This window comes from Prosopis cineraria, unplaced genomic scaffold, assembly GCF_029017545.1.
Source record: "Prosopis cineraria cultivar Desert tree isolate PC_DT_omini unplaced genomic scaffold, ASM2901754v1 PC4, whole genome shotgun sequence".
Taxonomy (NCBI): Eukaryota; Viridiplantae; Streptophyta; class Magnoliopsida; order Fabales; family Fabaceae; genus Prosopis; species Prosopis cineraria.
The window spans coordinates 35,536,716-35,658,483 of record NW_026555335.1 but is presented as its reverse complement, the minus strand read 5'-3'; the positions used below and the strand labels follow the sequence as shown (position 1 = coordinate 35,658,483).

The window sequence follows — 121,768 nt, the reverse complement described above, 5'->3', positions numbered from 1 at the left end:
GATTTTTTTTATTGGGTTTATTTTTGCAAAATTGTACAATTAATTTTGCAAAACATGCTTATCTAGAAATCTCTCCTCCTCCTCCATGATTTGTTATGTTGTCTAAGTTTATTTTTGCTAGCTTATGTTGTTTCGTGTCCCTATTACTCTTTGCAGGATGGATTTGTTTTATCTTAGGGAGCCTGCCATGCAAACAAACCAATGTGATGAAATAGCTCTTAAAAAAATGTCCTCTAAGATGATTCAGACTTAAAAACTAACCACTGTTTCTAACAAATTTGGCATTATTAGTGTTTATATTCACCAATATTATCCATTTCATCATATGTTTATTCAAATGTGCCCCAACACCTAATTTTGTTCACATATAAACATCATAGAAACCCACTCCAAACCACTATAGGTTTAGTATAACTAAACAAAATTAACTTGTGGAAATAGCTCTTAAAATTGTTGGCAACGACGAATAAAATTATATTCCAAGTCGTGAGTAGAAACACTATCGTTAAGGGCTATATTGCTTCAATGGGTTAATCATATGGCTGCTCCCTATAATTAAGCAGATTCTTTCTAAAAAAATGAACAGGACACAAAACAATAAAAATTTACAAAATAACTTAGGAAAAAGCATGATAGAGAGGAGGAGAGAAGAGTGCATGAAAGCTTGGGACGGTTCTCTCAACTATGCAGATTGCTCTGCCTTTTATAGGCAATGACCACATGAACATTGGGCGATAAAATACCCAGTAATAATACCTTAATTATAATTTAAAAGACAGTTCCAAGTAATAATGAGTTTTAATATCCTTAAATAATGTTTAATGTTATTGATGAAAAATAATTATTCCTTTTGAAATACCAATATATTTTTAAAATATCTATAAATAATAGGGGTCAATTAATCATTTAACCTGGCATTAAATCTTATATAGAGATTCAAAATGGGCTTGAATTAGTCTTTGCCGATTTTTTTTTATCTGTTTCCTTTAGTTCAATCTAATTGGCGTCGCTCCTTTTAAAATCCCTCAATAGTATAAAATATTATATTTATATTCATAGCTCATAGGCAACATAGTAATTCCTAGTAACGAATCAGACATCAGAAAAGGTTTGGGTTTTTTGGAGGTGAACGTTTTGGCTGATCGACGTGATTCCCAATGGATCGGATACCGTGAGGATAACTGTGGGCAAGAAGAAAATAGAAAGGCGTTTTTATGTGCGAAGTTTGAAGAAGAACGTTAACGTTGCATTTGCAAAGAACAAATTTGATACTTCTTTTCTAAATGGCATTTCTTGAGAAGTGAAAAGGAATCCAAAACCTGCCATGTGCGTGACAACATATAGGATTCTGATCACCTTCACACACTTGACAGTTCATATCAATCTTAATTAGGATGCGTTTGGACACAAGGAGAAGCCTCAAGAACTGAGTTTTAATTTGGTTAATGCATATTAAACCAAAGTATGTTTAAGCACATGTTGATGGGAGATGTGACATGGCGTGACACATGTGGAGGGATCAGATTGACGTGGCACATGAATTATTAAATTTCATTATTTATAAAATATTAACTAATATTGACAATAAAAATAACAAGAATTTCATCTATCAGTTAAATTTTAGTAAGAAAATAACTTGTTTCTTGCTCTATGACTGTTTTTTAGTTGTATGACATAGATTAATTTTAATGGAAAGATAAACTTATATAAAGCATTGATACTATTACTTTTTTTTACCAAAATAACCAAACTCCATAAAACAACTTTTACATTCCTATTGGCTCCTTCTCATTTATGAAATTCCTTTTAATAAATATAATGCTATAACTGCTACAATTGAAAAGTCTGTTTTTTTTTAAATCATAATTCATTGAATTCAATGTGTTTCAACATCAATTTAATTTTTCCACTTGACATTAAATTTCATATTATTTATTTTAATTTTAAATTTAATTCCATGTTCCATAATTCATCAGTTCTCTGTATGTTATGTAAACTGTGCAATGCAGGTGATTCACTTACAATTTAATAATAAAACCACTTTCATCCACTTGATGAACGTGTACGACTGGTGAAAAAAACAATAAACATACAGGCAATAATTTCGTAATTTTTTTTTTGGCCAGCAATATCATAAGAAATTTAATTCACTTGTAGAATGCCGACATATCATTTTGAAGATGATTTTTTTTTTTAAATTCAATTTCCAGTAGGCATGTAACTGTAATGGCGGAACTATGATGTGGGGAAAAATGACAGAATGTTAAATGCTTCATGACAATATTTATTACCGTAAAAAAGCATAGAAAAACAAGTTAACATCAATTTTAGTGAGTGAGATAGGTCAAACGTATATTCATGGCATATCCCCCAATAGGAGGAAGCATGGATACATTGATGAAGAAGACAACCAAGAAATGGCAACGTACATTGGAAAAAAATAAAATTAAACCAATATTTCATTACATTATTACGATTTACTCTCTCAAGTGCTTAATATGAAACAAATATAATCAACTTCAGGCTTATTATGAAATGATAGTTATAATTGAGGGGTGTTTAATTTAACTGTTTAAAAGTGTTAAATCAATTTATCATAAAATTTCAAGCTTGAATCCATACCAAAAAAAAGGGCTTGGATTAATTTGATGGGATATGGTAATATCCTCATGTGCAATGAGATAGAAGAAGAAGAAGAAATGACTATTATATCTTTAAAATTATCAAAAAATATGTAACTTTTAATTTTATCATTCTTTGCAATTAATAGCTATGATAAGTTGTTATCAAGAAATTCAAGTAATAATAAATAAATCAACAAAAGGTAAAATTTAAGAAAATATTAATTACTTTAACTTTACTAGGATAAAAAAAGTTTAAAAAAATATAACTTTGAGTCTCTGTACTTTGCTCGCATTTTATTATAAGTCTTTAAACTTTTTTTAATAGTCTAAGTCCCTATACTTTCATTTTTTAGTGTTATAGATTTCTAAATGAATAAAGTATATGGATCTTAGAAGAACTTAAAATGCTGAAAAATAAAAGTGCAGAGATATATACCAAAATGCAAGTAAAGTGCAAGAACTCTAAATTATATTTTTTCAAAAAGTTTTTAGAATTTATTTTGTATTAAGTATCAGAAGGAATATTATTGTTAATAAGTAAATTAGGAGACTGATTATAATTTTTTTTAAATTATAATTTTGTCAAATTTATATCGAATTTAAAAGTATAACATCCTATATCATCAAGACTCACATCAAATTGATTATGCATTGCTATTGGCCTATTGCTAGGCATGCTTTAATCAAATTCAAGGGGCGATTTGGCTTGGACTACATGTTGTTTCGATGTTTTGGCCTTATCACTATCGGAGTAGTTTTGAAAAATTTATAAATTTTAAGGGTAAGTGGTAATATTTTTTGTATTTAATAGTAAACATCTTAATCTTTTTAAAAGTCTTCGCTCATTAATAATTGATGAAACCAGGCCCAGAAAATTGTTAGGTTTTGCTTTGTGTCAAGAAGAGATTAACAATGACCAATGAATATTTGGCCACTGCGAAACGACAAAATGTTTTCATGAAATCGTTGAAAAACATTACAGAACCTCACAAGCAGGTACAAACCTTAGAAGCTGACTTTGAATAGATTTTAAATGTTTCAGTAAAGTTAGTTTATTTAATATGTATTATGCAGTAACGTTAAACGCTTGATTTGACAATTTTCAAGGGAAGATTATAACTCAAGTAGAAACCAGTTTTGATGCTCATTGGCCTGGACCGTTTAGGTTAAAATTGGACGATCTAGATTTAATGCAATTCTTGTTTATATTTTAAATAAATTATTGTTTTAATATATGAATAATTTAAAATAAATATAATCTTATAATTGTCATTCCACCAAAAAATAATTTTTATATAAAATTATGAATTTTAATATTTAAATTTAAATCATTAAAATCAGTTTTGAATAGCTCAAATCTTATTTTGTATAGGCAATGCGATTAGAGTTTTGATCTCCCACATCTCTTGTGGAAATGTTCTCCTTGTGTCACTTTCAGCAAATCTGGGACATGTTGTGACCATTCTCACAATGGACATGCATTGTGCCTATCATTGGGCTTGGGCCCTTTCGGCTCGGGTAATAGACTAATAGGGCTTGTAATTTTTGCTTTTTATTATATTTTTGATAAGATTTTAATTTTTATTATTGTATATACAAGGATAATAATGATTGTGATATTTGGATTTGTGGATGATATTGATGGATTATGCTTTTGATAATGTGGAAAAGCCATCTTATTGATATTGTATATAATTGGGTTGGGGTGATTTTTATGATAATTATTGTTTAATAACTTTTTTGATGTTGAATTTTTCTCAAGACAGACGCTGAGCCTGTGATCTTATTGTCTAGAATAATGCATGTAATTTAGTCCTTCCTCAATCTTATCAACACATAATAAATATCATGTTGCACATACTTTCTCAATTTGTGTATGTCATCTTTGTGAAGGGACCATGCTAATCTTTTTTGTATCTCTTAGTTTTATCAAATGTCCCTAAAGGGACTCATGCTTTCAAACACAAGCACACACAAATTAGACACAGTAGTGAAGATAAAACTTGTAAAGCCCTTGCACTGATCATTAAGATTCAAGAATCTTAAAAAAAAAATTAAAATCAAGCAGCCCAAAAAAGTGGGAGAGCTGATCAATATCACTGGCTCCAACCTTCCGATGTAATTTTAAATGTATAAATGTAAATTACAATTAGTAAGTTAATAGACAGAATACAGATCTTGTGCTCTCGCAAAATTTGAGATAAATCACACTATTAATAGCTTATAGATAATGGTACTTGCCATAAAATTGATAGCAATGCTGGAGACCAAGTATTTTCAAAGAATAATTAGATTTCTATCAAACAAAAAGTGTTCTTGAAATCCCTTATCACAATTTCCCCATATGCGATATAAATATAAAGGCGAACAAAAAATGCTGGTATTGAAGGTTGAGGGTAATGAAGAGCTTCTGATGGATGATCCATCAGTGGGGAGAGTTTATGGTGCATGCTTTGTGTCCTTTCTTTGCCTCCCACAAGTTTAATTATAGGTATTGGCTGGGGCACGTTACATTGCAAGCCTTTTAAAACTTGGAGCTAGTTTGTCACACTGCTGTATTTTCATCCACTCTCTCGAGCCTTGCCTCTCATTGTTAATGATTGTTTGTGTGATTGTGGCTCTGTTTCACCTTTTCATAAGTCATATTTTTTTTTGAGTTTTTCAAATCACGTATTCATGTGTATCTTTATTCCTTACAATGTCACTTTGCAACCTTACTCACTTTTTGGCTTAAATAGTAACTTAAGTTTTGCACCATAAATAGACTAAATAAAATTATTACCGCCATTAATATATGGATATATAAAAATAGACATGAATTAAAAATAAATAAATTTGGGGCATTCACCTTGATTATACTGGAAAGAATGGTAATTATTTTTCAAAAGACAATTCAATCACAGTTAAGTTTTGAAATAATATGCTATTAGAAATTATCAAAAAGCAATCGCATATTATATTTTTCAAATTTAAGTAAGGACAATTGTGTCTTTTTACCTAAAATATATTTGTAAAAACTTTGTATGGAAATCCGGATCGAACCGGCCAGCCATTGAAACGGTGTGACCGGAGATCAATCCAAGATAATTTGGTTATAGGATTACTGGGTCAATCGGGTCACTTTTTTTGTTTTTATTTTTTTAAAATTGTAAAAACTAAATAAAAAATAAAAAATTCAGTTTGAAAATTAAAAAGGCGAAGCAATGGAGGCAAGACAATTAAACTAGATTCTACTTTCTGTAGTTTGAACTTCTAGTAGAGGATTTTAATTGTAAGTTTGAACTGAAAGATTCAGTATTCTTTTAACTTAATTGTGCTTTAATTATTTTATTCTTTCTTTATTTACTGTTGTTTATTTGTCTGATTGTTGTTTAGCATTTATGAATTGTGACTTTTATTGTTGATAATTTTAGTGTTAGTGATGATTAGTTTTAAAATTTTTTAATGATTAAAGGGTTATAAATTGTAATTATAAGAATGAATATTTAAAAAGTTATATTTTATTATTATTAGACTTTTGGGTGGTTGTAGTTCTATAATTATTGTTGTATTTATATCTTGTATTGGAGATTAATCCTGGATTTGGTTGAATATTTTCATGATTGATGTCTTTTTATTTAAATTATATTATTTTACTCATGATCGATTTACTCTTCAGGTTAACCTTCAATTTAACTCAGGTTAAATCACTAACCCATAACATGTTGACTTTACTGGTACAATGATTAGTTTAATTTTTAGTATTTTAGTAAAAAAGTTCTTCAAACTTGTAGAATAATTTTATAATGCATTGGGCATAAAGTGTAATATTTTTTTCTCTAGAGCCATAGGTGTGATTTTCACTAAAAAAATATTAGTCATTTTGAAATTTAATTATTCATGAGTTAATTTTTTGGACCTAATATATCATTCCCCACCCATCCATCCTAATCGCATTTAAAAAGGGCATATACCGCCAATTCTATCCTGAGGTGTCATGAGGTGATTGGCCAAGCATGTAACTCTATATACAGTGAAATGAATAAGCATCCCCCAACCGAGCCACATGTTTCGTTTATCTCTTCATCTGGCCCACGCTGTCCATAGTCGTTGTTGTTGTGGTTAACATGTTATTGTTATTACTGCTGTTGGTGGTTTTGGTAATAATCGGAGTTTTTATTTTTATTTTTATTTTATTTTAAAACGTGTCTCTGGCCTTGGGGCATCAAATTTGAAACCTTTCATTCAATTTCCATGTAACAAAACAAAGCCCTCTAGAAAACCAACCGCGCCTCTAGAAAACACACAACACAACACACTCTGTTTCTCTCTCTTCAAGTTTGGACCATCTGCGTTGATCTCACGCCTAAATTCTTCCTCTCTTTCTCTCTCTACCTACATTTGAATCCGGATCCTTCGCTTTCGAGTCCCGCCACAAACCCTATTCCTATTTCTCTGTCATCCATTTCTTTTTTCTCTCTAGATTTTCTGATTTCCGTCACACAACTGTGCGGACAATGAGGAAAGGAACTAAGAGGAAGACGAGGCAGAAAGAAGAAGCTGCCCAACCAGAGGAAGCGAACAAGAAACAATTGACAAAGACAACTCGAGCTAAACGAGCTAGGACCTCCAAGCCAGAGACCGAACCCGAGTACTTTGAGGATCAACGCAACTTGGTATATCTTCGGAGTTGCTAAACTGATAATCTGTGGATTCCGGATTACTGTCGAACGCATTTAGAATTTTATTTGGCTCTGTGTCTTGTACGCGCACATTGTGGATTATTTAGGTCTCTTTTCGTTGTTTGTTTATTTTTTTTTTAAGTTTTTTATCTGGCATTGCTTACGTGAGGTACAATGCTTTTAATCGCCGAAACCAAGTTGCAAACTGAAGGTCATTCAGTTTATTGATATTGATGTTAGCTGGGCCTCGAAGAAGCACTCGATAGTGGTTATTGAGGCTATGGTTTAATTTAGCTTTGTGTCAATGTGCTGTGTGTACGAATATGCGGGAAAAAACAGTCAATTATAGCTTAGCTCTCCTTTGTCTACTAAAGCTGTGTCAACTTCGTTTTCCTGGTAAACTAGGCAGTTGGCACATCAATATCAGCGGACAACTGAAACTTGGCTATAGCTTTTTTGGCTATTTCCATTGACCGAGCATGCAGCTGTTCTTATAATGGATAGATAATTGCAACATTTCTGTTTTCTTCAAACATGACATAAATTTATACAAACATGACATAATTTAGGCAATAGCGTGCCTAAACTATTGCGTATTTCTTATACTACCGTCTCTCGGTTTTAGCTCACTGCTTTTCATGTAAGAAGTTAGTGGGTCCGGTGAGAAATGTTGCGAACTCTCACCATTCCAATAGATAAGGGGTTGGGGCATGTTCTTAATGGATGAAAGCATTCTTTTGATGTTATTTTGACCTTAATAAATAATAATGCAATTTTTTGCTGTAAAAGTATCCAAAAGGTGATGCATTGGCGTTCAAGTCATTCAGTGTGACTAAATGTTACGTTTATTGACAATATTTGTCAACGTGCATTGTGTAGGAAGACTTATGGAAGGAAACATTCCCTGTTGGAACAGAGGTTTGTAAAACTAGTAGCTTTTTTCTATCTGACATATTGATAATTGTTCGTTAATTTTCTTACTTCCTCATTTAATTTATTGCCAGTGGGACCAATTGGATTCTGTCTATCAATTCAAGTGGAATTTCTCCAATTTAGAAGTGAGAAACTAGCACATATTTTCCTTTTAAATTTTAATTGATTACTTTTAGTTGAAGTTTAATCTCTTGCTTAAGAAGTTAGCTAGACGATTGAATGATGGATAAAATGATCAAATGTGTTCAGAATTCATTTGAAGAGGGTGGAGCTCTACATGGTAAAAAGGTTTACCTCTTTGGTTGCACTGAGCGTAAGTGGTTTGCAAGCTTCAAATTTTCATCATCTTAAAAGCTGGCAAGTTGATTGCAAGCCAATCCTCTTATATAATCATGATTAATAGATCCAAATATCCTATCCGTTTTAATATATGCAGCTCAACTGGTCCGTTTCAAGATGAAAACAAAGTTATCTGCATACCTGTTGTGGTGGCTGTAAGTTTTCAAACTCTGTTCTGTATGCCTATGTACAAATAAAGAGATATGCGGTGGTTAATTGATTATTGTTGAATTAAAATTGATTAAACTTGAAAATGTGCAATTATATCAGCATGCTTGCTATGATTACTGCGTTTTTTTCCTTTTCCTGGTACTTTTTATTGGAATTAGACTAAAAACTAGTAATATTTAATTTTTTGTGTGCTGAATTGTCAATCGGAAATGTTGGTACTTATAATATGCTTCAACAGTGTCACTTGTAAACGTGCCAAACCTGACAGTTTGGAATTTTAATTTGTCCACTTTTGTAATAATAGTTTGAATTCTCTTTTCTATATAGGTTGTATTATCTTTTCCACCATCTGTTAAAATTGGGATTAGTAATTATAATATGCTTCAACAGTGTCACTTGTATATGTGTCAAGCCTGAGAGCTTGGAATTTTAATTTGTCCAGTTTTTTAATAATAGTTTGAATTTGAATTCCCTTTTGTATATAGGTTGTATCACCTTTTCCACCATCTGATAAGATCGGGATTAATTCAGTTCAGAGAGAGGCTGAAGAAATTATTCCTATGAAACAAATGAAAATGGATTGGGTTCCATATATCCCATTGGAGGATCGGTATTTATCCCAATTGGCCGTTGTTTTTGAGATTTTCATATTAAGCATTGCTTTGTGGTCATTTCTGAATTCTACTATTTATGTTTGATGATTTAATGACTTCAACAGCGAAAGTCAAGTTGATAGAGTGAAGTCCCAAATATATATCTTGAGATGCACCCAAAGAAGGTATTGCCATCTATCTCCACTTTTTCTTGCTGTGTGTATCATAAGTCTGTTCCATACTTTCTGGTCCCATGAGTATTCGCAGTTTGATAGAAAGTGTTGATGCATTTTAAGTTAACACTCTTTTATTTCATATATTATATTTGATATTTTCCCTCTCACCCCTCCCTCATTTGTTAAGTGTTTTGCTTTGAGAAACATTTACCTTCACATTGCAAGGGTTGCTGGCCATTTCCCCCCACTGTAAAATAGCTGCTATTGTTTATCAATTTCAGGTGCTGAATTTTATGGGCTATTTGTTGGTCACCATGTTTGCTGTGCATATCCGTCAGTGCATTTTTTTATTGTTTAACCGATACAACCTTATTTTTGGGCATAGCAATATGTCAATAACGAGATTGTTTCTTTAGTTTTGGTATTTCTCATTCTCCTTGCTTTAATCATTTAGATGAGGAAATAGATTCCACCTCACAGTGTCACTTAACATATACTGACTTCAATACCCACAACAAATCATGTTTTGATCTTTGGAGAGTAAATATTAGATGTTCTAAGATGTTCTATCTTATGAAATGAAGGTGTGTGCATATGTTGATACTTAATGGAACTGTTGGTTACAAATACAATAATTAGGGGAAGCCGTAGTGCTTTGTCATTTTCTACCATCTGAGAAAGTGTTTGGTTACCTGGTTTCATGTGCACCGCTTGATGAAATTTATTTATTTATCATATTAGTTGTTGGGTTGCATGTAAATGTTTATGAACAGACTTGTATTTTATATGTGTGATTAATCTATTATGTACAGGTCTGCTTTAAAGCATCTGAAGTTGGACAGGGTAAAGAAATATAGTACTGCTTACCTTGTGAGTCTTCTGCCTTTAGAATTTTGTAATTTATTTGTTTGCATGCCTTGTAAGTTTTTCTAATATCAGGGAAAGTCAAACCTTTTCATAATTTGGCCATTACTATGGGATTGGATTAAAACATTATATAATGTTATTGTTAGATTTAGAATGTGGTGGAAAAATCAGGACTGTATTATTTGATTGATGGCTGATGTTAATTATTGGTAGTTAAATTTGTTATAGTATAGGGTCTTGATATCATGTTACGGCTAAAGCACTTGTTCAGATAGTTATATATGACAACTATGCGTTTCACAGATTTCTACCAGCCTTTTAGGAGATGAACTTGAACAGAGCACTGAGGTTCAGATTATTTTTCCTGCAGAGCCTAAGCCGGTAAATGTGATGTAGAACACTTGGATGTGTTTGTTCTACATTTAGTTTTCAATGAGTTCACTTATTTTGGCTTGATGCAGGTATTCTGTGAATTTGATTGGGAGTTAGATGAACTTGAGGTAATAAGTTAACTGTGTTTTCTTTGTAATTCAGAAAATGTCAGATTAGGCAGCTTAGAAATGGTCGGGTGGAGTTTAATTTATCCATATTTCCTTTTTGTTTTTTCCAGACTATCAATCATGTAAGTCCACTTGTCACAGTATGTGGCATTATTCTGCAGGAATTTTAATGTTTTTTCGCTTATCATTTTGCGATCATTTATGCTTAACGCAACTGGCAGCCTGTGAGTAATTGAGTACTGAACTGAAGATATTAAACACATCAGCATTAAGGCTTGGGTGCTGTGAAGGCCTTTGGCTTCTAATTGTATCTGCTGTCTATACATCTACTCCTTGTGGCTGTTGGAATGAATAGATAGGAGTTAAATATTCAAATTTTGAAAAATAGATGACTTCAGGCAAGGAACTCATGTGCTAATTTATTATGTGCTCTGCAGGAGTTCACAGATAATCTCATCAAGGAGGAGGAGTTATCAGAAGATCAGAAGGATGCCTTCAAAATATGGTTTCATGCTTTTCATATATCTAATGCATCAATGTATGCTGATCCTCTTATGGTTATAGGATTTGTAAAGGAAAAAGTTCGTGAAGCAAAAAAAGCAAATAGAGAGGTACTATGGTTGTTGCAATTGGTTCTGCACATCTAGTATTGCTTCCTGCTCTCTTACCCATTTCTTTTGTTGTAGGCAAGGGAAGCTCGAAAAAAAGCCATTGAAGAAATGAGTGAGGAAACTAAAGCTGCATTCGAAAGTATGAGATTTTATAAGTTCTACCCTGTGCAAACACCAGATTCACCTGATGTGTCTAAAGTTAAGGTAGGTGCTTAGGCATTCTTACAAGACTCTTTGGCATTTCAAATTTGGCAAACATTCTGATTTTAGTTCAAGAGTTAATTCATTAGTTTATGCCCTGAAAATTGTCAGTCCCTTTCCTTCCTTCTTTCTTTCTTTAATAGAATTGTTACCTTCTGTCATAGCAATAACAAGTTATAGTTCTTTCCAGAGGATGGGGATCCTCTTGATTTAATTGAGAAATTGTCTGCGGTCAATTTCTTAATCCCAGACATAAAACTGAAAAAAGCCTTGTATCAATGGTTTGTGAGGTCATTTCAATACCCCATATTTCACCACTTTGCTTCATTCATTCTTTAATAGATTTGTTAGTTTCTGTCGTAGCAATAACAAGTTATAGTTATTTCTATAGGATGGGGATCCACTGGATTTAATTGAGAAATTGTCAGGGTCAATTTCCCAATCCCAGCTATAAAACTGAAAAATAGCCTTGCACGTATGGTTTATGTGAGGTCGTTTCAGTGCCCCAAATTTCACCACTTTGCTCCAAAAATTAAAGTATATATAACCAAACATTTTGGAAAAACGGCCTCAATAAGATAATAAGTATCCAAAAATCAAACCCTCGAATGCTTGAATTTTAAAATAAATCAATTCTTAGCAAAGTTTGGGTCTAAGGTTTATCCTAAGATATATAAAAAATATCTTGATATGGTTAATGAAAATTATATCAGTCAATGTTGATTGTCCAAGAACGAGTCAATCAAGTGTCTAGCAATAACCTTATTGGTGTTTATTTGTGTCTCTTGTAGTGCAAGCTACAATCACGCAAGCTCAGCTTATTCTGTCTAACTGTAACAAACCTATATCGAGGTTGCATCACTACTGGTGCTATTGCACAAGCAATAGCATCCTAGAAGATTACTTGAGTGTAAACATGGCATTTGGGGCTGTATTTTCCTTGTTAACCAGTTGATATGGGATAAGGTTGGGAGAGAAAACTAGGCTTTTGATAGGAGAATAAAAAAACCAAAGGGGAAGCCCAGTCATCAGGTTTCTGTAAAATTTACACAGGTTGACAAAAAGCGAGATTAAGTACAGTTGGCCCATTTTCTTGACATAAACTTTGTAAACTTGTTACGAGTTAAATTGCAAGTTTGACAACCATTTAATTTGGGAAAAAGCTATGCCTTGGTCTGTCTTGTTCAACTTGAGCTGGTTCAATTGGTTGAAAGAATTTGGACTATGGGTTTGCCTTTTTATATATGAATGTTTGACTCCACATTTCTACTGGTAATCTTGCTTGGTGGTCAATCCTCCTTGTATGATTCCTCAACGGCCAAGGAATAGTTGAGTAGCCTTCTCTAGGGATCAAAGATCTTCTGGGAGATAACTTTTTGGATTGAGCCTTTGCTTGCTCTTGTAGGATCTTAAACATGCCATTTGCACTTTGAATAGTAATCTTAGTGCATGTTTGGTATACGGAAAAATATTTTCTTGCAAGGAATTGGAGAATGTATCTAGAAAGAGAATAGGATAGGTGCATTTATCATTTTCTTGCTAGAAAACACTTTTCTACCTACCAAACATTGCATTAGAGACTTATCTACTCACCCAACATTGCATTAGATGTTGCTCGATTATCTTCTTTGATTCCACTGATTTTTGTGGCTGTGCTGCTTATTTTAAATTATAGCCCTTTTTGGTTAGAACCCGGAAAATAATTCCTTTTCCATTGCATGACAATTGGGATGTGAAATATGTATGATATCCCTGCAATTATTACTTGACAACAATTTCTTTAGTATTAATTTTCATTTAGGGACACATGACACTTCACATGTATAAAGTTATATGTTTCATTCCACTCCCCTTTCCCCAGAAATTCTGTCAAGCTTTAGTTGGTTTATGGCCCAATTGTTCGTTGGGACAAATGTTTGGGTAAAGAGCATAGCATTTTCAGAAAATAGATTATAGTAAAAGGTCTGGAATAACTGCAATTTGTTTTTACACTTTCCTGTCACGAAATTCTTGTTCCCGTTCAGAATGCTATATTCTTGGTCTTATGACGTACAATTATGTTGCAGTCCCCATTCATAAACAGGTATTACGGAAAGGCTCATGAGGTTCTGTGATCCGCCCCAAGACGAAAATGGCAAAAAAGTTTGCTGGCTTGTCTTGCCTGCCTCAGGAGAGATTTTAATTTTTATGAAGTTCAGCAGGTGGCATCCAATTTTTCCGCGTGACAGCAGGTTTCTCAAGGAAAATGCGATGCAACGATGTAACCTTAGAACCTAGTGAAGAAAAGTAAGAGACTAAGATAGTGGGAATATGAGATCTGTTTGTAGAAAAGTTCTTTGATTCTCAGGGGCTTCAATTTCAGTGGCTCTTGCCTATCCTTGTTACGTTAGAGATCATTCTAAGAGACTTTTATGAGATCCCATTCCTAGCATGTTGTACGACGTTTGTTTAGAAGCTAGAAAAAAAAAAAGGGGAAAGGATTTATTTCCTATTCAATTATTTTGTTGATCTTTTGAGCACTACTGGACTTTGTCATGTAATGGATAGGGCATATGACAGCCTGAGCTTTTGAAGGAGCTACAATTTCCCTTGACGCAAGTGAATTGGTAAAGCATTTTCAATGGTCGAGTTTCATCATGTTCACATCCAAGTCATGCGTGCTTCGCAGAATTATGTACTTAAATTTGTAACGGAATGAATGATGTGAACGAAATACATAGATGACCTTGTGGTAGATATGATTGACTGACAAGAAGATTGCAATACTCATTATAACAAGGATAAAAAATTTTGGTCCGCGAATTTTTCTTCAAATATCAATTTCAGTCATTTTAAATAACTCAGTCTTTTCATTTAGTGTTTTTAACTTGTACAAATCAATTTCTATAATTTTTAATCAAAAACAAGTAGGGGTATTCATGGAGTTTCAATAGGCCAATTTTCAGCTCAATCATGTGATGATCATTGGGGTATTCCATTTTGTTCCAAATATATATAAATTTTATTTGGGTAAATATAATTTTTAATTCCTGTATTTTATTTGCATTTTGTTTTTGGTCTCTATACTCTTTTTTTTATTGTATTTTAAGTTATTGCATTTTTGTTTTTCATTATTTTCCATTCCTTTAGAAGCAAAGTATAGAAACTTTAGAAGTATTTGAAATAATGAAAAACAAAAGTGAAGAAACTTAAAATATAAAAAAAGTATAGGAATAAAAAAAAAACGTAAGTAAAGTATAGGGATTAAAAATTATGTTTACCCAACTTTATAAGATTCATGTTTCTTATTAGTTCTCTATCATATCAAGCAATGTTTTAAAACCTGAATCGGACAGCGAACTGAAAATTTCAGTGGGTCACAAGTCTCATGGTTCAATCGGTCAAATTGGTGGTTGGATAGGCAACCTAATAATTAAATAAAAAATATTATATATATATATATATATATAAAAGAAATAAGCTAGCAAACATACAACATTAGATTCTTGAATGCATAAGGCTTTAGGCATAATTACTTGAAAAAAAATAAAATCTCTATTTGCAATAAACAACTCTTAGACAATAAAAATAGATTCATCTTCATCCACAATCCTTCATTTTGCAATAAACAACTCAGACAATAAAAAACAAATTCATTTTCATCCATTCAGCAATCCTCCATTTTGTAATAAACAACTCAGATAATAAAAAGCAAGCTTATCTATTAGCATTCATTCTATTCCATTTAGAACCATGGAAATTAGATTAAATTGGATAGAGAGAGAAATGAGGGAGAAAGAAAATCTCACCAGGACTAAGAGAGAGAGCAATCGACGAAGAAGATGAAGAATGAAGAAAGGGGTCGAGCTCGACGCCATCTGACTGTCTTTGACAGCTGCATGCTTGCATTAAAGTTAACCAAGAATGTGAAATTGCAAACCTAAATGAAGAAAGTGAAGTAAAGATGAAGAATGAAGAAGCATCTGAAATTTGAGAGAGTTTGAGATGGTCGAAGTTGAATGGTGAAGATAGCGAAGGGCGAACACAGAACCCAAATGGTTGAGAAGGTGAGTCCAAGATGGCTGAACAGCGAAGAGTTTTTTATTTTTTAAAATATCAAATTTGTCCTTTTTTTGTAATCTGCTTTTGCTCGATAAAACTCACTTTGAGTTCTAGGTTTTTCTCGAGTTTTTAAAAACCATTCGGTTTTAGACAGGCCAACTCGAGCCAACTGCTAATACGGGTTAATTAGTTTAACCAACCTATTTTCTTCAACGGGCGATGGTTCGATCGGTTTGACCGTCTAGGTCGGTCCGAATCTTAAAACATTGATATCAAGTATATTTCAATTTGTGATTTTAGTATATTAATTTTTGAGCTTACACAATAACATTTTATGTTAGATTAATTAGAATTTTCATTATTTTATATCTTGAGAAGATTGTTGAATGAAGATACTTTAAAATAAATGAATTTTTATTGCAGGAAAGTGAGAAAATGCACTTAATTGCTTACAATTTGAGGATACTCTCTTTTTTACTGGGGATTTCTGGTCTTGTCTCAATCCTAAATAAGACAAGACCACTTTTGAGATAAGATATAAGACTAAAATTTAATCCAGTGCACACCCTAAAGAACAATTCTGACATTGCAATTTCTTAACTCAACAATTTAACCTCTATAATCCCTCGAGGTAATAAACTACAAAAATCAAATTACAATGAATCAAAATTCAAAAAATCAACAATAGAGAAAAATTCTAAAAACTAAAATCATATTTTCCTATAAATAATATTGTACTTACGTTTTATAAAAAGACATTTCCGCTAATGTTAGTAGAAAAATTTGTCATTAGAATACGCAGCCAAAGTCAAACGGTATAAGATGGGTCACCACATCATGCAATAGCAAGAACAAGTAAGGTGGTGTGACATGACACAAGCGATGATTTTCATAATAAAATTCAGAAACCATCTCACTGAATTTTACATTACAGCCTTTCTCTTAGAACATTCGACAAATAAATAAATTAATTTATCACCACTATGAACTGTTGCTCAGAAGAGGACTTCTTTAAACTTATACACGACACTCCAAAGAAAAAAAATAGCAATACATGCACTAATATCACAGCCTTGATCAAAGACATGTCCGCTTGACTCACTACCATCTATTCAGCTCCGAATCAGGCAAAAACATGCCCATACGAGAAAGAACTAGCTCTTTACTAACTAGAATCTGTTAAATACTTAGTCATCTTTAACAAAAAATGATCTTTCCAAAGAGCAAAGCCAGCGAAAGGCAAGAGACCACAAAATAGTGGCAGAAATACCAGCAAAGAAGAGTAGAACAGACATCTTCGGATCCAATAAGGAAATTTTGTATTGCCCTTCGTTGTTTGTGGTGCAGTGACAGGTCCATTGAGGATCTGGAACAAAGCTGACGTGCAAACAATGGACAAGAAATGGAGCAAGCATAAAATCTCCCAGTACAAGAGCCAGGTATAACCATTCCCTCCCAATGTGTCCACACACAGCTTGCCAAAATAGCCACAAACAACTCCTAACAACAACAGGATGAAAGTTACTGGCATTGTCTGTGTTGTCGATGTTGTTGACCGCCAGATGAGCAAATATGCAACAGCATAGATCATTAAGAAACCAAATGCCATTCTACTCAAGACTTGAACTTGACACCACAAAATATTCAACTTCGAATTGAAAGAGGACACTGACTTGGGAGTCCACCAGGAGTGTGATTCCTAAATAGAGAAAAGAAAATATCGTCAATATTTTCTGAACATGAAAACATACAGCTATTATATGCAGCTAAGATCACTATAGTTTTGTGCTATTTACATCTTGCTTCATATTGATGATTTATATTATCCTTATGCTTGTAAGAACCATAGATTACAAGAGGCAAAGATGATATCGTGAGTCTTCCACTATTAGACATATTAACCTAAGAAATAAAAAAAAAAAAACTAATCAAATCAATTTTAAAAAAAAACCATCGCTGCTCGGAAGAAAATCATAGAACAACACTTCTCATGATTATTAATGCAATGATTAGTGGTTACCAGCTAGGCAGCTAGTATGTATCCCAGAAATGCCTCATTGAGCATTCATGAAAGGCTATCAGACATATGACTTGAGAACCCATATGGAAAGAAATTGTACTATCTCCCATGAATGCTATACTAGAGCATCAAGAATCTCAAAAATCAATACGCATGCATTAAGGCGACCAAAGCCAGAACAAAGGACATAGAAATAGTAATCAATACTTGCCTCAATTAAAGGTGTACATGATGCAGTAGCTTCGGCAATCCGTTGATAGGAATAAACATAAGCACCATACAAAAGTGACAATGACATAACAAGCAGACCTGCAATAAGACAGTCAATGCACTTCTTATTTAGCTCACCATGTCTCTGATCTTCTACCTGATTCTTAAACTTTTCAGCTTTAAAAGCTGCTTTTGATATTCCCATAGCAAGCTTTGATCTCTCTAGATGATTTAAATCTGAGCCAAGGACCAATTGTGTCTCTTTTAGTTTCAATTTTTTCATCATAAGGCCAAGTTCCACTGCCTTGAGGTCATTGGAACGACTTTGTTCCATAACAGATTTCTCAAAAGAACTAATATTGGAATTATTTATTATCGACCCTGAGGAAATTGGAGGAAAACGTGCCACTTGGTTTAATTGTTCAGGCACAATTAGACTACGACTAACTAAATCCATAGGAATGCCCGCCTTGACCTCTTCACTACTATTTGATTGATCTCGGATTCCAACATGCATGATTGACTCGGAACAAGCATCTTCTTGGACAACATCCCTTTTGCAATCTCCTTTGTCAAGAGTCAATTCAGAGTTTAGAATTTCTCTCCTTGAAGTATCAAATTCACTTCCTTTCTTGCCCGTAGTTGATTCATAAATTAATCTAAGAGTATTCAGAGTGCTATCAAATGATTGTTCGAAGTTCCTTGTTAGACCATCCAGCTTGTCTCCAAAAACCTGACGCCAGATAGATACGCATCACAATAAGTGGCATGCAGCATTACTTGGCCAAATGGCCGAGCTTAATTTTAACAAATAAGTAAAACAGCCATAGAAGGGTGAATCAGCAATAAACATGTAGCTTACATTGGCTAAAGATTCTCTGACAGCAGATGTGCACATCTGCAAGGTTCACAAATAACAGTCAAGGTTCAAATCAAAATCTGATAAAATTAATTAACATGCATCAAAATGGCAAAATAAAGGTCCATGCTGTTCACGTCCCAACATGCTACTTTAATTTATCCATCCATAAGAATAACATGTGTTGCTGAGATATTACTAGATTGACGAATTTTATAGCTAGTACTGTATTTCAGACATCACGATGTAGATCTAAATAACACTGAGTCATCTGTAATAATGCTTTCTAAATGAAAATGCCACGACCACTGAGAGCATAGACCCCAAAATTGGAGCTGAAGTTTATCATTAATTACTCTAGTTCATGGAAGAAATGGACAAGAAAATTACCAATGAAAGATGTTCTGGAGACATCCTTTCAGCAGCTCTATCTCTTCTATACAACACCTAAAACAAAACATATCAAAGGCACAATTCTAGGTCTCAACCATAAAATCTATAACAATCATAGTAATTTATTATATTAAGCATTATCACACAGTGAAATAAGTACACTGCAGGAGTTTTTATAAGCCCCATCTCATTGAAGGGAAAGGCCAACCACTAAATGGGGCTTTTGATAGAAAAGGGGGAGCTGAAGCAATATTCTATCAGAATAATCAAGAAATACAAGGCAAGAGTTTACATAGCAAAGAGCAAGGCACTTAAATTATTCAATGCTTAAAACAAGAATGATAAACATGTGAACCAGTTTTCCTAGATCAGACAATATTAGCAAAAGCATACAAAATAATATCAAAAAGGGAAGAACAGACAGCTTTGCATAAAAAGCTACTCCAGAATATCCATGTGTGAGTGACAGATGGAATGGACTGAATGCTGTTACAAATGCCAAGGATATTATGTCATTGAGATGTCCTTTTTTTTTTTTTTGACCAAACATTGAAATGTCCTTCAAAAGGCATAAAGTCCAAAACTAGAGCATGAAGCAAAAATGAAATCACCCCAGCTACAACATACAAAGACCTTTCTTCAATTTCAAATACGAAGCATCACATGCCCCCTACTAAAGGCACATATAAATGACTTAGTTGCTGATCACCAGCACCACATCCACATTCAAACAACGAAACAACCAACCAATTATCTTTCACTGGAGTAAAATCATCGTTTCTACTCCAACATGCTATCATGAGGCATTGACATATTCATTGGTAGGTTGCAGTAAGCCTACTAACCCTCTTTTGCACTGACAAACATTAAATAATAACACAGATTTCATGGAATACAGTCACAGTTTGATTATTTTTAAGAGGTTAAACAGTGGAACGCAAGCTCTTGTTAAAGGACTGAGCTATAGAATGTGCTAAGTAACTTAGACACCTCGTATGTTCCTAATTTTGTATCAAACAGTCTTTGATAAAGGAAGGATAGGTATAATTTCCAAAAAATGTACCAAGACTTTCCATGAGGGATTTCTGGCGATGAAGAGTATTTATTCAAAAGCAAATGCAGACTGATGAAGTGAAATAAGAACTGAAAGGAGATAGACACACCAGTTAGGGTACGTTGGAACTGGAATTGGTAGTGACGGAGATGGTACAGTGACAAATTTTACAGCTGATGGATTAGTTTGTTACAGTTTGAGAACTAGATCAGATATATCTTGATAGCTGAGACATCAAACGCATGTTCCATTTAGATCAAGTTCTTTGAATTTAATTTCATGTCCTCCAGATGCTGTCTAGCGTCAAGGACCCCAGGTGAGGAAAGTAAAGTGCAGCTGCTGTACCAAGCAAGATTAACTATTTTTAAAATTATAGCTAATAAGTAACAACTACGTTAGTTACTTGAAATAAGCGTGCACTTCGAGGTTAGACAGATGAATGCATGGGAGAGCTCAGACGAGAGTAATTTTTTAACCAGGAAATTAGCTAGAGTAATTTACTCGGCCATGCAGTGAAAGTAGACTTTCATGGTGAGCAATGAGGGGAAGAAAAAGAACAAAAAAGTACAAACCTGAAGCTCTTTTAAATGCGTTGTTTACTCGTGTGACAAATCAACTTCCCCAGAAGGATAGATACCACAATGGTTAATCACCGAACATTCAAAACTTGAACTTGGACTTCTGGAGAAGTCCAACTAATGTGGCAGATGGGTCAAAGGAATAGCCTTAAAGTAGCTGAAGGACTGGTGGACGTCCTCCTGTGACCCGAGAAAGATAAAGGGAACAGTCGTCCGTAATCGAAGCAGACATCAACATTCAGAACTTCAAAAATGAAGAGAAGAAAATTGAAGGTACAATAACATCTATAACTCTCACGTGGAAACAGAATAGTCATACCCAAGATCATCTTTAATAGCTTTACTTTGTCAATATAGACAACATTCAATCATCAAAATCATAAATTTCTTCAAATTCCATAGCCACATATTACAGAGACCTTGCAAGAGACAAAGCACAATATATAGAAAGAAAGAAAGAAAGAAAGAAAATAGCACCTGAGCAATAACAGCCGCAAAAGACATTCCAAGAGGAAACCCGATCGCAGCCACATCGCCCCTATTGCGGCGAACCAGGACTCTAGGGTTTCGCCGTTGACATGCAACCGCAAACCCCTTTGCGATGAAACCGCAGAAGAAAAATAACGACTTGATGACGAAGATGGTGATTCAGAATTATCTAATGCCACACTCTTCTTTAAAGTTCTCTTCTTGCATCTATTACTGTGTTTAAGCTCGCTGTCGATGGGTCCTAGGGGATAATTCTGGACCATGGGATGCGAGCAATGGCTGTTGGAGTCAGCGACGACGATGCCCTCACCGTCTCTGTGATAGGTGTGGGGTTGCAGAGAGGAAGAAGAGGAAAGAGTATCCATGAGACAAAAGTCAAGGGGTTAGAAAAAACGAAAGCCAAAATTCTAATGTCACCAACTTATAGAAAACGTACGAGGCCGGAAAATGAAAGAGCGGGTGCCGCTGAAAACCTTCCTTGTCCTTGCTACGGAAATTCCAAGTCCATGCTTGATGCTTACTGAGTTCCCGGCGGGAAAAATAGGCGATTCTTGCCTTCAAGTCTTCAATTCCATCCCTCTCAGACATATTTTTCTCGAAATTTGAATTTTTTTTTACTTCTATTATATATATATACACACATATATATTAATATACTTTCTCACACCATCGCAAAATGTAGGCCATTATTAAGTCACTTTTAGAATCGAAGCTTGAGGTTGACATGGTTCCTTGACAGACGCCTTAATGCAACTTCGTATTGCGCCACATCCCTACGTATCATATCCTATAAATCATGTATAGACTAAACTAAAAGATTACTACTATGAATAGAAGGAAAATGAAAATGAAAATCATCTTTCATATTGCGCCACATCTCTACAGATCATCTTTAAAAGGAACAAAAACTCAAAATAAATTGGAAGGACAATGAGAGACATTCAAGGTTTTAGAAGACGAAAAATACAAAAATTTTGGGCAATGTTCTGAGGCATAGCAACTAACGCAGATGAGCATAGGAAAGTGAACTAACAAGTAGAGAGCATACACACGCACACTTAAGTCTTGTTAAATATTTAAGTATTTCTTTCACCATTTATAACTCAGAATGAAGGGTACTAGTTGCTTTGCATTTTCAAAATTCATAAATCATTACATTGGCGCTAACAATCTCTTACGCAAATTTAAAGCATATGCATTTGATCCTACAAATTTGGTTTTTGTTTTCACAACACGGTCAGAGCTCGGCAAAATGAACTACGTGGCAGTATAACCTTTTTCTTTTTCTCTTTGCCCAAACCAGAAATAACTTCCAGCAACAATCTCGACAGGGTTGTTCTTCGCTAAAGATCAATCATGACCAGTGATGTCAACAAATATTCAAGGCAAGGGAAAAACAATTACTTGTTCATCCACTATCCAATGGCTATCGAGGGCCAAACATAACCCTCCCCTTTTATTTAAGTTTGGAGCTGGCTATAAATCTTTCTTATCCAAAGACTAGGCTGCTAATGGAGCACCATAACGTTATCCAATTTATGTAATTGACCTCATTCAATGCGATAAGACTTATTGTTGTTGTCATTGTTATTTATCCACTGTGCGCTAATAACTTTAAATGCTTGACCAATGATAGTGGACATTATCCTTCTGTGATGGCTTCAATTCCATTCAAGTTCAGAAATCTCCTCTGAATGAGTCCATATCCTTCTTTTACAATGCAAGGTCAAAACATCTAACACATCATATACATACAAGGCTTGAGGGTGATCTCTATCTCCAACTGTGAACATACTAGATTTTCCATTCACTTGAACTATGCTTTGTCCTGGAGACTTTTTCACGTTAAGATGTTTCATCTTCCTCCTCACAGCAGCAACTCCATCCCAAATTTCAGCAGAAGCATATGTGTTAGCCATCTCCACATAAGGAACAGCCCGCTGAGCATCCATTTCGCAGAGCTGTTCAAACACATACTGGGCCATTGCCGGATTACGATGAAGCTTGCAAGCACCGAGCAATGCACTCCAAATTCCAGCATCAGGTTCAAAAGGCATGGTCTTGATAATTTCCAGAGCTTCCTTCAGTTGTCCTCTACGACCGAGAAGATCAACCATACATGAATAGTGATCTATACCAGGGGATATGCCATAGTTGTGAGTCATCAAAGTGAAGCATTCCAATCCTTCATCAAGTAAACCTCCATGTGCACAAGCTTGAAGAATGGCAAGAAATGATATGTGATTTGGTTTCATTCCCATGTCCACCATCACAGCAAAAAAATCCAGAGCCTCATTAACATTTCCATTTAGAGCACAAGCAGTAATCATAGTTGTCCAGGAGACCAAAGTTTTGTCAGTCAAGTTATGAAAAACCTCTCGAGCATCATCGATACTTCCACATTTGGCATACATGTCAATTAGTGCATTACAAACCACAACATTATCTTTCAATCCCTTGGAAATGGAATAAGCGTGAGTCCATCTTCCAAGGTCTAGAGCTCCTGTTCGGCCGCAACCTGAGATCAAAGCAAGCACAGTGACAAGATCGGGTTTTTCACCAGTTGCTTCCATTTTATAGAACAAGGCCAATCCTTCATCCATATATCCTTTCTCAATGTACCCATTGATCATAGCAGTCCATGAAACACAAGTTCTGTAAGACATGGCATCAAACAAAAATCTTGCAGAATGAATGTCTCCACACTTGGAATACATAGAAATAAGTGTGTTAACAACACATATGTCGGAATCACAGCCTAACTTGATGGCATGAGAATGAATCAACATACCTTGAAGAAGTGCTTTGGGATGCACAGAAGATGAAAGCAAATTGAGAATGGTGCTAATATCTGGAGAAAACCCACCATCTAGCATCCTTCTGTAACAACTTAGAGCCTCGTCATGTTTTTCAAAATTTGAATATGCCGCAATCATGGAATTCCAGGAGACAACAGACCTTAAACCAATATCAGTTTCATCAAACATTGTCTCTGCTGAGACCAAGTCATCACATTTAGCATATGCAGCAATCAAAGTATTAGCCACTGACACATCAATTAGAGTTCCAATCCGAATTCCAAAAGAATGAATAGCACCAACAAATCTAGGATTTTTCGTAGTCAAAACAGCATGACTCAGAGCCAAAACAGTTATGGAGTCAGGTTGAGCTCCAGAAACCCTCATCTGATGCAGAAGACAAGAAACCTGTTCAAGGAAACCCGCCTGAGCAAAACCCAACAATACAACATTCCAAGAAGCGACATCCCTCATGGGCATTTCAACAAAGACATTGTATGCGTCTTCAAGTTGGTGGCATTTAATGTACATGTCAACCATTGCAGTTTGCACAAAAACATTTGATTGAAACCATGATTTCATGGCAAGGGCATGGATGATTTGGGATTGTTTGGTATCTAAGAGTCTGGCGCAAGCTTTGGCTATAAAGGGGAACGTGGAATTGTTGGGTTGGACACCCTTTTGCTTCATCTGACGGAAAAGAAAAAGGGCCTTCTCCGCATGGCCTTGGTTCACAGCTTCCCTTATGTAGGAGTTCCACTGACAAAGGGTATAGAAATTGCAGAAATGTTTCAGGCATGCCGTAACAGAGAATCTGACTCTGACCATTTCTCATTGTTGTGCATATAGAATATCTTGAAGACAAGACTAACTCAAGCCTCTTATAGGCTGCTTAGAGCAAGTTCGAACTTGCTGGTTATAGTGTCAAATATGATAATTCAGTTTTCCAATGCAGAAATGGCAATTATCTCCATTAGATTGGGCACACAATAAGGATGAACTAGAATCATCCCTGTACTATGGGGTATTTAGTAATGGAACGAAAAGTAATATACTCCAAATTTCTTTTCAAAAGTTCAGCTTGCTTCAAATTTCCCAAATTGCAAAAGTCTGTAAATGGCCATAATCTTTCTTGTGAATCCAAGGTACCATTCCCTTTTCAAGTTGCTCATCTATCCAGTTACTCTCGTATCCATAATTGCATCCAATGGAGGCGCATCAGCAAAAATCCAGATATGGTGAAGAACATCACCCAACATTATCTGAAGTTTTCAAACTGTAAAACACAAATTTAAAATGATACGCATAAAAAAAAGACAAACTTCCATCATAGCCAAACATTATAATAAAGCAACAAATTTCAACATGCATATCCCTTCCAGTAAGCAAACTCGACCACAGCTGAACAAAAAGCAATGGATTTATCACACAGCACGTGTCACAAGTAAGCAAACTCCATCACATCCAAACAAAAAGAAATGAAAATAAAATACAGAATAGCAAAGGGATAGATCGATTTTAGAATCTTCAACAATGTTAATGAATGAAGCAAAATGAGCAAAGTAATATAACAAGTTGAATCACTAACACTTCTTTCCTGCCAAAATAAAATGGTTATTCAAGTGCTGAAGAAAAATCACTCACTTGCATTATCTCTCAGCTTAAATTTAGCTACGTAACAATCTAGTCTCACTAGTCATTGTTCAATTTATTAACTTGCAACCAATAACAGAGGAATAAAAGCAAAGAATTACATGTCATTGTTTAACCTAATGAGACAGAAAAGGAAGAGCTAAAAACATGCTAGCATCTCATATGGCTTTTATAAAATAAACTCAAAATTGGAAAGAGTTACTTTAAAGCATGCAAAGGAAATATTAGTGTACAAAACACAGAATCTAAGACTTACTTTAAACAATATGGTGCAATCAAAGCCAACTATTAAGAGTGGAAGAAATAAGAAACTAATAACTATCACACTGCTAAATCTCTTCATGTAAACTGATGCTATTAAAAAAAATGAAAACTTTCAGTCACCATAAAAAATAAATGTTGGCATGTAGCATAACGCTATGTATCATAAATTTACAATGATATTGAGAATATAAGATTAGGTTATAGATTTGACTATGAAAATGTACTGCAACCATCTACTATGCGAAAAGCAGGATTTTTTGAAGTAAATCTATATGATACTCCAAACATAGAGTAGAGCAGTATCCTTTCAAATTCCCATAAGCCATATGGGAACAATTTTTTATTTTTCTTTTACATAACTGAAAATTTGAAATCTGTTATTTGAACAATGGAAAAGGTTAAAAAATTTAGAAATAAGAAAGGATAAATATTAAAGTAGGATTTCAAAACATTAAAAAAATTAAAATGTGAAAGTTTAAAACATCTTACAAATTTGTAAATCATGAAAAACTCTCAAGAAGAGACAATCAATTTGTTTAGCGTGTGGCTGAAGGAATATCTGATGAGTAGTGCGTGGTAAAGGCTCATAAAGCATCCCCCTACTCTGGCACATCCCGAAAAACTGTTCCCATTCAGTTACCTGACATTCAGGCTAACATTCAAAAAGCAAGAAGGTTTCAAATCTATTTATCAACTCAAATTTCAAACCATTGGTACAAATTTAAATATAAATGATAACCTATGAAATTGAATATACATTTCAAAAGGTACAAAATTGCATATAACATGGATAAACAACAATATAGAAGAAGATATAAAAAAACCAAAATATAGAAGAGGAGTAACAAATTAAATGTGAAAAAAAATTAGAAAACCATTTGGTCTGCGTGAGTTTGATAGGAGAGAAAAATAGGGCATTGAAAAGGTCAAAACTGCACATTCAACGAAAATTTAATGAAGAAGATTACCTGAGAAAAAAATAATTGCATCTCTTCATCCACTCCAAGTCCGATGTTTCTCCTTGAAATAGGAAAGCAGAATGCCAATGAATCAAGAACAATAAGCATGATATTTTTAAAAGAGAACTAGAAATTATATCAACAATCAGTGTGGGAGAATGAGAAGCTAAGAATAAAGGCTGGGACAATGACATATGGTCCATTGCTGGTTAAGAAAAATTAAAATCCAATCATTTTATAAAATTCAAATTCAACCAGTTTATTTTTACACAACGAATTTCAATTCTTTTTACACAACACCATTTTCCATCCCTTAAATAACCACTATGATTTCAACAGTCCCGTGATGCATGAAATTGCGTTCAGCAAGGTTTTGAAATATTCTCTATCAATTGGCTACCAACATCTTGGTTAGGATATGCTTTTGTGGCAAGATGTGCTCTTAACCCCTATCTTGGTTAAAAAACGTTTCGTTTCATAATGAAATTAGCAAGGGTTCCATAAAGCTGTCTTCTATACAACATTTAAGCCATTTTTCAATCTGCCAGAATCATCTTTTCCGTCAAAACAATTATTAAATTGAGTTTTATCAATATGAAGAAGAACAAAACTAATGAACTAACCATCAATTTCACGAAATAGGGGGAAAAAAAAAAGTACCATTAGGAAGGAAGCATCTTCCTCTGATTTTCCAATGATGTCCACTAGACCCATCCTTTCACCTTAAATCCAATCATCTGAACAGTAATTATTTACTGCACAAACATAAACATCGAGAGAGCAAATAAGGGAAAAAAAATTTGAAACAGAGCAATTTCAGATGAAATGAGAAGAAAATAAGACATGGTGATGGAGGCTTCAACTCGAAATAAAAAATGAGAAAAGCTGATTTAAGAAAAGCAAATAAGGGAAAAAATTTGAAACAGAGCAATTTGAGGTGAAATGAGAAGAAAATAAGACATGGAGGCTTCAATTCGAAATCAAAAATGAGAAAAACTGATTTAAAAAACGCAAATGATGCAAGATTTCCAGTCGAAGGGGAAAAAATCTATGTTCCACTAGCAAGTTAAACTTCAAAAGCTTGTGCTCATCGAAGTTTGAATTCTTTGGGTGATAAGTTGCACAATCTTCAAGAGGCTTTTGTAATGATAAAAAGGAAAAGAAAAAGAGAGCAAATGACAACAATAGGCGTAAAAATTTGGGATCGAAGCAAATGAAAGAAATTTGTAACAGTAAACCAATCACATATCAAGAAAACAGTTAACTGACTACCTGGAAATGAAACCCCCAAATGTGATACATTACATACAATTCCATTTTACTTAAAAGATTGGTCATTTGAATAAGCCGCATAATGTTATACAGCACACTGAATTGAAGGAAACGTCCAAGCTCAAAAAAACAGAGGCTCATATTGCAGGAAGCATTCAAGTTAAAAAAATAGATCTTGATTCAGCAAACATTTAAGTTGCTAAAGCGACTAAAAAAGAATAGAAGATAAGTTAAAATCAGATTCCACTTCTAACTCTCGATGTGAATGACAATGTTAAAGAAAATAATAAAGAATTCTGAGTTTGGTAGCTGTCAAGTGATACAATCAAAACTGTTATCACAAACATGGCGCCCATTTTTGCGCCTGCATGTCACTGAATTATATGCAATCAATGAACATCCCACACGGTATCTTGAAGCTTCCACATTCTTCATTCATTTTTCACTATGGGTCTCACACTCACTTTTTTCACCATGGACCTTCCAATTTTCCAACTTCTTAAGAAGATTTAAAGATTAAAGATTAACAATAAGCAAAAACATCGAGTAGAGAATATCAAACAGAGCACGGATAAGGCTTAACTCAACAAACCGAACGAACACATGGAACAACAGGGAAGATCAAATAAGGACCGTCGCTTACCTCCGTCGCCGTGGGCGCGTGCGATTGTCGTCTCATAATGCCGCTTGGCCCGTGCCGGTGTCTCGCCCTTGGTGTGTCAAGGGCTTGAGATTGACTTGCTTGAGCCACATGAAAATGAAATGGGCTTCCCCTATCCAGTAGCCCAAAATCATTAAACGGGCCATCTGATGCGATCTGCCTTCTTTGCTTGCAGTCTCACTCTTACAAACTCCAATAATCAACAGTCGTCTTCATTCTGTAAGCTCTGGCTTCAATTCTTTCTTGAAGGCTCACTTTTTGCGTCGAAACCAGTGCGCCTGCACTGTTTTTACTTCTTGGCTACGGAATTGAATAGAATTCACGTTATTTGTATTGACTTCAATACTTTAAACGAGTTCTTTCACTTTAATCCGCTAGTGAAGTGGTTAATTTTCTCCTCCTAATCGATAATATCTTTCCCGCTAATTTTTGTTCAAAGCTTTAATTTATGCGTCCAGCGCCTTCTTCCAGCCTCTCTCCATCTGTGAGCTCGGCCGTTGGCGCAATAGTTTTGTCGGGTTCCGTATCTACAAAATGAAAGAACATTTCAACAAGTACGATTCTCTCTCATGATCAATGGTTTAAAACTTGTTTTTCGATTTGATTCTTGCTTCAAATATGTTTTTGTTTTCGATGAATCTTCCTAGGCTGGTTTAAACTAGCAGCGAGGGCCTTCTACGATGATCTGACAAGCAAAGGAGATAATCAGCCTAAAACGGGTAGGAGTGATAACAGAGGCATTGCTGTAGTGGTGCTCGATGCACTCACGAGGTTCGGCCTTTGTTATTGTCTCTGTGTTTATCTGCTTTTAATGCTGTGCGTTCTGTTTCCTTTGTGAAAATAGTACAGCAGCGAGTATGCCTATGATTTTTTTTTTTTTAAGGATAAAAGCAAACAAAATAAAATAACAGGATGTGAAAAGTGAACCTAAATCAACTGAAATGAAACGATAACAACAAACTGGAGGAGTGGCAGTGTTTGTGTGGGCCAATGCTGGTATATTTTCTAGGATCATTGGATAGCGGACAGCTTGTTTGGTTTGCTAAATATCAAATAAAGGTCTTAGTCTTTGTTGGGTGTTGAATCTTTGGTGCATTACTGCATTTTGGGTTGGCAGTGAATTACAGAACACAATATTGGTTGAACTTTGACTTATGTAGCTAAAGGATAGAAGGCATGTTCTTGGTCCTTTGGTTAAGTGTGTTGATCTTTTTCTCCAGACGACAATGGGTTAGAGAAGAAGACTTGGCAAAGGACCTTAAATTGCACACAAAACAACTTCGTCGTACTCTGCGGTTTTTTGAAGAGGAGAAGTTCATTACTCGGGATCATAGAAAAGAGGTATCATCTTGCTTGATAGATAAGATTCTGAGTCTATGCACACCATTACTATTTTATTTTCCATCACCGTCAGCGATTTTAAATTCCAATACATGTTTAGATATCATAGGTTCTTTTCTTTTTTTTTTTTTTTTGCATGTCTAGCCATGTTGTTTATTCATCTCCGTGTCTTAATATGATTATATTTTTCTTTTGTAACAAGTAATCTACACTGATCAGGTTCCTATATTGCAGAGTCAATTTTCAATAGCTTATTTTAAAGTACAGCATATCGTTTCATTGCTTAGATTTTCAGCTGAAGACTAATGAGTGACAAGTATAATTTATTATTTTATTAATCTTTAGAAAAGCTGTAAGGATACTACAGAAGGCCATATATAAGGGGAAAAGCTTTAGACCAATAGTTTGCTATTCTCTTTTCAGCGTTAATTTCATATTCATCTTGAACATTCCCTACATCAAAATATGAAGGCATAGACTAGGCAGGACTAATTTAGATAATAAGTATCGAGAACAGAGCAATAAGTCTCTATCAACAGTGTGGTCAAAGGATCCAGCCATCTGACTTTATGCTAAAATATTAATTTATGAGGAATAGGACATTAAGGATCCAACTCCTTGTCAATTGTGGGCTTTGGTAATCGACCACTTCATCCTGGAAGAATAAGCTATTAAGTGAATGCCCTTGAACCATGAATGATTTTATTAATATACCTAAAACAACTCAAGTTACCATTCTTTTGTGCACCGTTAACACCCACCAAAGTCACACACAATTGTTAACTTATAATAGTATCAACAATCTAGATTCTTATCCTCATCCTATAGCATTCCAGTTTTGTTTTTATCAATTTTCAGGCAGCTGAAATTTCTACCAATCTCTGTGAAGTCTATGAAATGCCTATTATTTGTTGCTTATCCATTCATTCGATCTCTTTGTTCCTGTCGTCAGACATGATGGACCCAGTCACATCACACAGATGCATCTATTCTTTTCTAATTCATTTGATTCACTATGCAGTTGTTTGTCTTGCTTGAATTGCTCTTCTGCTGGATGTAGTTGGCCATCTTACTCATTGGTCTGCTTATTAGACATTTTAGATCTTGAAGAATAACTAGGTTTGTTAAGCTTTGAAGAAAAACTAGTTTCTCTTCGTTATCTGCTAGAATTCTTTCTTTTTATTCCAACTCTACACAATGTGTTAAAAATGCAGTATATAATTTTAAACTTCCTATTTGACGACAAAAAAATTTGAAACTTCCCCAGTTCCTTCTGATGGTGCAGGAAGAGTTTTATTATTTGTCATCTTTAGTTTTGCAAAAGTATCAATTATCAATGATTTTATAAAGTCATGTACTCATTTACCTACGTACGTCATATCTTGTTTGGTTTTCTATTAGACTGTGAAAGGTGCAAAAATGTACAGTGCTTCTGTAGCTGCTACAACTGATGGTTCACTGGCACCAAAAGAGGGAGAAGAAAAGGTCAAGCTGCACACACATTCTTACTGTTGTCTGGATTATGCACAGGTCTGTTACTTTTTCCTTGAATGTTTCTTTTTTTGGGTTATATGTGGGGGCTTTTACTGCTGAGGGAGGGGGGAATCAAAATTATTTTTCCCTTTCCTTTGACAATATTTTAAAATTACTTGCTCGTCAAATCCTCACTTTTCTATTTATTGACACTGTCATGATGAAATTTGTTGCAGATATATGATGTGGTTAGGTACAGATTGCATCGCATGAAGAAGAAATTGAAAGATGAATTGGAGAACAAGAACACAGTTCAAGAATATCTATGTCCCAGCTGTGGAAAAAGGTTTTGGATGTTCATTGTAATTGCATTATCATAATTCTAATCATACTTGTTAATATGAAGTTTTTCGTCATAATATTTGAGAATTTGAATTATTTTAGATATAATGCCTTGGATGCTCTACGCTTGATATCTTTTGAAGATGAAGACTTCCATTGTGAAAGTTGTAATGGAAAACTTGAGGTAGAAATTGACAAGTTAGCTGCACAAGAAGGGGGAGATGCAGATGACAATGCAAGAAGCCGCCGCCGTGAGAAGTTAAAGGACATGCTTCAAAATATGGAGGTTCTGTTATAGTTTTATTGTGGTGCTTATTTGTATACTTTTCATCATATGATGTGCCTGATAGAGCATAGTGATGCAGAATGGGAAGGAGAAATAGAGGAAATCAATAAATCTTACATTTGAAGGATCAATTCGGTATTTCAATAATCAAGGGGAGCAACTACAACTGACAAAACGGATAGACACATTTAATGGAATATATGTGATATTCTAACCCTAGATCTAGCATGCTGTTACAAAACTAAGCATAAGGTTTTATTCGAATGCCTTATTAAATTCTAAGTCAGCCCAACTGCCCCAAATTACGAATCCTAGCTGCTAAAATAATTATCAAATCTTTACATGATAAAATAATATTAAAAATACTTAATATTTAAAAAGATATTTAGAATTAGAATAGTGGAGACATTGGAATTGTACCTTCTTATGTGCAAGTCATGACAGATAACAGAAGTTTTTATCTTTTGTGAGTTCGCACAAGTCTCTTGTACCTTTCATGACAAGTGAATTTTATGACATTTCCACATCACTTGCCTAGATTCATCGGTGTTCCTCACCTAGGTATAGTTGTAATGAATGTTTCTTGACTATGGCACTGCTGGTGCACCATGTTACCTGGTTTCTGTCTAGATGCAGCCATTCATCATGAAACTGCATGTCAATGTCAGCTGATTTAACATATATGAAATGGATTGCAGGTACAGCTCAAGCCTTTGATGGACCAACTCATTCGTGTGAAAGACTTGCCTGTTCCAGAATTTGGCAGTCTTCAAGCATGGGAGGCTAGAGCTAGAGCTTCTGGGCTTGCAGCCAATGGAGACAACAGTATTGGTGATTCTAACATTTCTCATGGTCTGGGATATGGTGGGACGCCGATGCCTTACAGTGGAGATACTAAGGTAACATTTTCATGTTTGAGTTTGAGCGATATATCTTTTCATTTCACTTGGTTTTATTTTGTAAAAGGATGTGTCTTGTTATGGTTGCCCTGGTTTAAATTCTAGCATATATAACTATCAGTTCATAAATAGTGTTAATATGAGTAGTTTTGAAATTTAGTGGGAGCATTGATGATCAAGCATTTGGTAGTTAGACTACTGCTTGATTTTTATTATTCCAAATGGGCATGCAAAGCTTTTTTTTTTTTTTTTTTAAATTTGGCCATCCGAAGCTTTAATAAACTTTAAGATAGCTGTTATGGTTGCCCTGGTTTAAATTGTAGTTTTTAATATAATTTTGATAATTGAATCTTTCAGTTCATAAATATGCGACTAGGTAGAGTGTTGATATAGGTAGTTTTGAAATTTATCGGGAACATGGATGATCGTTTGGTAGTTAGACTACAGCTTGCTTTTTATCACCTCACATTCACATGGGAGTGTAAAAAATTGAGATAATAGTATAAACATGGTGAAAGAGTTGCTTGCATATGCGTAGAACTCATGCACATTGTGATAGCCCCTCCCTCCTCTTCTATTTATAATAATTTTAAGATAGAATTTAATTACTCTGGATAAAGATAAGGGATATTATCCATTATGGTTTTAGCCAGTTACAAATAAAACCACAAAAGGGAAACATATCAAGGCTGGTACACATAAATATTGTACCCAATTTAAAATGAAAAATACCTATGTACAGCATTGTGGCTCACAACTCACAAGGTTGCTCTCTTGGTCTTGCACTCCGTGACTCAAGGAACTTCATAGCAACTAGTACTTTTATCGACAATGTCCTTGATAGAGAAAAATAGCAAGTTCCATAATATTATGACTTGCCTCCCATGAGTTGACCCTTAACATTCTCCCAATTTCTCTTCTCGGCCATGTTGTCTAATCATTTTAGGTCCAATATGTCTTGTATATACTTTTCCTGCGTAGTTCCTTTTGCTTTCTCTCAAGTCTTCACTGCTTGGGTTGCTCACTGGGCACCCAATGCGAACGCAGCTTGAATGCTGAAATACTGAAGGCTTTGGTTCACTGCTTTTTTTTTTTTAAATGGTCAAACAACGATCAAGGACAAGTGTTTGCTGAAGAAATTTTCCTGGTTTGTCAAAGTATGTTTAATTCATCAGAAAAGGGGTGGACATGACAGACTTGTTATGCATAACTTACATTCTTATATTGTCCTATGAAAAGGATATTTAATACCAATGGCTTTCTTTATTTGTAGTAGTAGGTTTTGTGTGTAATACTTTGTCAATTTAGTATGGTGTGACCGATTTTAGAAGATTTATGCGTTGTAGCAGAAAACTCATCTTTTAATGACCACTGTATCATATTGTCATGGTCAGACTTCCTTCTGTTGATTTTGGACTTGGACAATTTAAGTTCGACCTACTTTTTAGCAATCATTAAGATCTGATGTGCATTCAAATTGCGCAACATAGTGCAATTTCGGTGTAGTTTGGTTTCAACATTTGATAAACATTATGACTAGTGAATAAATCTGAATCACAACGCCTAGGTTTTTCTCAAGTTATTTCATTGTTATTTCTATGACATTGTTCAGTTTGTGAAATCCTGATTCTGATAATTTGATTGCTAAGCAATCTATTACTGGATGTGACAGGTTGTAGTTGACTTTAATGGAGCGGAAGGCAAAGGAGAGGATATTAAGTCTGTAGCTGAAAGTACATCTCTAAAGGTTTTACCACCGTGGATGATAAAGCAAGGGATGAGTCTTACAAGAGAACAGCGTGGACAAGTGAAGCAGGAGACAAAGATAGATAGGGCTTCAACTTCCACTACAGCACAGTATTCAGATGACAAAAAGTCATCAGTTGAACAGGATGCTAAAAAAAGCTTACAGGCTCGTGCAATCAATTTAATGTTATTTTTGTTGATGTTATAGTTGGTTGTCACTTAATGTCTCTACCTCTGCCCCAAGAAAGTGTTAAGAATGACGATTCTTACTGTGATCTGTTTTTTGTCTAGTTATAGGATGAATACATCAAGGCTTATTATGCAGCATTACTCAGAAAACAACAAGAATTGGAAGAGGCTGCAAAAGCAAAAGAGCCATCATCAAGTACATATGCGTTTGAGGATCCTCTTGGTGGTACTTCACACCGTCAGGTCGGGATGAAATCAAAACGTGAGGAAGATGATGATACTGAATGGGAGGAGGCTCCAATTTCAGGTAACCATCAGTGTTTCTGATTTGATTAGGACCAAAATTTGAATGCTGACTTGAAATCTGACATAAATTATGGATACATCAACTGCTGATTTTTGCCCCCCAAAAAATGGTGCCCCTCCAAAGAAACAACCTGACAAATATATTAATTTAAATGTCACTGCTTGTATTATATTGATGAGTTTTGATTATAAATTGTTTTATGGCATTGGGTGGTGAAAATTTGGTTGTCCTCTTGGTAATCTGAGGAGTCTTAATGTGAGAAATAACTCTACATAGTATGCACTGGAAGAACTATTATGTTTGGCACAGAGATTGGTAGAGTGTCATTATGGTAATGACGGTGGTAGCTGCAGTTTTTAGGTCACGTGGCACAATAGCAGTGGGTGCTGCTTGTTATGAGCTGATGGATTTCTATGATAATGGTAGGATAGGAAAAACTCAATATATTGTAGAAATTTTGGAGGGTATAATTCTTTTGTTGAGGATCTAAATAACCTATGGAACGGGTGAGTGAGATATTCCCATATCGAATAATCATTAGAATCATGTTTGGAACTATTGACTAAATTATTGATCACTATGGCACCTGTGGGAGGATTCATCCACCTTAGTGATGGACCACACATAAAGTGTGGCTCACATAAAGAGAAAGAGGGCGTGCTTAAGGCCCAAAAGAAGCTAGTAGGCATGCCAAGCCTAAAGGGATTCCACGAGTTCAAGTCTAATATGCTCAAGGATCCATTACAAAGCATAAGAGGCTCAATGACAAGCCCGGACCAAAGCTATGAAAGAGGCCTTAATTGATCTCATTAAAGAGTCCAAGAGCTTGAGCCCATGTTCTTTAATAAGCTTCATACATCCAAAAAATCTAATGAACAGGGTCTACACTTGCTTACAACATTAACAATTCATGTCCATGAAGATGCAAGCCCAATTGGTGACGATCCAAGCCTATTTAATTCACGATGTGTTAAAATAAGCTCGAGGGGTATTTTGGTCAAGAATGGGGCACCATTTATGATCTGATTTGAAGAGGAGAAGGCTCCATTTATGATCATAAATGAGGAGAGAGAAGGTGTGATTTTCATCATCTTTAAGCCTTCAATGCGAATTTGAATTGCTTCCTACTTTAGCCTAAGTTTGAATTTTAAGACTTATTGTTTTCTTTTTTTATTTTTAGCTTTAATTCTGATTCCTTTTTATTATTATGGCTTTATTAGGTGATTTGACTTAGGGAGTAAGACTTTAGTTATTAGGAAAATTTTTGAATTCTCTCATCTAACCATTATTGCTGAATCTCCAAGAAATAAGAAATCTTCTTTTTTTGTCAAGGAGATGGTGTCATTATGTAGGGAGTCATCCAAGGTTAGGAATTCTAGAGTCTTCTATTGTCTTGCCTATAAATAGGCCCCCTTATGTACTCTTCTAACCAAGTATGAATGAGAACTTTCTCTTGAGTTTGATAAAACTCTGTGTGAGCTGTGCTTGCTTATGGGAATCCTGAGGTATATTGGCGTGATCAAGAGTTTAATCAACTCTTGTGGTGTCTCGAAGGCTAAGTTGCTAGAAGCAGGTGTTCTAATTTTCCTTTTCCTTGATCGTTATCTTTCATTGTCTTCATCTCTACATTTCTTTGTTCCAATTTTTATTTCTTATTTGTGTTTTGGGTTCTATCCCAAACTAGCATGATCTTGCTTCCGCCACCTTATCACTTAGCATTTGATAATATTAGATTTTCCACCTCATAGCCCCTCCTCCCCTCTACGTGGGTATATTATAGGATCTGGATTTGTGATATACATTTTTATGGATGTGCATTTTTTATACATTTATTTGGGTTGTCTCTAGTTTTGAATTTGACGGATCTTTTCGTAGTTAAATATTAAGCCATCAGTTTTGTTAATATTTAAAGGATTGTTGCTATTTTTGAATTTTTCGTTTTTAAAATTTAACATATACATGCCTTAGAAGAGCCACATTATACGCCGTTTGCAAGTGGTGCAGTTCTCTGCCGTTTTTATATTTTATATTAATCTAATAAAAAAAAAATAAGATATGGATCTTTCAAATCAAATTATAAAATAGTTTAGATAAATATGCGCATCTTAGGGATATGCACCGGAACCAGATGTGTATATCATATTGAGATTTTGGTGAGACCGCGTAACTTGTCCTGTCCATCACCAGTCAGTCCGGGTGGATCTTTTGCCCCTTGAACTGTGTCTGTCATGAGAAATTTGGAATTTGCATTAAACAATATATTGATGGTCCCTTTCTGAATTTTTCGGGTAAATTTTTCTCCTCTCTCCCATGCCTTCCTCTTTCCCTATATTTGTTTTAGAAATGAGAGACAAGTCCTTGACAAAAATTTTTGAAAAATAAATTGTAAATATTGATACAGACAATTGTAAATAGGAATCCTAATTAAAAATTGAGTCTTACGTTTAAAATTTAAATGATTAATTTGCAGTTGGAACTCTTGAATTTTCATCTATTTGAATTGATATTTGCAATTTTTTTTCAAAAAATTTTATTAAAGATCTAGTTATCGTTATTTCTATCTTCCGGAACTTAATTGTCATTCTTTCTATGTTTTAGTGGCTATCTTTCTGAGCCTAATAACGTGTGTTTGGGGCTGGATTTTAAAGGCAATGCAAATGAGAATTACAAGGTCAATGACTTGAATGTGGAAGCCGAGGCGACAGCAGATGACGAAGAGGACGATGATGTAGACTGGGAGGAAGGTTGATGTAAGTATCATGGTTAGCCTGAAATCACTTGTGGTCCTCCACTCATTTTGTGAAATCAGAGCTTATATTTAGCTGCTCTTGCGATGAAAATCCCAGAGCAATTGCCTCTCCGCCACCCTCCCCCTCAATGAAATGCTGATGCTTTCTTTTTGTGCGTTGCCTTGAATTTGGTTTATCATTTTTTTTTTATAAATATTTGGTTTATCATTTTACCTTTGTGGTGTGTTGTAAAATAAAATATGTGTTTGGTTTTCAATTTGTTCAAAGTTTACTCCCTCCATTTAAAAATATAAGGCATTTTTTTAGGAGTTAGATGTTAAAAAATATAAGGTATTTTAAATTTTTTAAGATATAATCATTGTCTTTTTTAAAAAAAAATGCCCTTATTGATAGTGACTTTATATTTATTATAAAGTGTTTAATGGAGGTAAATATGAAAAGATAGGGTTAGTTTGAAAGTAGGTAATTACTTTATTGAAAAATGAGATACGGTTAAAAATATCTTATATTTTTAAACAGAAAAAGTATTTAGTAAAAGTTGAAAGTTAGTTGTTATAATGATATTTATATTTGGATATATTTTTTTAAAAATCAATTTGATCAATTGAAAAACTGTTTAGATTATATATAGTAAAATGTATTTTTAAATATATAATTTTAAAGAAATTAATTTATAATGATTTGTACTTTTTGTTATACAAATATATATATATATATATTAAAAATGTGATAAAAAATTTAAATAACATAATAATATAAATTTTTTATTTTGAATAATATATAATAAAAATGTATAAAATAATGTGAAATTAAAAAAAGTTGTGAAAACATGTATAATAAAATAATGATAAATAATAGAAAACATTTGCTAAAGAAATGAGCTTTAAAGTAAAATGATGTCTAGTTTTGTCAACTAGTTGGGCAAAAGTTCATTTAATCAAGGTTAAAAGCGAGTATGGGTTATATTGGCTAACTGGATTTTCAAGGATGTTTTAAATGTGATTCAAATGTACTTCTAATTTAATGATATTTTATCTAAACAACATTCTACATTTCCCAATGTTGGAAGTCACAAAACTAAATGGGTCCAAAATTTAGGACTATTTGCATTTTAGCATGGAGAAAGCATCGAGGAAGTATCGTCATAGCTTTGTTATGTTCATTTTTTTTTTTTAGCAAAGTCATTTGGCTATGCATCGTGGCAAATTGTAACAAGTTCTTCTGTACTGGGAGCCATATATGGACATTTTGTAATAAACCGCCAAAAGCAATTTTTCTTTAGGTTCTAAAATGAAAACATGTGAATTAGTTTTTACTGAAGAGTCAGTAATAAATGCTGAGATTGTAGTGGATTTAAACATTTAATATATCTATTTTCAAGAATCTAGTATTGTTGAACAAGAAGCTCAACCTGTTATGATCGTCTATACTTTCTCTTGGCTGTGGGTGGTCTGTTGGTGGGCGTTTGATTACTGGAAGTCAGCTGCTATTCATCAGATCTCATATTGGGTGTGGATCAATGTGACTTGGCCATGAAAACAGATGTCCAAGGATAGTAGTTAGTTTTTTTTCAAACTTGGCATGGAATAGAGATGTTCAAGTTGTTTCATATATATATATATATATATATATATAAGAGATGTTCAAGTTAAAGCATGGTGCTAATTTTACTGTGATAAGTTTAAGGTTTTAGTGTCGTTTTGTTGTTATGGTAGCCCTTATTTGTCATTATCCCATGTATAGTCAACCCTCTATGTACGCACAATAATATTCTCTCCAGTCTCTATCTACTCCTCTGGTTCTATTCACATTAAAGGAGGGATTAATTTTAATTTTATTTATAGGACATTTTACTTTTTTTTTTTGGTTTCTTTTTACCTTTGTACTATTATTAAATGCTAGGAAAAATAGTAAAGATAACTTTTTTTTTGTTTTTATTAGAGATAAAAGGAAAAACTTATTAAATTTTAATATAAAGTTAATAAGATTTAATATTTTTCTTAATTTTGGTGAAACATCCTAAAAGTAAATTATAAATAGGATTAGGGAGAGTACAAGAGAATTGTTGGACTTATTTTATATCAAAATATCAGAAAATTAGAAGAAATTATATTTTTCCTTTCATTAAATTATTATGAATTAATTAAGGTGTGATATAAAGAAGCACTCTATTTCAAAAATGAAAATATTAAAAATAGTGATATATAAAATTTTATTGAATTAAATTGATGCAATTTTATTAGACAAAGTATGCATGATATGATGTACTAGATTCATATAAAAATTTCTCCCTTGTTCATTGTCACAACAAATTGACAATCAAAAGAAACATGATTAGTATTTAATAATGCAGCATTAAAATTTGTGAGAACAAAAGGAAGAAAGAGCCCAGAGGGCATGTGAATGACAGAAACAGATGGCTTTTGCATGAAGTTCGCATAAATCAGAACAATAATACATTAATTTTTTTTAATTTGGAAGACGGTAGATCATAAAGTGTAATTGCAGTAAGTGTTTTGTCCAATGCAACTTTCCTGCATTTTGGATTTACCTCCTCTGGTATATAATGTAAGGTATTTTTTAAAAATCTTGTTTAATCCAAAATATAAAATATTAAGTAATTTTTATAATTTTTTTTAGAATCTCGGTTAAGGATCGCAATAGAGACTCAGTTACAAGTAAATTTAAAAAAAATTTAAAATTTTAATTTAATTCAAGAGAGAAAAGTCAAAATAATTTTGACAGTAAAAAGACCAAGATACCTTTTATTTATCATGCAAAATTATTAGTTGCTAATTTTCTTACTCCATTTGTTAATCTACACATATGAGTTACAAATTATATGAGTTGGTATGTCAATAGTTATATAAAACTTGGCATTAGTTATTCAATCATAAGTAACAATATTATTTGTCAAATTACTAACTTTACTTGTTAATTTACTAACATAAAGTGTAAAGTACTGACATGTCTTATGATTTATTAATATCAATTATAAATTACTGACAGGTTCTGTAATTGACAATTAATATTAGTAAATTAATAAGTAAAGTTAAAAATTAAAAACTAATGTTATTAATTGTGTGACTAACAGATGTAATTTAGAAGTAATATAGGTAAATTAATAAGTGCAATAAGAAAACTAACAACTAGTGATTTTGTATATCAAGTGAAGGGTATTTTGATCTTTTCACTATTAAAAGTCTTTTGACTTTTTTCCTTTGAATTAAACTGAAATTTCAAAAAAAATTTGGACTCACCTGAAATTAAGTCTCCACAATGGCCCTTAATTGAAATTCTCCCTTTTCTAACTATACCCTTGGTCAATTTTTTTTTTTTGGAAAAAAATTAAATCAAGCTTATCAAGTTTTTGGAGGTGGGCTCAACCCACTAATTAGCCAAATTGTGGTGAGTTGGGTTGGCAAAAATGGACTTATTTAAATGCAGGTTTATTTTAGTTCACATGGCATAATCCAAACTCATAGCAGGTTAACTTGTGAATTAGAAGGTTAGCTTGCTTATTTTTTTTGTTTTACTCCATCTTATCTTACCTAGCTAATTAAAAAAAGGTTGTTGATTATTAAAACCAAATAAATATTTATGTTTAATGAGCTTATTTTTTATTGATGAAAGCTCTCAAACTTACTTAGCCGTTATCTAAATTTGAGCAAGTTCACTTTAAGCTATGCTTTAGATTTATTAAGTTTGCATGTTTTTCTAGTTAAAAAATAATTTTTAATCAATACAAATTATAAAAAATGGTAACATAAAATAATGAAATAAAACTTGAAGAACAGGGGTAGCTGGTCCCAGATACATCCTAAATGATAAAGTTAAGATTATTAAATATTTTAAATAGAAAACCTTGCATCCTGTGATGTTTGTAAAACAGCTTTAATTGTGGCAAAAAAAAAAAAAAAAGAAACAACTTTAAGGTAAGGTGACAGTTTGTGATTATCAGCTTCAATCATTAATTGGCCACATGTACGAGATGTATTATTTAGAGGGTGAGGGCTTTAGAATAAACTTGTATTATGTGATGTGTGGATTTTAAATACTAAACTTTTTGTTATATTTATTGATTGTGGCAGATATTTGATTATATTTGAAATTTGTAACATGTTTTAATAATTTAGAAGTAGTTTTATTTTTATTTGAAACATGTTACTTGATAGATTTGCTTTTTTTAAAAAAAATAATTATATTACTGGTGAGTTGACTTGCCAATGTTGGGGAAGTACCAACTTGTTAGGAAGCAAGTTTTTTCAACTTACACTCGTGACAAGCCAACTCACAACCTGCAAGTTAATTTATATTAACAGTTTTACAAGTTTTTTTTAACCTGAATGCATGCTTGTTGCAACAAGATCAACATTTGGTATAATTTTTCATAGGTGATGGACTTGTTGCATCAAGCATACATTCATATATTGACAAGTAATTATAAGTAATTAACAAGTGGCAGTTCAAGATTCCTTCTAATAGGGTTTTTTTTTTGTTTTTTTTAAATCTTATTTTCATTTAGGTCCTTTGGGTGTCTTGAGAGAATTCAAAATTTTAGGATCCCTTTTTGCTCATAATGTGTTCTAGATAGGGCCCTTGAGTGTGATTTTCTCTATTTAATAAGAATATAATTGAAAAGATGTATTATTTTTAAAATATTAAAATTTCAACTAATTTTTTTTATAATCTGAAATAATTACTATTGTCCTATATTGTGTACCAGATACATTAGTTAATTGACTATTAATGTGATGAAGCACCCATGCCAAGTGCTAACTTCACAAGTTTGTGTTGTTTATTTTCAAATAGTAAGGTCCCCCCGGACTTCCAAAATGAACATTCAACGTCAAGCCAAGTTCCTCACCCTCTCCCTCTTTCTTACAAGCTTTCCATAATGGTCATAATCAATGCAATTTTAACACTTTTTTCTTACAAAACTCTGAAAACAATAAAAATAACTCATTTATCTTTTCATAAAGATCCCAGCAATATCCTCACTGGATAAACTCTCTCTAGGTTATTTTAATGCCTAACTTGTCAAGAATTTAAACATAGGCTAGTCCTTGTTCTGGTCAAATGGTCATAATAATGTGTGTGCGTGTGCATTGGTTGACTTTGACAAAATGATACTTGCTCGAATGCAAAGGAAGCATCGTTGGAAGAAAAATTCTGGACAATTTTCCCCTCTCCGCAAATAAAACCTTTATTAGCGCATATATATATATATATATATATATATATCAGAATCAAATTTTCAAGCTTCAGAGTCTTGAGGAAGCAAAGCTAGCTTCTCCCGCCCCCATATGTCTCATAAGGCAATATAACAACAACAATAATAAATATTATTATTATTAACCTCTAATACCTTGCCTTATTATTATTATTTTATATAATGTCTCAATTTCTCAATTTTTTTCTTTTGATCAATAGATTTTATATAAAATGAAAGGTATCTTTCAGTGATTAAATCGTACAGTTTTAATTTGTTAACAGTTTTCTCAAAAAAAAAAAATCAAAACGGCACAATTTTAGTGTGTGTGGGTTTTTTTTAATACATTGTTTCATTATCTTAAAATATTAAAATGTCTCATTTTATATATAATCTAATAATAAAAAATAACTGGGGGGACGCGATGTTGGAGAGTAGAGCATTGGAGACCTAAAGACCAATAATATTCTTAATTATACATTAGCATTCGCAAATCTTAGTTCCTCTTCTTATTTCTGCAAAGCAAAAGTCTCTTGTTTCCATGTCCTTGGATGGCCATGGCGATGAGACTCCCATGTTCTGCTTCGTCTCATTCTTCTCTATCTTTCCCCCGTCTTCTTCTTCGTCTTCTTCTTCTTCATTACTTCTCATGTCTCCTTCATCACTCTCACTTCAAACTTGTCTTTGCCTCCCGACAGGAACTTGATCGCTTCCACATTTGACTTCGCCCCTTTCCTCCGCCGCCGCTGCCACCACCGTCTCTGTCACTCTCACTTGCCAGGCGGTACTGAAAATGATCAGCAACGCCTCGTTCACACCAGTCCCAATTCCTTTCATCACTGATCATATATATATATATATATATATAAGGGAAAACACAATGATAGGTCCTGTAGTTTCATGTCATTTTGATTTTGATCTCTAAAGTTTGTTTTCGTTATTCCTGATCCCTATAGTTTTATATCACTTTGGTTTTAGTCCTCAAAGTTTGTTTTTGTTGTTCCTAATCCTCATAATTTAGCCGTCCAAAACTTTAGTCCCTCCCATCATTAACATTGTCAAAAATGTTGAGTGTTATTAACATTGTTAATTATTATACAGAGATGTTATTCTTATACTTAGTTGGCACATACTTGTGATTAAGAAACCTCACACAATCAGTCGTCGCAGCATCTCCTCTACCCTGCCCATCCTCTCTGCATCCCAAGTTCACTGACCATATCTCCTCATTACGTCTTCCAATCGAAGCAACCAAGTGTCCATCTTTGAAGCAGCCCTTCGCTGACGTCTGTAGTTTATCTTATGGGCTAGGGAAAATAAAAACCTAATAACTAATAACTCATATTGCCAACAAAACATAAGAATAACACCTCTGCATAATAATTAACGGTGTTAATTACATCTCAGCATTTTTGACAATATTAATGATGGGAGGGATTAAAGTTTTGGACAGCAGAAATTATAGGTACCAGCACAACAAAAACAAACTTCAAGGACTAAAACCAAAATGACATGAAACTATAAAGACCAGAAAAAATGAAAACAAACTTCAAGGATTACAACTAAAACGACATGAAATTATAGGGACCTATCATAATGTTTTTCCTATATATAATAAAGGTTCCTTTTATTCTGTGCTTCTCCATTTCCCTTTTTTATATATCTTCATCATCGTGTAATGTGAAATATGATTCATTTAATTTATCTAGCTATTACCTCCTTTACAAACTCAGAATTGAGTTATCTTTTTGCGCCACTTGGTTGCCAAAAAGGATACAACTAAACTTGTAATTTGGCACAGTTTCGTTTGTTCAATAGCTGCGTTTGCAAAGCTCCCTAGCAACAATTGTAAAAAAAACGCGACTACATCAATCGTGGGAAGAATCTAACCATGGTTTTTAAAAAAAAAACGTGGCTAAAAACCATAGTTTCTGTCAAAATCATGGCTATTGTTCATATCTGACAACTTGTAAGACTTCAGCAATAGCCAAAAAAAATGTGGCTCAAAGCCATGTTTCTATAAAAAAAAAAAAAAACATGGCTACTGGCTTATATTTTAAAAAATAGCAATTTTTTTGATAATTTTAATATTTCAAAAAAATTTTCAGTGATTTAAATATTATATATTATTATATTAAAATCAATTTTTTCTGAAAAACGTGGCTACTGGCTTATATTAGTAAATAAAATTTAGCAAATTTTTTTAGTAATTTAAATATTTCAAAAAAAATTTCAGATATTTAAATATTACAAATTATTATATTCTATTATTATTTTTCTGCAATATTTAAAAAATATTTGCACAATTTAATTTTAAAATAATTTTTAATAACTAAATTTTATTTATTTTATCATCAAATTATTAATACAATTTATTTACAATATTAGTACATATTTATCCAAAAGATTAATCCGTTGCTGGTTGATGTAGAAGTATATATTTATGTTTCTACTTATAAAATTTATGGTTTAAAATATTTTTAGTCAATATTTTAAATATCATATTAATATCAAACATTTTCAACCTATAAAAAAATAAAAATATAATTAAAAAATTTAAATCAAACGAAGAACTGTAACTAAGGGAAAAACTACTGACATGAAATTATGATAACTTGTGAACTTACTAAAAAAAATTAACATGATATTTAATGAAAAATGAGAACACACAGGTAAAATAAGAAACACGAATAGAATAAGAAATGAGATAAAGAAGAAAAAGAATGAATTGTAAATAACGTACATGAAGAAATGATGTCAAAGATTGAAGAGAGCCAGAGAAGAGATCAAAAGAAATGACACGAAGAAGCAATGAGAAGATGAGCAAACAAATGAAGGCAAAAACATCCCACTTATAAACAAAAATCAGGATTATAGCCATGTTTTGTCCAAAAACATGGCTGATGCCATTATTTTAATAAAAACCAAGCCACATTTTTAGACAGAGACGTGGTTTGGTTCCAGTAATCAGCCACATTTTTGGACAAAAACGTGATTGATTTCATTACTTTAATAAAAAACAAAGTCACGTTTTTGGACAAAAACGCCGATTGGATCTAGTCACGTTTTTGTACAAAATTGTGGCTGATGCCATTATTTTAATAAAAAAAGGACACCCATTTATTAGTTTTTGAAAATAATTGAAGTTAATTATTTTAATTTTCATTTTATACTAACAAAATGAAATAATTTTATTAATGATTGGGAATAATTGAATTGTCCTAATAAAAAAATTATTACATAATTAACTGTATTTTTCATGCAAATTAATTGCTAAATAAAATTTATAGTATTAATTTTAACCCATTAATTAATTTCTAAAAAATTAAATTGTTTGTCTTAATAATTAAATTAAATTGTTTTGTATGATACTATATAACAATAAAAAATAACATATTTGTATTAATGATTGCAGATGAATTATTCTAATAACATAATCATTATATAATTAACTATATTTTATTATGCAAATTTATTGCTAAATAAAATGCATAGTATTAATTTTAACCAAAAAATAATTATATAATAATAATTATATTATATCTCTAATAAATATGTTTTTATTTGTTAAATAAAATTTAAGTTTAAGTTAATGAAAGTTAAGTTATGAATTTTAATACAAATAATTTATATATTATTAATAAGCTATCACACCCATGAAGAAAATATTATTAATTGGAAAATAACTTGATGTGAAATTGTTTATCAAAGTTTTAACAAAGTTAAGCATAAGGGAAACAAAAGAAACAAATATTCATTAGTTCATTATAAATAATAATTTCAAGTAAAAAAATCATCCATAAAAAGAGCCTAGAGAATTGTTCAAATTCATACTTGTCCTACTGTTTGGACTAGCATTACAAGATGAATCCTGCAAATAAAAACAAATATGTAGCATTAGAAAATATAGGATGGAAAAAATATAAATGAAACAAGTTGAGCATATTTATTGAATTAAAGTGTCACATTTGCCATTTCACCTCTTCCATCAACCACATTAATTTTTCTTCCATTTCCTTTTGCATAGCCAAAAATCGTTCCTCCCTTTTTCTTTTCAGAGTCATTCTTTCTCTTTCTGGAGCCAACTCTTCTTGCAATTTCTTGTTTTGGTCCTCCACTTGTGACACCCTTACTCTCATTTGATCAAGTTCATTTCTATAAAGGGATTTGATCTACCTTGACTTGAATGAGAACGTCTGAATACTTGTATCAATGTTGGATCTAATACCAATCCCCTCACACGTTCATAGTGATTTGAGCCGTTGTATTAAAATATCATTACCAAGACTAGAATATGATGAATGCTGACTTTCATATTCTTTTTGTTTTTCCTAATTAGAAAAAGAGAAATTAGAAAAAGTTTGAATTGTTAATTTAATTTTTTAATTATTTTTTAAGCAAATAATTATTATCTTACAATGGCTACAACTATTTTTCATTAAAAGGATTACCTTTTATTTAAATGAGTTGCTTTATAAAGCTCCACAAAGCTCACTTATCATCCATCTTCTTCTCCTATGAAAAAAATATCTTGTTATTGAATAAAAATATTTAAAGTGAAAAATTAAAAAAATACCATATAACCCCCTCTCCTGGCGAAATTGAGAATTTCACTCATATAGTAAATTTTTAAATAACCCCTAATTATTGTATTTTTACATGAAATCATCTATAAAAATAATTATTATTAATAAATGAATTTTATTTTGAGAAAAAAATTATTTAAAAACAAAATCTTACTTTCATGTTAGGATTTGCATGATAATCAACAAATGTTGCCCAATCCTCTGTAGAGACACGATTTAACACAGCATTCTTCTATTGATTTAGTATTATCTTGATTTTTTTTGTAAAATTACATTTTGATTCTTTTCACTTTTTTTCCCATTGCTTTTAGAATAAATTTTTTGTGCTCGAAATCATCAACTGAAAAATGACCCTGCATAAGATATAAAATATATTAATTATAGTTAATGAAAATTATGAAAAGAAACATCATTTTTCTTCTAATTACCTTGACAATATTTTTATAAACATGATCCTTCATTATGTCAGGAACCCTGTGTTAATCAAGATATCTTAATGAAAAATTATTGTGATTAATCACAAGAATTCCTAAAAAACTTGTCAAGAGCCTGTTGGTATATCTAACTGGTTGATTGAGTGTATTTTATTCCATGTGAATTTTTCACTATTTTGAAGCAAAAACACATCTTTTGCTTTTAAGCATTGAGTGAAAGTATTTTCACTTTCATCTAAAAACAGATTATCATAAAAAAAATTAAGAAAATGTACACAAAATAAAATATTAACTTTAAATTCCATAACAATAACTTAAAATCCTCTTTTTTAGCACCTTGTCTATAACGAGTGTGCCTTTGTCTTTGTATAGGTTCTTATTCTCTAAACTCTTCTTGTTGCATGGATGTCTCCTCTTACTGTACGGGTGTCCCTTCTTAGCTTTGGTTTAAGTATTCATTAAAAGCATCCAACATTACTCTATCATTAGAAGGTGACACCGTTTTTTTACCATGTAAACCCCCCCCCCCCCCCACAAACACACATAGAGAAAGGAGGAACATTTCATTTTTTAAAAAACAAATTATTTTACCCTCAACACCATTATTAGCAAAAGCAAAATTTAAAAATTCTTCCAAAACCATTCATATATTCTCTTGCGTTGTGAAGTTTAGATATCCAATATTTATCTATTTTCTATATAAAAAGAATATTTACAACTTATTATATTTAAGCATAAAATCTAAATATATTTTTTATTATTTAAATAAATATAAACAATGTAAAAATAAAAATCTCAACATTTACAGCATAAATTTAAGCAAATCAAAAAAATTATTTAAACATAATTTAAAAATGTAAATTATTCAATATATAAAATAAAAATATGAAATAAAAATTTAAATTTAATAAAATATAACTATGTAAATTCATGTCATATTTCATCCTAAAAGATCAAATATTTAATTAATAATTATCCCATCCATAAACATCAAATGTATATTAAAAACAAACAAACTAAGAGCTATACATGATATTTTATATATTCAAACATTTAAATATAACATTAATAAAAAATAAATTACTTTAAGTGTGAAATGCCAAATATTTGTAATAAGTTAAAGAAATTTATCAAGTGCCTGAAAATATATGAAAACATATAGTAAAAATATTAAATATAAGAGAAATACTTAAATAGCTCGGATGCACTACATCATTTATAGTTTATTCAATAAAAATCATATTTAAATAAAATTAAATATAAATTAATTTTGATATCAATGATAATAGAGAGAGAAAATATAAAAATCAAATGTATATTCTATTATAACCATAAAATTAATTAAAAAAATGTTATATAAAATTTTATTTAAATTATTTGAAATATTTTAATTTGATAGAATTAAATAATATGATTATTTAGTCTACTTAAATATTTTTTTAAATATAAAAATATGACTTAAAAATAGAAAAAAAAAAAATAAGCAAAACTAGCATGCACCTGAGAGGAGAAGAGAGAGCGCGCCTTGTGAAAACTGAAATGAAAGACGAGAATATAAAATAACTCAGTAACAGCCACAGTTTCCAAAAAACCGTGGCTCATTAAGTGGCGAGCCACATTTTTTTTCACGGTTTTTCCAAAAAAAGTGGCTCACTTTTTAATTGAAAAAAATGTGGATCCGTGAGCCTTGGTTTTCTCATTAAAAAAAAAGTGATTTTCATTCATTCAAAAAAACAATGTTATACTCACGGTTTTTTTTTTCCAAAAGACATAAGATTAATCATGATTTAAAAAAACTGTGGTTATTCCGTAGCTATTGCAATATTTTTCTGTGGTATGAATTGAATGGGCAAAAGAAATAAAAATAAAATAAAATAATTAAAATGAAAAGAGGTCAACCATGTTCACGACAGAAAAGAGAAAAATTAATTTATAAAATTGAGAGTTATAATTTATAACATTTATGAAGATGTAATGATGTTTATATTATAACATGTAATATCAAATTATTTATATTTATAAAGTAATTTAATTTTTTTATTTTAATTTTTTAATACATTTCATTCATATCATATCTTCATGTGATAAGATTGTTCTGAACAAAGCATTATACGTTGCCTATAATAATAATAATAATATATATATATATATATATATATATCTCTCTCTCTCTCGCTCTCTCTCTCTCTCGAGATAATATCCATGAATATAATAATATCAACTCTAACTGCTTTTCAAGTCAAGATAGTTTATGGAACAAATTATTAATTTTGCCTTGCCTTAAATTTTGTAGGCAGCGTTGTTTTTAACTACTCTTCCGCCTTTATATATAAAAAAAATTAAACATTTTTTATTTATAAATATAAAAAATTTATTAATATATTTTTTTAATGAATAGTTTTATTGTACTCTTATTAAATTAAAAAATAAATATTCTTATTAATTTACTTTAAAAAGAGATTCATTTTGTATTTACAATAATGAGAGGTAAAATTGACATGTTACTATACTTTTAATTAAATAACTATTTTTATTGTTTTATATTATTTGATTAAAACATCTTATATATAGGGACGAAAAAAATAATTAAAAATTACCTAGTTAAGATTACCGTTATTGAAGGTTTTCAATTATCCCTAGTTCGGCAGAAGTGAAATTTTGCAGCCACGTAGTGCAATATACTTGAATTTACATGGAACATTGTACTTGTCAACAATTTTAGTTTAATATATTTAATGTAAAATTTTATAGCAATCTAAAGCTATAATACTCATTACAATAAGTCATAATAAAGACTGTATTTATTTTTCAAAATCTATGCAATATGTAGGTAGTGGAGGAGAGCTAGTTAATTCCTCATAATATACTAAATTTAAATTTAATTTTTTGCTAAAAAAGTATTTATATTTAATGTTATCTCAAATAGAATTGTCTCAACAAAAAAGAATGGAACAAAATTTATAAGTCAAGTTGAGATTATAGCAAGTTTATCGACTTTTTCTTTCTTTCTTTTAAAGATGTGAGAATAATGTTTGAAGTCTCACACAAAATGTTTTATTAATAATTTTAGTTCAATTATTATAGTAATTTACTTTTTTTATATGGAACTTGTATGTAATTATCTGTTCAAAGATTACATTTCCTTTTATTTTAACTAAATTTGGGGTGAAAAAAGACATTTTCAAAAAGTTACTTATTATTTACGCAAGAGTGTCCCTCGACAGTGGATCCGTGGCGCAATGGTAGCGAGCGCGTCTGACTCCAGATCAGAAGGTTGCGTGTTCGATTCACGTCGGGTTTCAATTCCCATTATTTTTGTCCTTATCGATCATTTGATTTAACCACAAGGAGAGGATGCGTGACTCTGCCGCATCTTTTTTCATTAGGACAGCTCTTCGCTAATTTAATTTTCTATTTATAATTAGCTCTCCTCTAATTTGTGGATCCTTTTACTACTACGATGTTTTCAATTTTAATTATAAGCTAGCGTTATATGCGAGAAATGCAATTATTAACTTAATATCACAAAATTATCAGACAAAGTTTGAACTTCAACTTTCTAACATTTCAAAAGTACTTTTTCACTTTTGAAACGTGGGAGGTTATTTGATTGTTTGGTTTACATTTTCTCTTCAAAAGTTCATTCTAAAAATGTTTAAATGTACTTTCATATTCAATTTAAAAAAATTAAAACATTTTCATCTTAAATGTGACAGATGGGCATTAATGAGTGAGTCAAAACTTATTAGGGGGAATGACATTAAAGATATTAAAAGAAAAAATTATTACAATAAAAACTTATAAATTTTGCATCAATATTATATTGTGTAAAAAAGAACTATTGTAAAAATCTGAATCTTAACTTATATTTTTTGTTAGTTTTTTCTCATAAATTTAACAAGTTAAATGCTCAATTTTCACAACAATATGTTCGTGTTTTCACAACACTATATTTGATACAAAATTGATAGGCTTTTATTATAATAATTTTTCTTTTTAAAGCCTCCAATGTCATTCTCCTTATATTATTTTTCCATTTACCCTTAAAACACCACAAGCCACACGATGTGGATGCCTTCTTTCTTTTAGCATGACTTATCCACCTCCAATCACTACCCCTCTTCTTCTCAACTTGGTGCTAATTGTAGGTGCTCATTTTTTAAACTTTATATTATTTTTTAGTTGTTGATTATTATACATTTGGTCTCTCTATAGCTATTTGTAAGTGCCAATTTTTAAAACTCATATTATTTTTTATTTTTATTATTTAACATATCAAATTTTATATTATTTAAAATTTTTATTACATTTTTTAAACATTTCTAACATAATATAATAAAAATTATAAATAATCATAAAGCAATATGGTAATTGCACATACACAAACATATTTCACTATATATAATCCAAATAATTTTTAGTTTACAAACTCATTTTTTAAAAAATATATTTAAATATAAATTTTGTTATAATAAATAACTTTTATTAAATTAATTTTTATCAAATGAACTTTTAATAAATTAATTTTTAACCAATGAAAAGGCGAAACACGCGTGCTTAGAGGCTTAGGGCAATTACTAATACATACCTCATGTTTATTTTTCATGTTGCCTTTCAGATCTATAAGAGTAACTAGAATAGTCAGTTATCTTAGTTATTTTTTAAGTTAGAGTATCATAACGCAATCAGAAAACCACCATTTTAAATCAAAGATTTTACACACACGCACACACCAAAGAACTATTCTTTATCTTTGTCATTTTTGAGTTAGAATATCACAAGGCAATCAGAAAACCACAATTTTGGATCAAAGATTTCACACACACACACACACACACAAGATCTACAAATTTCCCCAGATTGATAGTATATAGGTGATTGTCCCAAAAAAAAAAATGATATTACATAGGCTAATGGTAGAGTATTTCAATTTCTCAATTAAGATACCCCACCGTGCAAGCATCATCTTAATTTTACATTTTAGTGTGCATTTGATTCTGATTTACAAGAGACTTTATATCATTACACTTTTTGTGATTACCCCTACACAAGAACTATATATCGTTTGGCTCATTATCCATTTATTCCTCAAACATCTCTACCCATGGTCTTGTCTTCTAGATCTTACAGATTTCTAAATCTTTGTTCAAGAATCAAAAGTTTTAGAATGTGGAACACACTTACCTTCATTTTTCACTTGATCTGGTATAATATAAATCAAGCTCTCAATGCAAGGAAGATAATTCTAGCTATGCAGGTTATTCACTACTTTAATGACAATATTTCTTTTTAAAAGGTGCATGCAGATATACAATAATGGGTGGCAATATAAAAAAGCTATAAACTACATGGTCACAAAAGAAAGATCTTCACTTTCTTTTGCCAACCTTCGATTGATTTCAGTTTATAAGTTAGGAAATTCAATTTACTATCTTTAAAGAAAAGAAAAAAGAATTTACAGTGTTGTCTCTTATTACTCAACTATGAGAGATAGATTGAATTGCTTCTTTGCAAATTTAAAGCTATTTCCCTATATCACTTCTTAGCTTTTTATGTTTGCAACCTCTTGTTCTAGATCAAAAACTTCTTCTCTTTAATTTGAATCATCTTGGAAACTTTGCAAGTTAAGGAAAATTTGAAGATTAAACATAATAAGGGAGTTTGCTTTATCCTAATCGACAACCCCTCATAAATCAAAACATTTCCAAGCTTTTGCACAACTTTAACAACTCCAGCCTTCAGAAATGTAATCTCAATTTTTTCTCTATATTCTTTTCCTCATTATTTTAATAAACTTGTATATTAATGCTTACTTTGTGGACTTCTTTTTTCTTTTATTAATATATTTACCTTTTTACTATAACAATTGTAGAGAAGGATGTATGTTAAAAATAGTAAAATAACACTAATTATTACAAAGAATTTAAATGTAAATTCAATGAATGAAAGTTTTGATTAGTAAAAAGAATTAGTGCATCATAAGGTAATGAAACAAGTTCAAATTCTCATTAAAAAATACTCATATTTAGTTCCTAATTATGTTTTAAATATTATTTTTTTAATAAAGAGGATATGTATGAGTAAAAAAAATAATATAGATTCAAAATATCAAGGGCTTGTTTGATTTCTGTTTTCATTTTTTATTTTTAAAACTATTTATAATACAGTTTTTAATTATTTTTTTAAAATAAAATAAAATAAAATTTGTTTGGTTATATCAATTTAAAATAATTTTAAAATTAAAAATAGATAATAATACTGGTTATAGGTGTGTTAGGTCGTGGTAATAAATAATATAATTAGTCAAGATAATTAATAATTTTTAATAATTAAATGCAATATTTTTAAAATAAAAAAAATAAAACGAAAATAACTTGAATTTATTTTTAATGAAAACAGTTTTAAAAATAAACTAAATGAAAAATATTTATTTAACGATTTTTGAATTTTTTTTTTTTAAAACATACCATTTGAAAACAGACAACAAACAGGCCCCAAGTTACCCCGTGTCACTGAATCTGGGAATTTCAATTTGTTTTAGATATTATTTTGTCGCAAAACGCGTCGTCCGTTTTTTTTTTTTTTTTAATCGGCAACGCTCAACCTATCTTCTCGTTCCTCTTCATATGCGCTACAAGCCTACGACTACAAGGCACACGCATCCTCATGGCTTGTATCAGTAAATATTCTGGAAAATTAGGAATGGCTTCGAATCCATTTCAATGCCACTCTTTGCAGCTTTCCCAAATTCCCACGTCTTCTCTTTCTTATCCATTGCCCAATTGCAGGCGAATCCAGCCATCACGGTTTCAACTGGCTACACCCACAATCCGAATTTCATGCGTTTCCGTCAGTCACAAGAGTAAATCCAGTGACAAATCCGAAGCTCAAGAGCTGGTTCGCTTGCTTATGGGCAAGTTTAGTGACAGAGAGCCGATATTGAAGACATTGAACAAGTATGTGAAGCTGGTAAGAACCGAGCACTGCTTTCTGCTGTTTGAAGAGCTTGGAAAGCATGATAATTGGCTGCAATGCCTTGAGGTTAGTTTCGTTCTTTCAATCTTAGACAATATCTCGGTAATATAAATTAGTTGGTTCTGCTTTATCTGTACCTTTGTCGATAACTGATAATGAGATTATCTGATTGGTATTTCTCTGCTACCATATCTCCAAGATTGGTAGTGCCGAAATATTCAGTCAGTGGGACTGGGAGATAACCCGAATTTGTAGGGTTTTTAAACTTGGACATCAATTTTCTTTTCATGCGAATGATTGAACAGTTCAGTTTACTATATGTTTCCAGCAAAGTTTTAGGAGTCACATTTGCCAGACATGGTTTTAACAGAAATTCACCACATCACTCTACTGATGTGTTTCTTTGGTTCATGACGTAGTTGGCTGATGCATTATGTACTTAATAAGCTACTCCATATCACCATTTAGCACATGCTGGGTATTAAAAGTAAAAAGGAGCACAGAAAAATAGCTATGATATTTTACAATTTCAGCAGCTATATGTTTGTCTCAAAGTGTTTAATATTCAGGTTTTCAGATGGATGCAGAAGCAACGCTGGTATGTTGCTGATAATGGGGTTTACTCAAAATTAATATCAGTAATGGGAAAGAAAGGACAAACGAGACTGGCTATGTGGCTTTTTACGGAGATGCGCAATACTGGCTGCCGCCCAGATACTTCAGTCTATAATGCACTCATCACAGCCCATCTTCATTCACGGGATAAAACAAAGGCTTTAGCCAAAGCTCTTGGTTACTTTGAGAAGATGAAAGGAATGGAACGATGTAAACCCAACATTGTAACATACAACATTCTGTTGAGAGCTTTTGCCCAAGCTCGGGATGTGGATCGAGTAAATTTCTTGTTTAAAGACCTCAATGAGAGCATTGTTTCACCTGACATTTACACTTTTAATGGTGTCATGGATGCTTACGGAAAAAATGGGATGATCCGAGAAATGGAAGCTGTACTCTCTCAAATGAAAAGTAACCAGTGTAAGCCTGACATAATCACCTTTAATCTGCTTATTGATTCATATGGGAAAAGGCAGCAATTTGATAAGATGGAACAGGTTTTCAAGAGTTTATTACGCTCCAAAGAGAAACCAACTCTGCCTACATTTAATTCAATGATTTTGAACTATGGGAGGGCACGTCTTAGGGATAAAGCAGAAAATGCTTATAAAAAGATGACTGAGATGGGTTACAAACCTAGCTTTGTCACTTATGAGAGTCTAATCTATATGTATGGTCTATGTGATTGCATTTCCAGAGCCAGAGAGTTATTTGATGGGCTGATTGAGTCAAAAGTTGAGATAAAAGTTTCAACCCTAAATGCAATGCTCGATGTTTACTGCATGAATGGTTTGCCCATGGAAGCTGATGCTCTTTTTGAGGGGGCAAGAAGTATACAAGTTTTTCCAGATTCATCAACGTATAAACTTCTTTATGGGGCTTATACTAAAGCCAGTTTGAAGGAGCATCTAGCTAAATTGCTAAAGCATATGGATAAAGATGGTATTGTCCCTAATAAGAGATTCTTCTTGGATGCTTTGGCTGCTGTTGGGTCTCTACCAGCAACTTCAAAATCAGAAAATGCTAGTGCTGATTCAAGCAAACTACAAGATCTTGCTAAGGGTCAGCTATAAAGGTAGTTGGCAGTTCATGCGAATGAAACTCCTAATGAATATATCTACTGGAGACTTGCATAAAAGAGAATAGCTCCCTTGTAAGGTGGTACGTCGATCTCTTTGCTGCCACTTTCAGCTCACTCTAATCTGCATGGAAAGATTCTTCTGAAGAACCGATTTTCAATTGATGCACATTTGACCTATATCAGTATTTTTGTTTTCCTTAACTTTGTAGAAAATATTTTTCCTTGAAACTAAATAGCTTATCTCATAATAGGGCTTCTCTTTATCATGCTAACTTGCAAACTCATAGGTTTGCTGTTGGTTTTAACAGTAACCAACGCCTTGAAGATTTTGCTTCAAAACATGCAGATTAAAACTTAAGAAAGTAAGAAACAATGGGCAGTGAGAATAATTTTGTCCCCTGATGTGCCTGAAATTTCTTGTTCCATAAATATTAATCTGACCTAGAACCTTTTGTAAATTTAGTCATCTAAATGCAACAATTAGAGCTGGGAAAACCTTGGGAAGTTTCAGATGACTAGGAAAAATTGACTTTGGGAGCTGAAAGTTAGTTATCTAAGAACAAAAAACTGAGGATGTGTTAATATTCATAAATTATACTATCTCAGCGTTAAGTTAATTGGGTGTGTTTTTAACAATGACGAAGTTTCTAAACAGTCTCAATGAGAAACTTTTGTTTCTTAGCAGCCTTCCTGTAACAGTTTCCGTAACTTTTATCTACTTGTGGACTGAATTTAATATTTTCGCTGCTGCATTTGCCATACTAGTCATATTTCTTGTATTTCATTGTATATTAATGACAGTTTTTCTTTCTGTTTTTCAGGATCTGCTAACCTTCAATACTCTGATCCTTTTACTTGCATGCTCAACAACGCCGAATCATGATTTTTTGCAAAGAAATTTTGTGAGAACGTTGAGTGCATTTTCGCTTGATAGTTTAAAGCACTCCGATCATTACTGCTGGGGGAGTTTTCAGGCCTATTTGCTTCTTGGGAATCGACTATTGTTACATGAACTCCATTCCTCTTTCCCCTCGTTTATTTATGATATTTAATAGGATGATGTAAACTAAAGACTTTATTTAGATGAAATTTTATTTTAGGTAGAGCTGTGGTCTGTGGATGGGACTGTCACAAGAGTGAAACACTGAATTTTTTTTAATAGGATCTTCATAAACGGAAACATGAACATAAACCCTAAACCCTGTTTCTAAGCTTGGCTTATGTTTTAACTTATTCCATCCATTTTGTTCTTGTCTAAGGCAACTAATGTTCCCTTATTGGTGATGTTAGTATTGAACATCGAATGAGATGACAGCGAGAATGATGCTTCTTATAATGCCTTGTGAAAGAATGAAAATTTTTATTTGATCTTTTTTATTAGTATACTGGGATATGTCTGCGGAAAGGTTTAAGCATGTGTGAATAGATTAGACTTGGTGTGGAGAGAAGTTTCACTTCAAATAGAGTTAGGTTAAAGAAGAAATATATGATAAAAAATAATTAATACCTTCATTTTGAGTTAAAATGTGATGGTGTTTATTTTTGTGTTTTCTTGAAATTATTGATAAAACATAGTACAAAGGTGATGAAAAAAGAGTCTAAGACGTGTTATTAGGTTGAATTATTACATGGTAACATTGGTAAATTGTTGAGGTAATAAGAAGACCATGTTTTATGATTAATGGTAAACTCACTTAAATGAAAGATTGTTGAAATGCCAAGTGTAAGTGAATTTAACTTGATGTGAAAAAAATCTCACTTCAAATAAATTTTGATTGGATAAGAGGTATATAAGTGAGAAAGACTTGTAAATTCAATGCTTTGAGATTTGAAATTAAGATATGCTATCATCCTCATTTCTATATATCTTCTTGGAATCATCAACCCAGCTATATTCTCCGTTCTAAATCCTCATGGTTAGGTTTAATTTTATTCACTGCATGGGTCTTTGAAGGGAGTTTGCAACCCTGCTGCTGCAACGTCTCATGACTTTCATGGGTCTTTGAAGAGAGTTTGTCCTCATTGGAATACCATGGGTGACAAAGTGATGTATCAAACCTGACAACCGCCAAAGCTAGTGAATTATCGGCACCAAATCTAAAAAACCAAATTTATATAAACAATTTATTTGCTTACATATATATTAAGCTAAAATGTTAAGCTTCACCTAAAAATTGCATGAACCAATCCATTTAATCCAAAGTCAGCTAAATCAACACTGACTACCTAAGAATAGGAAAAAATTAATTATTTTATCATGAATTCAGTCCATAAGGACTGGGTATACAATCTATGAATTTTTCATGATACAAACCCCATACAAAACGTCAGACAATATACTCCACTATCAAGAACTCTTGGCCTCCATGGCAGGACTGAACTCGTCCTCATCATTGCCAAATCCTTGGAAGCTGGAAGACCCAACATTGTTACATTTAGTCAATCTACTTTGCTGTCATGGGAAAATCTGCAAGTCTGGAAAAGTGGGGGGGACATGGCAAATCATTATTATGTATGGAGCCCTCATTTATAATAATATATGAAATGCGGTTGATTTGTACACATTGAGATATTCACAACTCACTTTGCTTCTGAAGCACCAATTAAAGAGTTATAGTAGGAACTCAACCCTCTTCTGACTCTGCACATTAAAATGGATATCAGAACAGAAGAACTTGCAGTATCACATAACAGAAGTGAACACTCAGCGTCTGGAAGGAAAACCATCAAGGTTGGTACTTGGGACTTCAGAGAAATAAGCAAATGTTAGTCGAAAAGCAAAAACACCTCCTTTTTGCAATATGGAAACAATACCATGAAAAATTATGCATATACAAAAGCTCGATACAACATCCTTCTTACCATGTATGGCATCCATGTTATTCTCCTTGTAAACACCAAGGGGTGATCCATGGACTGAGAGGAGCATCTCGCCAGGTTTCGGAAGCCTAAGTGTTTTGGGTGTCATACCAACAGACAACCTTTGACTACTCACCTGCATAAATCAAACAAACTAATTTCTCCAGCTTTAAGAGAAAAATGCCTATCTGGAAATCCCTTCAGCTTCTATTGATAGCCAACAAATATGAGTTTGTAATGAATTCCAAGCTGCTTCTTTATCTTGATTCCCATGAAATCAATTTCTCCAGGTTTGCTACTAAGATTATTGTAGGTTGTTGACCAGATTTTCAGGGATATGTTCGATTAATAACTAAAAAATGCAGCTTACTCTTTCAAGCATTAATGCATGGGACTATGAGTAATGTATTCCTTCACGGACTTCATATCCTAGCTTACAGTCATTACATGATTTTCTGAAGATCTGGGTGCAGACCAATTGGCATTTGGAAGTTAACATGCATCAACTAAACTAATTTTGTGCCATAGAGCTCAGTTATATGGCATGCAGAGAACTGCAAATTATTTGTGCATTTTGACAAAATTATATGAAAATTCTGTATTTGAATTAATGATGCAAACATTTAATCTCGTTCTAAACATTGCCTAGGGTCAATGACTACTTACAACTTGAAAATAAAGAAGCCTGACAAAAAATAATAGCGCAGAAGCAAAGCCCAGAAATAAAACAAGAGGAAGATGATACAAAATACAAACCCCAGGAGTCCGAAGAGCTTCTTGCATTGCAAGAGCCTGAGCTTCTGATGGCTCCTCCATACTCTAAATAACAGGCATGTCATATAATTAGCAAAGAACAAGTTTAATCAAATGTTTAACCAAAATAAGTTTCAGCTTCTGGCATAAAATTAAAGCATAAGCGGAACTTACAAAATCCTTAATATACAAGTTATCAGAACCAAGAAAACTTGTTCTTCCTGCCAATAATCAAATAACTATAGTCAGGTAAAATCTATACGAAAAAGAAAAGAAAGGGTTCAATTATGAAGAAAATAAAGAAATTACCAGCCTTGCTAGAGTATTCAAAGCCATCCAAAGGAGGCATTGCAGAAGAGAAGTCAGGAAAAGCCATGGACAGTCTTTGCAGAAGAGAAGCATGTACATCTCTTCCTCCAGCACAGCTCATGGACATCCTCTTGTCATTATCATTCCATCTCAATTCAAACTTCTTATTCTCTTTGTCACTTACAACAGAAAGATTTGGGAGAATTTCTTTGAAAATTTGTTGCACCGGAGTCTGGAGCTGTTCCTCGCTAAAATACGATCGAAGTAAACGCAACTCTGTCAGCAAATGTTCAACCTCCACATTACGCACAGCCCTAATGGCAGTAGCTTGTCGCTCAACTGGTAAACAGAAATCGTTAAAGTTAGAATTTAAAACTTAAAGGTACCAAACGATGTGGAGATCTGCTGATCTGGAGAGCAGCAATTCAATGGAGTCCAGTCCACAAATTCGAAGGCATAAAATTTCGCCTTTTCACATATAAATAGGCTTCAAAACCTAATTAGGTACTATACTAATTTTCACAATTAGAAAGCACAAAAGGGACGAAAAAAGCACACAGAAAAATATACCCTCGAGGTCTATGAATTGAGCTTGTTGCGGTTTAATTTGACTCTCCTTGGGCTCGTTCTTGCCGTTTCTATTGGCTTCAGGTGACGATTCGGTCTTTTGAACGGTTCTCTTGACTCTACGTCTAGCCATTTTCACACTAACGAAGCAAATCGCTCACTGATCCAACGGCTTCCGCGGGAAAAGCGCATCACCAGTCAAAAGGCAAAACTGCTGAACATGAAACACACTGCAGACTACAAATCAGAGAAATGCAGTTAGGGTTACAGAGTTCTTACTGTGGAAGCATGAGCACCGAACGATGATATCACAATTTTGTGAGGGAAAAGAGACTGCGGGAGGAAGAACCGAACCACAGATTGAATTTTTTGAACGTTAGGGCAGGACGAATCGAATTCTTTGTTTTACATCTACATTGAAATCGTCAGAGGAAAAAAATCCTTTCAAAATGAAAATTATGGAGACTTCTGGGCCATAAGAAGACCTTTGGTGGCCCAGAAGAACATTGTAAATTAACATGGCCCAACAACATACTGGGCTCTGATCAGATTATGGAATGTGCCTATGTTGGGCATCTCGTTGATCCATTTTACGTGACACATCTAAAACTAGACAACGTAATTGACAAGGAAATCCAGACCAAGCCCTAATCTAAATAGCTTAATCTGAATACCAGGATTCTTTATTATTATTAATTATTAATAAAATGAAATTAATCTTTACCTTAGATTTCACTTAGTGCTAACAAACCCTCTTCCCAACTCCACTTTGCACATTTTGTATGTTTTAATGTTCTGGTAATTATTTGTTTTGAATATTGTTCTTGAAAATATTTAGGAGGTTAATTTATATATTTTCATTTTTACTCTTTTAAAGCTTGCCCATCTCATCCAAATGCATATGGAATCTGGGGAGTGAATGCGGATAAGAATGAAGAAAATGGGCCCTTTGATATCTCATTTATTTTGTACAGATGACATTATAATATTTGCATAAGCTTCTTACATCAAGCTAATGTGATTATGAAATGCATTAACAATTTCTGTACGTGTTCAGGGTTGAAAGTCAGCTCTACAAAAACTAGAATCTTCTACTCTAGAAATGTGAACCGTAATAGATGCAATGAGATCAATTATGTGCTTGGATTTACCTAGATTGCTAATTTGGAGAAATATTTAGGGGTTACTCTACATCATTCACGGGTTAAAAATGATGCTTTTAAGGAGGTGGTTGAAAACATCAAGAAGAGACTTGCAAGTTAGAAAGTGAATTTGCTATCTTTGGCTGGCAAATGCATACTAATCACCTCTGTCTCTTCAGCCATATCTAGTCATGTGATGTAGACCTCATTATTTCTAGTGAATACTTGTGAACGTTAATAAAGGATTCTTGTGGGGTACCACTAAGCAACAATGGAAGGTTCACCTAATTGCTTGGCGATGACATCCACTTCTTACCCGGAGATTGAAACTCAACTACTTAATAGCTTGTCACAAATGTTTGATACTGTGGAAATTAGAAGGGTGATTTTTGATATGGGGCCACTCAAGTCACCTAGACAGGATGGGTTAAATGCCCTCTTTTTCCAAAGTCAATAGAATATTTTTGGGCCATCAGTTGTGTCAGCGGTGCAAAAATGCTATGGGGAGCCTCCTTTAATCGTCAATATTTAATAGTACCTTCATTGTTCTTATTTCAAAGAAAGACAATCCAAAGAATATCTAGGATTTTCGGCTGATTAGCTTGTGTAATGTGGTGTATAAGGTTATTATGAAGCTGACTGCTAGGCCAAAAAAATAGGTTAAGCCCATCAATCCAGCCCGTTTTAACCCATATAATACTGTAGGGTTGGGCGTGCAAATATTACCCTAAAATGATAAATTGGGCTTAAACAAGTTAGCCCATTTAAGCTCATTTAATTTAGGACTTGAAAAAAAAAATTAAACTAAATCTTATTCTACATTACATGTCAACCCATATCTATCGAGGAGGGAAAGCAAAAAAAAAAAAGAAGAAGAAGAAGAAGAAGGAAAAATAGCAATGAAGGATTGCTAATTAAAATTTATATCAGTTAAGGATCATTTGTTGTCAAAATCTGAGTGGATACTTGTAGATTCAGGTTAGTCTTTATTAACAAGTTTTCATTTGGATTTTAATGACAATTCATTCTAAATTAACAGCTCATTCTAGCTTGTTTTTCATTCAGGTTTTAACAATAACTAGTCTTTAATTAATATAGATTTCATATAGAAATCCGTGGTTACTATTTTCCAAAAAAAATACGACCCTAAATCCCTTAATTCATCTAGATTCACAATAATGATTCATTCAATTTAACATTTACTCTTCTTTCTTCAATATGCTTCTCTTCTTTTTGCTATTGCAAGTTGTCCTCGTTCTTCAGCAAGTCATTGCGTTGCTGTCTCTGTCCCTGTCATCACAACTCACAAGTCATCCTTGCTTCTGCTTTTGCTCACTCTTCAGTCGTTCCTATTGCTGACTTTGATAGTGCTCCCTCCCAAGAATCAAGTCTCAACAATACTTGACTAGTAGATGCTTGCTGCCATCAATCCCTAAGTCCTCCTATCACTTATCATGCCCGTGCATTCATGACTCATAAGTTAAGCTTTATTTGATGAATGCGTGTGTGCTCTTTGTTTTTCTCTATCTCCTAGTCCCATATCTCAGTCCCTCAATCTCATCTAGTCTCAATTGAGTGTTTCTTGGCTTGGTCAATCCATTGCTTATTGCCTTTCTATCATTTCATTTGTGTTTTTAGTTCATTTAGATGTTATTTAGTTAGTTTTTTCATAGCTTTCTTAATTAGGTATTATATTGGAATGAAGAATTTTTTGTTTGATTAAAAAATTTAAAATCATAATAAAAATAGTTAAAAGGGCCTAAAGCCTATAGGGCCAGCCCTAAGCCCACAATATTGAAGGCCGAGCTTTGCATATCAAGGTCTTAAAGGGAATTTAGACTTAAATGGACTAGCCCTTTTAGGCTTGAGCTCACTTGTTTTTCCAGCTCTAGTGACTATTAATAGAATTAAGAATATAATGCCTTATATCATTGCTCCTAATCAGTGTAGCTTTATGCTTGGTAGGGAGAGCTCAGATAATACCATAGGTGTAACCTCCCTGAGGTTAAACCACAATTTACTCCAAATCATAGTTATCCAAGATTTTAAAAGGAGAATTTTTTAAAATTATTTCAAAGGAATTCCAATTTTTCATTTCAAATCTCAAATATAATTTAAAGATTCCAAATCAAAGTCTTAAAAAAAAAGCGGAAGCTTAGAAATCAATTGGAACCCAAATAATGAGTTTTAAAACTTAAAAATTATTTCTGTGTAGAAAATGACACGTGTGCTGTGGCTTACGGCTTATGCACTGCGGCGTGTCTTCTCTGTGCCATGCGCCGTGGTGCATTACATGAAATTTGATATATTAGTGTTGTCATTTGACAGCACAGGGAGTAAACTTTCGATACATCTTAAATCTCCGTCCAATGTTCGATTGAGGTAGTTTTTAGTGTCTACATGAAGCTTTCTCCTAGCTCTAGCTAATGGCACCGGTTTCATACTTAAATTCATTTTCTATCAAAAGTTAGACACCAAAACCTATTTTAACACATTTTTACAAAATTTCTCAAATGGGGTGTTCCAACGCAACCACACATTCCAATAGCCTACACCAACCCTCTAACCACACTCAATGAACTCTTTTAAGGACTCGTGCAACACACCACACGCAATCAAATACACTTATTTCACAAAATCACCACTCAACCTCAATTTTCACAAAATATAGAGGGGGAGGAAAAGTTGCATAAATTTAACCATTTTATTCGTATTTCTTAAAAATACATATGTTCTTACTTGCACAAGTATTTTGACCCTATTCACGGGTCTACAACAAAACTTACTAACCCAGGGTATAAAATATACTAGTTAAACACAAAATCATGTAAGTAGTGCACCAATCATGACAATTAATCCTAGTTAGCAATTACCTTGATAAATACACATGTAAATAGCAAAAGAGAGGCATATAGAGGATTTACTCCATCAATCCTAAGCCTCAGTATGTTTTTCTCGACTCGAATCCAATGAGCTAGGTCCTAAAAATAGTCAAAATTTAGGGTTGAGTATAATCACTCAGTAACCAAGTTTCACTTAATCCTTATAGTTACATATTAATTGTAAATAGATACAATTAGGCATATAAACTCATATATCACATAGCATTAGGCCACGGTTCATAAAACTAATAACCATGTGACCGGGCTTGCCACAAAACACCATATCATGTTATTTTCAAAAACATAACTCAGGGTTGTAAAATAACAACCATGCACCCTTAAAACGTGCTAGACCACAAAACTAACAACTATATGACCGGACTTATATATATAATCATATGCCAACCTTATATCTTCTTGTTACCTCTAACACAAAACACGTGGCTATCACGTGGTTACGTTCTTCACGGACTAACCCAGCCTTCCACTTGTGAGAAGCTACCAAGTTAGAGTTAAGTCACTCACTTATATAATCTGGTTTCCCTAAATACTCACAACCATAGGGTGTCGTACCCCTAATCTAGCCTCCTCATGAGCCGGTGAAGACTAGTTAGGTTCGAGTCCCTCGTAGAACAAGTAAGACAGTCCCGATTCAACCATGGGACAAGGGCTACGTCCCCATTCCAATGGTCAGTGTCAAGGTTAGTTCTCAATTTCAACGGTTAATGCCAATACCATGTGGATTTCAACCAATCTACTCTTTTCCCTAGGCGAACTCCCACCCATGATCATGCTATGTACATTTCACACATAATATGCATTTCAACAATCATTTCTCAACACATGAACTCACATAACACATATACTCTACACTTTAACACATATTTCATCACAATTCTCCACCCCTATTAACAAATCACAATTAATTTCATAAAACATCAAGGGTGGTAGAATCAAGGTTTTCTTTCAAAAGAAACCATTTCACAAATCAACACTTGCTAATACGCATTATCAATTTATTCCACAAATCACATTTTACAAACACAATTAATATTTAACTATAAAAATTAAGTTTTCTCTAGTTATCTCAAACCTTTGAGAGGTCAAAGGTTTACCTCTCACTATATCAACTTCCCAAAGCTTTAACAAGCTCGAAAGGTATTAAGATGAACCTCTCTACAATCAAATCATAAGGATATCATCATCATCTAGCTCTTTAAGCTTTATCAACATAAAACTCCTCATACACTATTTTACCAACTTATAATCACTACCCATTTATACCTAATGGGCTTATTAGATTCCATTAATGCACATTATTATTAACAACACCTCAAACCATCATTATTTTATATTAACCTCTCCCAACTACCTCATAAATACTAATTTTCAGACATTTAATGCTCCCATAGACCAACTACTTTCAAAATCATCAATGTGATGTTCCACTACATTAAAAAACTTCCATATAACTTATTTTAACTAATGGAATTAGACCTATACTCTTATGGATCGAAAATCCATCTCTCAACTCAAACCCTATTATAAACAATCATAAATGAGTAAGGGAAAGGAAGAAGAAGACACCATGATTTTACCTTGAGTGTTTGGGAGGCCTAATCTATTAACAATGGGAATAAATATCGTGCCCTAACAGAGCCAAAACCAAGCTCTTCATTTTCCTCCTTTTCTCTCTTCTGTTTTCACGCAGCTCACGAGCTAAACTGCTGCCCTCCACCATAGTGCATGGCACAGAGAAGCCTGTTACGTTTAAATTGCATCTGTGAGTCGTAATGGACCAACCACAAGCCACGGTGTATGGCACAAAACACAACTCTTTATTTTTTCAACCTCTTTCCTTGCTTGAGTGGCCCGCCATCGATCCAGACTTACTTTTAGGGCTGAAATTACATCAATTATGCCAAGTTAAACTCCTCTGACTACATACCTCATTAACTCACCAACTACCCTAATTAAGTTAATAAATCAAGGTTAAAATTTTTTGAATGTTACAATAGGAGGTGATTCATTCTATGCGTACTATGAAAGGGAAAAAAGATTTATGACCATTAAAATAGATCTCAAAAAGGCTTATGATCGTGTTCAATGGTCTGTTGTGCAAGATTGTCTTGAAGAATTGAGGTTTCCTGGAGAAATGGTGAATATTATTTTTAGCTGCCTGAAATCTTCCAAGATGCAAATTCTTTAGGAAGGGAACAAGACGAAGGAATTTTTACCTTCTTGTGGACTCCAATAAGGTGACCCAATTTCTCCTTATCTCTTTATAATTTTTATCGAAAAACTTGCTCATATGACACAGGATGAGATACAAAAAGGTGCCTGGCAACCAATTTGGCTAACTAAGAATAGGCTTACTCTATCACACCTATTCTTTACAGACAATCTAATTATATTTTCAAAGGTTAATGTGGACCAAGTAAAAGTGATTAAAAGATACTTGGATAAATTCTATGTAGTGTCAAAATAGAAAGTGAATCAAGATAAGTCTTACAATTTTTTTCTTGACTAATATTAATCACACCATAATTGCCTAACTCTTGACCTTATTAGGCTTTTCTAGCACTGCAGATTTAGGAAAGTACCTGGGAGTACCGATGTAGCACAAACGAATGACTAAGGATACTTATATGTATGTGGCAGATAAGGTTAAAAGTAGGTTGAATAATTGAAAGATGACTAACCTTTCTCCTGCTGGAAGGAATACGCTAGTAACTTTTGTCTTAACCACTATACCACAATATTTCATGCAAATAGCTATGCTACCATCAGCAGTATGTAAGGAATTAGAAAAAAATTCTAGATCATTTCTTTAGGGCTCAAAGCAAGATCACAAAAAAGTTCATTTAGTGGTATGGGAGAATATGTGTCATAACAAGGATTGAGGTAGACTTGGAATCAAAAAGCTTAATGCATAAAATGAAGCTTTCTTGATGAAAAAAAGGTGGGGTCTTATACATAAGAAGGACTCACTATGGGCAAGTTTCATTCGTTCTAAATATATATGTGGTTAGGACTTATTACCCATGATCAAGAGAGATAGACCTAAGTCATGTTTTTAGAGCAGAATCAAGCAGACTTAAGATCTTTTTGAGACTAGCTTACAGTATGCTTAGCTCTCGAATAGGCAAGATATAGTTAGATGGAAGTATGAGAAAGAATGGATCCTTCTCTATTAAGTTGGCTTATGATTTGTGTAGGGAAGATGATAAAACTCCTTCATCCTTAAGTAAGCAACTATGGAAGCCTAAGTTGTGATTAGTTAAATAAAACTTATGATCATTACTTGTAATTTCCAACATTTGTAGCAATAGCATAAATTTGACATGTGAACTTGTGATTTCTGTTGTAGTATTGTAAATATAAGAAGAAAAGTTGTGATTATTTAAATAAAACTTGTGATCATTTTATTTTCAATAAGGGCAATTTGATCATTTATATAAATTCATTAATGATAGAAAAGCCCCTAAAGACTTCAATGGAATTATAAAATTTTGAGGAATCAAATTATCATTTATATAATTCATAGGATTTTATTGCTATTTTTCCATTCCTGTTGGCAAAAAAAAAAGATGACAACAATTCCTAACCCTCCATTATCAAACATAATTTTCATCCTAAATAAAGAAAAGCAATGACAACGATTCTAAATTTGAGGCTTTTTATAATTCCCTATTAGTCCAACAAAATAGTTGACATTTCTCCTTTATGATTTTCTAATTTTAAAACTAATTACTAATTAAGAAAAAATTAGTAATTGGTGAGTGATTAGGATTTTGGATGAAGGTTTGATCTTTGGACTCTTTGGAATGTTGGATGAATAGATGCGAGTGCAAAGATTGTGTTTTAGATGAAAACGTGTGCGTGTAGTGAAGATTTTTTTCACTATCCCACACGTCACAACTAATGCTGCTTATACCACAGCACATGACATAGAAAGTTGCCTTAAATGATGCAGGAAGCTCGTGAATACAGAGTAGTGAAAGAAGGAAAAAGCATGGAGAAGAGACGAAGGAGAGCTTCACTCTGCTAGGGCATCAAGTATTAGAGCAGCAAGAGAAATTTTTTACTGATAGCTTATCGAGTAACTTTCATACCGCATTTAGCTTCAATTCTACTACAATTTTTCCAAGTATAAGTTATAAAGAAAATAAATGGGAAAAATTTAAGGGGTTTCTTCCTTACTCTTTTGAAATAAAAAGGTTATCCCGAATTAAAGTAAGGCTTTGCGATTGGTTAAATGATAAAGTTTTGAATTTATAAGCTTAAATTAACCTTAAGCATGAAGAAAAAGGAGTGAAATTTTGAGTAAAGATGTGATGGGGTCTATAGAGGTGATAGAAAGGAGTGATTGGGAGGTAATGAGCCTAAATTGATCAAGTGAAAGGAGAGAAATAACTAAATGTGGTTTTTAGTGATAATTAGTACTTTGTGTCAATTTGATTAATTGATTAATAGTGTTAATTGTGTGTAGATTGGTGTGTTGTGCGTGTAGATTAAGAGAAGAAGAGTGCAGGGAAACATTAGTTGTTGAGACATCCACGGTTAACCTTTCTTATAACAGAAGAGTTGAGATAACTAAATACTTACTCTATTTGACTATCTAATGTAACTGTTTAAGATTATTATCACTATTGCATGAAATTGTTTTAAATTGTGCATGTTTTGAGATAATGCGTGAATGTTGCATGAAAAGGATTTCAATTAAACAAATATAAATTATATACTATTTATATGCAGTTTTAAACACAAACAAGTGATTGGTATGAAAGCATGATCATATAGGTGGGAGTTCACCCATAGGGAGAAGTAGTGAGAGTTCTATGAAATCATTCTCCTTAGTGCCCAATAAAGTGTAGTATTAAAGAATTTCATTTCCTTAGTGCCTATTAAGGTGCGATGTTGGGAATTATCTCTTTAGTGCCCATATAGGATGTGGTATTGGAGATTTGAGCTCTTTAACATCTATGTGATGTGGTGCTAAAGTAATGACACCCCAATTAATGTATGATAAAGGAAAATCGTAGTCCAAAAATGTGATAAAACACCTTTGGCCAATTGATTCTACTACTGAGGGTATGCTCAACTCAATGAGTGTGTATTAGCCTATTAAGAGCCTATGATTTTAGTCAGGGTGATATGGAGGTTCGGATAGTAGTTGATCATGCTAATACTGGTGATGGTTTGTTATGAAAATGTTTTTATAGTGTGGAACTATGTTATATGCTATGTTCGAATGTATATATATGTAATATTTACTTATAGTTACTTATGATAGTTAATAGTAGCGAGTCATTTTATTACTAAGATTATTATTTCACCTCGTGATTATATTTTTATGGGTCAAAGTAGTGAGTTAGGAAAAGGAAAGGACGTTAGACTGCATAGTAGAGTTATCGCCATGAGATCTCAGAGTTTGTATAATGAACTTAATACATTGTTCATTTGTATACAAATAAGTTGCCAAAGGATGCCATATGTATGTTTAAAACTGTAACTTATAGTGATTTTGAGAATTTTAGCCTAATGCGTGTGAAAATATGATACATGCAGTGAATCATGTGATATGGGCTAAGATTTAATTGAAATTATATGGTGAAAGAGTACGAGGTGATTTTTATGGTGAAATATGTTGGTTTTTGTGAATTTTAGCCCAATTGTGTTAAAAAGTGATAAAATGTGATTGTGGGCTGACATGGCTTTATGTGTATATTTGAATATGTTAGCAGTGGTGAACTTGTGTTGAAATTATGAATAAATGGCCAAGAACACATTATTGTGTTCAGTTGTAAAAACAATTTTTATTGTGAAAAGGAGCGAATGAATGGACAAAACTTGATTTATGTGCATATGTATTGTAATTGTTATTCAATCAGGTGTGTTGGGTCCTTTTGGACTTAGTTCTAAGTCCAAAATGGCTTAATGAGATGAAGTATGCGAACTTAATACTTTGGTTCATGAATTTTTGTTAGAAAAAGTGACTTTTTACACTCGACTATCTAAATTTAGATTGAACCATTAGATCGTGTTCAAACTTATCTCATTAGCTAGCTCATGAAACAAACTTCATGTGGATGCTTGAATCACTTTAATCGGACAACGTATGTGAAAACGGCGCACGTAAGAAATTTGCCTCAGCAAATTGTCATATGACAGTAAACTTTTGTCATGTACACCATGGTGCATAGCACAGAATAGAAGTCTGTGGCTCTGTGGTGCACGCCGCGACACATTGCCCTATTTCTAGCCTTGTTTCTTCTATTTTAAGCTATACATTTACAGTGATAAATGCATGTATATGTCTTTCACTGTGCAATGTGTAATATGTGTTTGATTTCAAATAATTTTATTAAAGAAGTCTTGGGTTCTCAAGCGCTTTCAAATAAATTTTACTTGATTTCAGTTTGGTGTAGTGATATGGTGATTAAATTAACCCTTCTTTATATCGAATATGTAGCGAGACTACAATTTGGTATAGGGAGAGGTTACAAAAAGTACCAATGCTACAAGTCCAAATCCCAAAAGAAAGTTCATTTCAAAATACTTACATGTTAGGTGGAGAGCCCCTTGAATTTATTGTTGTAATGATTGTGTGAGTGTTTCAAAAGATAATTCCTCCATTGCCTACATGAGAGGAGGGATCACAACAGTTTTTTTGTGAAATTATTTTTGACAAGAATTAAAAACATTTATCATAGAGGAGTTTTACTGGAAATCCTTATTTTTTCCATTTTTAAATTTGAACTCCAAACCATGGTTTTATTTTGCATTAACTGCACTTTATTTTTCTTAATGATTGAAACCTATTTGCTTCCATTGAATTTTCAAATGGTGGTTTTATTTATTTTAATAGGAAATTAAGTTTTCTCCAATGTCCAGAAACGTTCTTCTCCAATGATATTTTATTCTGTTAAAATGATGGAATGATATTTTATTAAAACAATGGAGTGATGATAATTTATTTGCTTAATAATGGTGCAGGTGGAATGATATTTTATTGTGGAGTGAAGGTGATTTATTTACTTAGTAACGGTGCTTCAAATGGTATTGTTCAATGTGTGGCTATATATATCAGAGTGTGTGCATCAGACAGATGTTAAGCCTTTGAGTTTTTGGACAACTCTCTTCCTCTCTACACTCTATTTTCTAAGTTTAATTTTCCATCTGAATCATTTCTACTATTCTGTTACCTTGTTTATTTTTATAGAAGGGTTTCACTTAATCCTAGGGAGCTCCAACAATTGTGTTAGAATTGCTCTTAATAACAATGTCCTTGGACACAATTTGGATCAAATTTTACATTGCTACCATAAACCCTACTTTATTTGTGAGGCTTTTCGACAATATATATAAAGGTGTGAGTCCAACCATGGAAGAAAAAAGGGAAAAGGATACAAAAAGAGAAAGTTCGTTCAGTTCAGATAAATATTATCTAACACTCCCAAATCAAGTATGTCCATGAAACACAGCTTTGCTATATACAAGTACTATGCACCTTCCATTTACATGTTCAGCTCCCGCAAAATCACTAATACAAGAGATTATAAAGAACTCGCTAACAACAAAAAATATACACTGAACCTTCCAAATGAAAGTGTCTTTTATTCACAGATTAAGACTTTCTGTTCATAAAATGGCCAGACATGTGTACAACTTCATGACAGAAGACTGCTGGGAAAATTTTGAGCAACAGTCCACAAATGGTACAAGGTTCTGATGTTTCATGGGGCATTGGCTATGGTCATCTTGTTCAACTTCCAAGCTTGTGTTCTCGATGAAAGACTAAGCTGGCTCCTGTGGGCGATTAGCCAAAAGTGAGCTCAAGGCTCGTAGGCGTTGGAAATATTCACCTAGAGTAAGCAGGTATCGAGCCGCCTGACGGATTGTTAGGATTCGAAACATTTGCTGCAATGTTTCCTGACGAAGATGATCAGCCTGTTTGACATAAAAGCTCAAGTTTACTAATACAACAACAATAATAATAAACAGTCTTATCCCACCGGGTAAATTCAGTTACATGAAAAAATAAGGAGAAAAAATAAGTTTACAAATAGCAAAGCTAAAATAATATAACGAGGAGAAAAAATAAATTTACTAATAGCAAAGCTAAAATAACATACACACACACACACACACATTGCAGCAAGTTAGGTGGAAATTAATGATCAATAATGACATTCATTATCCATACGTTGAGTCATTATGGGTAAATGAACATCAGTGTGCTTTATGATCTAATATCTATATGGTGTAAAGTTTTGAAATGCTCCCAATATTTGATTAGTTCTCAACCACAGCACTGTGTTCACAAAACATAATGCCTATTGTTACATGACTTGGCACCAGAAGGACTTTGAATGGCTCTATTAGAACACATGCTGATAAAAAAATTGCTAAGATTTTTTATTCTCTAAATTATTCAACTAAAAAGAATAAATACTACAAGACTTGGACCTGTTTAGTTGATGCCTTTAGCATCAACTCAAAGTCACTTCAACCCTCTAAGTAGAATTAACATGATTTAGCCATTTATTTTCTATTATAAATGTGAACAAAATTATGTCATATGTGCATTTAAACATGCAAAGAAACAATTTTTCCACACTTTTCCTGAACTTGGTGTTGGTAGAACTGATTCACATAGGACAAAGGAAGCAAGACTAAATATTACAAAGTGGCTTACCCAATACAAACAGGTTGAGCTTACATGCAAGAGTTTAAATGGAAAAATACAAATGCTTTCGACAGAATTTTCATTGGCAAAATGGGATGTGAATCACATTCTTTCTTTTTACCTACCAGTAATGACATTAAAAGTAGTGGTGGGATGCAGAGAGTATGTACATTAATGAATGCAGTTATTTGCTCCATTTAACATACTTTAGAGCCCTAATCAAGATCATTTCAGCTTGGATTAATTGCATAGATTTCATGTGCTTTTCCTCAATTATCTTTTCAAGACCCTATGTTGACCAATACAAACCAAAAGGGGGGAAAATCCAGGGATAAAACTGTGCCTGAACTTGCGCCGATTTATTTATATGCAGCAGACATACATGCAAAGTACAACTAGACTAGTGTTTTCCTGAGAAACACGACATGTCGTGAAAGCTGAAGAGAAATTTTGACAAAACATGGAAAGTAAAGGACATTGAGAAAGTGGAGTTCATTACCTGGTTTACAAAGCTCACAAGAGCTTCCATTTTCTCCATTGCAGCAGCCATCTGAGGAATATAAGTTCCTTCAACTAGTGGTCCAGCCGTTATAGTATCGCCAAGTGTTTGCTGGAGTTTATCCATGCCTTGAGAAAGGGCATCTTCTGCTTGCTGGCAAGATTGTTCGAGGTTAGAGATATCAAACCGTTGTTGCTCTGTCAAGGGTTCAATCAGAGGGACAATGACCTGCAGTAAAAATTGTTTGCTTTTATGACTTATAATCTTTAGCTTCATGAAACAGGGTGAAGTTATTAAGGCATCCAAATTACACAGTTGTTTAAATTCCAACTGCAGGTGTGCTGCTACAATTCTTTACCAAGGCATGAAATCAAAAATTTGGATCATTTGAAGCTGGTGAAGTTTAATGCAGAGTACTAGCACTCTATTTTTACCTTTTTTTAATATACACAAGACAAAATTTATTGAACTTCACCAATTCCAGAAACTAAAACTTCAAAGGATCTAGATCCATAATTGAGACGATTCTTAAATATCAGCTGGACCATGCTCTTTTTGACAGTAAATAAGGGTATGCTTCACTGAGGGGAGGGGATGAGAAGAAAAGTGAATTTTAACTTGAACGGTTTCTGTGACTTAAGTTTAAATCCAATACTTTTTCCTCAGGTTATGTCTGAATTCATATAATGAATAAGCAATATCTAAAGGCTCCTAACCACTAGCAAGGTATTCCTAAGAAATATCCAGATAGTATAATCAAGAGAAAAATAATGAAAACACCCCTGTAGGCATGATATATAATGCAACAGAAATATATATACTAAATAGTACATGGTTAAGCTTTCGAAGTGAGAGAAGAAAATGCAAAGAGAAGAATAAATGTTAAACTGCTAAGAACCACCCAGGGAGATGTAAAAGATTCTTCTTGAAGAAAAAAATGAAGGATCCAACTATGTCAAGGGAAAGTGGCAGTGACAACAACAATGTTTATTTATTGCTTGAAGCATTTATGATCATTAAGTGGTGACTTGGTGCTTCTTCTTTAGATAAAAATGTTGGTAAGAACTTTAAAATCAAGCAAGGTAAAGATTAAGCATTTGGGTACACAAAAAAGCACAAGTATAGTAAGCAATCAAATCATATTTTCAAAGGAATAACATATGTAGACAGATGCTATGAAGATATTCTTAACTTCGTTAATAAATCAGATATGAGATCTACCTTTAGAAGCTTAGAGGGGCGAAAGCCTCCAATCCACATGAAAAATCGCTCAGCTGTAGTTTTCCACATACCAAACATCACATAGAAAACATCTGCTTTTGAAGCAGCAGACTTCTTTTGATAGAGTTCAAAATAGTGATTCATTATGCTATCTACAAGCATCCTGAGCTCCATGTCGCTAATATGAGCATTTAAAGCACCTCTTAGTTCACAGATTAGTCTATTTTGCTTTTCAAGCCAGTGTCCATACTCCATCTCAAAGGTCGTAATACCTACAAAATTGTTAGGTTGCTTGATTTTAGAATGCAAGAACTAATTGAAAAAAGGAGGGGAATATGAGATGAGAAACCTACTCAAGGAAATCCAAGAATCAATACTATATCAACCAAAATGAACCATGTGGAGTATAAATCATAAGGCTTACACAAAAAATTTCCTAATCAATTTTAGAGTTGAACTTGAATTTCAATAAAATTGTTCCAAGGCTACATGTAAGACTTACATCTGGGACATATATAACTTGCAGATACTTTGTACCTATTTAATTGGCAATTTATAAGGGCATTAGTAGAGTCGTGCACAATATTTGAACAATGTAAGAATACAAAGGAAAAGAAGGGACTTTAACAAAAAAACATTAAATATTTTGGAATATGAGAATGGGATCAGATAATCTAGATTCAGCAGTGATTATCATATTGAATAAATCATAGACTCATAACTCTGGCTACAGTACATAGAGACGGTGAAATTTGAACTTGCAGCCATTGTCTAGAAATCTAGAAAATAAAGTGCTAGTTCAAAGCTTCAAAATTGGTTGTGTTCCAAAATTGGTTATGGCTTACACTAATAGGACACAGAGATATGTGGATACTTTAGGAGGATAGTTCCTACAATGAAAATTCAATGATTAATTTGGCATGTAAGTGATTTCACAAATGAATAAATAAAGAGACCATTAGAGCATCATATCACTAACCAAGATGTGGAATAATAACAACAAAATTTAAGGGCAAACCTGAATTAACAGTTCCAGCAAAACCCAGATTATCAGAATCTAATGCCCCGCCCATATATAAACCCTGCAATTTTATTCCATGAAAACTTTGAAAATAGTAGAAAACATATAATGAGCAATGTAAAATAATATCCTGAAAAAAAAAAAAAATTCAAGTGATATTCCTCTTTGCACCTGTTGTCTTGCATGGTTGAGCTCTTGCTCTAACTGGATCAGCTTCAAACGACTTGATTCTAATTGCTGCACATAGGCCTGCAAGGGAATATCAAAAACCACAGAAAAATTGGCATATCAAAACAATTGTTAGCCATATGACTATCCTTCAATGCACAACGCTTCCAACCTTCTTCCGTATACGACTCTTACGAGCAGCCTCTCTATTTTGTGCAAGACGTCTTTGTATCTGCATGTTTTCACAACATCACATTCCTACTTTTCTCAAAATATATGCATCAAATGGATATAAAAAGGCATGAATGCATGACAGACGTCTGAAAATGGAGCCATTATAGATTCCCGAGAGAGAGAGAGTCTGAAAGGGTCAGTAATAACATGATTTCCCTTGTTGTCGTTACAATATCCATAAAGCTAAAGACGAAGATAAGAGAAAATAGAAAGTGGGTGCCTTCCCCCATTTAGGGATATCCTCCCCTCCATTTGGTGGCCTAGTTTAGGAGGCTCCACATGGCACTTTTCCCTACTCTTGATTTATGCCTAGAATTCACTCATCCTTATCAATCAACATTGCTAGGGTTGACAACAATAGCAATCACATTAAACGACTAGTCAGATTGAGCAATAGAACTTCTAAGTGACATTATATACAATAACAGAATTAGTTATTATGACATTTGCATTCAAAGACTAGTTTGATTGAATGTTACACTTGCTGGAAGTATTAAATGTACAATATAGTTCAGCATTCCAACTGCTCCCGAAAACATGACCCTTTTTCACTTTTCAGTTGTCGGAGTTCAAAGAGGAAGGTAAGGGATAGGCAATGGGTTTTCATAACATTCTCTCACCTTATCAATAGGCTTATTAGCTTCTTGTCCATACATCTGGGACGTACCCAATGCGTTATGAGAAGCATCCTCTGGCTAGGTGTTAACAAAAAAAATGAATTTGCTCAGTAGGCAGGATAGGCATTCTCATTTTCCATCCCCCCAAAAAAAAAAAAAAAAACAAAAACAAAACAAAACAGAGCATAAACTTTGTAAAGTTTTACCTGATTAATTAACTTTCCACCTGCTTCACCAATTAAGGCATTTAAATTACCATTACTTTTGAAACTTTCTCCCCACATATTAATCTGTTGGATTGGATCATACACACCCATCCTTCTTGGGGAAACAAACTGTGTGGATGGAGAATTCATGTTCAATGGATTGGTCAGCCCAGTATTTCAATCAGCATTCCTATAATACACAAAAATAACAACCTGCTGTTCAGAAAACAGAAAATCATTTCCAGATGAAAAATAATACTTATCAGAATGAAGCAAACTAGGACGAGGTAAACCATGAATGAGATTGACTAGAGTAGAAGAAATGTCAAGTCATATGTTAAAACCAATCTAGAAATAGAAGTTATGATACTAAATAAAATGCACGTACAGAATGGATGCACTTTAAGAATCATATTTCTCATATAAAAAAGTTAATACTGACTCTACAGAAGTATAATCGGCACTAACATACGTTCCATGGGGATCAACACCTGATAAAAATCTAACTGTGCCCAAGAATTGTAGTTATGTTACTTGCAGGCACTCTACAAGACCATCGCAGCAAAAAAAAAAAAAATGAAGAGATGGCATCAAACAAGGTTAAGAAACTTAATACCAGAAGATCTACCATGAGGTTAGATGAAAATTTTGTGGTTAAGAGATAATAAAACAGTAGGCCTTTGAGAGGGAATGGATAGAAGTGCCGACAAACCAAGCCTGATCGTGTGGCACTAATTGATCAGAGGAAGAAAACAGATACAGCAAATATATTGGATTTATCTAATCCCTGATTTTGTTTATTCATTCATCTCAGCCATGCTTCAACAACCATGAATAAAGTGTTCAACGGCCTCTGCAAAAATCATTTTTGAAGCTTGGATTCATCAAAAGCCAAATAACAGTATTTAGTATAGGAAAGAGAAAGACAACAAAAACTGAAGAAGATACAAGAGGAACGTACCAGTAATCATTACAATATCAAATAGATGAGCTTAAATGGAAAGCACACGAGTAAACACTACTTCAAGACAAAAGCATCCAGTTCATATGTCATTGGAAAATTCCATTAGATTTTATATTTCCATGATGATTCTACCCACCTTCTCATTTTTCCTTGGCAGTTAAAGGGAATTCAATTTCTTGAGAATAGAAATTAAAAAAAAAAAAAAGAAGGGAATAGAAGTCGAACCTTTGAAAGCTACTTTCAGAAGCTTTTCCCGCTCAAATCATGCCACCTTGGTGACCACGAAAACCAGAACGAAATTCCCCGAGCCCCAATGAAACCCTATCTCTTCCCAGTTACAAAAACCGGAGCTCCCATCATTTCGATGAAGAATCGAACGATGCCCACGACAGCTTAAAAGAGACCCTCAAACTTTTAGTTTAACTTCTCTGGCGTTGATATTACATTAATCATTATTATAACATGACGCTTTGCAATTTTATATCATTTTTATTATAAAAATTCGAGAAACCCATTTTGCTGTTGTTTTTTTCTGCCCGTCATTGGGTGTGGTTGTGCGCTACAGAGTCAAAGATTTCACACTAAGCTAAACGTCGCAGTCATCTCATCCTTCCACTGCCCCATACATGCGCACCAGGTAGATCCAGTTCATGGTTCACACGCTCTTTCTCACTTCTCGGTGATTGGGTGACGGCAGATGCCGATTGTCCAGTGGCCGGGGACTTGTGGGTCACCGGCGAACGGAGGAGAAGAAGCGAGGACCCAGAAAATGGGGTCTGGTTTAGTGTGATTATATCATCATTCAGCAGTGAATTTTGAGTGATACGCGCGGGGATAGGTCGTTTACGAATCGAATGTGATTTTACAACTCAGAGTTACGCGGCAGCGAAATGCGTGGTTGACGCGTGGCATTGAGTTTGCGGTGCGTTTCTTTCACTCGCTTTGCTGCGAATTGAGTATAGCCTGCGATGTATTTTATGGATAATGTTAACCGCCAAAGGTGGTTATTTACGAGTTTCGAGATTCGATACCTTCTTGGGAACGGAGTATTCCCACCCCCCCAATCTTATGAGTAATTCTCTCTCCGTTAAAGCATCTCCAGTTCAAAAATAAAAAATGTTTTTAATTAAATTTTATTAATACCTCTTAATAGTTACTTTTTTATTAAAAAATAAAAAATATTTTAAATATTTTAAAATATTTTCCTTCATTTAAAGATATAAAATATTTTTTATTAAATCTTATTTTTTAATAAAATAATTATTTATTTTTAAACTAACCATATCTTTTTATATTTATTTTTATTAAATATTTTACAATAAATATAAATCATTCATTAATAGGGGCACTTTTAAAAAAAGATATTGATTACATCTCAAAAGATTAAAAATACTTTATATTTTTAAACACTCAACTTTTCAAAAAATATCTTATATTTTTTAATAAAAAGAGTAATCATTATTTTTAAAAAAATATTTTATTGAATATATGGCTTTATTTTTTTAAAATATTTAATAAAGATAAATATAAAAAGATATAATTAATTAAAAAAATAATTACTTTATTGAGAGGTGAGATTCGATTAAAAATATCTTATATTTTTTAATAGAGAGAGTATTTAGCTTTAAACTAAGATCTTTTTTTATATTTATCTTTATTTAATAAAGTGTGTGTTTTACTCTAAAATAAATATAAAATTATTTATTTATTAGAGAAAATTTTAAAAAAATATAATAATTATAACTTGAAACATTAAAAATACCTTATATTCTTAAATATTCAATCTCTTAAAAAATATCTTATATTTTTTAATGGAGAGAGTATAAAATATTTTTAAAAAGATTGAATATTAAAAAATATAAAGCACTTTTAATATTTTAAAATATAATTAATATTTTTTAAAAAAATATTTATGACAAATAACTTATTTTATATTTATTTTTAATTAAAGCATCATATTAAATAAGAGTAAATATAGAAATATAAAAAATAATATTAATTTAAAAATAATTAACTAATTTATTGGAGTAAAATTTAATTAAAAATGACTTACATATTTTAATAAAAAATAAATTTTATTTATATTAATATAAATTTAATAAAATACGTTTTTTAAAATTTAATTAAATTACATATTTTAATAATATATTTTTATTAATATTTTTTCACATTTATATTTAATACGAATAACATGATAAAATTTGTAATAAAATGCCAATTACTTCATCTAATAAACAAACTAAAAAATCATTCTCCTGCTTTGAAAAAGGATTAGAGAATTCTTCATTCTAATTCTTAAATATAGTACTCATTTTCACTTTGTCCCCCTTAAAGATAGGACTATTTACAGAATGTGATGTGATATTTATTAATCACTACCGAATATTCCTCTATTCTTTTCTTCCTGCTCTAAAAAGTACACTCCTATCCAATTCATATAAAAGTATGAAAATAGAATCTAAAAAAATTATTTTACTTTTTTCTAGCAAAATTAAATGAGGGTAATTTTATTTTTATTAGTTTTTGGCCAAAAGAGTAATTTTATTTTTTTTTGTGAGCTGTGCTTATAAAAGATAAAATACTTCTATATGTAGCCTCTTTTATATTTAAGATGATTATTTTTAATTAAATTAAGAAGTGTGAATTTTATATGTTTTATTTATTATATAACAACCTCTTCTTATTAATATTATTAACACAATAAATTTTCTTGTTTTGATTTAATTGAATAAAAATGTATTAAGTGTATAATATTAATTATCTAAGTCTTTTACTAAAAAAATAAGCCTATAATGGAGGAATTTTAAGTTTTGTGAGCATGTGAAGCAGCGTAAAATGTCTGCTACATGTAATACTCCCTCCTCTAGTTTCTTTTAACATAGTTATTGATTATGAAAATAGTTAAAATTATAAAATTACATATTTTTTAATAATTTTAAGAATATAATTATAATTTATTAGCAAGAGCAATGTTACTTAAGTTTGTTTCATATTAAAAATTGGAAGGAGTGCAAACGGCATATATTTACTCATTCATTATAAATTAATACAATCATTTTCAGTTAAGTAGTGAGCACTTAAACAATTTTTTTTTTTTGCCAGAATTTAACAATGAATGAAATTAGTTGAAATTATTTGTTTAAATCCCAATGCCAAAGTTTATTCTCTTCTTTGTCGTTGACTTGATTAAAGGATGGAATACTTCTTTTATTTTAAAAAAGATATATTTAATCGAAAACTATAAATTAAAACAAATTTATATAATATGCTTGTCACTGTACAATATTTTAAAACGTAACTTTTTTATTAGTTTACAGGATACTCCAATATAAATAATACTTTAAATTTCAAAAATAAATTGTCCATTTTCTATTTGGAAACAGAAATAGAAGAGGATAGTAATAAAATTTCCATTAGCAAAGACATTAGCTTAACTTTAGCATCATGTAAGAATGCAATATTCTAAGAATGAAATGATACATCAAGGTTCTCTCTAAGTGAAAGTCCATCCTAGTCTCTCTGAGGGTGGGACCCACTCCACATTGTGGGGGCAAGAGAGATTAGGATGTGTCCGCATTCAATGCTCATTGCAATGACAAGCACCGCGTGCTTATTAAGGTTATAAACAATTTTGACCATCTATTTTAATCTTATTTGATCCCTGCTGTTTATTTAAATTAAATTTTAAATATTTTTAATATGATATTTATTAAAATAAAAAACATTAAAAATTTTAATATTAAATTTGAACTACCTAGAGTACATATAAATGGTTAATTTATAAAATTTATAAATTTTTTAATATTAAATTAGGTCATCTAAATTATACCTAAACTGTACAAAGTTTATTTATATAGTTAAATTATAAAATTATAATTCTTAAATATTAAATTGGACTGTCAAATTAAATTTGTATTGACAAGATTGGTAATAAATAGATAGATTAAAATTTTAAAATTTTTTACATTTTTTATATTAATAAATATAATATTTAAAAAAATTAAAAAAATTAATTTAAATAAACAATAGGGATAAAAAAGACTGAAATAAAGGACCAAAATCTCTCCTAACCCGATGAGCACATGGTGCCCATCATAGATAACCAGCACCGAATACAATTTTGATTAGGATGGGCTCTCACTAGGAGAGAACTCATCCCCTGAAATGACAAGTTGAAGAATCTCAATTATAGAGAATTTGAATTTTGAAATGCAGATTATTTATTTGGCCAAAGAAACACAGAATATTTTTATAATTTTAAAGTGCAAAAGTACTATGCATCTTACTTCACTTTTAACTGTTTACTTACCCACTCCCATGTTCCAAAAGCATGACGCCCCAAATTCCAAATGAAATCATAACTAAAAAAAAATAAAGGTTAGACTATTTTTTTTAATAAGACTGTGGGAACTAGATCTATGGATTCATTCAAGCAAGTAGTTAAGGCCAGCTCATTTTTTTAATTTTTTTTAGTTGGGAAAAAAGGTTGAGCCATTTAAATGGAGGGTCAATTTTTAATTTTGGGTGCATTAAGGTTTAATCAAGTTTAAATGAGTTAGCGTTAATGGAATAAAAAAAAATAAGCAGGCCAATCCACTATGGCCAAGGGCTAGCCCGTATATACATTATTGTTAAAAATTATTGATATTTAATAAATGAGAAGGGAGAAAATTTCAAATGTGAAATTTAAAAATGAAAAAAAATAAAAAAAAACTATCCTAAATAAAAAAGACAATCTTGATATTTGTCATTGAAGAACTAACTCAGAGTGAAACACAATCAAATATTATTAATATTAAAGATGATAGTGACAAAGATGATAATAGTACTAGTGTTATTGTTTTATTGATATTTTGAGAATACTTGTTTGGTTTATTTAGCATTGTTTGATTTGATTTTGGGAATTTAAAAAATAAATTGATATTTTAATTGATTAATATTTAGTTATTTATGGTTAAATTTATTTTATTTTCATATATTTATTTTAAAAAAATTAAAAGGGCCTAAAGCTTTTAAAGCCAACCCTAAGCCTGTTAGCTTAAGAGCTAGCTTTGCAAACAATAATATTTTTTTTTGAAAAGGTGGTGAAGCTCAAAAGCTTGTTAGTTGAAGCTTTAAAAGGGCTAGGACCGTCAAGGGTAGGGCAGGCCAGTTTTGGTTTGTAAAAGTGATGATAAAATTTCATCAAAATATATAAATGACAACCAAATTTATTGAAATGTAATAATTCCCCTTAAGTTCTTAGATACATTTTTAATATTAATGACTTTACATTAACTAATTAAATACCCCCTTGTCTAAAAAATATCATGTGAAAAATTGTGATTTCTTATTCAATATTTACAATTTACATAATAAAAGTGATGATTGCTTGAGCAAAAATTGTAACTAATTATTTTCATAACTTGAATTTCAATGATAAAAAAATTCACATAAAAAGTTATGATTTTTTATTTAATGTTTATTATTTACAAAATAAAAGTTGTGATTACTTAAATAAAAATTGTGATTAGGGTTGATTATTTTAAATAAGGGGCAACTTAGTTATTTAATTTAAAATCATTAATATCATAAAAGTATTTAAAGATTTAAAAAAAATTGTGACATTTTGAATGACTTGATTATTATTTATATATTTTAACAAAATTTTATTGTCATTTTTTCTTTTGGTTTTCCCACCTTTATTTTTGATAGGTTGGATTTAGAAAATAAGGGAAGGAGAAAAAGGTTATCAAATTCGAGTTTAAAAACTTAAAACTCTAAACAAATTAAACAAGCTAAGATTAGGTTGGCTCTTAAATCTAATCCTAACTAATTTTATTGTCTGCATAAGTTCTAATGATATGAGGATAATTATTTTTCTAATAATTTTTTTCATTATTTTAAAATATTTTAAAAAAATCGTGTTGAACCAAACCCTATACAAATAATCGAGCACTGAGTTGGCTCAAACTGCACATTTGTTCGGAAAATAGGTTTGGGTGATCCGACTCGTGATGCCGCTGGCGTCTAGCACACTCTGCCTCTCATGTTGTAACAATTTCGCCACTCGTTGACTCTCATGCTCACATCTCTCAACTTTTTTTTTTTTTCCTTTCCAAAAAGTAATTAACAATTGTCATTTTTATTGTTTTTTGATTCAAAATTATTTTTTATTTTATTTTGTAAGCCAACTAAAATCTAAGCAAGTTCGACCTTTATTCAACGACCTCTAGTGAGATCATTAGCCTTTCATGAACACATTGGACAACAAGATCATTAGTTTCCATTTCCATCTTTGTGCATGAAAAAATATTTTTTTTAAAAAAAAGTGGTACCTAAACTTGTCAGATAGGAGGGCCTTGGTGGGGGAAATGAGAAATCATTTTTAAAACGATTGAATAGGTCATATGGCACCAAAACAATTAAGAATACCATGGATATGGTCTAACACATGAATTAAAAAGTGAAAAAGCACATATTAGGCAGATTATTCTTTAACTTTATAACAAAGCTTCTAATTACAAAAGGTTTTGGGGTTCAGAAATTATATATACTTTTTATGCAAATGTTTCTTTGTGTATCACCTTGGAACAAACTTTTGATTAGGAATCCAAATATCTTTTGCATTCCTTTTGCCTTTACCATATCTGCATTCACCAAATAAGCTAATCTTCCTCCAAGCCCACATTTTGCACTTCCTTTATTTTTTTCTCTCTCCTCGTAATAACAAGTTTATGCCCATTATTTAAGATTAATTCGATTTTGAGCCAAATAAAAGTCCAAAACATAACTTCTCATAATATTGGAATTTGAAACCTTATTTAAAAAATATATATTAAGCCTATTATATTTCTCCAACACCAAACAACAAATAAGAATTTAGATTTAACATTTAATATTATATAAAATCTATACAAAACCCTATTATTTATAAATTACAGGAAGTGTGGTTCATTCCTAATATGTGGTATAACAAAGGAAGTGGCAATAGTATATTAAAAATAGCAAGAAAACCAATCCATGTAGATTTAGTAGAATAAATATAACTGTTTTAATCGAGGTCTTGAGTTTGAGTTTATTTGAATGTGAAAAACGTTTTTTAAAAAAATATTTATAATTTACCTTGACAATACTCAAACATGATCAAATTAGATAATTATATAAAAAATTAAAAATAATTATAAATAAAATAATCACACGTGTGGAAAAGCATTCAATCAAATCAACATAGAAATAGAAGCATCAGAATTTCACACGTTCGTCTATCCCTGTTATGATAGGTTAGCAACTTAGCAATAAATGGAAAAAGCACTTGCAGATGTCATGGAGTTAGGGGCTGACATTGTTCTTACAGCATGATTTTGGAGAGAAATTAAGTGTACGAAACTTTGAACTATCCAAATTTGTCTAACTAATTAAGAATACTTTTTCTTGTCAGCTATCCCTTGTGCTTATTTCAAGCAGCTATCAACAATTTTATATGGATTAAAGAATAATGTGATTAATTAAACCAATGAGAGTTGAGTTTAGTAAAATCAAATATGCTAGTATTGCATGATGTGACAAATTAATATTTGAATCCCTATTAAGATAATTACTCACATTTAATATCTAATCATGTACCGAATAAGATTGCTTATAATATAAGAATATATGTGAGTAATTAAAAAAATATGACTAAAAATAATTAATATTTATAAAATTCACAACTTGTTATCAATGTAAGGATATTATTAGAAGGCAATTCATAAGCATTTCTGCGAGCGAGAATCCAACTTACCTAATTTTCTTTATAAAATAAAGTATCAATAAAGTTCATGAATAATCAAAGAAGAATTGTTCAGTTAGTTAGAAATATCAAAGCAAAGGAAATTTAGGAAAATATAATATAAATAAAACTGATCTATTTTTGTTATGTTTTTACATTTCTCCCACCTAAAACGCATATTAATTAACGTGCGCTGCACAAATTAATGATTAATTAGATCACCCTGTATTAGTATGACAGCACAAGTGGTAGAAAAATCTTGGGTGTCAGTTCATCATTGATTTGTTTATTTTGTATTAAAATAATTTATCTGTTTGATAAGAATAAGCTATACGCAAGCTGGATTCTTTTAAAAATAAACAAGAACAAAGTTTTGTTCATGTCATCATCATATACAGTGGATTATGATTTTTTTAAGCAAAAGAGGGAATAATTGAGAAGTTATTAGAGAGATAAAGGATAAATTAAACTAGTTGTATAAAATTAGGTATGGTGTAAAAAGGAATTGGTTTTTTTTTTTTTTTCTAAATTTCCTCTTCTCTCCCTTGCCAACCCCTTGATAGAGCTAGTAATAGGGTGGCCATGAGTCATGCAGTGCATGTTGGATAACTCTCATCTTGGCGGGTTGATATTTACCAACCTGAGATTGATAGAAAATATTTTTTTAATTTTTTTCAGTTTTTGAAAATTGCAAATCCACACCATTTTATTAAAAATTAATTATCTAAATAACAATAAAATTATTTTTAAATCATTAAAAAACACATTACAAATTCAAAATATAATCAAAACATCAAATATCCACTCCATCACAATCCAGAAACATAAAAAGTTTAATCTAAAGTACCAACTTAATTTTTTAAAATATGTCTCCTAATCAATGATAATGTTTGAAGTATTCCAGGAACAAAAAATTATGACAACGAGAACAAAAAAAAAAAGTTAATTGGAGGCAAGCTCGAGGTCAACAGTGCAGGCCCAATCAGAATCATCTAAATGAACCTTGTTTTTGTCAACCCAAACCGCCACCATTTGGTAAGCCGGTCACTCATATTACTGACCGTACCATTTAATGAGTGTCCGTCTAAGTTAAAAAATTAGAGTTTTTATAAAAGCTTAGGGAAAGAAAAAATTGAATTAAATTTAAATAAAAATTAAAAGATTCGAAAACCTAAGATAAGGATCAAAGATCCTTAAGTCAATTGGTTTACAGATTTTTTGCTCTCATTCTATAATTTTCAACCAGAAAAAAAAAGAATTTGCAAGTTAAATACATTAATTTGTAAAGGAAAAATTCGTCAAACATGTCATCACTTGTAATGATTTGTTACTGTACTATTCTTATTTACAACCCTCAAAACACAAATTTGCAATTCATTAATTTGTGAAGGAAAATAATTTTCAAGTAATGATATTTTAATAATTCTTTTTATAAATTACCAAAACTCACTTGCATAATTTTGTTTTGAGGATTGCAAATTATAGAATTTTTAAATCTTTTAATTCTTATTTAATTTTTTGCTCAGAAATTCTTATTTAAGTTTAATTCTATCTTTTGATACTTTATTTTCATTCCTTTAGAATTTAAACGGACCTACTTTACTCTTATAAATAACAGCTGCCTTGGGAGTCACCTTTTATATGACATTATCAAAAATATTAGAGATTTTATTTTGAGAGATTGAGTGATTAACTTTGACCATGTCAAAAGAAAAGAAAATAGATGTACTGATCTCTTTGCTCACCAAACAATATGTAACAATTTTGATATTCAAATATTTGATGAACCACTACAAAATTGTAGAAATTTTTTGACTTTAAACATGATTAAATTTTAATCTTTTTATATAGTTTTTTGTGGCCTTGTATTCAAAACAAAAACGGACTTACTTTATCTTTCGTGCGAGAGCATTATGTATCAGTGTACATTTGCAAGCATCCAACAAAGCTTCGCAGTTTCCTGCATCCAATAGATTTGTAGCAGCCAACACATATTCGCAGCATGCTTTATTTCCACTTTGCAGCACCTAGTAGATCCAAAACCTTGTTGCTCCAATATTTTTCATCTTAGTTCCTCTGTCATTTCTATTATAGTATTACCAACATCGTGTCCATTTCTAACCCACAAATATTAAATTTCTCTTTGTCACTTTTTCTCCTCTTCTTGTTTTTTTTTTTGGGATCACTTGTGGTCGAGAAATTATGGCAAAGGATCAACATCACTAGAATTTGTCGTTTGATTGAGAAGTCAATTTTGATTTTATTGCATAGATTGAAAATTAATTCCTTGACATGCCTTCCAAGTTCAAGCTAAAAAACTACAGACGAAAGTTTTTCCCCCAAACAAGAAAGAAAATTATATCGACAAACTCAAAATAATGCAAAAAATAAGGTAACCAGTCATTTAATGATTAAGATACTGGTTTAAAATTAATGATTAAAACTGCAATCTAATTGTGATTAGATTGACTTTAAACAAACCATTTAATTCATCAATTGATCGGTTCAAATTGACCATATTGACCTAATTTTTCATACTATGATAACAAATAATGGTGAGTGCTTGGGAATGGTAGGTCCATGACTTAGTGACTTCCCTTTTTTTTTTAAAAAAAAAAAAATATATTCTCAATTTGCTTGAGTTGCCAGCAACTTGAATAGTTAATGAAGCAAATGAAACGTCACGCAAGCACCCACTTTCCCTTCTTGATGATGCTTTTATTCTACATGCAATTATCTAATGCTGGTGGGTCCTTCCTCACTCTTTATTAACATTTTTCTTTTTTCACATGATAACATTTTTTCTTTTTATCAACAAAAATCCAAAGGTTTCTTTTTTCTTTTTGCCAACAATAAAAGTCCAAGTCTTCCCTTCATATATAATTGTAACACGCTATAATGTACGATTTACCTAAAAAAAGAAAAAGAGACACGCTATAATGTATGTGTGTATAAAATTCAAAATGACTGGTTATACGATTTTTTAAAAGTAGTATTTTTTAAAATATAATTTTATTAATGTATTAATCAAATTTATAGTAAATAATTATCCGTATATGAAAAACGTATCTAATTATCACACCACTGTATATGCTAATATGAAAAAAAAAACGGGTGTAGATAAATTGGTCCAAGAAGTCATATTATTACACTTCTATTTTTTTTACCTGTTTATAAAACGTAAAAAAGGTGACTTTATAAATTTTAGATGCTTATTTCCAATCAAATTAAGCCATGTAAATTTTTTTATATATTATTAATAAACTATTGTTATTAACCCTTGAATGATTTAAGATCTCATTGTTCTAGTTTGATTGCACAAAACCATATAAAGCATACTCTCTTCATTTAAAAATATAAATTATTTTTAATCAAATCTCACCCCTCAATAAAATAGTTACCTATTTTTAACTAACCCTATTCTTTTATGTTTACCCCTATTGAACACCCTATAATAAATATAAATGCATTATCAATAGGGGTACTTTTGAAAAAAAGGCAATGATTACCAATGTTATGAGAACCGGACCGGTTATTGAACTGATTGAGCTACTGGTTCACGGTTCAATGGTTGAATCGCGAACTGCGGTTCAACCGGTCATAAATAAATTAATATATTTTAAATATTATATATTTAAAATATAAAGGAATAATCACATATAGTAACAAAAAAGAATGTCTAAATTTCAAACAAAATAATATACAACAAAAAATATAACATCCATTAATATTACATAATTTTCATCCAAAATATATATAAGTATTTCATAATTCATAATTTATAACTTTAAAATATATACACATATGCATAATTCATACATCTTTTTTGCATTTTTTATTTCATAATGCTTATTAGGTATAAACATGTATAAATTATAATTTAAAAATATGAATTAAAATACAAAAAAATAAAAAATAACATAACCAGTTTTGGCTGATTTTCCCGGTTTTTGGCCAATTCTGCCTATTTTTGACTGGTTTTTGAAATTTCTAATTTTTGGTGATGACCGGACCGGACTGGGGACCGATTCCTAGTTGAACTGGTTGAACCGGCTGGTCCGGTTCGATTCTAATAACAGTGATAATCACACTTCGAAAGACTAAAAATACCTTATACTTTTGAACATCCAACTCCTCAAAAAATGTATTATATTTTTGAATGAAAGGAGTATATAAGATTAAGTATCCAAGTCTTCTCCTTACATAAAAATTATGTGTAATGGCGTAAGAGAATATCTTCAAATATTTTAATAAAAATATGTGAAATTCCAACTATGAAGATGCACATCTTGACTGACAATAAAATTAGGGCAAGTTGGGAGGTAATAGTCTTATGTATTATTATTTGAATCATAAGATTACAAATTGAACTTTCAAAAATATACGCTCATACTAAGTTTTAAATAATATAATAAAATAAAAAATATTTGTATATATTGCCATATCTTAATTTTAAAGGAACAACTATAAGTATTTAAGAAGGAAGTACGAGAAGAGAGGATTGTTTTGTCGCGTCAGATAACTTTTTTTTTGTTATGATTTTGATTTTTGATGTTCAGATTACTAGATTAAGTTTTGCCAATTCTGTAAACAATACTAGGGTCCATCAATTTTTCTAATTAAAGCATATTTGAACATATATCATAAAGACGACCTAATATAATTGCAGGCACGTCTCCATGAAAGCAACTTGTCTCTTTTGAACACGATGGCCGATTATTATCCAATGTAACTCATCAAAAAGTCCAAAAAAAGGTTGCGTATGATATTGAGAAAGAAAAGTGTACATATACCTTTTAGTTTTTACATGCAAACATGGTAGTATATTGGTTACTTTTCACATCCATATATAATATTTAAAAAAAAGTTAGTAAAAAAAGTAAAAAAATATCTATATATTTATATACCCATACAATCTCATGCAGACGTGAAAATTTTTTTCTTTTCCCTTTTCTTTTGGCTTTCTCTATAATTTGTTATTCATAAGCCAAATCAACAATTCAGCGTGCATCTATAAATTAAAGCATAGCGCTTGCATCAGTCTCTTTATTTTATCACTATTATATCTTTAGCTTCTCTATTTTTTATTATTTAAATTTGAGTTTAAATTATTTACCTAAAATCTTGGCTTATTAAGTCATTAAGACGAAATTCATAAGCTAAAAGGCGTGACTCAGCAATTAGTTATGTACTTTATGTATACATGTGATAGCAAGACTAGAAGTACGTCGATATAATAATTCATGCATGGAGTTTACGAAAGTTAAATTTTTCAATTTACATTTACAGTTAATAAATAACATGTATTTTTTTTTTATAAAATGGACTGCTATATATTATACAAGAAGGTTAGTGCATAAATCTCATATCACATGCATGCATGCTGATATCAACTTTAGAAAATACTTTTAGAAGGCTACTTTAAATTGAATTGACAATACTTGAATCTAGTTCAGTCATATAACCATATAAAAGAATTGATTGGATTGCATTTAATTTGCAGAGTAGTGATAAATTATAATCTGTAAAAATGGTCACATGCATGCATTGAATTTCTCATACATCCTAGTCAGTTCATAATTCCACATCTACAGAAAATCAGAAATAAAAAAGGTGAAGTATCTATTATTGGAGGAGCCAAAATCAGTGTTTGAAGTTATGTGACGCTTATAGTATTTGTGGGCTGCATGAAGATAAAGGAGTTGACACAGGTATTGATCTAATCTATTGACAAAGAATGGTAGATATGCCGATACGCACGGGCATGTGAAGAAAGCAATGGACACTAATTTAGTTAGGTATATTTCCAGCATGGGTGGCACAATTACATCTGATTAGATCCAATTTCCAGCATGGGTGGCCCAATTATACATCCTGATTGGGGTCCAGCTGTTGGTAAGGTTTTGATCCATAACTTATAGGTTATAAGATTAAATTTTATTGTTGATGTGAGAATTGTATTAGTAAACAGACATTTATAAATAACTTTATGAGCGTTCTTTAAACATTCGAAACAAGTCCTAATCTTTATAAGGAATAATTAGTAAATCTTTTTTCAAGACAAAAGAAAAAAGAGATAATGATTTTTTTTGTCCATCAAGTTTGCCTTAATTATCAATTTAGTTTTAGAAATTTAATTTTTATCAATTAAGTTTCTAAAATTTAATAATCATACTGTTGGATTTGTTTTAGGATTCAAGTTTGGAGTGTCACGCCCCTTAAGGGTTTGCAAGGCATGTCAAAAGAGTAGATCCTTCAGATGAATAGTTAGATCAAACGATTACATTGGTTCTCAACGTCCTTTAACACAATTTCCTTTGAGTGTTGAAATGAAGTGAAAAAATTAACAGTGCACTGAATGATGCAAGGATTTAACTTGTGTTAATAATGTGTAAGTACAATGAGTGCTCAATTAAGTGGAAGTGAAGATCAAGTAAAAGTAGCTTAGGGAAGCCTACTCCAAATTGACGAAGAGAGTCATGTTAGAATTCTAGTGATGCAGGGTTAGGGTTTGAGTGTTATGTTGGGCAAGTTGATTTGATTGTATAGAGTAACAAGAGACCTCATTTACGTGCTGTGTAATATTCTCACTCTACTAAATATAATTAACCAATATAATTTATGATAATCAAAGACTTAATTCAAAAAGTGATTACCAAGCTTTAGTTCAAATTCAAGAGATCTCAAATTTTTTAAATAAAAATGAGTTTAAATTAATCAAAATCCTTTATATCAGAGTAAAAATAAGTTATGAAAACATGGGATACCTTGGAGGAGTAACAGAAATCAAAAACAAGTGAAAAATGACTCTTATAATGTGTGACAGAGAAGTACACCACGACTTGTGCACACTATGCCGTAACGTGTTGCTCTCTATGCCATGCACCATGACTCAGGCACTATGCACCGTAACATGTTGCATGAAAATTCAACTAATTTTGCTATCGTTCAACAGCAAAATTGGGGAACTTTCGACGCGCCCCGATTCTTAGTCCGACGTCCGAATGACGTGATCTAAGTATCTATGGAAAGCTCTTTACATGAACTAGCTAATGGCATAGGTTTCACTTTCAAAACAAGTCACGTTGAGAAGTTAGATACCTAAACATATTTTAACCATTTTTCACAACTTTCACACAAAATGGGTGTCCAAAACCCTCAATAAGTGCTAAAAGTTTTTTTCTAATACCTGGACTATGTCCATTGAACCTAAGACTACTAATATAACACGTCACAAGCACTAAAACAATGGTATAACAAAAATTCACTCCTCAACCCCATTTTATCAAAAATAGAGGGGGAGATAAATTATCATTACTTTGCATCCAAATCAATCTAAACATGTTTAAATCATCATTTCTACACTTGCACTAATATTTTGACCCTACAAACATATATATTTCAACATACACAAATACTCAGACTTTAAAATACAAATTTAACATTTGCAATAACAAAATAGTGCAAGTATGATGGTATGCATTTTAGAATTGGCATTTATATACAATTACACAAAATAAATCTAAGCTAGAGGCATATAGTAGAAATATGCTAATTCCTAACCTCTAGAGCCTTCTCCCTCTGCATCAAAGTTAGAGCATAAAAAATGTTAAATGAAAGAAGTGAGTTTAGTCACTCAGTCACTAAGATAAAGCCGACCCTATATAGTTATATATCAATTATAAGACAAGCACATGCATAAGAAACTAAGTAAGTAAAACATACTCACACATATCATAACTTATTATTTATCATTTAATAACTTCTTTAACTTACATATACTAAGTGCATTGTCATCATATTCTCAGATATGTGACCTTGACCCATTATTCACGCAACTTACCACAATTTAGCACGTGTGACACGTCATATGTTTAATTAGACAATGATCAAATAACCTTATATCCTCTTTATTTCTTCAGACTGAAATTGTAGGTTATGACATTGAATAGGACTTCGTCCGTATGACTGAACTACCCAAACTCACTAATCGTGAGGTATGACTCAGCCAAAGATCACAAGACTCACTCTCAGACCACGGCTTTCTCCATTCTTGAATCCCTAGGGTGTCTTATACCTTAGGCTATTTTTCTCATTGAACAAGTAAAGATAGCTAGGTTCTAGTTCCTCAACAAACTATGGGACAAGACTATACCCCTGTGCACCGAAAGCAACCCAAATACCATATGAATTTTTTTTACTTTCAATCCCTAGGCGAACTTCCGCCACTGATTATACCATAATCAATACTAACTCATTTTCACACTTTTATTTTGATTTACTCATTATCACCACAATCACGTTGGGCTCACGATCGTGCGCTATCCAAGTGCACATCAATTTCTTATTTTTCGCTTATAACACTTACACTTATTTTTTAATTACAATTTCTCATTTACAACACATCATTTCATTTATTTTTCTAAAGACATATGCATGTTTATATTCAAAACATCTTAATTAGGCATTTGCATTTCAAGCCATAATAACTTTATGCACATTCAATTTTTTATATACTCATCGAAACTAGCATATGTTTTTCACATTGAAAATCAACCCATGCATGCCACACTCACAATAGAAATTAATTCACAATCAATTAATATATAACTATTTAAAGTAGAGTTTTCCTTGGTTACCTCAAACCTTTGAGAGGTCAAAGATTTACCCCTCAATCTAAGAGCCTCCAAGCTTAAATTTCCAAGCTAAATGGGTGACCAAGAGCCAAAAACTACGACCAACCAAGTTGAGTTTCATTAACATTGTCAACTCAAGCATTAAACCCTCAATCCTCTACTTCTAAATTGCCTAACATTCACTCTACAAGAATTTAAGCCTATCCTTTAGGTTTATTAATTATTTTTAGTCCCCAATAACATTAATGAATCATTAAATTTTCATTAATGGCATCACAATCTTGCAGCCACTCATAATAAAATGAGATTTTCGGATATTAATGGTGTCCAACAACTTAAGATATCAAAAATTCATTATACTAGCTTTAGATACTCTAATCTACTCCCATTAACTCCATTTGAGTCAATAAATTCAGACATAATTATAGGGACCAAAAATCCACTTCCACTATCAAACCCTAACTTTAAATTCATAAATGTGAAAGAAATGTGAAGATTAATGAGTGTGATACTTACCTTGAGTGTTTGTAGCTTCCAAAATATATTGTCCACAAGCAAAATCTAGTAAAGCTTTGGCACATCTCTCCATTTTCTTTTTTCTCTTCTTTCTTTTTTTGTCTCATTTTTGCAATTAATATCTGCAAAAAATGGCCATGTGCGACAGTGGACGCACAATGCACTATGGCGCATGGCATAGAGAGGTCCTTCCTCATATCAAAAGTGTCTGTGTGCCACGGTGGACGATCTCCATGCCGCGGCATGTGGTATAGCAACATCAACTCTTCCTTTTCTTCTTCTTTTGATGCCTAGGTGGCCTGACTTAGTACTAGACCCATAATTTAGGCTAAAATACAATCAAATATGCTTATTAAACCTCCCTGACTACACACTACTTCAACTTATTTAATTATCCTAATTAGGTTTAATAAATTAGGCCATTAAAAACTAAGATGTTACATGTTGCTTGTATATTTATTAAAAAAATGGTAATGGTATGCTCCTTTAAATTTGAATTTTGCTGCCAAAAGGAGTAAATAATTATCAACACTGTTAGATTAGCAATGGTGCACTCTATTGTGCAGAGAGACATGTGTGAGTGTATTGTATACTTTGGGTAGTGGGGAAAATAGATGAGAATGGGTTGCAAGCTCTCTAAATACACCTTTCCATTTAGCTTTGTCAAGGCTAACTATTAGATGGGCTCATATTTCATAGAAATGGATTAAGCTTTGACCAATATCTCTCTGCTGAGCCCACCAAAACCAATCCAAACACATATCCCCTCTGTTAAAAATATATGACATTTTTAACTGAATTTCACCCCAATAAAGTAATTACCTACTTTCAAACTAACCCTATCTTTTCATATTTACCTCTATTAAATACTCTACAATAAATATAAAGTCATTTATCAATAGGGACACTTTTGAAAAAGGAAGAAGCAATGATTACACCTTAAAAGATAAAAAATATCTCATATTTTTAAATATCAAACTCCTTAAAAAATACCTTATATTTTATAATGGAGGGAATATATAATTAGTTTTTATGATACTACTTTTCCTTCAAACAAAAAGGACTGGCTATGTATAGTTATGAAACTTTATAGACTTGATTGATAAAAATTAAATTTCAAAAATCAACGTAATAAGTAAACCAAACTTAAGAGATCAAAAATTTATTATCCTAAACAAATCAATATTTAATAAAGCCTTTTATCTTTATTTAAAAAAATAGTTTGTTGGACTTTTTCAATTGTGTTGAAATAGTATCTAGCCGTTTAAAATTTCAATTAATTTCTACTACTAAACTAGAACTTTTTTATTAGAGAAAAATGAATGCATCTGGATTTTGAAATTTCTAAGTCAGATTATAAAGTGTAATAATATAAAAAATATAATTTGTTTTGCCATTATCAAAAATAGAAATCGAGTCATATCATTTATATCTTATAAACAATAATTTCGTTTGTGTGTGTTTCGAGACGAAGGATAGATAATTGATGAATATAATTCTAAATAAAAAATAAAGGGAAGAAAATATTTTTTATGAAGAATAAAATAACTTTAAGTTATTTTTTGAAAAAATATAACCTCAGGTCCTTACACTTTACTTAAATTTTGCTATAAATATCTACATTTTTTTTATATTTTAGATCTCTATAACACTATTCATGGAAGGACTTATAAAAAAAATAAAAGTTTAGGGATCTAATATATAAGAAAAAAAAATATAAGGATATGTAGCAAAACTCAAATAAAGTGTTGTTATCTAAAGTTATTTTTTTTTCATAAAAAGTAAAAGAAAATGAACATCTCAGTATAGGCACAAGAGAAATGTGGAAAAGAAATGAGGTGAGAATTTTTATTCACAAATCATGGACGCGTGTACAATTTTTTTGTTAGGCTACTATTTATTAGACTTCAACTTTAGATAACATCCAAGAGTTACTGCTACACAAAAATAATTAAATTTCATAATTGTACAATATATAACTATTTGAAAATTAGATATATTAATCATATAAAACTCTCGAGAAACAATTTACTTTGGAGTTATAAAAGAAATCTAAAATACTTTTTTATGGACATCCACACATATTATAATATTAATAATATTCGTGTTTTTTGACACATATTTTCGAAGTTAATGAAATAATATATTTCCATAAAATTACCACAAAATTTGATATATAATAACAACAATAAGTGAATGACTAGTAAACAGTTTATCATGCAATGTTTGATATCTTTGAACCTCAAGCCTCAGGCTTGCCTTTCCATTAAAAAAAGAAAGAAGAAAGTTTAATATCTTCATATGGATGTGGGTGATCAGGCCCAAAATTGTCCATGGCCCAAAAAAATCCATACTAAAAAAAAAACACTGATGGGGCAGTTGGCAAAAAAAATTAAAAAATAAAATAAAATTATAATCGGGGCAGTCCCGAACCCATCCTCCGATCCTCTCCCTCACTGATGTCGCTGCCCGTCCAGCCCGATACTTGGCTGAGAAATTACGGGCATTCGGTCTTCACTATCTCTCCCTCCCTCTCACTGACCTCGCTGATATTCTACGCCTTGCTTCTCTGCGTTTCAACGATCAGGATCGGACGGTCCAGAATGAATGGAGCTTATTCTGCTCGTTTTGCTCAGTTTTAGAGCTCGAAACCCTCAGATCTAGCCTATCAGTCCTCGGATCTTCCTTCCTGGTATGCTCTCTCTACCTTTCTCTTCTACGCTTCTCTCCAATTCAAAGCATCTTCTTCGTTCTTTGCAATTTCTTGTTGTATGCCTTCTGTGCTTCAGTTCTTTCTTGATGGTTCAATTTTTGCGTTGAATTCTCCACTGGCTTTGCCTCTTGGCTCCAGATTAGGTAGTTAGGTAGAACTTACCGAATTTGTTTGAACTCTGACAATTTCGACTAGTTATTTCATAGAAGCTTTCATACGATTTTCTATATCTGATTTTCTCAGAAATTCATCCGCAAGTCTTTAGCTGAAGGTGCTTAATCCTTCCTTGTGACCGACAAAGTAAGTTTGTTCCAAGATTTTAATATATTTATGAAGCATTATTTTTCTGGTTTGTGCAGGTATCTGACTGAGACTGAGTTGCGGCACGAAATGGATGCAAATTACAGTTCGGTAACGGTCCCGCTTAATTACGGCGTGCTAACATGCGCCGTGGGAGCCTTGGCGAGTTCTCTGGTGGTTGCTCTCGTCAGAACCCAACTTTTGGCCCCGGTGAGTCACTGACTCGAAATCTTCGAAACTAATAGTAGCGTCGTCAAAAGAATTAGCCTAGATCTACCACTTCTGCCTTGAGCTATCTCTATCATTTGAAAAGAATTTGCCGTCTCTTGTTCTTTCAACTTGAATTTTGCAGTTTAGTTGGTCGTAGGTATCGTTGTAGCCTTTGAATGCGATATTTTTGTCCGTGCTAACGTGCGCCCCCTCTCCCGTTCCAATTCTATGGAGGTTTGTGTGTGTGGGGTTTTGACCTTTCGTGGGCGCACTGCGGTCGGCTTCGGTGCGCGGCGCTTTGCTAAGGTGCGCCGGATAGTAATCAGGGACGGGCCCGACTTTTCTCCATTTCTCCTCTCTCTGTCTCTTTTTTCATTTTCTCTCCACTTTTCATCTTAACCGTTAAATTAATTTATTAATAATTAAATTTTAATTATTTAACTTTTCAAAAATTAAAATTTAAATAATTGAAATGGAATGTGAAGAGAAAATGAAAAGAAAAAAAAAAAAAAAGGAGTGAAGCCAACTCCAAGGACCGGAGAGATTTTTGGTTTAATTTAGGCCCTGATATTGTGCCACGTGGAACCGTGCTTCTGGATGCGTGTCTTTGTATTATTTTATTATTATTATTGTTTTAATCGTACAAGAGAAAAGGTCAAAAGTCAAGATGGTGAGGGAGCGGTATTGGATTCGATTTGGAGATGGATTTTTTTTTTTTTTTTGGGCGACGATTTGAAGATGGATTATTCCTTAGAAGATGCTCATATTTATGACTCTATGAGGCACTAACACTGACACGTGTCGGTTCGTTTGTTGTTCCGGGTATCTCCGCGAGCTAGGGGTGGGATATAGTACGATGGGTCACATTACATCGCGTAGTCACCAGTGATGTATAGTCCGTTGTCGTTGGGTCGACAATGACAGGTAGACCTCAGGTCTTCAATTCGACATCGTCTTGCTGCATTGCGCTTTTGTTTTAGGCCCCTTCCTCAAATGAAAAATATAGATTACGCATACAATTATTTTTTGAAAAATGGTATTAATTTTTTAAAAATTATCTGGCCGAAAAAATAAAAAATCTATTTTTTAATTTTCAGTGCAAGCTGTAAGGTATGTTAGAGTTTTATATATTTTTTATATTATATACATATTTATTATTTAAATTTTTTTGTTAAATTAACACTTATAATACTAAAATTTATGATGCAAATTGAATATAAATATTTTTTTAAATTATGTCATTGGTTATAATTTTAAATTTAGAACTCATTTTTTGTGATTTTTTAATAATTTTTCTAATGATTTTTAATTTTCTAAATTTAAAATCTTGATTTATTTATTGTGGTCATATATATAATACAATACTTGTTATATTATATAAGTAATAGATAAATGATATTTTGGTGTGAAACTCAAATTTATTTTTTATTGTATGGTGGGTAGTTATGTTATATATATATATATATATATATATTTCAAGGAAGTAGCTGGAGTTGAAATTTTCATTTTTAAAAACTAAAGCGATAATTGTGTAGTTTTCTAAATCTTTCGAAACTTGAAAGAGGGGCACGGATCTATCCTAAAGTTGATTTTATAAGCTAAAAGGCACGTTGTTATTCTCTGATGTTTGAACATATATGAAAACTTAAGTCTGCGAATTAAATAGCCAGATTCTCCTCTGCGGCTTGTGCAGCTTTCAAGTTTATGATTCTTATTTTCTTTTTCTTATTTCATAGTTAATTTCTTCTGTTTCAATTGCTGGATTTATAGTTCCATCACAATGTGTCCAGCTTAAAGCATCATTCTATGTGATCTGGATAAATTAAATGATTGCAGGATCACCTTGGCCTCCTAATAGCTAACACGACTGGAGTCAAGGGGGATCACAATACTGAAAGCTCGGACAAACAAGTTGATGCAGACGGAGATGACGACAACGAAGATGAAGGTGAGAATGAGGATGGAGATAATGGAGCTGGGGAGGGCGAGGAGGACGTGTCTGAAGAAGGAGGTGGGCATGACAAAAGTTCCAACGGCAAGAGCAACCCGAAGAAGCTGGCTCCAGAAGGTGGTGCTGGTGGTGCTGAAGAGAATGGAGAAGAGGAAGAGGAAGGTGATGAAGATGATGACCAGGATGATGATGGCGATGAAGACGAGGACGAGGACGATGATGATGAAGAGGATGACGGTGGGGAGGAAGATGAAGAGGAGGTCGTTGAAGAAGAGGAGAACGAAGAGGATGAGGAAGAAGATGAGGAGGACGAGGAAGACGAGGAGGCACTGCAGCCCCCAAAGAAAAGGAAGAAGTAAAAGAAGCGTTTTCAAGGCTTATAATATTAATTTGTGTTGTAACGAATGTGGCTTCTAACTTGGGATGTTTCTGTTTAGTTCATAAGGAGGCCTACTTTAGGACATGGTTTAACTGGTATCTGTGTTTCCCATTGCTTAATTAGAGAACTACATTTTTAAGCGGGCCGATGTTGATTTAGAAAGAAAAAAAAAATGTTGCAATTTACTATTTCCTTTTCCAAATGCATGGCTTTGGAATTCCATTCCCTTCCCTGTTCTCTTCTATGTTTATTTTTTTGTTGGGGATTCAAGAATCTCACCAGCGGAAGCATCCTGGCTCTGTAGATTTGCATGAAGTTTGAGATAAACTGCATTAGGCTACCTTATACTTTATATAATTGATCGTTTTAATCTTCATTTCTCTTAGGCTTATGCCTAAAGAAAAGAAGGAGATTAAATCTGTGGAGATGAGCAATTTTTTTAAGATTACGAGGCCACAACAAAGCTATGCATATTATAAAGAATTAAGTAAAATCATTAGACTGGACTTGTTTGCAACTGGGGGGTTGATTATTCAAAATTACAGTTTTGAGGCCGTCCTTGTGCATTTAATCAGCAAGCCAGGCACGAGGGAATGAGCAATTTGACTTCATGGGCACAAAATTCTAGTTTTGAGGCTGTCCTTGTGCATTTAATGAGTAAGCCAGTCACTAGGAAATGAGCAATTTGACTCCATGGGCCAATAGCTCATTTAATGCGGTTTGAACCCATGGTTGGAAATCCCAGCCATGAAAGAACCCTAGGCATTTAGGCATTTTTCCTTGAAGAATTAGTTCCAAGAAATGATTAGAGGGTAAATAATGGGTTAAGGAAAGGTATCTTAATGATTTAGGGCTCCAAAAATATGTGAAATCATTGCCTCTACCAAACCCTAATAGAGAGCTTTTCATTCGCACCGCCGAACACTCTCTCTCTTGTTTTTTGTGTTTTATGTGGTGCATGGTATATAGGCACAAATCTAGCATCTAACCCATGTTGTTGGGCCTAATACAAGCTCAACACTTCATTTGGGGCTCCTACACTTTAGGTAATCAATCCTAGGCTCAATTTAAAATCAAATTATCAAATTTAATCATTTAATTTATGCAACATCCTGAAAATTAGCTTCCTAATTAATTAAGTTGATAAAAGATAAGTAGGCAAATTTAAGTAAATTAAAGTAGCATTGGGTTAGTGTATGATTAGAGAGGGTTAACAAACTTATTGAGTTGTGATGATAGCCTTTAAATCAAATATAGAGTAGAATTGGGCCACTTGGGCCCTTAATGGAGGGAAAAATGAAAATTTACCCTCTTTGTACCATCCGTTTTGGTGCAAGAGCATGTGAGACAAAAAGCAAAGGAGAAACAAAAGAATGCCAGGAGATTTGCATTTGGCTTTACTAGGGCATGACTTCTTGATTTGTCAATGAATGATATGAGCATTTAATCACTTATAGTAAGCTTCCCTTTCTCACCTCTCCCTCTTTAGCTAATTTTTGAGTTAGGGTTTGTTGTGAAAGAATGATTTTTGGACATATAGGGCATTGGGTCCAAATTTATTGGTTTAAATGGAACTACAAAGAGTTGTTCGAGATATTTAAACTAAAGTTTGAGAATTTAACGCTCTCTGTAACAGCCCTCTGGGTCACCCCGCCTCCCCGAGGTCTTTTCCCAACGCTGGACACTCTCCCCTTAGGCCCCACAACAGGGCGACCCCACCCCTTACGGTGAGCATCAGGAGACGAAGGCTGACAGGATTATTCAATTGACTCAATGGTACCAGGTTCAGCCTCAACTTTGTTATGTAGGAGAGGTTGGAGGATCGAACCTGGGGAGGCTCTCCGCAAGGGGAATAATCCTACACACTACTGCGGGGAAGCCTTCGTCTCCTGATGCTCACCGTAAGGGGTGGGGTCGCCCTGTTGTGGGGCCTGGGGGGAGAGAGTGTCCAGCGCCACAAAAGACCTCGGGTAGGCGGGGTGAGCGGAGGGCTGTTACACTCTCATTCATTAATCGATGAAAATTTACATTTATTATGTTGGTCGAAGATTTTGAAAGCTATTAATTATGATTAATGAGCTTAAAGAAGTTATTTAAGGCCAATGGGAGTTATTATGCCTAATAGTTATGCTTAAACCCAAGATTTGGGAGTTATAGGTGTTTAAAATATTTATGATGTTATTAATGATGATTAATATGATTAACTGTAGATTAATTATTTTGTGTACCATTCTAACTTGGAAATAACATTGAAAATGAGTTGTGTTTTAGGGGTAAGTATTTGACCTCTCAAATGTTTAAAATAAATAAGAAAGAAATCCAGTTTATGCATTTTCTTGTCAATTGATTGAAGAGTTTTGTAAATATATTTCTTTAATATGTGAAATCAAGTTTATAATTGCTAAATATGGAATATGTTTTTTTAAAAAAAAATGAATGCAAGCATGGAATTGAAATTGTTGATTGATGTGAGGTTGAGTAGAATGTAATTTAATGAGGTTATAGGTTAAAGAGCTTTGATTATCAGAATAACTTATAACAATGTAAAATTTATACGTGTTAATATTATTTTCTTGAATTGGAAGTTGATGATGATTATGATAGTGAAAGAGGATATGATAATGAAATTGAGATATGTGGCATGTAAATGCTTCGAGCATGATGTTATATTGATTTCATGTTATTTGAAATAATGAGCATGTCAAATTATGTTGTGAAATATGCTAAATTGAGTTTGAGTATATGGCATGAAATAGTGCCATGCTTTATGTGTGTGAGCATGTTTATTGTATGATCATGATTGAAGGGATTTTATCTATAAAGGGGAGTAGATATAAATCTAGGTGATATGATTGTCTTTTAGTAACCGAAGGTTAGCTTTTATCCCGCAATTTGTCGAGATACTTAAACCTAGCATGTCTCAACCTGTTCTTAAAGGAGACTAACTTAGCGACAATGACACCTTAAGAATTCGAGAATGAGAGAAATCATGGTCTGAGAGTGAGTGTAATGACCTTTGGCTAGGTTGTTTATCATAATTAGTGAGTTTGGGGTAATCCATTCATATGAGCATAGCTCTATTTGATTTAAGAGCTCACAGTTTCAATCGAAAGTATTAAGATATTATAAGGGAGGTGTTGATCATACATATCATTGGTATTTGTCATATGCTTGCTAAATTTGTGACAATGATAGCTTGTGATGGTACATGATAGCTTGAGCTATGATTAGATGCATATATGATGTTATTACATGTTATGTGCACATTTTGCCTGTTTTATAATCAATTGACTTGCAATTTATAGATTAGATATACCTTAATTACTAAGTGACTATATTTACTTCTCTTCTTAACATTTTACAAGGATTAGCTCAAGACAAGATAAGGGAAAGCACCAGAAGCATAATATTATGGTTCCTATTGTAGGCTTTATGTGTAATTAAGATTTGACATTACCAACTAAGATTATATATTTTAATTCATACATTTACTTGCACCATTTACTTGTTAAATCGATAAATTGTATTTTGGGCCCTAATATTATGTGACGTGAATGAGTCATTTGTTTAAGGCCAAAATATTGGTGTAAGTATAATAGTAGATATGTGTAAGATTGTAAATGCATGTGATTGGTACATTCATAGATTTATGGAAAATATCTCCCCTTAATATTTCTGAGATCAAGGGGTTGAGAAAATGAGTTACAAGAGTGACATGATTGTTTTGGTATGTTGCAGAAGTTGTCTTGAGTTTAAAAAGTATGATCTAGATATAGATTTAAGTTTTTGGCAAGTTGGTTAGGTTTTAGGCACCCTTATTGTTATCAAATGTGAATAAGTGATTTCTTTGTGTTTGAATGTCTAACTTTTTAATGTGAATTAATTTGTAGCTAAACATGTACTATTAACTAGTTCAAAGAATGAGTTTTCTGTGGACACCTAAATCATTTCATTTAAATGTTAGATAGAAATGTGAGGCATGTCAAAAGTTTAGCCCTTGTGTTGTTAAATGACAGCATTAACAACATAATACAATCATAATCTGTGCAATGCACCATGGTGCATGGTAATGAGAGGACAAGTTGTGATGCATTCCCCTATTCTATTTCTTCTTGGTATTTTTAACCTATTTTCAAGTATTTAAGTATCAATTGATATTCCATACTTTCAAAAATGCATATAATTTGATATATATTAGTTTTACTTGGCTTTATGTTTTTTTATTTATAGAAAACTTGGGATCCAATCTTTATATCTTTTATGGTTTTAGAGATTAAAAATTGGAAAGAAAGATGAATAATTGACTTGGTCTGATTGAATTTTCTCTTATACTATGGTTTTTTTTATTTTAACTATAGTCAATTTGTTTTCAAATGAGTTATGATAATCTCTTTGAGTTAGTCTTATAATTATAATGGTGATTTTGGTTAAGTGTTGAAGGAAAAAGTGCGAGCTTACAATTTAACCCTAATCAACCTCAATTAGCATGATCCTCAAATTGATTTTGAAAAATAAAAATTAGGATGTTACAAGGAATAGTTAGGATTTTTTTTTTAATGCAATGTTTTCCTTCAATAATTGAAAATAATGCAATATTGACTCTGCTGTTAACAAAAACTAATTTTAACCGTTAGTTAACCAAAAATTACAAAAAAACTAAGAAAATTATTATTGATTAAATCTCTTCATTTAAAAATATAAAGTTTTTTTTAATTAAATCTCATATCAAATAAATTAGTTAATTGTCTTCAAACTAACACTATTTTTCATATTTATTCATATTTAATAGTGTTTTACTTTAGAGTAAATATTAAGTGATTTATTTATTATGAATAAATTTAAAAAAAAACATAATAGTTACATCTTGAAACATTAAAAATGCCTTACATTTTTGAATTAAGGAAATATATTTATTTTAATAATATTTTATTAAAAAATTACTATTTCATTAAATAAAAATTTAAATATTATTATTTACAAAATTTCACGAAACAATTTACAAGTTAACTTTTGAAATTTATAAATTCTCCAAAAATTACAACTTAACTAATATATTTGTGATTTAACAGTGAATATGTTTTCATATTAATTGTAAATTTTTGAAGGACTTACAAATTTGGGTTGAAAATTTATAATATTATACTATTTTAATTTACAACAAAGCTAGCATGATAACACATTTTCATTTATAAATTTCAAATACACTAGTTAAGTTGTTGAATTTTTTAAAAAATATTTATAAATAAAAATATTTAAATTATTCAATATTAAAGTTTTAATATTTAAGGATATATTATTCAAACAAGTTGTAAGCTAAGAGTGGGGTCGGGGCAAAATATGTTGGCGTGGAAAGATCCTTGGACTACTAGCGTGTTTGATTACAAAGCTATCAAAAGGGACGACATCAACATTCATAAAAACTCTATAAGGGGTCCGACCTCATTTGTGTCCCATGCCATGACCACTGAAACGATTTCTTGTACTGAGAATATCTTGATTCCTCGTAATGTTCTATCTGATACTTTTATTTGGAGTATTGTTAAGAATGGGCGTTATACCTCAAAGTTAGGATACGCATTGATCTATCCAAGAGACCCCATTGTGAGTGCCGTTGATGTGACAACCTCGAGTCCTCTCTCTTGTGAAATTTAGAATTGTATTTGGAAGCTCAAGATTTTTCCCAAAGTCAAGCGTTTCATGTGGATGGCTTTTCATAGGGTCCCAGCAACTAAGGAGGCTATTCATGCCCACAACTGCTCTCTAGAACTGACATGTCCCATTTATAAATATGCCCTTCGACATTTGTTGCTCCCTTGCTATTAGGTAAAAAAGGCTTGGTTTGGCTACCTGAAACACCCAACTTTATTGACTAACAACTTAACTAAATATCATGATAATAAAAAAAATTAAATTAAAAAAATAATTACTATAGTATAAATATTTAAAATTAATTCTTAAATTTATTTTATAAAGATGATCACAATAAAAAGAGTTAATATATATTTTATGAAACTATCATGGTTACCAAAATTTCATCTACTAAATAGATATTTAAAATTTAACCTTGGTAAAAATAATTAAATTTGTTAAAAAAGTTATAAAGGTTATAAAAGTTTTCACTTACTATTTAAAATCATAAATAACACCTTACCATTATGGATAGAAAATAGCTTAAAATAAATAAGTATTATATTCAATAAAAATTTAGGCTTATTAAAGCCTAACGACATTCATGCATGTCACATCTCACAATAAATATTCAAATATTTATTTCAATAAATGTCTTGACACTTAAAATTTTATATTTAAAATATTTACTCCAAATAAATTTATTAAGCAACTTCTATGACTTTAGACCTCAACTAACAACACCCTTTCCAGTCATTAATAAATAATAAATAATTTCAAAACTCAACTTAAATGACAAATGAGTCCTATATTGGCAATTGATTGTTCTACAAACTAAAATGGAACTTAAAACTTACTCAACCTAAGCCCCAAGCTCCCAGATGCTTCCCCTTTGCTTCGTCAAGCTTACCTAAAATGTTGAAGAGAGGGGAGAGTACTAAGTTTTAGTAATCCAAAATTTAATCATATATGCACAAACTACAACCACATAATTATACAACAATTATATAAATGTTCATGAGAATCATTCAGTAATGGCATAAAAAATTTCATAAGACATAACTCATAATATGCTAATATGCAATACCAATAATCTCCCTTATTACTCCATCTATTCTTATTTCGTTGACTGGAACCATAGGCTTGCATATGGTCTGACCCACATGTTAGACTGACCTTGCTTTTCCAGTGCTCAAGATATACCCAGCTAGAGGCACAGAGCCTAAGCCCAGACTATAGCTTCCTTCCTTAAAGACCCCAATAGGAGGTGTCACTATTCCATATTCACCTTTTACAAACCTAGCAGGTAAGTATTGAGGAGCGAGGCTTTGAAAGAGGCTAGCTATTGTGTGCATAGTGGAGGCAAACCATGTGGTCACACATTCATAGACACATCAACATCATCATCTCCTCATCAATCTATCCCCAATGCATGCCTCACATGTACAACATTTACATCGCATATAAGCATGCTTAAAAGAAATGAACTATTTTTAAGTAACATACAATTTCCATCAAATAAACATCATTAATTTGCACTCACAAGGATGCTTAAAAAGAAACACCAATAATAATAATATATAACCAAGCTGCAAGCATACTTGACAGGATTCAAGTAATATATGAATTTCTCACAATTAAATTTATGATTATACGTATTTGTTATTAAATATAGAGTTTGTACACATATGAAAAGACCCCAAGTTACCTGTTCTTCTAAGTTTACAAGTAGTCACATAGCAAGTCCAAATAAGAGCTATTAGTTAGAGTCTACAAGAATTACACACATATAATAATATTAAGTTATAATTCAATGCTGTTAAAACTAACCCAAAGCTCCTATAAAGTTATTCTAAATTTACTCTAGGATCTTAAAGTTATTTTAGAGAATCCAAAATTCTCTTGTAAATCTATGTTCTTTTTATATAAACCTAGCTTCTCAATGTCTATGACTCTAGTGGATTGTCCTTTTTTTTTCAATAGTCAAAATTATTTACTTAAAGCCTCTATACATTTGGAATATTTTTTTAAGCCCTAAACCTTAATCTAAGAGTCCTTTGATCCAATAGAAAATTTATATCTAGATGTTGAATGTCCCAAAAATCTTGAAATAGATGAAGCTATATTATTAGAGTAATCTTCTATTAACAAAAAAACTCAAAAATTCTAAATAGATTACTTTCTTAGATTTTTCAACCTTAAAAATCTATAAACTAATGAGATAGACAGATAAAATAAAAATTTTAAAATACTTATTCAGTTTTAAAAAGTCATAAATTACCTTAAAATATGTTTTTAGCATCCATAATCCAAAATTCGCCTCTGCTCTACGATGCTAGCATTCTCTCTCTCTCTCTCATTTGCTCCCTGTGTGTGCTGTGCCTGACAAATTGTGGCTATGTGTGTTTAGGTGATGAGAGCTAGGAAAACGGGTTAAGTTTGCGGGCTAACCCGTTTAACCTGTACAATTTAATGAATTGGGTTAAAGAAATTGATCCATTTTTTAAAACAAGTTAGGTTAGCCCAACCCGTAAAAATAGCAGGCTAAAACGGGCTGGCCCGCGGGCTAGCATATTTTTAAAAAATAATTTTTTATTTTTTAATTATATTATATCTTTTTATAAATCTAAAATAATGATAATATTTTTTAAATATATAATTTATGACTTTCAAATATGTTCTTTACATTTGAAATATAGTGTAAATCTTTTTTACAATTTGTAAATAAAATTTTTGTTATAGTTTGTGAAGATGATTTATTAATTTTTATAGAAATGTTTTGAATACATATTATTTATTAATTTCATAAGATCTATTGATCGAAATTATAGATATGAATTCACTAAGAAAAATAATATGAATTTATATTCAAATTTTTTTCTTAATGACAAAGATAGCACACCTAGGTGAGAAAATAATTGATAGTAAAATCTAGCAAAATGAATTTTCTTAGTTGAATTCTATGTTTATTTTATTTATTTACAAGTTTTTTAATTGTTAATTTGCTTTAAAATATGAAATAAATATATATGCTTATATTATATAAATTTTAAATTATTAAAAAAAATTTTGATAATTTTTTGTGAACCGGCCCGTGAGTTGGCTAGCCCGCTAGAAAATGGATTGGCTTGAATTTTTTAACTCATTTTATCTGATAGGCTGATCCAACCCAACCTGCAAAAATATCAAGTTGGCCCATAACTCATTTGGCTAGTATTAAGTGATGGGGTGCTTAGGTGTAATAATGAATGGTATGATCTATGGGTTGTGGCTCACGCCCAATTCCTCCTCCTTCTACCTTTTTTTGTTTACTTTTATATAATACATATTATGTTATAAATAAATACATATACACGCGTAAATGTTTGTGTATATATTCATGGATTTGCTTTTAATCATTTGTTGTTTCTCTTATATTTATATATATATATATATATAACAATTTAATTTTATTATTATTATTTTGTTTAGAATTAAATTCTTATGATTTATTTTATTTTGCATAAATTCTTTATTTTAAATTAATTAACTTATTTCTAAATTCTAACCCTCTAATAATAACTAATTTTATACACTTCAAAATTTGTTATGCCTCACAATTGCTTATAATTAATTCATTATTTAGTAAATAAAATTCAGGATGTTACAATATCTACTTTCCATCACCATTGATTTTGAAGCTTACTTCTTTTAAGAGTGGAGATCTTTCTTTTTTGTTAGACAATAGCCCTCTGGATGATTTTGTTAAGGCTTACATTGCCTGCTTATGCTGGACTATTCGAAAAACCAGGTCTGCCAAGGTTTTCTTGGCTGTTGAGATTACCATGTCCTTGTTACTGGCTTAACAAATGCTACTATAAATGAATTCTAGCGAATCCTAATTCACTTATTACTAAGCTGCAGGTACAATGGAAACCACCCCTATAGGTAAATTCAAATTTAATTGTGATAGTGCATACTCTATTATCTCAAAAAGGGCTATGATAGGAATTTTATGGCCTGCCCACAGGGAAAACTTTTTTAAGAGTTGGCAAGAACTTGTTGCTGCCTCTTCTAGCTTTATGATGGAATTTATTGCACTTAAGAAAGTTGTCCGAATTGCTGTAAATTGTCATATCATTGAGGCTGTCTTTGAATTAGATTGCTTAGAGCTGTACGGTGTGGTTTCTCTCTCGATCTCTTTCATTGTCATTGGTCTCATTACAGCCCACTTGAGGATTTCTTTGCCACTATCCATTTGTACTTAGCTTTTCCTTTTTCCTTTGTCAAAAGAGAAGAAGACTCTGTTGCTGATCAGTTGGCAGCATCTTCACTAAAAGGAGTGGAACCTTTAGGCCATATTTGATAATATTAAATTTATTAGGCCATATTTGATAACATTTGATAAGGTGAAAATGAAATTAAAGATGAAATTTTAATTTAAACATGATTGGTATGCAAGAGTTGTAATTCTTAAGAATTCTAATTCCACCAAAAATGCTAGAATCCAATTCCATCATATTGACTATAAAATTGCTTCAATTCCTTTGAATTCAATTTGAAGACCTTATCATCCTCATCTTTTTTGTTCATTTATAATAAGATAGGTCTTTTTAATTTAAAAAAAGGACAATTTAGTCTTTTCCTATTTTAAGTACATATATAAATTAATATTATATTAAAATTCTATCTTCATACCAAATACACTTTTAAAACTTAATTTTATTCCGATTCCGATTCCGATTCCAATTCTGATTTCATTAAAAACTCTTTCATCATATCAAACGTATGAGTTCTTTGCCTTCACTCCTTCTTTCAGATATCTTAGCTCATGACTCAGGTGGCGCAGCTCGTGGTTTTATGCAACCAATGATTTCCAGAGATTGAGAAGGAATAGTCTGACTTAATGCTATTTCCGTTAATTTTTACTTATACTTTTTGCCTTATTGGCTTATGGCTTGTTTTTTTCCGTGTTCCTTTGTATTAAGCTTTAGCTCTCTCTTGGAATATATTTTCCTTTCTAGTAAATAAAAAAAAGTTGTAAGCGTGTTATTTTTTTAGCTATTCACCGATGTTATCAATAATGATGATTGGATAATCAACCTTTTAATCTTCCACATGAAAAAGAAACAACATTTGTTTTTTGATATTTATTTAGAGTTTAATGAACTTGGTTTTAATTTTTTTATAGGATACTCATTAATAATTTTTTTGTTATTTTTTGTATTTTTGAATATATTTTTTTGGTAAGTTCTTGGTCAACTAATAACAGTATGAACAATATTATATCATTTTTAATTATTAGAGGGGAACATACATACTAGTTGCACCACAAATTTTAAAACCTCATACGCTTAGGGTTTTCTGGTTTTAAAAATAAAAAAAAAATCTGAATAAATATTTTAAATTTAATTACTTTCAAAACTATTCACATCTATTATTTTTAAAAATAAAAAAATGAAAATATCTTAAAGTTCTTATCATTTTATTTTTTAAAATATACTACATTTACTATTGAAAAATATAGCTAGTTTGACTAATTTTTATTATAGATTACTACCATCTATTGTTGGCAAAAATCATTATCATTCTATTTTTTTAATTTTAATTATTTTTAGATTAACACAACTAAACTTATTTTTATTTTATTTTAAAAATAATTCTGAATATTATATTATAAAATAATTTTTAAAAACAAAAAATTGTTGGTAGGAAAATTTAAATTTGATTTTAGATTTTACCCACTTAATTCCGCGAATTTCGCTGGTGCATCCTAATTCTTGGTAAAAAGTTGAAGTCAAGAGAACAGAGTTAGCGAGTGCGCGTGTGGAGGCAACTCAACTCCACATTCAAAGAGAAGTGGGAGTCTGAATTCTGAAATCAGATTATGTGATCACGATTCACGAATTCATGGTTTCAGACTCATTCCTCCAAAATTCATTCAATTTGAACTCTTATTTCTCCTCTTCCCTTTCTTCTACTTTCTTTGTATTTTAATTTAATGGCGGATCGCTCTGACGATTCGCCTCTAATCCCTCCAACGCCTATCACTGACCCTTGCGAGATCGACCTAGAAGCAGGTCCCAGTGAACAAATTCAATGCCGGATTTGTCTCGAGACTGATGGTAATTTTACTTTTATATCCAATTCCGGGTTAGGGCAAATGGCATTTCAATTCTCATTTGGTGATTGCGATGAGAAGTAAAGGTGGAGTAATTCAGAATTACTTGCGTTTAATTGATTCTTTTTTGAAATTCAATGCCTTTTTTTCACACTGCGAGGTTCGTTTGGCTGCAATTGTGCCTGCATAACTATATTGTCCTATACTTGTTCTAAATATTCTTAGTGGGAGGCCACGAAACTTTATCCCCATGTTGGGTTCAGTTTCTAAAGTATGTTTAAGGCAAGTATGTAATCTACTCATTGCCAGGGAACCTGTGTGATTTGTAATGATCTTCAAGAATGTTTTTGTTGTGGATACCTTAATTTTCATGGCACTGCGTGCGGGAATATTGTTAATATTTATGGGGAATATTGAGGTTATATATTAATCTGCTGGAGATACTTGCAAGTTTCGTTCTGAGCACATATTCTGGTTTTAGGATGTATGATTATCAATTGTTAACTATTTTTCAGGTAGGGACTTCATAGCGCCTTGCAAGTGCAAAGGAACATCAAAATATGTACATCGAGAATGTTTGGATCATTGGCGAGCTGTTAAGGTAAGGATGTTGTCTCCAATGTTGTAATTAGGATAATTAGAGTATATTATACTTATATTAAAGCCATGGCTGAACATCACGTGCCAGTGATCTTAGTGTCGCTACTGTTTGATGAAGTGATGATTGCCAGACAGTAGATAGGGCAACGGCTGTATTTGTAACACTGACCATGTTTAGGTCTGAAACTGTCCTTTTGCAATCAATCAATTAAAGGAATCGGTTACTACTCTTGTCCTGTTTATAGGACAGAGAGAGAAGATTAATTTTAGTTCTATTTATAGGATACAACAACAACAACAACAACAAGCCTTTATCCCACTAGGTGGGGTCGGCTACATGGATTGCAAGACGTCATTGTGCTCTATCATTTATTAAGCTTTTAGAAATATTATTAATTAAGAGATCACGTTCAACAACTTCCAAGAGTGTTCTCTTAGGCCTTCCTCTACCTCTCTTAATCGGACTCAAAGTTATATGTTCCACTCTTCTCACTGGTGCCTCCCTTGGTCTTCTTTGTACATGCCCAAACCATCTCAACCGATTTTCTACCATTTTTTCCTCAATAGGTGCCACCCTCACTTTTTCACGTATGTGCTCATTTCGAATTTTATCTTTACGTGTATGTCCGCACATCCATCGTAACATTCTCATCTCTGCTACTCCAACTTTATGCTCTTGCTGTCCCGTTAGAGCCCAGCATTCACTACTATATAACATTGCCGGTCTGATAGCAGTACGATAAAACTTTCCTTTAAGTTTATTAGGCACCTTACGGTTACAAATAACTCCTTTAGCTTTTCTCCAATTAAACCACCCAGCTTGAATTCTATGTGAAATATCTCCACTGATTTCGCCATCATTTTGAATAATGGCTCCCAAATATCTAAACTTTTCCACTTGAGGTATAATTTGATCTCCCAATTTCACTTCCAAATTATTTTCGAATAGTCCTTTACCAAATTTACAATATAAATATTCCGTCTTACTTCTACTCAGACGAAAACCTTTCGACTCCAATGTCCTCCTCCATAACTCAAGTTTGCAATTAACCTCTTCTCTTGTCTCTGCTATAAGAACTATATCATCCGCGAAGAGCATACATTTCGGGATTTCCTCTTGAATATGTTCCGTCAAAACATTTAAAATCAAGTTGAACAAATAAGGATTCAGAGATGATCCCTGATGTAGTCCAATCTTTATAGGAAAATCCTTTGTTTGACCACTAGGCGTTCTTATACTAGTTTTTACCCCCTCATACATATCTTGTATGGCTTTAATATAAGCAATTCGTACTCCCTTTTTTTCCAACGCTTTCTAAAGCACTTCTCTTGGTATACGGTCATAAGCTTTTTCCAAATCAATAAAAACCATGTGTAGATATTTATCTTTACAACGATACTTTTCCATTAATCCCCTTAGTAGATAAATCGCCTCTGTAGTTGATCTACCTGGCATAAAACCAAATTGATTCTCAGAAATACTTGTCTCCAATCTCAACCTGTGCTCAATTATTTTCTCCCACAATTTCATTGTGTGGCTCATGAGTTTAATTCCTCTATAGTTAGTACAATTCTGAATATCTCCTTTATTTTTATAAATAGGAATTAATGTACTTCTCCTCCACTCATCAGGCATTTTCTTGGACCGTAAAATCACATTAAATAACTTAGTTAACCATCTCACCCCTTCTTCACCTAAACATTTCCACGCTTCGATAGATATACAATCAGGTCCGTTAGCTCTACCATTTGCCATTTTCTTAAGAGCTTCCTTTACCTCCTTATCACGTATTTTTCGATAGAATGACAAATTTTGTTCTCCTTCACCAGTTACTAAATCCTCCAAGTTACTAGATGAATCCTCTCCATCATTGAAAAGTTTAGAAAAATAAGTCTCCCATCTATTTTTAATTTCATCATCTGTATTCCCTCTTCATCCTTAATACACCTTACCTGTTCTAGATCTCTTGATTTTCTTTCCCTACTCTTGGCAATCTTATAAATATTTTGCTCTCCTTCCTTCGTCTCAAGGTTCTTATAAAATTCTTCAAAAGCTTTGGAATGAGCTTCACCCACAGCTCTCTTAGTTTCCTTCTTAGCCATACGGTACCTCTCCCAATTTTCTTCATTGTTACACAAATGTATGGCTTTAAAACAGTTCTTCTTATACTTGATTTTGTCCTGTACACTATTATTCCACCACCAAGACTCCTTATCTCTCGGACCAGAACCTTTCGATTCTCCCAAAACTACTTTTGCAACCTCCCGTATCTTTTTAGCCATATCCTCCCATATGATGTTAGCACTTCCCTGAGAATCCCAAATTCCTTTATCCAAAAGATTTCGCTTGAAAATATCTTGCTTCTCACCTTTTAATTGCCACCACCTAATCCTTGGTGTTACTACTTGTCGACGTTTTTGGATTTTACTCATAATACACACATCAAAGACTAGGACCCTATGTTGTGTCGTTACAGCATCTCCAGGGATCACCTTACAATTTTTACAAAGTTTTCTATCTGTGTTCCTAACCAAAAGAAAATCAATCTGCGACCTTGAGGTTCCACTTTTGTAAGTGATGAGATGCTCATCTCTCTTCTTGAAACAAGTGTTGGCAATCTTAAAATCATACGCCAATGAGAAATCAAGAAGAGTTTGCCCTTCATTGTTTAGCTCTCCAAAACCAAAACCACCATGCACCCTCGCATACTGACCAGCTTCCCTCCCGACATGCCCATTAAAGTCTCCTCCAATAAAAATCTTTTCACTCTATGGTATGTGTCGAATCAACCCCTCCAGATCCTCCCAAAATAATTCCTTAAGACTGGCTTCTGTCCCGACTTGCGGCGCATAAGCGCTAACAATATTAACAGTCTCACGTCCAATTATCATTTTTATAGAAATAATTCTGTCTCCAATTCTGCTAACTTCTACAACGTTCTTCTCCCACTCCTTATCTATAATGATGCCTACTCCATTGCGTGCACTTACTTTTCCTGTATACCAAAGTTTGAAACCTTGAATATCCTTAGCTCCTTCTCCACGCCATTTTGTTTCTTGCAAGCAAAGGATATTGATTTTCCTTTGAATCATAACCCCTACAACCTCTACAGATTTACAATTTAATGTCCCAACATTCCAAATACCAAATCTAATTTTGCTCTTATGGACTAACTTCTTTAGCCGCGTGCGTCCAGAATGATGCGGTAGCCCTTGCTCATTTAACACTACATCCGGGCGCCGATGCAGCGGCTCTAACTCACTTATCACTGTACTCGAGCCATGCAGCGCGTTACTTACGGGCAACGACCTAGCATTAACATTATAACGTCTATTGTCCATGTTCATGATAGATTCAACAAATTTTTACATTGGCTGTTGATGGCCTAACACAACCCTCCTCCTTTACCCGAGCTTGGGACCGGCTATAAACATAGTTCTATTTATAGGATACTTCACTATTTTCTATATTCATCTTTAATTTTTTGCCCTTATTATATATTTGGAAAAATTATTAAAAGTAGTTCCTTTTGTCCTTGTTAGGGAGGTAGAGGTGGAAACTTATTAGATTTTAAGACAAAGTAATAAGATTTAAGGTTTTCCTTGATTATAGTAAAATATACTGGAAGTGACTTATAAATAGGACCACAAAAAGTACATTCTCAGTTGTCAATGATAAAATTTCTGTCGTTTATTGAAAAGAAAAAGTCATTTCCTTTTGGTGATCACACTAACTCCTTTGTGTAAAATAATCTTATATTTGATTGTATCATAAAATAAATGATTCAATAAATAACCCTCACAATCTATTAGTAACTCCATGTTACTAGAAAATCAGTTCTTATGCACGTGCATATAACTTGATAGCAACATATTGTGTCTCTTAACAAATTACACTGTTCTCATGAGCTTGACTTTATTGTGAGAAATATATTCTCTTGTTGTTATAAATAAAACATTAACACACATTTGTCATTGAAAGTATCATTTCTGAATCAGAAGACTTGTGTTCAAATTGAACGCATAATTAAAGACACTAGAAAGCTGAGACATATATTCTACATGGATTCGCACTACCTGGCAACAAGCATGTGTTAAGATAACATGTAGCAAAAGTTCAAACACACACGCAAGCGTGCGCATGTGCACTCTCTTAAGGAAATGCATTACATTCAGCTGTGATTGCATTACCATTGCAATTGAAAGCCTTCTTTCAACACAATCTTGCAAAATGAGAAGTACCACCATTTTTGCTAGTTTTCTGGTCACATCCTTTGCTTCAATTTTTTCTCCTTTCTTGGCAAAATGCATTTATAGAAGCTTGGTTACAATTAGCCTTTTTGTTATTCAAATTTAAATTTTTGTAAAAGAAGTTTTGGCACGTTAAGTGACAAAAAATCATGATTATTAATATATGACAGTCAGTAAGGAGTGATCACCAAAAAATTAATGTTGTTTTTCAATTAACGAAGGTCTTTAAGCACTGAAAGTTCCTCCGCAGAAATAAGTATATTATTAAATAATGTCATGTCATATATAAGCTTATATCTGTGCATGAGCAGAGTGAGCAAAATTTGAGGGAATAGTTTGTGTTTTATTTTATTTTATTTTATTTTTTGAATAGGACTTTTTTCAGACCTATATACTTTTTTATATGTTCCTTTGGCTATTTACCAAGCTCTATTTCATTTGTCCTTGCAATACTATTGACATTGGTTCTGTAACATCCATATTGGATAAAGCGTTACTATGAAACTTATCATGGTTGTGTAGCGATCTACCTATCTCTGGATGAATTTTTTACTTTACCTAATGCTAGAAGGAATCTGGGAATGTCAACAAACTTTCCTGCGCTGTACTAAGAGTTGCACTTTACAGTGCTTTATGCTGTACTAAGAGTTGCACTTTACAGTGCTTTCTGTATTCTTTACATAATGAATATGAATATCTTGATAAATTCTTGCAGGAAGGATTTGCATTTGCTCATTGCACGACGTGCAAGGCTCCTTATTATTTGCGTGTTCATGTTGCTGCTGATAGGAAATGGCGAACCTTGAAATTTCGGTTCTTTGTCACTAGAGACATTTTGTTCATATTTCTGACTGTCCAGCTTGTAGGTTTATTTTTTCCATTGTCTGAATGATTTGGATGCTTATATATTTTTTTCTACATATAAATAAATTTTGACTTAACACCCTATTTCCTTTGCTTTTAGGTCATTGCTTCACTGGCTTATTTGGTTTATCTAATGGATGGTTACCAGCAATACTGGCTTCGTCATATTTGGGGTTTTGATAGTGAGCTTAGCTTTTACTACATATGCGGTAAGCTGTTAAGAGCTTAGGCAGTATTCTTCATTATGCTTCTTTCAATTTCTTTTGGCAATCTGTAGGCTTTTTGTTTTTGGTGAGTTTGCAAATTGCTTTGTTCATCTATAAAAAGATGCTGATTTTGGTTTTGGTTTCATGTTGATACTGTCAAATGCAGGGGCTTTATTGTTTTTTGCTTTGCTTGGCCTGTCTGGCTGCTTCATTACTTGTTATGATCGAAGAGTTCGCAATGATTTAGCTCAGCCTTGCCGGGAATTATGTCTTTGTTGTTGTCAACCAGGGTAGTAACTCTACTTTGATATATTGAATCTTTAACATGGAGGGTTTCTATTTTCTAAGTCTACTCTTAAGATCTACTTGAGGCATATTGATAATGAATTATTACTCTGAATTTCTGACATCTATATTACGCTGTGAATTTTGAGAATTAATTTGCTATTTTAACCATTATTCTCATTGAGGAAGTCAAATTGAAAAATTTAGCCTTCTAGGTATACATCTTTGCATGTGCGACTTTTTTGAAGTGTATCAATGTATTGTGTGAGAATAGGTAGACTGACATTCCTTTTTGCGGTTTATGCCACTGTTGTAGGGTCTGTGCAGACTGTCATTTGCCAGGAACTCTCTGCATGTGGACTGATTGCACCACTTGCTTTGAGAGTTGTGGAACCATGGCTACTGAATGTGGTGGATGCCTTGGAGGTGCTGGGGAAGCAGGACTACCTCTACTGTTTATAATGGCTCTGATTGTTCTGGGACTTTTTACTGTAATTGGGATATTTTACAGTGTATTGGTGGCTACCATGGTAGGACAGCGAATTTGGCAGCGACATTACCACATACTTGCAAAAAGAATGCTAACAAAGGTACATCCAGTTCACCTTCTTGGCTTTTGTCCATTTGGTGCGGTGCGATGAAGCATAAACTATGGGTGCACCACAGCACCTAAGTCCACCTAAGCATTTGACTTATCTGGAGGTTTTTCTCATACAGCTATCCATGTTCCCCCCCCCCCTTTTTGGCTAATAGCCGTTGCTGGTTTGATTATAAGAATTTCCTTGAAATTTCTATGGTAAATTATGATAAGAAACCCCTTTTTATTTATTTTGCATTTCACCACGAGACAATTTCTTACCACCTTACTAGAGCAGACTTTTATTAGAGGAATGATGATAGCAAATCCCCTCTAGGATTTTTGTCTCCCTTTGTTCTACTGACTGGACTTTCAAGCATGAAATCATGTTTTACCTTTTGGAATGGTATATGGTATTAGATATTAAAGTATACCATGGAATAGCATGCGTTGTTTTATGCTGTGCCTGTTTTACTTTAAAATGATCTCGCCCGATATGAAGCAACGAGGGCCACTTTTTGCCTTCATTTTTCAATGTTCGTGTAAAACTGACACTCGAACAATTTAATGTTTGGTACATGAAAAAATATTTTCGTTTCCTTTCTAGAAAATATTTTTCTACCTACCAAACATTGCATAAGATTTGTTATCCTTCATACTGATATTCCCATGTCCTGGCTCAACTGCATGTGTTGTGTGTACTGAAGCGGGTCTCAAATAGGTTGACTTCATCTTGTATTATGTAATAAGCAAAAAAATAGTAGTTAGTTAAAAGAGATTAACAGGTAGTTAGGGATTATGTTCTATAAAAGGGCACAAGATGGGTTATTATAAGCAGCTTTTGGAGTGATAGATCTGAATCTCTCTCTGTTTCTCTCTTCCTTGATTATGAAAATATATTCTTGTCATGATAGGAGTACGTTGTTGAGGACGTTGATGGGGAAATGACGGGATCTGATTGGTGCCCACCACCTCTGCCCCCTGAGCACGTTCAGCAGCTAAAAACACTCGGCCTCTTATGAATTGTCCTCTATTCGCTGACGAGAGTTACTTAAATATATGCAGAGACGTGTTTGGCCCCAGGTTTTGATTGGCCATTCCTTTTTACACAGATATGCCACTTATTGATAAGGTTGACATAGCAATTTGGTTAAATTTGTACAATTATACTTATGTATGAAATTTATAAAATCGTGTTTCGCCTGTTTATGTGATGTGAAGAACGGAAAAGGATAAAACTTCGAGCATCCCATTACACGTAGTTTTATTCTCATTGTAATTCTAACCTGTGTTCTCGTTTTGATGTTCGTCTGCCAGTTTTTGAAGGTCTGATAATTAAGTTACTAGATTTAGTTCTGTTGATGGTTTTAACTAGTATTTATTAATATGGATTATGGGGGAAAAAAAACCTTATCAAATGTTTTTATAGGATTAGTGTGGCTTTAGTTCAGATTTTCGTCAATAAGAGCAGAAGAACTGCTTTTCTTTCTCTGTATTTTTTTTCG

At 32.3% G+C, this 121,768-nt stretch overlaps 9 protein-coding genes, 1 non-coding gene and 1 pseudogene across 22 annotated transcripts; 6 read left to right on the top strand and 5 right to left on the bottom strand.

The window, feature by feature from the left end:
* Positions 1-4,463: 4,463 nt before the first annotated feature.
* Positions 4,464-4,573, bottom strand: LOC129310191 (U6 spliceosomal RNA; annotated as a pseudogene).
* A 2,289-nt stretch (positions 4,574-6,862) lies between these two features.
* On the top strand, positions 6,863-14,070 carry LOC129310057 (protein HEAT INTOLERANT 4). The gene is given in 14 exon segments (XM_054951891.1): positions 6,863-7,279; positions 8,165-8,203; positions 8,290-8,343; positions 8,468-8,531; positions 8,655-8,672; positions 8,675-8,712; positions 9,214-9,338; positions 9,447-9,506; positions 10,310-10,367; positions 10,668-10,745; positions 10,826-10,864; positions 11,302-11,475; positions 11,551-11,679; positions 13,743-14,070. Coding segments are annotated over 14 exon segments (1,083 nt in total). The 5' UTR covers positions 6,863-7,120; the 3' UTR covers positions 13,791-14,070.
* A 2,518-nt stretch (positions 14,071-16,588) lies between these two features.
* On the bottom strand, positions 16,589-22,053 carry LOC129309415 (protein CPR-5). Its single transcript, XM_054950990.1, has 6 exons — positions 21,757-22,053; positions 21,309-21,635; positions 19,197-19,242; positions 18,810-18,845; positions 17,949-18,680; positions 16,589-17,416 (listed from the first exon to the last, which is right to left on the bottom strand). The coding sequence occupies exons 1-6, from the start codon at positions 21,906-21,908 to the stop codon at positions 16,883-16,885; spliced, it is 1,827 nt and encodes a 608-aa protein (XP_054806965.1). The 5' UTR covers positions 21,909-22,053; the 3' UTR covers positions 16,589-16,882.
* A 915-nt stretch (positions 22,054-22,968) lies between these two features.
* Positions 22,969-29,025, bottom strand: LOC129308651 (pentatricopeptide repeat-containing protein At4g19191, mitochondrial-like). Of its 7 annotated transcripts, none has more exons than XM_054949919.1 (5): positions 28,910-29,025; positions 27,655-27,749; positions 27,004-27,055; positions 26,525-26,675; positions 22,969-25,394 (listed from the first exon to the last, which is right to left on the bottom strand). In XM_054949919.1, the coding sequence occupies exon 5, from the start codon at positions 24,944-24,946 to the stop codon at positions 22,982-22,984; it is 1,965 nt and encodes a 654-aa protein (XP_054805894.1). In that variant the 5' UTR covers positions 24,947-25,394; positions 26,525-26,675; positions 27,004-27,055; positions 27,655-27,749; positions 28,910-29,025; the 3' UTR covers positions 22,969-22,981. The 7 variants fall into 7 exon arrangements, with proteins under 7 accessions (XP_054805894.1, XP_054805895.1, XP_054805891.1 ...); XM_054949920.1 differs by having other exon boundaries at positions 22,969-25,380; XM_054949916.1 differs by lacking the exon at positions 26,525-26,675.
* A 471-nt stretch (positions 29,026-29,496) lies between these two features.
* Positions 29,497-38,709, top strand: LOC129308985 (uncharacterized). Its single transcript, XM_054950336.1, has 10 exons — positions 29,497-29,506; positions 29,575-29,698; positions 30,148-30,268; positions 31,670-31,798; positions 31,978-32,087; positions 32,186-32,369; positions 33,068-33,268; positions 34,941-35,180; positions 35,312-35,510; positions 38,159-38,709. Exons 1-10 carry the CDS (start codon positions 29,497-29,499, stop codon positions 38,257-38,259), a joined length of 1,419 nt encoding a protein of 472 aa, XP_054806311.1. The 3' UTR covers positions 38,260-38,709.
* Positions 38,710-51,717: 13,008 nt separating this feature from the next.
* TRNAW-CCA (transfer RNA tryptophan (anticodon CCA)) lies at positions 51,718-51,794 on the top strand. The gene has a single exon. It is a non-coding gene; the product is annotated as a tRNA-Trp (tRNA).
* A 3,306-nt stretch (positions 51,795-55,100) lies between these two features.
* Positions 55,101-58,421, top strand: LOC129308238 (pentatricopeptide repeat-containing protein At4g39620, chloroplastic-like). Of its 3 annotated transcripts, none has more exons than XM_054949296.1 (3): positions 55,101-55,533; positions 56,037-57,157; positions 57,985-58,421. In XM_054949296.1, exons 1-2 carry the CDS (start codon positions 55,159-55,161, stop codon positions 57,153-57,155), a joined length of 1,494 nt encoding a protein of 497 aa, XP_054805271.1. In that variant the 5' UTR covers positions 55,101-55,158; the 3' UTR covers positions 57,156-57,157; positions 57,985-58,421. The 3 variants fall into 3 exon arrangements, 1 of the variants encoding a protein (XP_054805271.1); XR_008592570.1 differs by having other exon boundaries at positions 55,102-55,533; positions 56,037-57,240; XR_008592569.1 differs by having other exon boundaries at positions 55,102-55,533; positions 56,037-57,243.
* Positions 58,422-59,261: 840 nt separating this feature from the next.
* On the bottom strand, positions 59,262-62,085 carry LOC129308070 (uncharacterized). 2 transcript variants are annotated; one of them, XM_054949058.1, is made up of 8 exons: positions 61,931-62,085; positions 61,655-61,823; positions 61,085-61,423; positions 60,950-60,996; positions 60,779-60,841; positions 60,026-60,158; positions 59,748-59,804; positions 59,262-59,638 (listed from the first exon to the last, which is right to left on the bottom strand). In XM_054949058.1, exons 2-7 carry the CDS (start codon positions 61,782-61,784, stop codon positions 59,788-59,790), a joined length of 729 nt encoding a protein of 242 aa, XP_054805033.1. In that variant the 5' UTR covers positions 61,785-61,823; positions 61,931-62,085; the 3' UTR covers positions 59,262-59,638; positions 59,748-59,787. The 2 variants fall into 2 exon arrangements, with proteins under 2 accessions (XP_054805033.1, XP_054805032.1); XM_054949057.1 differs by having other exon boundaries at positions 61,655-61,862; positions 61,931-62,072.
* Positions 62,086-73,085: 11,000 nt separating this feature from the next.
* Positions 73,086-80,018, bottom strand: LOC129308670 (transcription factor TGA1). 4 transcript variants are annotated; one of them, XM_054949958.1, is made up of 9 exons: positions 79,523-80,018; positions 78,334-78,546; positions 78,131-78,205; positions 77,449-77,508; positions 77,280-77,357; positions 77,106-77,169; positions 76,088-76,359; positions 74,867-75,094; positions 73,086-73,628 (listed from the first exon to the last, which is right to left on the bottom strand). In XM_054949958.1, exons 2-9 carry the CDS (start codon positions 78,481-78,483, stop codon positions 73,476-73,478), a joined length of 1,080 nt encoding a protein of 359 aa, XP_054805933.1. In that variant the 5' UTR covers positions 78,484-78,546; positions 79,523-80,018; the 3' UTR covers positions 73,086-73,475. The 4 variants fall into 4 exon arrangements, with proteins under 4 accessions (XP_054805933.1, XP_054805932.1, XP_054805935.1 ...); XM_054949957.1 differs by having other exon boundaries at positions 78,334-78,523; positions 79,523-80,016; XM_054949960.1 differs by lacking the exon at positions 79,523-80,018 and adding an exon at positions 79,295-79,314 and having other exon boundaries at positions 78,334-78,523.
* Positions 80,019-98,688: 18,670 nt separating this feature from the next.
* Positions 98,689-101,954, top strand: LOC129309913 (uncharacterized). Its single transcript, XM_054951673.1, has 3 exons — positions 98,689-98,891; positions 99,272-99,422; positions 101,259-101,954. Exons 2-3 carry the CDS (start codon positions 99,303-99,305, stop codon positions 101,730-101,732), a joined length of 594 nt encoding a protein of 197 aa, XP_054807648.1. The 5' UTR covers positions 98,689-98,891; positions 99,272-99,302; the 3' UTR covers positions 101,733-101,954.
* Positions 101,955-113,146: 11,192 nt separating this feature from the next.
* On the top strand, positions 113,147-121,542 carry LOC129308750 (uncharacterized). The gene is made up of 7 exons (XM_054950093.1): positions 113,147-113,484; positions 113,996-114,081; positions 119,047-119,193; positions 119,296-119,404; positions 119,568-119,691; positions 120,003-120,276; positions 121,178-121,542. The coding sequence occupies exons 1-7, from the start codon at positions 113,361-113,363 to the stop codon at positions 121,283-121,285; spliced, it is 972 nt and encodes a 323-aa protein (XP_054806068.1). The 5' UTR covers positions 113,147-113,360; the 3' UTR covers positions 121,286-121,542.
* Positions 121,543-121,768: the final 226 nt, after the last annotated feature.

Bases quoted from the DNA above. Each gene is read 5' to 3' on its own strand.
- LOC129308985 (XM_054950336.1), top strand. The intron at 32,088-32,185 runs GTTTTGGATGTT...GAATTATTTTAG, and splicing joins TGTCCCAGCTGTGGAAAAAG to ATATAATGCCTTGGATGCTC. The intron at 32,370-33,067 runs GTTCTGTTATAG...AATGGATTGCAG, and splicing joins ACATGCTTCAAAATATGGAG to GTACAGCTCAAGCCTTTGAT.
- LOC129308070 (XM_054949058.1), bottom strand. From the start codon at position 61,784: ATGGCTAGACGTAGAGTCAAGAGAACCGTTCAAAAGACCGAATCGTCA. The intron at 60,997-61,084 runs GTAATTTCTTTA...GATTATTGGCAG, and splicing joins TGAATACTCTAGCAAGGCTG to GAAGAACAAGTTTTCTTGGT. The intron at 60,159-60,778 runs GTTTGTATTTTG...TGATTTATGCAG, and splicing joins AAGCTCTTCGGACTCCTGGG to GTGAGTAGTCAAAGGTTGTC.
- LOC129309415 (XM_054950990.1), bottom strand. From the start codon at position 21,908: ATGTCTGAGAGGGATGGAATTGAAGACTTGAAGGCAAGAATCGCCTAT. The intron at 18,846-19,196 runs GTAATTTTCTTG...TGAACCTTGCAG, and splicing joins CTCCAGAACATCTTTCATTG to ATGTGCACATCTGCTGTCAG. The intron at 18,681-18,809 runs GTAAGCTACATG...ATCTGGCGTCAG, and splicing joins TCAGAGAATCTTTAGCCAAT to GTTTTTGGAGACAAGCTGGA.
- LOC129309913 (XM_054951673.1), top strand. From the start codon at position 99,303: ATGGATGCAAATTACAGTTCGGTAACGGTCCCGCTTAATTACGGCGTG. The intron at 99,423-101,258 runs GTGAGTCACTGA...AAATGATTGCAG, and splicing joins GAACCCAACTTTTGGCCCCG to GATCACCTTGGCCTCCTAAT.
- LOC129308750 (XM_054950093.1), top strand. From the start codon at position 113,361: ATGGCGGATCGCTCTGACGATTCGCCTCTAATCCCTCCAACGCCTATC. The intron at 119,405-119,567 runs GTAAGCTGTTAA...TGTCAAATGCAG, and splicing joins TAGCTTTTACTACATATGCG to GGGCTTTATTGTTTTTTGCT. The intron at 120,277-121,177 runs GTACATCCAGTT...TTGTCATGATAG, and splicing joins CAAAAAGAATGCTAACAAAG to GAGTACGTTGTTGAGGACGT.
- LOC129308670 (XM_054949958.1), bottom strand. From the start codon at position 78,483: ATGAATTCTCCATCCACACAGTTTGTTTCCCCAAGAAGGATGGGTGTG. The intron at 77,170-77,279 runs GTGCAAAGAGGA...ATAAAATTGCAG, and splicing joins TCAACCATGCAAGACAACAG to GGTTTATATATGGGCGGGGC. The intron at 73,629-74,866 runs GTAATGAACTCC...TATGTCAAACAG, and splicing joins TTGTGAGCTTTGTAAACCAG to GCTGATCATCTTCGTCAGGA.
- LOC129308238 (XM_054949296.1), top strand. From the start codon at position 55,159: ATGGCTTGTATCAGTAAATATTCTGGAAAATTAGGAATGGCTTCGAAT. The intron at 55,534-56,036 runs GTTAGTTTCGTT...TTTAATATTCAG, and splicing joins ATTGGCTGCAATGCCTTGAG to GTTTTCAGATGGATGCAGAA.
- LOC129308651 (XM_054949919.1), bottom strand. From the start codon at position 24,946: ATGGTCAGAGTCAGATTCTCTGTTACGGCATGCCTGAAACATTTCTGC.